This window comes from Pagrus pagrus, assembly GCF_965226575.1.
Source record: "Pagrus pagrus genome assembly, chromosome: 15".
Lineage (NCBI taxonomy): Eukaryota > Metazoa > Chordata > Actinopteri > Spariformes > Sparidae > Pagrus > Pagrus pagrus.
The window spans coordinates 10,444,517-10,588,695 of NC_140199.1; the positions used below are offsets into that span (position 1 = coordinate 10,444,517).

General features: G+C 41.7%; 3 protein-coding genes across 5 annotated transcripts; 1 reads left to right on the forward strand and 2 right to left on the reverse strand.

Annotated features, from left to right (window-relative positions):
* The first annotated feature begins 5,784 nt into the window (after positions 1-5,784).
* akt3a (v-akt murine thymoma viral oncogene homolog 3a) lies at positions 5,785-68,603 on the forward strand. Of its 2 annotated transcripts, none has more exons than XM_084375313.1 (14): positions 5,785-5,874; positions 11,487-11,929; positions 39,585-39,710; positions 45,354-45,465; positions 48,525-48,669; positions 49,212-49,343; positions 49,525-49,590; positions 50,499-50,567; positions 53,479-53,601; positions 54,402-54,530; positions 61,476-61,690; positions 62,564-62,651; positions 63,279-63,381; positions 64,080-68,603. In XM_084375313.1, the coding sequence occupies exons 2-14, from the start codon at positions 11,884-11,886 to the stop codon at positions 64,163-64,165; spliced, it is 1,440 nt and encodes a 479-aa protein (XP_084231439.1). In that variant the 5' UTR covers positions 5,785-5,874; positions 11,487-11,883; the 3' UTR covers positions 64,166-68,603. The 2 variants fall into 2 exon arrangements, with proteins under 2 accessions (XP_084231439.1, XP_084231438.1); XM_084375312.1 differs by lacking the exon at positions 5,785-5,874 and adding an exon at positions 6,035-6,249.
* Positions 68,604-69,543: 940 nt separating this feature from the next.
* On the reverse strand, positions 69,544-119,230 carry sdccag8 (SHH signaling and ciliogenesis regulator sdccag8). Of its 2 annotated transcripts, XM_084374888.1 has the most exons (18): positions 119,041-119,228; positions 117,840-117,995; positions 117,608-117,693; positions 117,343-117,456; positions 117,136-117,261; positions 116,930-117,025; positions 116,474-116,538; positions 116,193-116,393; positions 115,789-115,927; positions 115,506-115,658; positions 115,052-115,186; positions 113,481-113,597; positions 112,790-112,932; positions 94,433-94,560; positions 88,984-89,092; positions 86,639-86,770; positions 70,921-71,047; positions 69,544-70,621 (listed from the first exon to the last, which is right to left on the reverse strand). In XM_084374888.1, the coding sequence occupies exons 1-18, from the start codon at positions 119,105-119,107 to the stop codon at positions 70,583-70,585; spliced, it is 2,133 nt and encodes a 710-aa protein (XP_084231014.1). In that variant the 5' UTR covers positions 119,108-119,228; the 3' UTR covers positions 69,544-70,582. The 2 variants fall into 2 exon arrangements, with proteins under 2 accessions (XP_084231014.1, XP_084231015.1); XM_084374889.1 differs by lacking the exons at positions 69,544-70,621; positions 70,921-71,047 and adding an exon at positions 85,971-86,108 and having other exon boundaries at positions 119,041-119,230.
* A 7,402-nt stretch (positions 119,231-126,632) lies between these two features.
* tnfaip3 (tumor necrosis factor, alpha-induced protein 3) lies at positions 126,633-141,215 on the reverse strand. Its single transcript, XM_084375675.1, has 9 exons — positions 140,974-141,215; positions 137,787-138,201; positions 133,006-133,196; positions 132,608-132,749; positions 131,701-131,871; positions 131,436-131,616; positions 130,190-131,187; positions 129,792-129,997; positions 126,633-129,609 (listed from the first exon to the last, which is right to left on the reverse strand). The coding sequence occupies exons 2-9, from the start codon at positions 138,091-138,093 to the stop codon at positions 129,322-129,324; spliced, it is 2,484 nt and encodes an 827-aa protein (XP_084231801.1). The 5' UTR covers positions 138,094-138,201; positions 140,974-141,215; the 3' UTR covers positions 126,633-129,321.
* Between the last annotated feature and the right edge of the window lie 2,964 nt (positions 141,216-144,179).

The window sequence follows — 144,179 nt, forward strand, 5'->3', positions numbered from 1 at the left end:
AAAGGACAAAATAATAGGAACACACTACAGTGGGGTACAATTGAGTACAATATGTCTGCCGTGAACAATACCTTTTCAACACTTTTGCTGAAGTGTAGTGTAGCTGTAATGTTCGCATTACAAATTTGGATCACTCTAATACCATTTTTTAAATGACAATCAGTGTATGTTTTGTTTTTTCCCCATGACATTCAATCTTACAAATGCACCAGGAAACAGGGAAGAGAAAAAAACAGAATGTATGCCAGCGACAAAGTTATTTCAAACTCGACGCTGAGTGAGCGATCTGCGAGTGCTTCAACGTCCACCATAGCTTTGCGCCAGAAAAGGGGCACAAATTAGCATGTCCACCCGGCTGTCATGTTTCCATCACTACTGATCGAAGCTGGAGCTGATAAATATGCGTGACAACTGAGTCATTTGACCTGGGAATGCGGATTGCACCCTTCCCACTGACAAAAGCCAGACGTTAGTGGGTGTTAGTGGGTTTTTGTCCAGTGTTAAGGGCTATAACTGATATGTTAGAGATGTATATCATCTAAAAATGCTGAGTGGTGAAATATTGGCAAATAACAAAATATGAGCAAGAACTGTTCTCAGGACAATGGTGATGATTTCAGTACATGAAGTGACGCCACCCTACATTTCAGATTTCATACATTTGTGATGCATGCAAGTACATGATGGCCAAATATTATGTTTCTACAGCAAAGTGATATTTATTCTAAACTTTCTTTCGCGATAACATAAAATCGGAATCAACAAACACATGAAACAGCTACAAAAACTGATTTTTAAGGCTGGCTTTAAATATATATAAATCTGGTCATCTGGTACTCTGCAGACTACATTTTACACCTGAGTGCAGAATAGGTGACCCAGAACAGAACAGAGCAGAGCAGAGCCATGCTGGACCATACTGGCTCCCAAGCTGTCCTGCTGTACAGCACACCTTCAACAGCGTGGCTGCAGCTGCTCTGTCCTGTCTCGTGTGTGCATATGTGTATATGCGTGTGTTGCGCCTGTTCTTGTGTGTACGTATCCCCTGCACAGGGTCTGTCTGACCGCAGCTGTCCCTACCTCTATGCGGGTCTCCGGGGCGAGGCTGACCTCTCTCTCCTGAAGCCACTTCAAAGAGACCAGGGATGGGCTGAAGAGGTACGGGGTGCCGGGCCGGCCAGCACGGCTGCTGCTTCCCTGGGCTTTGGGAGCTGGGGAGCTGGGACTGGAGTTCAGGTAGGGGGGGTGGAGGGGTGGAGCGGGGTTGTGTGTGTTGCAGGAGGTGAAGGGAGTCGCAGGGGTATATGTGTGGCAGGAGGGCAGAGACAGGAGGCATGGGAATGAGTAGGGCTGTGTTTAGAGCCGAAAGCTGGAAGTTTTCCTTTGTGTGCATGTGCATGTGTGTGTGTGTGTGTGTGTGTGTGTGTGTGTGTGTGTGTGTGTGTGTTTGCTGTTCAACCTGGACAGACCTTCTGTGCTCTGGTGTCACACTGGAGTGTCAGGGTTGTCTGTGTGTGCATGTGTGTGTGAGATTCACTCAGCAGTACTCGTCCAGCTTGGAGGCACAGCGGGCCCGTGGGCCAACGTTACATGGGGGTCCCGATGGAAAAGGCAGATTACCGGCCACACACACCCATACTCCATCAGAAAAAAGGACAAATTACACAAACACTTGAAGAAATCATCCAAGCATGCATTTCTGAAGATTGTTATTTTCATATAAAATAAAAAAAAACTTTCAAAAAAGAATTTCATGTCGGAAACTTGATCAATATCCACCAAGCCATGATGACATCACAGCACTATTGCGGCACACATAGTGAAATATTATCATCTTTCATCGCTTTTTACCTTTAAGTCATGTTTGTGTTGTGACACGTGCTGTAACAACAACTTTGTAGTTGCCATTTCTTCTTCCATTCAGCTATGCTTGAGAGAAATCTTTGCAAGAATGTGGTAGGAGCCAATATTTTCTTTCAGTGTGCTAATCTGTTAAATCAGCTGCTGTAAAGTTGCTTCACTGCTTGTGAAGTTAAAATATCTGCCATACAAACATCGGTTTGAGATGCACCAGTCAGGAAATGTTACATATTACACCTTTAATATATGATATTCTTACAGGGACATTTCTCAACATCTGTTATGTACCATTTACACTTAGAGCTTCTTTCCCTCCCTCTCTCTATTACACATACTGTATACACTCATGTAGAAACCTGACATGCCTAAAGTTCACAAACATACACCATGTGGTGTATGTTTGTGAAATCATGCACTGATGAGCAAAACATACCGAGAGGATCCCACCTTAAAATGTTGTTCTTCAACAGCTTATCTGACTGACTGGACAGACTCACTCTGCCGCTGCAGAGATCGTGCATAATGACACCTCGAGGGAAGCCAGAAAATAGACTAGAGCGATCATTATAAGATCAGTGTTTATCCCTTTGAAATGGAGGTCATATAGAGATAACTGTGCCTATAAACTAAAAATGAAACACTTTGAGCTCATTAATATTTATATTGGTTCATATAGCACACATGCTATGAGATATGCATGTATCCGTATTCGATCGTGACTGCCAGTTGCACTCTATCAATTTGAACTTTCTTTCTGCCATGTGATATTCATGCAGAGTCCATGCTTATTCTTCAAATTTATCCATCATTTCTAATAATTTAAACATCATGTTGGTGTCAGTGTTTTTGTAACAGTGAAGGACCTCCACTATAGAGGTGAGCCTAAGTTGATGACTGTCTCTAAGTTGTTTGTATGTGCATGTGTGTATGTGTGTGAACGTGTGTGTCACAGGGACACGTCTGGCCACAGCAATGGCAACAGAAGGGCTCCCCTGTGTTGCCTTTTTCCTTTTCAAGCTGTCTGTTTACTCCCACCTCCGTGACCCCAGCCTCCACTGCCTCCCCTGCACACACTCTCACACACACACACACACACACACACACACACACACACACACACACACACACACATACACACACCTTCCCTGGCTGCTGGTTTCTGCCCATACTCCCCCGCTGCACACAGGGCTGTGTGCAAAAGGCCAGCTGATGGCAATATGTGTGTTAAGAGAGGCCAGAACAGTTCACACACACATATATATCATCTGACACACTAGGTCCACCTGTGTCTGTGCCCAGCCATGGCCCCATACCTATACCCTCTGTACCCTCTGCCACTGCTGCCCAGCTCCACACTCCCACCATCTGGGGAGCAGACAGAGAGAGAGGAGAGAAGAAGAGAGAACAGATGAGGGAGGGCGTCGTGCCAGAATGTCTACTTTTACATCAATGATCATTCTCACATTTAAGATGGTATCATAGATTATTATATGTGAAATGAGAGAGAGATAATCGGTTGAGTGGGATGAAAGAAAAGGAGGATGCCCTCTTAAGTCCAAAGGCTTTTGAATTAGCAAACCTCTGCTAGGATGCCCAATCTCATCATCACCCTTAACAACATAAAAGTGCTATAATTGGGCAGCTTATCCCACAGGCTTTAAACAAACCTGTACAGGAATTTGAACAATGCATTATATCAACAATCTGAGCCTTAAATGTCCACTAAACCTTTTGGTTTACACAACACTGATCAGCTGTTGAGTAAAGATTTCAGTTATTTGCTCTGCAGCTGTCTTCCGGCTCTGAGCAGCATTTAAGATACTGCAGTGCACTAATGTTAAGAGGCTACTGCTGACACAGCTGACTTACAGTTCCTTGTCTGCTCAGTTCTTCAGAAACCTTTGAATGGTAAAGGATAGGCAGAAAATGCTTTGGGCTTCATCCTTTTTTGGTTATTGACTGTGAGAAATTATGTGTGAAATAATCTTTGTTTCTCAAGGTGTATATAACTGAAATAAAATGATTCATTCATTCATTCAACCACAATCTGTCTGTAAAAAATGAACTGTATTGTTATGAAATTTAAAGAGAATTTCATAACAATACAGTTGTTCATGTACCACAAAACCCTCACTGAATCTTTGAAGCTTATGTTAATAACTCATAGCAATTCTATGGAAGTCCATTTTAGACAAAAGAAAATAAAAAGATGAAAACTCAGCTTGATGAAAAGAAATATTACCATGGTCAGACATAACTATCAGGTAAAAAGTCACAATTATCAGATTCAAAGTCATAATTAGATGACAAGTCGAAATTATGAGATCATAGACAATATTATGAGGAAAAAAGTCATAATTATGAAAATATAAAGTCGATATTATCAGATTCAAAGTCATAATTATGAGATTAAAAACTGAACTGACTAATACTAATATATTATATAGTAGTATACTATTATACTAAGACTTTTTATCTCTTAATTTCAATGTTTTATCTCATAACTATGACTTTTTGTCTCTAAATTTCAACTTTCTATCCCATATTTGTGACTTTTTGTCTCTAAATTTCAACTTTCTATCCCATATTTGTGACTTTTTGTCTCACTTTTTTCTTTATATCTCATAATTTTAACTTTCTTGCTCATAATTATGACTTTTGTCTCAAGATTTTTAACTTTATAAAATCTCAAAATCATGACTTTCAATCTCATAATTATTATTATTATTATTTTTTTTTAAGATGCTATTTGGAAGATTAGCTGATTTTCGAGTGTCATTCTCAACTTGTCCAATACTACGGAAGCCCTAAAGGGCCATGCATTCATACATTTTATTTCCTCCGTTTTCCCGTGATAACGAGTTAATTTCATTCGTTTTCTCGAGATCTCGAGTTATTATCTCGAAATAACAACTGCCGTTTTCCCGAGATAACGGGATAATTTTCTCGAGATAACAAAACTTTGTTTTCCCGAGATAAAGATATAATTAATTAGAGATCTTGAGAAAACAAAACGATAGTGTATATTAAATCATTGCAGGAAACATCTTTCAGTGTAGCAATGTCAGTGGAGCAGGAGCATATCGATCACTGCGTCACATATCTTTTCAATCAAGGCCTGACACAGGCTGAAATAGCATTATGCCTTGCTATTACAGATAATATACACATTAGTGTGCGTAATCGAAAAAGACGGTTAGCTTCAGCTATATTGGCGGTGCAATCTAAGTGAGCCTGATGTCGTTGTTAACTACATAGCTGACCAGCTACAAGGTCCCGGGCATCTCCATAATCTCAGGCCTATCATATCACAGTCATTATCTCAAAATCTCGAATTAATTATATCGTTATCTAGGGAAAACAAAGTTTTGTTATCTCAAGATCTCGGGAAAATGGCAGCTGTTATTTCGAGATAATAACTCGGAATCTTGAGAAAACAAATGATCACGGGAAAACGGAGGAAATAAAATGTATGAATGCATGGCCCTTTAGGGCTTCTGCACAATACTAACGCATTGGGATTGTAGGCTTTTCTTATGAATATGACCTTTAAAATATCATAATTATTAATTTATTTCTCATGATTTCGACTTATCAAGGGTAAGCAGGCTTGGTTTGCATTTATTTTTTAAATCAGGCTAAGTTTTCATAAACTGGCAGAAATTGGCTTCCATACTGCCTGCTGTTAAAACAAGGCCTAAGAATTGTAAGACTTTTACTTACAAGGTTAAGCATCCAAGTGCTTCCTCTATCACTGCCCGACAAAATCAAATCATTGTATAACTGATAATGACTGTTTTACTGTGACCAGGAGCGGACCCAGGGCAGGCCTCTTCCCGTTTGGCACTCACAGATAAACGGCATTAACACCGGCTGATTCTCGCGATGGTTGGCTGATTAGCCGGCAGGGACACACGGGATGTTGGAATGGGATGATGAGAGAGCTCCACAGTGGAGGAGAGCCAGACACGGAGCTGAAACCGAAAAAAAAACACGGGAGGACGAGGCGAGACGGTAAGGTGTGTGTGTGTTGGTGTGTGTGTGTATATAGCCTACATATATATGTGTGTGTATGTGTGTGCGCGCGCCTGTGCACGAGAGGAAGGGGGTTGCCGTTTCTTTGGGTGACGTCACGAGCTTTCCTGAAAGTCAAAACAACCGTTGGCTGCGGTAACGGCAGCTTTCGTGGCTTCTCGGAAATCCGTTTGATGTCCGCTCGTTTCAGCCCGGGCTCGTTACCCTGACAGCAGAGCCGCCGCCGCTAACTGGCGGTTTAGCTTAGCTCGCAGTCCGGCGTAGCTTAATCACTTCAGAAGGGAGGAAAAGAAATAACCCGAGCGGTTTATGAACAGCAGGTGCACGGGAATACCAGAGCACCTGCCGCTACAGGTAATGCTGTTAGCTAGCCGCGCCGTTGTGACGGCAGTGTATGTGGCGTGAACCCCGCTAAAGCTAGCTCGATAATGTGTGTTTATGTTGTGATAACGTTAGCAAGGTGGGGGCGTGTTTGACAGGTCACTCGGGAATGATGCGCAGTGCTAATTGTGTTGAGGTTGAGGAGTAATTTAACTCATTCTGAGTCTCGAAAAATGGTTAAACGTCATATTTTGTTATTTATTTGTTATTATTTTCATGTCGTATCCTGCCACGCTGCTTGCAACATGCGTCAGTCTGACAGGCGGTTTGCATGATGACGTAGATGATGCAGTGCTGGAGCTGTGTCCTCCTCATTCATGATCTGCTGAGGAGTTTCACTTTGACACGTTCAAATTCGCCCCAACAGCTAAATACACTCACTGAAATGATATCACTTACGAGTCAGGCAACTGCGTCTGTCTGGGTTTATTTGACTGCACAAATGGCCACGTACCGTTATGATTAAGAGGGTGTGTCTCACTAATGGCAGAGAATGGTGATGATGGGAATGGGACAGTTGTTTATGATGCTGCTGCTGCTGCATCAATGTCAGACTTGGGAAAGCCAGAACTTGATTAGGGCTGGATCTTGCCTCCCCTTTTCAACCAAAGTGAATCGCAAGTGCTGGTTCTGGGCTGGTGCTAGTGCTGGTTCAAACTTTGTTCAACTTACCCCTTTTCAAGCACTGAGGTTCAGGTGCTGGTTCGGAGCCAGTGCCTACTCTGGAACCAGTTCTTTGCGTTTCGACGGCAAAAAGATCTGACTCCAAGTTGGGAAAACTGGTTCCAGAGGGGTACCAACACTTTGCTGGTCCAGAACAATGACCCACATATGTCAGGGGCTTGGGGCAGGGTTACCATGACCAAGGACCAACTAAAACCACTTATGACTGCCATTTTTAAAATTTGGTTGTTTAAAATGGCAGTCATGAGCTGTTTTAGTTCTGGAACTGGCTGAGAGCCAGTTCTTTGGCTGTCGGAACGCAAAGAACTGGTTCCAGAGTAGGCTCTTGCTTTGAACCAGCACCTGAACCACCTTGGTCGAAAATGTTGCCTACTGAGTCTGAATGAATTCTGTCCATAGCGCTGAGTATTAAACTACTTAGTACAGTTCTTTGAACAGATAATCTTTTACCATTTTTAAAATGAAAGAGGATTTTGTCCAAAAAAATACCTGTTTGTATTACGGTTGGGAGAACCAATTGACTCTTGGATGCATCACGATAATTGGAAATTTAAAAACCATTTCTCCCCCCTCATAATGTTGAGGAAAATGGAAAAATTGAGAAGATGTTTAAATGTCAAAGACATGTCAAAGACATTCAAATTGCAATGATATAAAAATTTGGACACTGGTACCAGAATATATTTGCTTTAAGAGATCAAATTAGTTGACTTATTGATTAATGGACGAATCCTCTCAGTTCTGCTCTTACACCTCGTCTACGAAGTGCAGCAACAGCAACTTCTGTCCTCCATCAGTGTATACACAGGTTCAGCGTCTGTACTACTGTGTGGTTACCTGCATTTTGGCAGCGCTCACAGCCCAATACACGATTGCTGAGTTTATATGCAGGAAACAGAAGAAAATAGACTTGAATCCAAAGTGTGTTAAGTGATTCGCAAGCTCTTACGCAGCATGTGTGGTCAGCTGTATTGATGAAAATAGAACTGCGTTTGTTCCGTTAGACACGCTTTTGATAAAGGACTGAAAAGCATGGCTGAAACACATCCTGTGTTAGCAGAGTGTAACACTTGAGGTCCTGCCAAAGGCTGGTTTGCACTTTAGGAAATAGACTGGGGGCCCACTGCTGCTGTTTTCAGCCAGGGTTTGTGTGTATGAGGTTTCAGTTCGGGTGAGGAGGTTCATAGATTCTCCACATCCTTGGTTTCAGTTCATAAAACAATCTATGCAGACACTGCAATCAGGTAATCCACCACAGTGTTACAAGAAGTACCCAAAATACATACTTGAGTAAAAGTAAAGATATCGTATGAAAATATTACTTGTAAAAGTCTTAAAGTACATGATAATATGTAATATTAATGTAATATGTACCAAAAATATTTTTTTGGCAATAAATGTACTTAAGTATCAAAAGTAAAAGTGGATTATACAGTATGTATCTTTACTTGTATGTAAATACTGTATATTATGGGTTAATAGATTATTGACCTGTCTGATTATCGGATCAGCATTTTTTTTTTTGATTAATGGAGGCATTTTTATTTTTTTTTAGCCGATTGATGATCAAATACATTAATTTAAAAATGCTCTACTCTGAGGCAGTGTCCAATCTGAAAAGTAACTTGTAACTTAAGTTTGCATTCAAATTGTATTGGAGTCGAAGTACAATATAAAGTAGCAGAAAATGGAAATACTCAAGTAAAGTACAACGAAATTCAGTACAGTACTTAGAATGTAAGTCACTGTACTTACATAATTACATCACTGAATCAGCTAAAGTTAATTCTGTTTTATTTACTATAGATCAACCATTATGTTTTTTTCAGTCCCAATACAGATACCAGTTATTAGTAATCAAAGAGGCCGATAAACAGTATTTGGAACTGATATACATTTGCTTAAAAAACAACTAAAATCTTAGTGTTCTTTATGAATAATTGGCAATTGGACACGAAAAACACCCACACCGATAATGAACCAGGCCAATAATTGGTCTATCCCTACTATTTACTGTATATCAAAGGTGTATTTACAACCAGTAATTCATTTCCAGGCAGTGATTTGTTTTTGAAAGCAGTTATTGGTGTGTTAATTCTTTTTAAGACTTTGTGGAGTTTGTGGACACAGGAAATCAATCAAAGCATTTAGCAACCCTGCCTCGGTGAGTGGTTGGAGGTTGTAGAGGTCTAAAACATTCAAATCTCCAGTGTGGTCATTTTGAGACCAGGAAAAGAGCTTGGCAAACTTGTTGGTATCCTGCCAGAGGATGATTTGGTTGTCAAATGCATCTCTAAATTTATTACTCAGTGTTTTGCGCCTCTTTACCACTCTAATATCAGCTGAAACCAAGGATAGGTTGAGCAGTGTAACAATAGAATCACAAGTATTAGTCATGCTAAATGTGTGTCAGAGCTGCGTTTTCATTGTATTAGTTGTTTTTTTTCCAGATACCATACTTTATTGCCTTGCAGCTTGGCTTGACACATCTAGACTGATTAATGGTGGGGTAGTAGACTGTCTGGTCCCTGCCCTCTCTCTCTCTCTCTCTCTCTCTCTCTCTCTCTCTCTCTCTCACACCCTCTCTCCCTTTCCTTTTTGTCTCTATTTCATGTGCTTCTATGTTCTTCTCTCACGATCTTCCTTTCCTTGTAATTTTTCTGTCCTTGTTGTTGCCTCTGGAATGAAATATTGTAAAATAAATGTTGTCTGGCAGGTGCTTCCCCTGGCATGGTCGGTTCATCATGGCACTGGGTATCTCCATAGCAACAGCTGACAAGGGGTTGCCACTGTCTCTCCTCTCCTCTCCTCTCCTCTCCTCTCCTCTCCTCTCCAGATTAAGGTTAAAGCTAACTGAAGCTTCATTGAATTACATAGTAGTCTTAAAGCTTAATCCACAATTGAACTGTGTCTATAAAAAGGATTCGATCCCCTTGGATGTAACTACTAGAGCTCGGTATTATTTGATTTTTTTCTAAATCAGTGCTAGCATGATAGCCAAGTTTCAGTATCAATACAGAAACAACACTTTTTTCTTAACCTATATTATTTCTTTTTTAAATTTAATTGTAATATTAACTGAGGTCTAAATTTAAGCAGCTGTATAAGAACTTTCCCTAGAAAAATAACCTAAAACTGGTCGAATTTGAATAAAAATCACAAAGTCTGAGATTTGCTGGTGGTTTTGTCACAAGCAGGCTCATGAATGTGCCAGTACAAACTGATTTGACAAATCATATAAACATCAGCCACAGCAATCGATGAATGTCATCTTATTTACAATAAGCTGAAAGCATTCCACAAGACGAATATTGACTGATACCGATGTCCGGTTGGAACCAAGTATTCGATTACTCAGATATTTGTTCGACGGGTAGATAATTCGGTTTCTCAGTTTGTGGATTCTGATAATCGTATTTATGCTTCTTTTGCTAAACAAGGGTTAGGGTTAGGGCCCATAGTTTTGGCAACTGATGATATAAAAGTGACAAAAATGTGAAATTTGATGAATCTGATACAACATTGTATAAGGGTGAAAGCCTGAGTTGAGCACTGTAGAAGCCCTTCTAACAGAGACCTTTAATGTGTTTGTCTGCATCTGTTCGTCTGGTTTCAGACTGGTCACTGTTCTGCTGCCTCAACATAAAAAAAAAAGCTCTGTGTCACCTACTCGGGTGTGTGTGCGTGAGTGCGTCTGTGGGTCTCTCCGAGCCTTCGTTATGACGCTGCAGTCCCCCAAGAGTCGGCAGCAGTGCAGACACTAGCTGATCTGAATACTGATCTCCAACTAGATGGCTACCACTGCTAGCCTAGTCGCCGTAGTGCTATTCCCCATTCAAGCGGAGCAGCGTAGTGTTGTTGCGCGTTGTGTAATACAGTGTAGTAGAGTGCATTTGAGGTGAACGCAGCAGCTATGCAGAGAGAGAGAACGAGAGGGGAGGGAGGGAGAGAGCAGGAGTGAGACGACAGAGAGAGGTGCAGAGATTTGGGCAGAGAGAAAGAGAGTGTGAGAGCATCCCTAACTGCCGTTGTTGCTATTTATAGCCGAGCCCTACTCCACAGTCCTGAGATGCTCTCCCACCTCCCACATATAGACAGACAAATCAGCCTACGCACACACATACACACAAAAAAATTTGACATGTAGAAAATACAGCGAGTGCAGAAAGACTTTGCACACTGCACATCCGGCTCAGCAGAACAAAAAGGATGTATGAATGAATGAAAGGTAGAGCTCAGGGATATTTGTTTGGCAATCAAGGTCAGTTTTTGCTTCATCAAGAGCTCTGCAATAATTCATCCTGTTTATCAGAGAGAGTGTAAGCGATAGAAAGAGGAACTGGGTGGGGGGAGAGCGGAGGGTGTGTTTGTCCTCACAATAACTAGTTGTTTGTCTTGTCAGATTGTATGAAAGGGCTTTGGAGGGGCAGAGAGGAGAGCGGGAGCAGCAGAGGAGGAGAAGAAAAATAAATCCATGCCTTCTTTTTTCTTTATTTTTTCTTTTTTCTCCTTTCACTTCCTTCCAGGCTGAGTCACTGCTGGTGAGGAGGAAGGTCTGGAGAGGGAACGAGAGAGGAGGAGGAGGAGGTGGTGGAGGAGGAGGGGGAGAAGAAGACGAAGAAGGGAGGGAGGCAGGGAGATAAGCCACAACAGGAAGCAAAACGACACACGCGCTTACACATACACACACACAAACACGCGGTGTGTGTGTGTGTGTGTGTCTGAGAGGGAGACTGCGCGAACGAGAGGGTGAACGGGAAAGGAAGGGAGGGAGAGTGACGCGGAGGCTGGGAGAGCCGGCCCCCCCCCACTCCTCTCCTCCTCTCCCTCTCTTTCTCTCCTCTCCTCCTCTCCTCCCCTCCTCCCTCTCTCTCTCTCTGTGGAGCAGGCGTGTAGCGGCATCAGACTCGGCGTGAAGGAACCATGAGCGATGTCACCATCGTTAGAGAGGGATGGCTCCAGAAACGGGGTAAGTACATGCAGTACCTCTCCTCTTCTACTCGCCTCCTCTCTGCCTCTGCTTTCTCTTCTTCTTCTCTGCCTCTTGTCTAGACTGAGGGCCTGGCCGTGCCTGTCCACATGTGCCGGTGGGAGGATGTGAGTGTTTGCGATTGAGTGTGTGTGTGATCACATGGATGTCTGATTATCTGGTGTGCGAGCGTATATGCGTCCGCCCCCCCCCCCCTACAGGGATGTGTCTCTTTATTATAAGCTTGGCTGGCTGTTTGTTTGCTAAGCCTCTATGTGCTTCAGTCTGAAAAAGAGTGTCTGCATGGGTATGTGCATGTATCTGTATGCATAAGTGTGCAGTTAATAACATCTACCAGGCCTGTCGTTACACTGCTTGTGCATAGTGTTCTGTCAGGCAAGTGTGTCTAATAGTCTGTGAAATCGACTTAGTTCTGTCTCTTGAGATATTGTTTGTGTCTTAAGTTTGTAGAAAATCCTGAATGGTGTCACTTAGAGTCATATGACATGGGGTTGGTTGGGGTGGAGTCGCAGGGGTTACTTACAGCACATCCTGCTTACAACCAACTGAATGATAAATAGGAAAAAAAGAGACTGTGACAGTTGAAGAGCATGCAGCAAAGATAGCACTTCCCTTTTCTCTGACATTAACAGCTTATGTAAGTGAGTGGCTTCTGCAACAGGTGAAAAGTCACATGCAAACTGAACTATAACCAGTCAGAAAGTCATATACAGTAGCTCCAGCATTTGGGACTCTGATTGTTTTCTAATGCACAGAACATTGCCTGCAAACCCAGGATTTCATGGGGTCTTGTGCCTCATGATGCTGTTCCTTCCAATCACAAGTGTATGTTTGTGTGTGTGTGTACATTTTAGGAAGAGAGCCTCAGGGATCGAACAAGGGGGATTTCCAGACTTTTAGGCCAATGAGCATCATCCCCCCTGACTATGTAATGGAGTCTAGGAATGTGTAACACAAACTGTTGAACAGGAAGTGACATGGATACATAACAGACAGCAGGCTTCTGGGTAATGTAGGCAGTGGCACAGCAGGAGAACATGTTGGACAGCTCCTTACTACATGGAAGGGATGCTCTCTCGCACTATGTATTGCTGAAGTATTGGGGAAAATCTTTGTGTATGTGTGCCAGCATGCCAGTGTGATCCTCAGACAGTCGTCTGTGCATATTAAGAGGAACACATCGCCCCCAGTCACGACGCAGCGTTACCAGTGTTCGTCAGTGTGTGAGAGAGACAGAGGTTGTAGGGAAGGGGGGGGGATGTTTGTTTGTGTCAGGAATATGAATGTTTGTCTGCATCATATGCTAAATCATTGTCTGTATGTATGTATGTGTGTGTGTGTGTGGAGAGGAGCAGGGTCAGGGTGCTGACTCACTGTCCAGGTCGTGATACAGCAAAGACTGCAGTCTTAGTCATTAGACAGCTTTTTAGTGAAACGAAACAGGGGAACCGACGAAGGTATTGAAACCTTTACACACACACACACATACACAAAACCTTTTGTACTAATAAGATAATATTCAGTTGTGTTTTGACTGTCTGGAAGGGCCTGTACTTTCTTAGTCTTCTGCCAAATAATGCACATTGTTTTACTTTGAATTGAGCAACATGAAGACCGTGACACAGCGACTGAATGAGCGGAAGATCAGAAAGAAAGACTGGTGAAAGAGACGGGAAGAGAACAGAGAGAGAGTCTCGTAGAACTCTGAATGAAAGAGAGACATTCATGTGCTTCTTAGATGTGTCTAAGGATTGTTGAACGGTTTGTTTCATGAGATTAGAGTCAGAGGAGTATCTACATAACTACTGAGGTCTTATGTATTGTTTTTCCACTAAGGTTCGATGAGTTGTGATGTATCTGATTCTTTTCATGTGAATAATGAGGAAAACCAGTATTATTATCTCCATTCTTGTTTGTGTATGAAGGTAAATGCTCATCAAAACAGGTTCTGTATTTGTTAATCTCATAATTAATCATTTAATGTTAGGTGTGTTGGTTATACTTTCTTGCTGCAGTTCTGGTCTACAACAGCTGTTAAGCATATCCTTGCAATATGGTGCAATTTTGTTGCCAAAAAAAGTAATTTAATGATAATTTTATGATTACAGAAGATTAGTATTTTCCCAGTTCTACTTACGCAGAGGTTTTTCTTAAAGTAGGCAGTCAGGTCATAATTTTATAGACAACTTAATGCACGACAGAGATTTATATCAACATTGTCATAAATGTTATCCTCAGGGTGACACACTTAAACATAAATTAACATGCGGATTACTGATGTGATGCTCTGGCTATTCAGGACTTACTGTATAATATAAAAGAGTTGTAAAAGAGCTGTATGCAGCACACTATAATGTTTTGATGATGCTAGTGTTTGCATTTTATAGTGCTTGTCATACAATATGTACTTCAGCACTGGAATCCTGTGTGTAAATGAATGTGTAGACTGGATATCAGTGTGGGCATTTATTTTATCATAATTTGACCAGAATGGGTAATAGATGCTGATAATCTACCTATCCTATCTATCTTGTTTTTGGTCTGACTAATGGGTCTGCATGTACATTGACATGATTGATTGATTGATTGATTGATTGATTGATTGGAAGAAAGAAAGTGTTTCCCATCCATAGCATGAAATGCTGGTGAAGACTTCTTGCTCATGCAGCCTCACGGGGATGCTTGTTTCTCTGCATGTTTTATGTCGGGACTGTGTGCATCTGTGAGTGTGTAACTTTCTCTTGATGAGCCACTATCCATTAGAATAATTGGCCAATCATGACAGATGTGTACAACACAACGCCATGCTAGCACACTGTAGATGCACTCATCAACTTACACATGCCTTGCAGTACTGTATATTGTAATGCTGCAAAAAATGATTTTCATAATGATTTTCTTGATTAATCGATTAGTTTTTTGGTCTATGCAATTATATCGTTCCTCTTCTCCAAAATCCCAAGATGAAGATGTTTAGTTAACGGTCATAGACTAAAGAAAGACGAAAAAATTGACATTTAAGAAAGTTCAGTCAGGGAAATTAACCTTTTTTTTCTTAAAGAAAGACTCAAGCCGACCAACTGGTTATTAAAAAAGTTGTCGATTAATTTAACAGTTGACGACTAGTGATTAACCCATTAATTGTAGCAATTAGTAGTGTATTGTGCATTGTCCTTAATAAGCTTCACTCACTGTCAATTAGAAACATTTGAACAGAATAGAAAGAAAGAAAGAAAGAAAGAAAAAAAGAAATAAAGCAGAAATTAAGGCTTTCCTGGGCTACTATTTTAAAATATACCGCAACAACATAAAAGCTTTAGGGTTCTTCTTAATTCCTCCCTTCCTTTCGTCAGTCAATCACTCCAACTTAAAATACAAAGTATTTCACATGATTATGTGAGATGAAACCCCAAAACCAGTGCAGAAGATACAAATATAAACACACATAAAAGAGCAATATAATAAGGCAGTAAAATTTATGTGTGGAATGAAAGCATAAAAGCAGACTTCAGTATCATCTCTACTGCAAAGTACAGTACAACGTGTCCTCAGATGACCGAGCCTTTCAGTACTCACTCGCTCACCAGCATGGCGATGATTTCCTTCTTCCTTTCATCATATCCGAGTGGGGAGTGCATTCGGCTGCATCACTTATTTATCTCTGGAAATAATGAACACTGGATAAATGGCAGAATGTGTCAGAGACATATATATATATATATATAAAGGAAAGACTTGCAGGTAAACCAAAATAACCAGTGATCTGTTGTTAGTGATGACAACTGAATGATTAAAAAGATACTTTGAATAACAGATGACAAAATTCTGGTGTATATGTGTGAGCTCCAGGTGAGGCATTGTAGGGACATTGTGTTGTGTTGAATGGTGTATTTTCAGCAAACATAAGGTACAAGGCTGTATTATTGCACCTTAAACATCTGAATCTGAAGTGAACTCCACTTCATTTTCACCCAGGCCAGAAGTTTACCTTCTGTCAGTCCGTGTGAGGCCACAGAGGTCACAGTCAGCCACTGTAGTCGAGGATACTGTTACCTTCACCAGCATCAGCCCACACAGCAGTCAGCACAACAGATGGCCAGGAGGGAGGAGAAACACTGAAGGAGAGAGACAGGGAGAACACCATCATCTCTTCTCTGACATTTTCTGTCCCCCAGAAGTGTTTCTCTGCTAATCAGATGAGATATGGCTATGTCAAAGAGGAGCGAGTCTTGTTACCGACTCGTTTTTGAAATAGTCGAAGACCAATGGTTCTTTGTCTCCCTGGAGGGTTGAAGCAATCACAAACACTGCGAGATAAAGAACACAAAGTCAAGAGGATGTTGTACATATTCTTCCTTTTACAGATGCTTTTCAAATTATCAAGATTTGTCATGCGTCATAAAGAATTGAGCTATTGAGAAAGAAGATTAAAGACAAATACAAGCAAGCCTATGTGGTGAAGTCACAAGGCTTGAATGAAATGTCCTTATATTCTGCAGTTGCTCTTATTGAGATAATGTTTCTTTCTTAAACTGCAGAGAAATTACATCTAAGTCCAACATGATAATAATTTAGATTTTAATTCAGCAGTTTTAAATGACTGAACATATTGTATTTATAATTTCACTCTCATACTCTCATAACCATAAAACATATTACCAGAGCTCTAAAAAGTTCCTTAAAGTCATACTTGAGTAAAAGTAAATATATCATATCAAAATATTACATGAAAAACAGCGAGAATAGTACTTGAGTAAAAATCTCAAAGTATCTGATATTAAATGTACTTTTCTGACAATATACAAATACAAGTAAATTATACATATATTTTCATGTATGTATATACTATATGGGTGATCAATCATCAGACTGACTGATTATTGGATCAGATATCCGAATCAGTGTTTGTTTAATCTGATTGCCTTTAAAATAAATACATTTACTTATCTACTTTAGTTCAATGCTAAATGCAATCTTCAAAGTAGCTAGTAACTAATGTCATCAAATAAATGCAGCAAGTAAAAATTACAATATTTGCCTCCAAAATGGAGTTGAGTGGAAGTATTATGTAGCAGAAATACCCAAGTAAAGTACAATAGAAGTACCTCAAAATTGTACCCAAGTATGGTGCTTGAGCTGCTCATTACGGGGTAGTTAAGCTTCACTTAATGTAAAGTGCAATTTACAAAAATATGTCTGTGGTAGCGCAAATACATTTTGAATTATCGTTGAGTTTTAAAGCCCTCTTGGTACAGGCCTACAATCAAATGCCATGAACATACTGTACGAGAAATTTCACTACAAAGAATCTACCAAACACAGTCATCAGATGAAAAAAAAAACCACGTAATTAATTGTAAATAATTTACTTCACTTACACACATAAAACATTTCTAAACAACAATAACTTTTAACAAAAGAATAACATTTGGCTCAATAGCTATCAAGGAGACAAAACAGATTTCAAAGTGAAGGTGTATCTTAACAATGATACGGTTGCTGTGTTCGCTGTGCATTGAGGTTATTGGATCATTAATCCTTACATCGATATATATCGATCTGAATCGATGGATCATTACACGTCTAAATAATATTAGAATCAGGATCTCAGTAACTGGGAGTGTTTCTCTTTTTTTCCTGGAAGTTATTATTGTTGATTACTTTGATAGCATTTTGGATATAACTTCAGGGGGCTGGTGGTGGCTATGGACACATTCATACTGACATGATGCAGTATTAAATAACAGTGCTGCATCCCAGACTGAAATGTTTGTTCTGCACATCTTACTGGGGCTCTTGCTCCTTATGTACACTGAATGCAAATCGCATCCATAATATGCAGAACTGTGATCACAGTATGAGCCATTTTACTGTGGAGATACTAAGAAAATGTCTTTATTAGATATGCATTGTCTCCTTTTATGAAAATCCATGTATGTATCCAGACCTGTCACTTAATGCAACTCAGCATGATTGTATGTAGACATCAAGTTGAAATGTGTAGCAACACACCTGTACCTTTTCACACTCTTCTTTCTGTACTCTCCATCTCTACAACTTTATCCCTTTGGGATCTGGTTGTGCTATACTGTATACATTCGGCTGCTGTGAGGTTCATTGGGTGCAGTGCAGTGAGGCAGCCATCTTGGCTCAGTGAGTTCAGTGAGTTCGATGTTGCTGGAGGCTGGCTGGCTGGCTGGATCAGGTGGCAGTGCCAGATCTCTGATATCAATCACCATCCGCCGCTGCTGCTGCTGCCGCCGCCGCCACTGTCTGCTGTGTCGCCCTTCTACTCTCCTCTCCTCCTCTCCTCTCCTCTCCGCCTCCTCCTCCTCCTCTGTCCTGCCTCTGCTGTGGAGCCTGTCAACACAACTCGCCCCTTTTATTGCAATTCACCCTGTGTTTCTATCCATCCAGCTTCCATCTCCCTGTACTCCTCTTTCTATCCCCTCTGTTTCTCAAACTCACATGCATATACACGGCAGTAGCAGACAGGCAGACAGTGCAGGCTTTGTTATGAATGGCATCCTCTTGCACATCCGGAGGAAGTGTACGCTCCAGTGTGGCTTTACAAACTGTCTCCATTGTCCTCAGAATGACTCACTCTACACTGCAGAGAATGGCATTCAGCCAGACAGTCAGACAGACAGACAGACAGACAGACAGAGAGACAGACAGACAGCACAGCGCAAACAGACAGACTAGTCTGCAGAGCCTACAGACAAACAGCACAGGAACGACAGGCAGAGAGACAGATAGTTTGTGACAGATACAGCCAGAACAGAACAGAGGCAGTCAACTTGCCAATACAGAAGAGACCTGCAAGTAGCAGGTACAGACAGCGAATGAAAGACAGATGGGTAACATACACAGACAGGCAGCAGAGAGTGTGTCACCTTTGTTTTCAATAGGAATATCATATTTTTGTTTTGCAAAGTGACTGAGTAGAAAATTGAGATTGTAAACCTTGAAATTAAATTCAGCTTCATGTTAAAGCTGCAGCATATAAAATGTTTTATAAATAACACCTGTCTAATCTGATGCAATCACTAATTTAGGATACAACAGATAGGGATGTCCCCTTCTGGTGTTCTGCATGGTTACTGCAAGGGATGCATGATACAGATTTTTTTCAGCAGATACTAATAAAGATAATTACAGCCGATACAGTTAAGATAACTGATCATTTTATATAATTGTATTTTAAAAAGTTCCTACAATAACCTGTAGTTTATGCACACCTGAGGGTAGGAAAGGCTAAGATGTAGTGAGCAAAGATGGGTGACTTCTGTGAACCCTTGTGAAACATGTGTTGCAAATTGCAATCGATAAATAGCTGCTAACATAAATTTCTCAATATTGGGCAGACAGTTTATCGGTTCGATTTATATCATGCTTACCTAGTTTTTGGCAACAAATCTGGTCCATGCACTGGAGGATGTGATGAATAAAAACTTTAAGAGTGCAGCAATGAGACTCTAGCTTGACATTACTTTCTGTATCTACTCCTGTTTCTTAGATAACTTTTGACAACCTGTTAAAGAAGGGGCATGGAGAGATGTGAATGTATAGTTTTGCCACCAAACTGCATGATAACTGTTGGCACTACTGTTTTGAATGTAGCAACTCTTAACTTTCTATTAGCTGAGATGTACTTCCAGATAAGATCAGAAACATACAATGTACTGTGCAATTTCTGGACTACAGTAAATGGTGGGAGCTGTATAACTCTGCAGCCTCCATCAGTCAATAAGATGAGTGGTAAGTGAGAGGAAGCATCCTTGTAAAGGCCATACAGAGAGATGGATTAATGGATGAGAGAGTGAATGAACTAATGTAGAGTAAGGCAGACTTAGATAAATGAATGAATGGATCAATGAATGGAGTGCTGATCACTGCAGAAGGAAAACTTGGATAGAGGAAGAGAGATGGGGTGAAGGGAGGATAGGTTGAGTAATGGGATTAGTTTGTAGCTCAGGATCATAGAAATGCTCACTGCAAACATCTGATCACCGCCTGGATGAATGCTTGCACATGCATTTACATGTTACATTTACATGTTAATTATATTCATTACTGTTTGTTAGTTTTGTTTATTATTCTTCTGGAAATTGTTTTATTTTCATTATTTTATGTCTGCAGCACCTGTCAAACAAATACAACCACAACAATAAACATTACAACAATACATCAGAGACATTTAACAACAAAGTGCTTCACAGCATCAACAATAAAAAAAAAATCAAATCATCTACTGGTAGTAATTAATCAAATAGCAGAGGATGATATTGCAGACAACAAACAAATGATGTACTTTAAATTTCTATAAACATCAGTTTATTATCTGAATTTCCCCGGTGTAACCCACTTGTTGCATAAATATATATTGTTGCATTTTTACACATCATTTCCAACATTGAATTTGACAGAATGACAGTTAAATGATGTTACAAGAAGGTTAATCAAGACTAGAGCCTTTATGAAGTCATATGAATCCTGAGTTTCTTAATTGCCGCATGAACTGTTACATGTTTCTGTTATTTCCATGGCGATCTTTTGGCTGTAGCAGCTCTGTCCTTATTTGATAACGCAATTTACGTTCAAGCTGAAACCAGATTCTATGTTTAAATGTGCTAACGGACAGATTAGACCAGGGGGGTAGTGTGTAGTCCAACATCTTGAGGTATTGTGGGCTGGTTGGAGTAGGCTTTGGGCTGATTAGAGGAGGCAGGTTAGAGTGGGGGTTGGTTTGGCTGATTTAGGCCAACAGATTAGTGCCTAGTGGCTAACAGCTAGTGTAAGTGTTGGCTGGCAGGAGAAGGACCCCAGAGTGTGACCATTTGATCTCATATCGCCACTTCGATAAAATATTGATCAGTAACTTTTTCTATTTAGAAATTTTAAGAAAAAGAAATGTGCAAAATGTGCAAAATGCTTCAAGCCCTCTAGGCTTGTAGATTTCTGTTACAAACTGCTGTTTCTCCAGTATTTATTGTCATAGATAATCCAATATGCATTCATTTAGCTCCTTGTCAAATAATAATACAACACAGTCTGATAAAATGATTTAGAATTGCCTTCCAGGTGACAACTTATACTGATTTAAATTGTTGCACTCATTTATGCGAGTAGATGACTATGCAGCAAGAGATGGAATTGGGCACTCTTTTTTGGTAACTTTCTCATATTTTCTTTTTTGGCACAGGAGAAGTGGTTTCAACAGGGGCAATCACACCAACCATATTTGTGGACAGCTGTCTACATCTGGTTGCTAAGGGTAACTGGACAACCATTGTTGCTCTGAAACATCAGCTACATGCTTGCTGCAAATTCTCCTCTTTACTACTGTAGCACAAAGCTCTGTGTTACTTCATTTGTAGAGCAGAGCATCAGTTCAATTTACATAGAAGTTATAAAGGATTATGCAGAGACATTGAAGGCAGCAGCTACTACAGACACTTGATTACCCAGTCTAACTTATAAGACACAGTGATCACAGGGTTTGTTACGATTCTCCAAACCCATGATTCAATTTGACTTTAATTTTAAGGCCACGATTTGATTCAGTTTTTGGTTTGAACTTTCAAAAGAAAAGGGTATTTTATGAGAGTTGTTTGGCGACTTTGTGTCCCGTTTGAGGATTCAACAATAAACAACAATAGATGGAATTCAGTTTGTTACAAAGTTCAGTTTCTCAAGTCTGTCCCGAGTAAACCCTCTAGCCAAACAAATCAATTGAGGATCTCTGGCAGTGTCAGCAGTTCAGTTCAGTTCTGCTCTGTTCTTCCCCGTTGAGTATCTGAATACAAAATAAACCTAACATCTCCGACTCTGCCAGAGTTACCTCTGGCATCAGTCATTTGATCATTTTCATGCACCCATGATAAGTGTCTTGAAGTGCAGGCTACTGGTAAGCTAGCTGTGTTGTCTTTGAAGTTTTGTGTTTTTTATTCAGATGTGCATGAGCAGGTGTTGTTAGAGTGGAAAAAACAAAAACTGGGAGAATCATAATCCTTTCTTTTATTCTATTATTTTTTTTAAATTTCTATTATTGAAATTAAAGGCATGTTTAGACAGATTTTCCTTTTAGAATCGAAATTGTGACACCGACAGTCCACAGTTGGCCCAGTCCTCACCTTGCTCAATGTATACCTCCAATAGATTTATTTAGCATTTATTGTGTAAGAAAAATATGCAACAATGCAACTGAGGAATGGTGAGTATATGTGTAAATAAATTCATACATAATAGTAACTATTCCGGTCTTTACAATTTTAACAAATGTATACCTCCAATAGATTTATTTAGCATTTATTGTGTAAGAAAAATATGCAACAATGCAACTGAGGAATGGTGAGTATATGTGTAAATAAATTCATACATAATAGTAACTATTCCGGTCTTTACAATTTTAACAAATTGCAACAATGAATTTGCATAGAAACAAATGAAATATGTAAGATAAATAACAAAAAGGGTTTGAACTAAACATTGAGAAGGGGAGAAATACTGCCCCCCATTCGTTTGAAGCAGGTGGCTGGGAATTACAAATAGCTCCTTTTAAGTGATGAGCAACGGTGAGTAGAGATTTTGTGGTCCATCTAATTCTGTAAATCAGTTTGCTGTGTGAGAAAGTTTTGACACTGACTTGTAGCAAACCAAAATCTATTATATTTTAAGTAAATGGTAACACAGCTGCCTAATCCTGTGTTCAAGCCATATCACATGTCTATTTTAATCCATTGACCCATCACATTAACACATTCTTTAAAGGCATAACAAGGGGAAATGTATTGTAAATGTAAATTAACAGTATAATTTTTGTTAGTCACACCTTGACTAAAACAATAGGGCCTTCATACATGTTTTGGGCAGCATTGTCATAACATAATGCTCATTTCGCAGAGTAAATGAGTGTAATTGAATGAATGTTAGTTAACAGGTTAATATGTTGACTAACATATAGTGCCATTGCAGCCATGATATTACTTTTATTTTTGAGTTTGCTCCCATTACACCAGAATTTATAGTTGAGCTGCATGCTGATGTCACAGTGGCCAGGTTAAAGGGACAGTCAGTCTATTTATAGCTTCCCACCTGTAATCTGTCTCTGACAGGATTATCTAAGACACTAGCTTCGGCCTGCTGTGCCACACAGACACACTGTAAATGTGAGCCTACCATGGATTCACATAGATGTTTAGTGATGACAGTGTGTACAGTACATAAGTGTGTAAAATGCGGTCAATTTTTCGGACAGCATGGACAAATGGATGTCTGTTTTAAACCAACAAGAACCATGTGACAGGCCTGTAACATGTGTGCTTGCATTGCTCATCTGTGTATATGCATGTTTCACAGAGTCTCAGTTAGGCCCAGGTAGTCAGTTCTTAAAATGTCTTTTTCTATAGATTTTGGTCTTTTGTGCACATGAAAACGGCGTTCTAGGTCACTGAAAATCGACCTTTTGGAAAACATCCAGAAACTCTGTTGTCAGTGTTCGCATCTGCACGGGCAGAAGCAGAGATTTTTTTAAACTACAACACAGACACCCACCTTTATCAGTGTATGTAGCATCACAGGCAAATATGTACTCAGAGTATGCGTTATGATATTGGTGTACAGAGTTTGTACATCGACAGAATGGAGGTTATAATGTTAATATTTAGAAAGACACAAATGGATATTGATAATGCAATGATGAGGAAGAGAAACAAAGTCGGCTGCTCACAATGTTTTGCTGACAAAATAGCGTCATCCAGGACGATTCTTTCAAAAGCAGTCATGTCTCCCTGTCTCGTTTATAGTGTTTTCTGTAGCTAAGCAACCGACCAGAGTATACGATCTTCTTGCTGTTTTAAAAAGGCACTCGCAACCCATCATGGGATGTGCGTTTTCAGGTGTGTATATATGGACAAAGATTAATTTTGAAGCGGTGCAGAAATGCTCGTCTGGATGCCAAGTGGACTAGTTCTCAGTTAGCCTGATTAAAAACAGAGAAGAAGAGTGAGAGAATTTTTCATCCTCCCTCAACCTCCTCCGTCTCTGGTTGCCAATCTCCAGTCATTAATTAGCTATCCATGACAAAATTCCCCGTTCCAATCTGAAACTAGTGTAGAGAAGCGGACGGCAGTGGTAATCATGTCAGCGAAGCTTGGCTCAATGATCTGAAGGGGCTAAATGTCCCCCATATGGTCCACTGGCTGGGGCCTGCACCTCACCAAACTCTCATTAAACTAGTGCTTAATATACCAAGGTAAAGAGGGACACACACACACTTATGCATACACTCAGCTGTAAGAAACAAATCAAGACATCTGACAGGGGATTGGGCACAAAGGGACAGGAGGACAAGGAGGTGGTGTTTGTTTGTGTGTGCATGTGGTGTGTGTCTCTGTGTGTGTGTTTTGAGAGACTGATGCTGTACAATTGTTGACTTGCCATCTGTCATCAAGAAGAAAGTTCTATGTGTGTGTATACAGAGGAAAGATGAGACGGAAAAGAAAGAAAGAAACAGTGAGTGAGGTGCAGATGTCTCACAGCATCGAGGCCGACCACGAGGTACAATGGCAGACTGCTGTATGAGAGGAGTTGGAGGGGGAGAACAGAGAAGAAAAGAAGACGAACATCTGCCATATTCAGATATTGCTCCGTGGTTTGAGTGTTTCTTCACAATATCTTGAGTTTGAATAGACCTGGGAAACGGCCTGCTCATTAAGTACTTTGCAGGGCTAGGGAGCCATGTTATGCCAATATTATGGCAGTTTCACATATATTCTTGAGATTTGAGATGAGATTTTTTCTACATCTAAAGAAGGTGGCATGTATGATTACTTGTCACGAAAAAAATATATAGTGCATCCGTTAGTTTTAGTACATTTTTGTCAATTTTCTAGTAAAATCATGAAACAAATCATGAAAATGTCCTTATGGAATAATCATACAGAAAGAAAACAAATCGTAACATACACATATAATGATCATTTTAAGAAGCTATTTGACTTTCTTTTTGTTTTATAATTATTACAACATAGATAACACAGTCTACAACTGCAAAGATTAACTGTCAGGTTTCACCAATAAATAAATACAGCAACTATTTGGAGAATGGATTTATTAGTTTGATTGCTTCTTTTAAAGAAAAATAAGTAAAATTCTCTAATTTGCTTTGTAAATGTGAATATTTTCTGGTGCCCTTACTTTCTATGAGAGTAAACTGACTGTCTATGGTTTTGGACAAAAGAGAAAAGTTAAGAAAATCAAGAAATCAATCAAGACAATAATCAACAGATCAAACCAGAATGAAAATAATTTGTCTGTTGAGGCCCTAATATAGTCATCTTTGTTTCTTTTGAATTGTCTCAAAGCCTCAAGTGCCTGATGTCGGCCAGCTGAGTTGGACATGTGTCAAACACAGCCTCTTAGACAAACAGACGTTACAACATGACAAACACCAGCTCTCAGGGAAGGAGAGGGAGAAGACTTTGTCTGAGATGGACTGGCATATAGAGCTGTCTGTCACCTCTGAGTGTGACAGACAGGCACACAGCAGTCACTAATTGCAATCACACTGTGATTTTGTTAGCCCAAACTCTCCAGTAGTTCATGAACACTGCCTAATCACAGGCAAACAGCATCTTGTAAACAAAAGTCACATGGGCTTACAAGCAGCTCTTTGATTGGACAGTGTTTTGGTAAACTGTCTGCATGAGACATCAGGGACTTTTAGCAGCAGATGAGCCAAAACTAATATGATTCCAGTCTCTGTAACTTAGGCATGTCAGTTACGCGTGATGGAGCATGACTGATTGTGTGGGAATCGGATGAGACTATGTTGTGCCCTTGCCTCGTTTTGTAATGTTCTGCTTTACATGCATGGTTAACTGCAGCCTATCACATTCCTCCATGTATCCATAAAACTGTGATTTATCCAGATACAACCATGTGTTGTAGCTCATACATCTTGGTGTCACACTGGGCATCGCTCTCACCTGTCCACACTAGGGTTTGGCAATGTCCACCAAATCAGCATTTGACAGTCATCATGACATCATTGTTGCTTATTAGCACAACACTGTAGTCACCCGCTATTTCCCACTGTTTTCTTGTAAGATCAGCTTTCGCATCCCAGCATGGCAAGCATCTGACAGACATCCCCATGTCTGTGAGACGCCCATAAAAGGGTCTTTGTCAACTCACCACATGTCCATAACTTAACTCTGTCAGCCTCAGAAGCTTGAAACAAAGTTAGCCAGGCTAAGCTAAGAATATGCAAATAACAAAAGCCTGATTTAGAGAAACACACTAACAAGAAAAACACAGCTGCCACTAATAGAAGTGAGTGTCTTGGGTTCACCTAACTGGGGAAGTTTAATCAGAAAATTATGAACAGATCACAAAGCTGTACGTTCATTGAGCAGCAATAACTTTGTTTTATTTTATCTGCCACATGTTACAAACGCCAACAACTCCTGCCTAATGGCAACTCTGAGGGGATACACTACTTTTTGTGCTCTCTGGAAGGGGACCTTTTAAATCCTAATGTTACGATGGTACAGGGCTCAGTCGTTGGTGATTGACAGCCATCGGCGATGGATGATGCCATTGTTTACTGGCCTAATACTAGTCCATACAAACAAAAATGAAGGTGGCAACTGACAACTTCTCCAGCTTGTGTTTCCAAGTGGTAGTATTGTTGGCGTCACTGTTGCAAAAACAGCTGGATTGTTTCCGTCGCAAATAACAACAACACGGCACAAAACATGAGTTTATTCAATCATTTAGTCCATAATAGGAATCAATCGCCAGTTAACCTTCCCTTTCCAGGGTGGTCGTGTACCCAGTGGCAGAAAATTATGCACTGAATTCAAGGTTTATAGGGAACTAATGTAAATGCTGATGGTTTCATATATGGTTTCTATGTCCATTACATTGTGCAATCAACTTTTACTTCATAATCATAAGTTAAAGCAGAAATCTAGGGTCAGTTTAAGGAGTAAGTAATGCAGAGTTTGACTTGGGTTTAGGCTCCAAACATGCAATGAATGGACTCTGATGGACAGATGGGCCCACACTTGGGCAGGTGGAGCGACATACAGGTAGCCAGGACAGAGGGGAGAGCAGAGAGCAGCAGTTAGTGAGGTGGAGAGCACTTAGTGTCGGCCCTTTAATGCAACACATGAATGGGACCTTTAGAATGAGGCTGTGTGTGTGTGTGTGTGTGTGTGTGTGTGTGTGTGGGAGGGAGGGCAAGGCTGGGGGTGCACTTGACAGTAGTTGGGGTATAGTGCTTGATTGTTTACTCTAGCCTGCTGGGCTGGGGCTATTGTGCTCTAGTGTGTGTGCGTGCGTGCGTGCATGTGTGTGTGTGTGTGTGTGTGTGTGTATATGTGTTGACAGAGTATGCTGTGTGTGAGCGTGTGCATGTGTATAAGTTTACAGGCAGACAGGGGAGACATACAGCACAATGCTTCTCTGCTGCTTCAGGAGAGAAGCGGGGTGGAGGGGGGGGGCCTTCACAAAAGACCAGGGGGGTCTGATGTTGTCCAGACACACACACACACACACTCAACCACATGCATGCACACGTAACGCCAGCTGCCGCACACAGCCCCAGCCCAGCATTTCTGAATTAATAATACAGAGCCAACCACTCTGGAATAATAGTGACTCACACACACACACACACGTGCATAAAGCTTTGCACCTGTTCACCACTGCTCAACTGGACAGGGTTGGGCTGGTTGACCCCACACCCACCCACTCACGCACACACACACACACACACACACACACACACACACACACACACACACACACACACACACACACACACACACACTCTCCTTGTACACTGTCTCTTATAGGCAACAGTAGGACAGCTGTGTCCGTCTCCTGACCCTCCCCTCCTTGTTCTGATCGACAGCTACTCTCATTGACGATTGGTCCAGCTGCCTTGCTCTGTTCCTCTGATTGGCTGGTTTGACATCCAATGAGGCAAAGGAACAGAATAAGAATTTGAATACGAATGTCAGATTTAAATGAGGAGCCTCTAAGAAACCCTCTACTCTGAGCAATCATTTCATTTCATTTCATTTATTTATTTATTGAGTTGGGACAATGCACATTCATCAACATTGATACGTTAAGCATCAGTGTAAATGCGCCGGACTTAGCATAACTGCTAAATTTCAGCCGTAGTCCCAAGGCATGAATGCACAATATGAGAATATTAGAATTACTAAATGAAAAAAAAGATTAATGTCCAGTCAGATTCCATTATTTTTACTATACTAATATATGCAAGTAATGGAGTATGTAAACAGCACACAGTTTTTTATTGTCATGAACTGGTCCTTGATGATGTGTTGTGGATTTTAAAGTCATTTCTTTCATCCATTCAGTCATATTTTATTTATTTTGCTAATTTCACTGTTGTAAAAGACAAATAATACATACTTATATTCCATGAACAATAGACGAGCAGAAGGAAGAATAACTTCTTTACCTCCTCGCATCTTCAGAGATGCACTGATTGCAATTTTCTAGGCCGATTCTGATTTCCAAGTTTTTTTAAAAATTCACCTGCCAATTCTGATTTTTTGGCTGACTCTGATTTAAGAACTGTAATTCACAGCATACACAAACATTTATGTAACTTTCTTTTAATGGAATTCTATTTATGTTTGTAATAAAACATTGACTTTTCAATAACTAATAAACATAATGCATCAAAATATTTAATGGCCTTTTGCTGACACAAACTTTTGCACACCTGTGGATTGACAGGTGCGTAGGAGCAGACCAAGACCAAGGGCAGACAAAATCAGGACAAAACTCCCACAATCTGTTCACCTCACAATCAAGAATTAATATTAACAACAACTCCTCGGTATAAAGATCTTCACCAGGTTACCTTTGATGGTCTTTGACTGAAATGCTTCAGTTAGCTACCAAAGCATTTACGACATATCCAGGACTCTTATTGTGAAGGGTAAAAACTGAAGTTTAGTCTATTGGTTCATCTCCACAAATCACATAAATGTCAACAATACATACTGTGATACGATCGATAGCAGTCATTTTAACATAAATGTTACCTAATCAGTTCAAAATGTCCCATTATTTTGAGCTGCATATTTAGTCATTGTCCAGAGAATGTCTCAGTATCCCTCCACATGCTGCAATACACATCTGCTGTAATGTAGTGTGTGCATACAAACTTAAATCTCCTATGATCCTTGAAATTTGATCTTAATATAAACAACCTCTGTTTACCTTTTAGGTAATAGTCTATTTCTGGCTTTACACACGACTAATAATGTTTTGAAATCAACCTCATCTTTAAATGTCGACATGTGACTTAACAAACAAACAGTCTGTTGGTATGCTTTCTGACATCCATCTTGTTTATACGTCTTATTGCTCTTTTCAACTAATAGATCTACTGTATAGTATATACAATGTTTGGTAAATGAACTGTATAATGTGAACTTCAATGATATAAAATAAATGAAGAGATCAATTATGCCAACACACAATGCCATCCAGAAGAGAGAACAGAGAGAGGCAATACACCAGCAATCAGTGCAATTTGATTAGCCTGCTCATTGGCTGTGTGTGCCTTTCCTAATCGCATTGGATCCACTGCTTTCTGAACACAAGCAGCATGGCATTCCTAATGTTATTTGGGGTTTGAATGCAGGGGCCTTTTGTACTGGTTTGCTTGGATTGTATTTTTACCTTCTTGACATACTAGAGGACATCTAAACAGATCAGTCTTTGTGTTTTGAATGCCATGATATGCCTTGGTAGTGTTTGTGTGGGTGGATGGATATGTGGATGTAGGAGAAAAAAAACCTTCTAACTGAGCTGTGTTTGATATTCCTCATATAATCTAGACATAAACCTGAGTTTATTTGGTTAATGATAATCTTATATGTTCTTTCTTATATATCCTCCTGTATGGCTATAGTATGTGCTTAACTGTAGCCTCTGACGTCAATGTGCACATGTGTTGTGTTTCATCAGTATGGCAAGTCCGTAGAACATTTATTGAGGAGAAGAGTTTTTACTGGACTGTAGGCTGACCCAGCATTATGTACTGTACAGAAGGTCACACTGGGCCCAGGCATGTCTCCTGTTTCACAGGGCAGCCCTTTGCAAACAGAAGAGCACGGAGCAGGAAACCAGCAAGCAGTGCAGAGAGGCCATCACAGAAACCCTCTGAAATTACAGCATTAAGGAGGAAAACCTGTCTTTAGTTGTTACCTTTCTAAATTTCAACAGGGTGTTTTATTATTTGGTGTTACATGTCTATTCCTATTTGGAATACAAAGAGAGTTTGGTTGTGAAAGGTGACAGTGAATCTCTAGAGATGTTTTGCCTTCTGGCATTTCCTTCTCATAATTTTAGATCAAACCCAATACATTGGTATTAAACAAATACTGTATGTCTGCAAGGTAATTTGTCTCTCTGTAGAGCAGCCTTGAATTTTACATTTTCACCTGACTTCTCAGAGTACCTTATCATATAGAAATTTAGAAGTAGTTTAATCAGGGTCTGAATTTAACACCCTCCAGCTGCCAAATGCTTTTTTGAGATTGAGGACTCTGATGAGGATGTTTTAAGTTGATTAAAAAGGAGTTTTATTCAAGCTTTAATATAATAAGCTGAATGAGTTTGTACTCAACATGATGCAACATGTTTATAGCAATGCTCACATCCAAAAACACCTAAACGTGAAGTGCTGGACAGATGCAAAAGTCAAAAATACAAAAGCAGATGGAGGTCATAAATGTTCATGGAAGCATTATCCAGTGTGGGGACTGCTACTAACAGTTAACTAAGCTGGCAACAAAAGCTTAGTTTTTAGTTTTTAAAGCAGTGTGTTAGCAGCAGATTAATGTTTATGTAGTCTAAAAATGTTAATAAACATCTTATACAGATTTATAAGAGCCTTATTAACTATTAACGTATGCTTTTCTACAAGGACCTTAATTTATAGAGTTACAGGTTAAGGTAATGACATAAGCAGTAAAGCTATTCTTGATGTAATTGGCCATCTCTCCATTTTCACGGTAATTTTACAGAAACTTGCTGGACTTTTACCTTGAATTCAATATGTTGGAAATAAGGTGAAGTTAATTATATTTTAATGTGACTTTGTTGTAGGACTGCCGCATGTGAAGAGACAGATAAAGTAGTAACAGTAATGAATTAAGACTGTAAGCTTGAAGTTGCTGTAGCTAAGTGACCTTCACCCACCCACTGTGTGTATGTATGTGTGTGTGTGTGTGTGTGTGTGTGTGTGTGTGTGTGTGTGTCTACATATGTGAGTGTTTGTGGGTGGGGGGGTAGAGAAGGGTGGGGGTGTGGCTGAGTAGCCTCCACAGCCTCCTGTCTGGCACAGGTGGTGTTAAGCAGCAGCCCTCCAGCTAAGATGCTAATATGCTAACACCGCACTAATCCTAGGGTGCTTTAGGAAGCAACGGACCCTGCCTCCTCCCCGACAACACAGATGAGCAAACACTCAAGTATAAACACACACACATACAGATTTAAGTTGACTGAATGCCTGCGTACAGAAATACACACACTTACACCTGATATGTACATGTGCTGATCTTACATATGTATATTTGCACTGTATACACACACACACACACACACACCAGTGCTGTTAGGGGGATTAGGATGTAAGGCATCTTGGCTGCTGTGCATCTGTCAGTCACTCTCCAGCTCTGTGTCAGTATCACAGCGGTGGCCACCATGCTCCAGGGAGCCACCACCATCTACTGGACTGTAGTGGTACTGCAGGAGAGGACCGAAGAGGGGAGGAGGAAAAAACACTAAAAAATATGCAGCAGAAATAAAAGAAAGGGAAATGTATAGAAAAAGGGGTGAATCTCAGTGTGATGTATTTGCAGAATTGTGAACCTGTAATATGTTGTCACTGTGTGTGTATGAGTGTTTGTGTGCATGTGCATGTGCCTCCTTCTATACCAGCTGGGAAAGCAGAGGGGCACCAGGGCAGCCTGCATTGGTGTGTGCATGTCTGTGTGTCTGTGTGTGTGCATCCAGCACAGTCTACCAGGAGGATCTGGCTGTGTGCAGCTGGCTGGATGAAATCTCCTAGTGGGCCCCAAGGGATGGCCACACTCCCATGGGTTTCCACTCAATCTGGCCGCCCTGTGGCTGCCCTGCCCTGTCCCAACTCTGTCACTGTCATAGCCTTAACCGCTTACACCGAGGCCTGCCTCTCTCTTTCTCTCTTTTTCGCTCTCTCTTGTTAATTCTCATGCTCAGCCCTCTTCTTTTTCCTCATCCTTCCTCATTCCACGGACTGAGCTGCAGGCTTGTACAATTACTTCAGTACTAAACCTTTAAACCCAGCTGCAGCCCCAGCTTCAAACTGAATTCAGTTCTTTGATTCTTCAAATCTTTTTTTCCCACTCGTTCGAGTCTTACACAAGTCATCATTACACAAGTGACAAAAATGCCTCCCGAACTTTTACAGGTAGAACACAGTGCTACTTTTGTGTCGTCACTGATGGTCCTTTTATTTAAAGCACTCGTACATGCACACACACGCTAACACCAGTCCAGTCCCGATGTGGTAATGAGACTAATGCACTGTAAGTGGATTGGCTTTGAAGAGCCTGGATTCGTCTTAAGATGTCTGAGCAGGCTGGAGTTAGAACTGCTGTGGTCGGGGTCACACACACAGCCAAAGCAACATAAATTGACACATACACAATTAAATAGACTGTACAGATCGTGCAAAAAATCTTTAAATAACTATTTATTCATTGTTTTCCCTGAACGCTGGTTTGGAGCAGAGTGACTGCAAGAGTCCTGTGCAGCTCTGCAACATGGACAGACTCGGAGAAAGATGTCTTCCTCAAGTGTCTTACCGCACAATTCTCCACTTTCTTAACCCCTGTGCCCTCTGCGCTGCACACAGGCACCTCCACCCTTCGCTTACTTACTTGGCTGATGTTTAGCTAATCTCTCTTCCTCCCTGTACATTACTGCTTTTACTCAAGCACCAGCCGCTAATGCCCACATACGTAAACATATCAAAACCCTTCCCGCACTGTTGTGTCTGGAGGTGTATTGACCTTAGTCTATAAGGAGATCAGTTCAAGCTGCCGGCCAACCGTTTCAGCTCAAACACACCCACCAGTTTAACTGCATTCTGCTGCTGTTTCAATCATGCAAACCACATGCTGCTACAGTGTGCATTAGTGATTTGCATTTAGCTTTACCTACATGAGATATGTAACATTTTGGACTGTACAGTAATATGACAAAATTGACATAATTTTCTAATTTAATGTTGTTAGGGCTAGGGCAGCAACTAAAGATTATTATCACTGTCAAATAAAACTGCCGAAAACTTTATTTTCTTATTAAAATGACCGTTAGATAGCTCTGTATTCCAACAGTAACCACTGTTGTCTCTCCTCCCCCTGCTCATTCACTCAACGAAAAGCATTTTTTTTCTAGTGTTCCTGCCCACTTACTCCAATCAGGACAGAGAACTCTTTAGAAAAAGCTACCTCAAAAAAGGAGAGCTGTGCAAGTGTGGGGATGTACAGAGGAGGGAGGGGATTGCTAACTGAAGAACAGACAGAAAGTTCGCTCAAACGAAGATGATGAGGCTTACAGCAGCTTTAATCTGTCGATTATTTTCTCAAATAATCAATTTGTTCGGTCTATCAAATATTCGGTCTATTGTCATAGAATAGTAAAGAAACCAGAGAATATTTATATATATTTATATACTTCTAATTGATTAGTTGTTGCAGGTCCAGTTGAATTATGATGGGACTGCAACCGAAGATGATTTTGGATTGTCAAATAATCTGTCCATAGTCTCTAAGGTCTGGTCCATGGAGTCTCGTCTGGTCTTCTGTTGATCTGACCAATAGCCCAAAATATATTCAATTTACAGTGGTATAAAACAGAAAGAAGCAGAACAATTTTGCATTTTAGAAGCTACACGTTTCTTGTTTTCTCAATGACTTAAATGACTAATTCATCCTCTTTTGATAGACTAATCAGTTACTTGAATTGTTTCAGCAATTGAACACAGCACACTTAAAACCTGCCCTTCACCTGTAGGAAGTCTGTTATTTTCTCCTTTGGTCAGCCTGGTGACCAACTATCCAGTAATTTTGTTATTTATTCTATCCCATGTCAGCCAAACACTACTGCTCTAAACACTGAGCATGTGTGCGTGTGTGTGTGTGGATGCATGTAAGAGTTTGTGTGTGTGTTGTCATGCAGCCAGACGACACATTCCTCTCCCTGCCGGTGAGCTGCTGTGTATGTGCTGGAACGTGGCAGAGCCTCCTCCCCACTCTCTCCATCCGCCTCCCCTCCCCTACCTCTATACACCACCACCACCACCACCACCCGCCACCCCTCCAGCTCCCAGAGTGCCAGTCACACAGCCCCGTCTCTGCGCCATCTGCATATCAGCTCCAGCCTCGGCCAAAGCATTAAATTAAATCCCTGTTTGGGTTGATTAACAAATGGCTGGTGAGCTCACATAGTTATGGAGTTATTTATTTAATTGTCATCAAGGTTTTTCCTGCTTTTCGTCTGTCTCGGTCTCTGCTGAAATGTGGGAATCCGGCAAAGCAGAAGAGCAGAGGTGTGCTGGTGTCCTGAAGGAGCGAGCGCGAGATGGAGAGACGGAGAGACGGAGAGAGACTGCAAAGTTTCTGTCTTGCTGGCTGAAGTTCAGCCTTACCACTTGTACCTGTCTCCTATTTTCCTCTCTGCATTCCTCACTCTCATTCTCTCCCCTTTTCCCCCTCTGTCCTGAAATGAATAGTTAATCAGTCCGCTAATTGAGTGACAGTTAGTCAGTGCGTTGTTGTAATTGTCCAATCAGAAAGCTTGGAACGGACACAGTCACAGCTGATTCATCTCCTGCCTCTTACTTCTAAATCCACAAGCTGCAACTGGAGGATGTGCCAGCAAGAGTTATTTCTCCTAGAAATTCCAAAATGACTTTTAAAAAGTTTAGTTTTTAATTTGTAGTTTGTGGCTCACAAAAAAGGCTGAAAACGACAGGTCTTGAGGGGTAGAGAGACTCGGGGAAAGATGCAACCTTTTCACTTTCCAGCACTCCTTTCTTTAGTTTAAGGCTTAATTAGGCAAAATACAGTGGATGTGGTTGTTGGTAGCTTGATTATTGTCATCAGTCTTAATGTTATGTCTTATACGTTCCTACAAGAAGATTTTAGAAAAGCAGTCTGTAAGAGAGCACTGTAGTCCAGCTTCTCAAGTCTACATTTTGTCTCTGTTTTGAACAAATTTAGCTGAACATTTAAACACACTTCAAAATGGTTTATCTTCTCCTCCTAAATATCCTCTGTTCCTTAGATGTTTCAGATCACCCACGTTGTCCTGTATTTCTGATATCCTGTCGTTCTAACAAGGAACAAGAGACTCCTGTTGTCATAAGCACTGTATAGTGTAGTATTTACTAATTGGCCTTAAGGGAAAAGTAAAGTTGTGCAGAAAACTAAATGAAACTGAAGTGAGGAGTCCGAGAGAGATGGTGTGGGAAGGAGACCGGCTGTTCTGTTTTCTCCAGCAGTCCAAACTAGAGACATGTGGCTCCCCAGACAAGCTGTCCAGAGTGGGAGAGCTCGCTGGACTCATTACAGGCAGGGCCAAGACGGGATAGCTTGACAGAACACCATTGGATCATTCGGAGGATTGGAACGGTCGAAACTGAATTGTGTCAGTTTGTGTGTGTGCCTGTATGAGCGTGTGCATGCCTGTGTTTGTTTGGAACGCCATGTGTGGACAACTGTCCATCTCCTCTCTCCGTCTGTGCCACCCCTGGCTGCCCCCTCCCCCGCCCCCCAGTGGACGTGTACACACACAAACACACACTCGCACACAAACACACACATATACATGCTGTCTATGCCCGGCCAGAAGGATTGCTTAAATGTTTTCAGTTGTACTGGACAGCTGAGCGATGAAGTGGCCAGCCACAGGCTTCCATTGGTTGGACACTTCATCTAGAAACTGACTCAGAGAAATGACTGGACTTGGACCAGCAAGCCAGTCATCACTGCCAGTTTATAATAGTTTTATCAGTTTAACTTTCTGTTTATCCTCATCCATTTTGTCAGTCAATACATCTCTTTTCTCCTATCTACTTTGAAGTCAAGCAGAGTTTCTCTTTATCAGATCATCAGTTTGTTTCCTTCATTAAGTTTTTCTAAGGTAATATTTTTTGATGTGAGCTTAAACCCTGTACAATACTTACACCACATACTAAAGACTTAGATATGTCCATAACATTGAATCATTACCTTTATTTTGACTAGAGCTGCGTATCACCACTGATCTCCCAAATTGATTACATTCCGATTCACAAGGTCCAAATTTGATTGAATTTTTGATTCAGTGAGGGATATTTCAGTTAGTGTACCAGTTTTTCCTGGCTATGAAAGACAGAAAGCGAGAACTAATGCTGTAAATTGCACTAGGAACAGTCAAACCTGGTGCATTATTAAAAACATTAGCGTTTACATTACGAATTGAATAACGTAGATTTGTAGTTAAAATCTTCCTGTGTCGAAATTAATGAGATTGTTGTTCTGATTTAAACATTAAGCACGTTTTAAGTTTCCGAGGTGCATTCGAATGCACTTGAATATCTAAAGTCCTGTCCCTGTGCCATGTGTGTAAATCTCAGACACAGAGAGACGGCAGACGACAGAAGCAGCGCGCCTTTAAGTTGCACTAAAACACTGTAGAAACTCTCAGCATAGTTTCTAGGCAGATAGCCTTTAGAGATTTGCTCGCCAAAATGAAAATCTACCCACATTTGGCGCTTGGCGGGTTTTAATTTCGCACCCTGACATGCATCCACATATATTGAAGGAGTACAAAGTTGGGATTTTATGAATCAATATCAGATCATTTTAACCAGTGGTTCCCAAGAATTGCAGTTGCCGCAGTTTGCAAACACATAATATATTTTAAACATTGTCTGTGAGTAATACAGAGCTGCAACTTAAGTGTGACATCTTACTGAAATAACTAAATAAGGAACAAATCACCTTCATACTGGAAGGACTAAATTTAGAGTTCTGTCTCTAAGTGGTGTCTTAACTTGTTCGGTTTCACACTGTAAGAAGCTAATATTTTGAGACACACAACACACTGTGGTCTTTTCACCAGCCGTTGTACTGTTGTACTGAAGCCGGTGAGTTAAGCCTTGTCATAGTTTCTCGTCTTCATTTTGATAGTTGTCATGTTTGGTGTAGTTTCATTGTCCACTTTATATTTAACTGGCAGTCCTTTCACAAGCTTGTCCGTGCTTTGCTAGCAGTGCAGAACATGAATGAATGTCTCGTTCATTCAGCTTTGTCATACAAAATCAGTTTTTTAAACCCACCACTATTTCTGACACGTTCTCTACAAAAGAGAACTTACATTTTTTTTCCTTTGCATTATTTTTTATAGATTTTAGTGTTGTATCCATCCCATTGTAATTTAGATTTGAAAAAACCTGCATCATAGGTTTTCTAAGCAAAAGATCACATGTACAACATAAACTACAAACATTAAATAACGGAGATCTATTAAATTCACTCACATTAATTTACAAAGTACTAATGAAAGTAGTTTTCTGGAACAATTTAAGCTCATTAGGCCCGCTTACATTTATTCTCACTCCAGGGAAGCAGAACCCCACAATGCTCACAATCAAATTGCTGAACTGATTACATGCGAGCCTAATCCCTAGCTTTATATATACGGTATTCTCCTTCCACTCACTTACAGCCCCCTTCCCCTCCATTCCATTTTTGCTTTGCTTTCTTAATTAATTTTTTCCTTATGCCTCCCTCCATCTCTCCTCCCACCCCTCCCATTCAGCCCCTCTCACAGTAGCGAGTGATCCAAAGAAGATGCTTTGTTTCTGAAAGAACAGGGGAAGGAAGCGGGAGAGGAGGGGAGAGTGGGTGTATTTGTGAAAAGGAGAAAAATAGAGTCTGAGAGAGGAGAGGAGAGGAGAGGAGAGAGAGAGGTGTGATTTGGTAATCCTGATGACGCACTGGCACCCAACAGCATTTTGTTATCTGTGTCTATCTGTGTCTCTCTCTGTCCCTGTGTGGTGGTTCAAATCAGCCGCTACCCCCCCACCACACACTCACATACGCACACCTCCACCACCAGCACCACCCAGAGGTACCGGCAGGCCCGGCAGTCGCATGGTCCCTTCGGCGGAGCAGGTGTTTTTCCGCGACGTGTTAACGAGCGCGGCCTGCTGTCATTTCCGCTTTAAATGGATGTCACAAATAGAACACATACACATACACACACTGCCTATTCTCTTCTCCCAGCAAATTAGCCTAAGAAAGGTGATCAGAGCTGTTACCGAGCTTTGTGTCTGTGTGTGTCGGCGATGAGTGTGTTTATGCATGCAGACACACATGCACCTTTGTCTATTAGTATGTCTTCGCAAGGTGTGTAAATGTGTGTGTGCGTGTGTGTGTGTGTATTTGTGCATGTCAAGCAACGGCTGGTTAATTAAAAGGGGCTGAGAAGTGGGGAACATTTGTGTCCTTCTGTGGTTTTTATTTCTGTTGTTTGAAATGAGAAAGTGAAATGTTTACACAGCTCCCGGCTTTGGAAAGTGTTGAGATTGTCAGTTTCTTTCACCAGAGCTGTGTGTCTCAGTATTACTTCAGCCGTGTACCATGTGCGCGTGGTTTCCTCCCTCAGTTTGTACTCATTGTACTCGTCCGACTACGTGTGAATCCACACATGTGTGTACTTTAATCCATGTGTGTATCCATGCTGTTTCCAGTAAGTGTTATCCGCCTCTGTGGTGTGGAAATGTTTGACACTCATGTAATCCTGCAGCGGGTCATCTGATAAAGCTGTGGTGCCACCTTAGTGCCAGTCTGTGCCAGCCAGTTGGGTAATACTCGGCCACCAGCTGCTCAGCAGATGTTGTTATTTGTTGCTGCAGTCTAAGAAGGGTTATTCCCTGTATGTAATCTTATCTCAGCTCATGTCATCTCATCTGGTCTCATCTTATCTCATCCCTCTTCTCTTCTCTTCTTCCCCCTTTGCTGCCGACCAGTGGTTTTATGCTTAAATTATGACTTCATACATGTGTTTGTGTGTGCGCAATGTGCTTCGGTGTGTGTTTGGTGGCAGGGTCATCACCTCGACACCTGCCCATATATCAGCCAGATGATGTTTCTGGCATGGATAGTTCGGTTGTTGTGCTGGTAAACATGTTTTTGTCGTTTTTTACATGATAATCCGATCTGTATCTGGCAAGCGCAGTGGGAGTCATACTGTGGGAGTTTGTGTCTGCGGACAGTGTGTACGTGTGTGTGATATCCTTTGGATGGATAAGGTTGAGCGGACAGGATTTTAACTGTCGAGGGAATAAAATCTGTATTTAAAATCATAATCATTATTGCTATTAATACGTTGATATATTATCATAATCATCATGATTATGATTACCTCTGAGTGCACTGCTGCCTTCAGCATCATCATCACTGTTGCCCTCATGAATTCAGTGTCTGGTTGACTTACGTTCTCTTCTCTTTGTGTCCATCTTCTCCTTCAGGTGAATACATAAAGAACTGGCGGCCACGTTACTTTCTCCTGAAGACAGACGGCTCTTTCATCGGCTACAAAGAGAAACCTCAGGATGCCGACCTGCCCTACCCCCTAAATAACTTCTCTGTAGCAAGTACGTAATCTCGCATACATACATCACAATAAGCTTTTGGCGCTGTGCTCTAGAAGTGACTGTTAAATACTGGTATTGCATTTAAACTAGAATGGCTTTCAGTAGAGTGCATACCTCTACCAAGGCAGAACCCTTTAATTCAGTCAGGCCTAATCCATACAGTATCAAACTCAGTAGCCCTGTATCACTCTGAATTTTAAACCACTTAACCATAATTTAAACTCACCAGAAACATAAACACAGTCTATCCATCCAATGCTTATTGATTCCCATCCCAAGGATGTAGCTTAGATACCTGACACACTCATTTGGAGCTTATTTTTGTTTTTGCTGGCTTGTTATAATCTGGCCTTTGCTGTAAAAACACAGTAAACTTTAAACTTTTTAATCCTAACAGAAAAACCAGTAGCAATGTGTCAAAATACCTGCATCTTTTCCGTATATGATGCACCCGTTTACCCTGCATACTTCTCTGTTAATGTTAATGTTAATACTGTGACACCTGCTAAAATTACGTTTCAGTTTCACCTCTGTGGGTGGTGAGCTTGCTTTAGCACACTTAAGCAGGGAATTAAACCCATGTCTGCGGGTTGGAAGACAAGCATTCCTCAAATGGACCTCTGTCATGTAAAGTGCCGTTAGATATTGCTTAAATGTTCTTGTGGTTTCATCACACAGAGCCACAGTGAAATGGTACAGCAGCTATTGCATCAGTTCACTCATGGCGTGTTGTCAGTCATCAGTCTTCACAGCATCAATATGCTTTACAGAATTCACCACGTGCTCTAATTAACCATTTATCAGTATATCATCTGTCTACACCTGGTTAACAAGCTCCACAGAGTCTTTGACATGTGTAATTAACCAGCTAATGAGTTAACAAGAATAATTTTAATGTCTCTCAGTCTCATTACCACCACTGTCACCTCTCATTGTTCATACAATAAATGCAGATTGGAGATCACCCTTAAAGACAGAAGACATAACCGACTTACTACTAAACTTATAATACTCACTCGTTGGTCTGTCATCACCTTTACTTTTTAACACACACAAAACCATTTTAATCTGACATCACTGTGATAACTGAGAACATTAAACACAATAAGACTGGTCAGCACATCCCTGTTCAAGTCTTTGTTATTTAGACTCCTTTATCAATGTGTTTATGTTTAAAGTTCAGGTTTTGTTTTTTATTCTCTCCGGACTCGGCTGCTGTACTGTAGCTGTCACACTGCTGATTATTACACTAAAGAAATACACAAAGTGCAATGATTCATACTAGGTATGTCAGTGATAATGGCGGTTCTTGAAGTAGTTGACATTTGTTAAACACCATATTAAGTAATGTTATATTCAATGTTGGAAAGTTCATTACAGCAGATAAAATCAAATGAGACTCAAAAGGACAAAACAAAGCAAACAAACTAAAAAACATAAACCAACTACAAGACCACACATGCAAATGTCTTTCCAAAAGACCAACAGAGTAAGGAAAAATGTAAATCATTAACAGAATAGTTTTTCTGATAAATATTACAAATAAAATACTGACCATAAATGTGGTGTTGTCACTTATATAGGTAGTAAAATGGACTAACTTAGACTAGTGGAATTACTATAATCAAGTTAAAATGTAATTAAGGATGACCTTGTATAAGTTGCCTGAATTTGGAAGAGTAAACAGGATTATGTAGTTATGAATTATTATATTCCGGAAAACAAAATACACCCAGATTATTGATAGATCAGCATCCACGATTGTGCTGGATAAACCAGATAAAACACTTACAGTATATCATGCAGCATATGTCTCTTAATAAATAAATGGATGCATGTTGTGTAGCTGATTACTCAATTTCACTTTCATGCATCGCTTTCTACTGAACGTAATCTGATAGGTACAGTATTAAGCAGGGCACGTGCCCTGATGCAGATGCCACTGTATTTACTTGCAATGACGTCACACTGACAAAAATAGACACTTCCGCATAGACATCTTGCAGTTGATTTGCATTGTGGGATGTGAAGTCAGCATGTTTTAAAATTTTTGTTGTCATCTTTTAGCTTTAATCATAACAACAAGATCAAACACAGTGGTCCAACCCTTCTAGCTGCCCAGCTTCTTTGATAAACCAAATTTTCCCAAAAGCGACATCTCACTGACAGTCACACTAACTGCTTGGTCTGGGTTAAAATCAAGCTGTCTTCTTTATGCTGTGGCCTAACAGGTAACCTAACCTTAGTACAACTGTTACTATTAATGAGATATCTCACCAACAAATATGCATTTTTGACAAATGAGACATGTATACACTGAAATAACATCAGGAAAAATAAGTTTTCTACATGAAAGTTATAGTAAACAAACATTGTAATTGATTATATTCATAGTTAACTCTACAATACTGCACAGAGCCTTAGATTTGGATGTTAAATTAACATATAATCAAAATAGGGTCATCAGTTAAATGGATTCAGACAAGCGCTATGTAAAGTTTCTGCAGAACAATTCAGTGAGGAATGGTGATGGAGGGGGTGATAGCGGAGGCAGAGGAGAGTACAGGAGAATAGGTGTGAGATGGGGGCGAAAACAGAAGAAAATGATGACGAATGGTAGAATACGAGCTGAAACTTCAGAGAAAACGATAAAGAATGGCACATCAAAGGACGGAGGAGGAGAACGAAAGACAGGAGTCCGGAAGGGAGGACAAGAATGGCGAATGAGCGATGGGAGTCGATCGGAGGGGGCAGAAGAGAAAATTGGAGACGCGGGAGGAGAGAGGGGAAGAAGAGCGAGGATGGAGATGGAAGGATGATTAGGGTGGAGAGCAACGGATGAGAGACAGAGAGAGGGATGGTGGGATTGGAGATGCAGATGAAATATGGGGGAGAAAAAGGGAGGAGAGGAGGAGAGGAGGATCGGCAGTGCTGAACAGACAGGGAGGAGGAGACGAAGACTGGATTGGAGAACGAGGAAAAACGGGGAGAGGAAAAGAGTTTGCGAAGAGGACAAGCCAGGCCATACATCCGGCCCCGGCTGCTTGGCACCGCGCTGGCACTGCCACATCTGTTGCCCAAAGCTGGGAGGCCAGGTGGCGTGTGTGTGTGTGTGTGTGTGTGTGTGTGTGTGTGTGTGTGTGTGTGTGTGTGTGTACGTGTGTGTACGTGTGTGTATGTGTGTGTTTGTTTATCTGTTCGTGCCTATGTGTGTGTGTTTATGTGTGTGTGAACAACAGAAGTGGTCAGATGGAACAGAGATGGTACAGGCCTGTTCCCTGCAGAGGGACTCATACATACAAGCCTGTCGCTCACACACAAACACACACACACACACTGATGCATGCACTCACACACACCCACTAAACCGGTACACAGATTTCACAATTGCCTGCTGTGGCAAACAACCCAATTTCAGCTAACGTTCAAACTTCAATATCACTTTCTGTGTGTGTGTGTGTGTGTGTGTGTGTGTGTGTGTGTGTGTGTGTTTGTTCATGAGTGTTTTTTGGCATCGTCCCATAGCATGACCTTGTTTTCTGGCGGCACAGCAGGCCACGCTCACGAGTCAGGTAGTAACTTCTTTGTGTGTGTGTCTGTGCTTGTTTGAATTTACATCGAATTTCTGCCGCGTGTACGACCCGAGGTGTGTTGTCATTAACCTTCCTGTCTATATTTAGGCTGAGCCATGACATGCTGTGCTGTGCCACACTTAAACAGAAAGTAATTGGAAGAAGGGATAGCTGAGGACGGGAGGAGAGAGGAGAGAATGACAGGAGACAAAAGGGGAACAGAGGGGAGGAGAAATCAGGAGAGGAGGATGGAGGGTGATGTATGTAGAACAAAGACGAAGTGGGGGGGACGAGAGGTCAGAGGATGGATCATTCTGCTCTTTTACATCAGCTCTCATCCCCGATGAGCACAGAGACTGCTGAGGGACAATGAAGATGCATTCCTTCCCACAGAGATCTCACAGCCCCATCTGGCTATGTGTGCGTACGTTTCTGCGTTTGTGTACTGTATTATGCGTTTGTGTAATAATGGCCTACTGTATTGCCCATTTTCACAGAAATGTGTCTCTTCGGATATTCGCCAGATGCGTATGTGCTGGAACACATAATATCCCTTGGAACAGGAGAGAGCCTTTATTTGAATCATTGGTGGCTGAAGTTATTGCCTATGTTTAAACTAAAAAAATTAAAAACAAAGCTGCATCTGTACTTAATTGTGCAGTTAATCTCAACTTGATATTCAAATTTGGTCTGTTTAATTTCAAGTAGCAGGTCTACATTCTTTCACTACAGGCCCTGTACAAGTTGGGGATAGACAGATTATTGGCCTGGCTGATTTTGGGGTCGATATTTAGCATTTTCAGGATCTGCGTAGTAACTACAGTTATGAAATAGTGGAGTGGAAGTATAAAGCGGCAGAGATTGGAAACCACAAAATTGTACTTTGGTACAGTGCTTGAGTAAATTGTAGTTCGGTACATTCCATCACTGTTTATTCTCTATTTTGACTCTCATTTTTACTGTAAAAGTACATTGGTTTCAAATACTGGTTATCTGTCTGCTCGATTACCAATAATGGTTTGGTACTACACAATTAATATTATTATCAGTTATGACTTACCCTTCAAGAATGAACAAAGTGTTTTTTACTTGAACAATTTCACAAAATAATATGCCCTGACAGACATTAAACTTGAAATATTGTTGGATAATCAACACATTTTATATTTGCATATTCTTCCCCAGCTTGAGAGTCACAAAACACACACAAAACAGCTCCACAAACACCTTTCTTGTGACATCAAACAAGACTCTGTGCCCAATAAAAAAAATTTCATAGTAGCAAAGTTTTTTATGACTCTAGCAAGCAAGACAAGGGAGATTTATTTATAGAGCACACTATAACAAGTTAATTTAATGAGCCTTATATTAAACTGCATGCTGCTTGTAGTAAAAAATATGATAAAATACAAGAAATTGTATCAATAACTACACAAAAGAAGAGAAAAAAACTCCCAATAAAACCTCCAACACACAAAAAAGACATGGACGTACCACAAGCACACAAAGTTATCACACTACCAGAATTTTGAACTTTGATACTATGCTAGAATAAAAAACAGAACTCAATACCTCTTTTGATACCACAGCAACAAAAATAACCCCCCAAAGCTCTGGTCACACAACACAGGATAATTGTTTTGTTTTTCTTATTAACCTGCACACAGTTCTGGTACAGAAAAGGTCACTGAGCACACACACCAACACAGCTGTGATATTGCTGATGTCCGTGCAGCCTGCGGGTGAAATTCTGATTTTAAATATGTGTTGTTTTTTCTTTATTTTTTAGAAATAGTACTTAAAAATACTGTTGCATGCACATATCATATTGTTTTAAACATGATGTATTGACAAAGTATTGAAGTATCAATCATTTTGATAATCTTACACTGTAACTGAGAAAACAGAAGGATTTACCTTGAACATTGACACTGGTGTGATTGATATTAGCTCATCAGTGCAGCTAACTGAATCCTTTTCTAGGTACAGTTGGAAGCTTATAGCTCTCTTGATTTAATTTTCTCTCTCTACCTCGCTGTTGTAGTTGTACTGAATCTCTGGCTGGTTTCAGAATGTCAGCTGATGAAGACGGAGAGGCCGAAGCCAAACACCTTCATCATACGCTGCCTACAGTGGACCACTGTCATCGAGAGGACCTTCCACGTGGACACGCCTGATGAGAGGTCAGTTTCCTGAAGACTCTCAGTTCTTCGAGCAACTTCTGATCGTTGTTGGTCAGTGAACAAAGAGGGTGTCAAGCACTGTCTCCTGCTCGAATCCTATCAGGCTGAGATGAAAAATAAGCAGTTTTTGTGAACAGGTGAACCAGGTATTTGAACGTTTGCTAACCAGCACTGTAGACTTTTCTGACATTTCTTTCACAGCAGCAGTTTGGATGAAAAATTGGCATTTAAGTTAATTAAAACCTGCCAGTTAAAACAACCAAATGTTGACTTTTTTTCTTTTCCAAATACTTCTTAAACTTAAGTCCGTTTCAGTTAAATTTAAACACTTTCAAAAGAGCATGACATTAGACTAAACATAGATAAAAAAATAAATATATCATGTGGGTATCATCAAGGGCAGAGGTATATGAGAGGAGGTTTGTACTGTAGAGAGTTAGTTTTTTTGGTGTGTGTGTGTGAGTGTGTGTGTGAGGGAAAGAGAGAGGGTGAGAGAGACAGAGTGGAAAGGAGACCTTTCAAGTAGCGTTGGCATAAATTCTCCAGCTGCTCAGTTCCTTTCTGAGGAGCTGAGGTGTTTATCTCCAGAAAATGAACAGCTTTGCCCAGAAGACCACAGATGCTTCTGTGCATCCTTTGAGTTTGTGTTTGTGTGTTTTATGTGTGTGTGTGTGTGTTGCAGCTGTCTGTCCAACTTTGTCTGTGTTATATGTTGCTTTATAATAGTTTTGCCTCGAGATAATCAAAAACATTTCAGAGTTAACATAAAACGAATAACTTTCTATTGATTACTTTATAAAGTTAAGTGTTTGCAATAGTGGACAGTGAGCTCCAGATGTGTGCATGTTTCGCTGTAGAAGTGTTTGCATCATTGAAGTTTAAGTGGGTTGGAAAGGAGTGTGTGTGCGCCACAACTGGGTGTCCCTGTGTGTCTGTGTGTGTGTGTGTGTTACTGTATTTGTTGTACTGTACCAGTGCTGGCAGGGCGCCAGCTACCACAGCCCCAGCCGTGAGCAGAGAGGGTGGCACGTGTTGGCATGGTGCCCGACTGTAGGCAGGCCCATTATCTCTCATTAGCAAAAAAAAAACTCATTATACAAAAAACACTCTAACCAAGAGAGAGAGCATTTATCTGCTGCCTGACCTTGAGAGAGTTCCCGTTGCTTTTCATGTAGCTACACGCACACACACACATCACGGGTGCCACAAATTGAGTGCTCCATTGTGGTAGACGGAGTGTAACTTGAGTTTGCCCTTGTTTTGGAGTGTGTAGGGTACGCTCAGAAGTCTTTGCAGAAGAAAGGGATTCAGATCTTAAAAACACACACAGACACTGCTCTGTTTAGGTTCAGATGGAGTGTTTCTCCAGATCCCTCAAGGAAACATATGGGCATCTAACTCAAAACAAAACAAAAGACACAGGGGTGATCGTTTGGGAGTCAAACAGGTTTCATTATTATGATCTCCACACGGCTTACACTTGGTAAGTGTATTTGAAAGTGCACACTCGTAAATCCTGACTTGCTTCTCTTGAACCCCAAGGATTTCTGAATATTTGAATATCATCTTGGGTTCACCTCAGTTTGGGCTCTTCAACTAACATGTAACCCTTGCATGTAGCACAGGATTAACACTGTTTGAGTGAAGATCAGCGGGGGAAAGAGTTGAAAAGAGACTGAATTCTGAAGCCAGTTCAGACGAGAGGAAGCAGCATTTTCAGCATTTAAATGTCATGTTTAAAATCAGAAATGTATTAAAGTGATTCTCGTTAACGAGATTTACAATTTCACAAAATTCTAAATAAGTATCTCTCCTCTCCTCTCCTCTCCTCTCCTCTCCTCTCCTCTCCTCTCCTCTCCTCTCCTCTCAAACCATTATATTCATCATCATTAAGTACAGTTAACATGTCTACACATCCTGATGCATGGCGGGCCTTCTGCTACAGATGATGATCACACACACACACACACACACACACACACACAATCGAACTCACACATTTTCTCTCAACAGATGTTGAACAACACCGCTAATGGAAAGTCAATGGGGAGGAACAATGTTAGCAAACAACAATGCATTGTTCCCTCCGATGTATGGGTGTGCGTTCACACACATATGTACTCCCCTCTCTCATATACACACATGCACAGACTGGTAGGCATTAGTTCTGCTCCATGATCATTGCTCATTTGGTTGATTCTCTAGTTGACCATGTTTCCTCTGTGTTGAACAAATAGGTGTTTATGTTAATTGAAAACAGTTTAGCGCCTTTAAAAACCTGGTTAAATAAGAGCATTAGCCATCCTTTTGGAGAACAGTATTATATCTATGTAATGTGATGTCACCTGGGATGGTTTTAGTTATGTACTACTGTATTTGTGCATGTACAGTGTTTTCTCTACATTAATTCAGGAGACGTGTAAATAACCAAAGTAATAACATTACCACCTCAGCTAGATTAAAGGGGTAATTAAACGATATAATCTAGATAACAAACCAAAGAAACACCCATAAGCATAAGGCTTAGTGTGTAGAAGTATCCCTTTAATCATGATCAGTTAACAAAAATGAACAACATTAGTGCTTCAAACCACAGTACAGTAAACACTGATGGATGTAATATGCTTTTTGACCAGTAAAGCATCTTAAGTTGGGCCAACACTTGACAGGGCAGCGGGCACAAGAACTGTTTTAATAATAACATAACATATAACATAATAAACTAAGTGCGATTTAATTTTTGTCAAACACTAGGGCTGCAATATTTTGTTAAAAAAAAAATCAGATTGTGATTATTCTGATAGATATAGCGACCGCGATCTGATTCACGATCAGTGGGAATTGTCATTTTTGCATCCCTAATTTAGTTTTCTATGAATAAACAATTAACATCATGAAGATGTGACATTTGTCGAGGCCGTGGAAACATAAAATTAAAATAACGGATTGTGTCTCAGTCATTTTCATCCTATTAAACTGTAATGTCAGAAGCATTGGATGGGTACAGTAGATGTCAGTGTCTCCCTAAACTTAATGTTATATTGTTTTTTTAAACTCAGAGATGAGTGGACAGAGGCCATCCAGATGGTGGCTGACAAGCTGCAGAGACAAGAGGAGGAAAGGATCCAGTGCAGTCCCACCTCCAACATCGACAACATGGTCGAGGAGGAGATGGACATCTCCACCACACACCACAAACGCAAGGTAACACGTGACAACAGACATGCATACACAGACATCCAAACACAAATGCACTCTAACACACTCTACACTCAAAATACAGAAATTATTCCAGCTTTTTATTGTCATGTTATTACCTTTGACTGCAATTTTAAAAATGGTCCTCTCAGTCACAGGTTTGTGTCAACAGAAATAGCCCCTTTGAGGGTGTAAATTGGTTTTCCCAAATTAAAGTGCTCCAGCAAATAAAAGCAGTCATGTAAAATAACATTTGTAAATGTGGTTTGTATCAAAGGCAAAGTCTACACACAGGTAAAATATGTACTTGATATATCAAGTAAACTACACAGTCTAAAGTACAGCCTACACTCATTACACCACACTCGTGGGTTTTGCAGAGTGTAATTTTGTGTGAGTGCTTTAATGTAAGAAATTTTCTCTCTTCTCAGTAAATATCACATTTTCCATGTTCATCTTGTCTTAGACCAGAGAGTGGGTCATTTCTACGTGTAATGAATGAGCATGAATCACTTACATTGTGTACATTCTGTGTTTCCTTCCCAAAGACAATGAGTGACTTCGACTACCTGAAGCTGCTGGGAAAGGGAACCTTTGGTAAAGTGATTCTTGTCCGAGAAAAGGCCAGTGGGAAGTATTACGCCATGAAAATCCTTAAAAAAGAGGTCATCATAGCCAAGGTCAGTTTAGCAGAGAATCTTCATGTCTTTTTATTCTGCACTAAATCTTTTTTTTGTGGCTACTGTACTTTGAATTTTGAGTACAGTGTCAGATGTCAGTATCTGATGTTTTTAATGCATCTCATGAAGTGCTCTTCAGCTGCCTGATTTGATTGAAAATGTTTGGACCGTATCTGTGCAGGATGAAGTGGCTCACACACTCACAGAGAGCAGAGTACTGAAAAACACCAGACACCCCTTTCTCACTGTAAGTACCTCACATACACTGAACACAAATGGTTTAAATTCAGACATATGTGCATATGCAAATGTACAGACATCTGTAAGAGTGCATGTCACGTGCATGCACACAAACACACACCTACACTTACACAGCATATTGATCCTATACATAACCACGTCTCTAGAGGCTAATTATGAGGTAGACAACGAAAAGTTGTACATTAACGACCGCATCTGTTAGCTTTACAATCTGTCTTTGATGTACACATACACACATTATCTGCAGCTCATTTCTGTCACACTTCTTGTAAACACACACACAGACACACACACACACACAGTTGTGAGAGCAATTACAGTTCACATCTGAGTTTACCCTTGTCACACCTGCAGCCACAAAGAGACTCTGACCAACTGTTCTTTTGTTTAGCAGCTCTCTCCCTCCAAAGAAAAGACACACACACCTTCATGCTTTGAATAAGCAAATAAAGACATAAAGTGTTTGAAGCTATGAATGATCATGTTTTGTTGCTCCTGCTGTTTTAGCCAGAATGGGACCAGACCTTTCACTGCGTAGAAAAAACTGCCACTCATTCGCTTACACGATGTACATAAGTACATAATGTACATAATTAATTATTATTAAAGAATTGAACAAATGTTAAACAATATTTTATGCCATTCAAGTCGTCCTTCTGTCAGTAAATACATCGTGGTACATGTAGTTAGTAGTAGTATTATTAGTAGCAATCGCTTTTACGCTGCTCTTTGGTATTAATTTGAGTCATTATATACATTAAGATTTAATACATCTGAACTCACGAGGGAATAAAACAAAACAATAAACACAGACACCACTGATGAAACTGTTTGCTATATGCTGTTATTCTTGTGACACATGAATCAATTCACTGAATTGCGTTTGTGTTTCAGTCATTGAAGTATTCATTCCAGACTAAAGACCGCCTCTGTTTCGTCATGGAGTATGTGAATGGAGGAGAGGTTAGACACGCACACGCACACGCACACGCACAAACACACACGCACAAACACACACACACACACACACACACACACACACACACACACACACACACACACAGTTTCATGATAGTTGTGCTGTATGTGGTTACCCAAATTTGTGTTGCTGCTTTAAACAGTCAGTTGAACCACAGTTCCACCACACTAACTGACAGCGACTGGGCCCCTCCACCTATTCTGCTATGAGCTCAAAGCTGTGTTGAAGCTCAGACAACAGGAAATTGGCAATAGCTTCAACATATTTACAATATTGATGACGCTACATTTGTTGAAGCTTTTGATTACATTTTGATCAGTAAATATGAACTGACTTAATTATTATTTATCAGGGTTCTTGCAAGCGTTTTAAATTGGGATGTACGACATTGGAATTTTGCCAAGTTATAAGCAGCATTTTACTGTCTTATCTACTTAAAGGTTAAGTACACCCAAAAATGAAAATTCAGTCATCTTCAACTCAACTTCATGCAGATGGAAAGTCAGGTGAAGTTTTGTAGTCCACAAAACCTTTCCGACAATTGAAGTAGTAGATGGGGACTTGTTTTAAAATGTAAAAAACAACAAAAAAGGACGGCATAAAATGGCTCTCTACAGCTTGTCTGGTGAAATCCAAGTTTTCTAAGCCCCGAAATCCCAAATTGAGTTTAGCTTTAAAACAGGTGTACATAGTGTCTTTTCAAATCAAACTGCGATCTTGTGGGCTTCCAGAGACTTGATTTACTCTGGACAAGTTGTATGTTGCCATTTCATGATTTTTTTTTTGCTGTTTTTTTATGTTTTAAAACAAGTCCCCATCTACTTCAGTTGTTAGGGAGAATCCTGGAACGCTGTTTCACTGTGACGCTCCAGAAATGTTTTGTGGACCACGAGACTTCACCCAACTCTCAATCGGCATGAGGATGATTAGATAATGACTAAATTTCCATTTTGGGTGAACTTTTCCTTTAATATATTATTATGCCTACTCTTATTGTGAAAGCCCACTGTCAGATGCAGACATACAATGCATTTCAAAATGTACACATATCAGGAAAATACTTAGTCAATGGTTCGTGTCATGTGCATGTAATTATAGCATCTATATATATCATTTTATCGGCAAAAACGTTAATTTTTGGACTTAAGAGTCTGATACAGATGACGTGCCGATAGTAAAGTGCATCCACAGTTCTGAATAATGATGTCACGTTCCATTGCTGAAGGACACCAGTGTTTCCAAGTGTATTTGAGTTGTTCTCAATATTATTTCAAAGGCCTCCTTAACACAATTTTTGCATGGCTAATATAATGTAATTGGAGGTGAGCGTCTGCGACAGTAATGCAGCAAAACAATGTTAATACGTGCAAACACTCGAGAAGTGGCTAAAGTTTGACTATTCGATTGCTTCCTAACACAGTTAATTTGCCAACCAACTGGCCTCTCGCTTTCCTTCTCGTCTTTCTTTCCCATTCCATCCCTCTTTTGCTCGTGTCTATTTATGAACACACCTATGGGGCAGTTATAGCCAGAATGACAGTCGGAGACGAAATGAGTTTGGATTCCCCCACTTCTCCACTCCTCAGATTTTTAATCGGGCCGTTTTTTTGCAATCTTGGTTCATTCCCTCAGTGTAACTGTCACCTGCTCCCCTCCCAGTTAGTTAAGCAGTTCAGCCAGCGCCAGGCCTGAGCAAACACACACTCACTCACACAGAAAACACCAGCAAACACACTCATATTTAGACAAACACACACAGCAAATTTTTACCTCAACGGACAAATTGTGACCAGACATTCCTCTCACAAACACACACACACACACACACACACATACACACACACAACCCATTACAAACCTGCCACAGTCACAGCTGCCAGTACACTGATGAAGGCCCACCTGTCGTGTTACCCCATCTCACCGCACCCCCACCACACACACACACCACACACACGTTACACATGGACACCATTTGAGCAAGGTGGTCTGTGAGCATCACTCCAGCGGCCATATGCAAACCTCCCTGAACAATTAATGGGGAGATGTGTGCCCCTTGGCCTCATGGGTAATTTGTACGACTTGACTGGTGTGCCGCAGCAGGCTGGTGTCATTTTGGTGCCACATGTGTAGCTGTGTGACAGTGATAACTTGACAACTGACGACTGGGGAGAGAGTAAGAGAGAGAGAGAGATGAAGGGAATAAAAAAGCAAGACAGAGGAGAAACGGAAGGTCGACCCACCTGGGAAAAAAACAAGTTGTGTCGTCTTAAAAGTATTAAAAAAAACAAGCTTTGTGCCAAAAACAGAGAGGGATGGATATGAGAATGGAGTAAATGAAGACGGAGGCTCAGGGGGCAAGGCCAGTTAGGCCACTAATGAGTGCTGCACTGGAGGCTGTTGGGATGGATGGGGAGGGGGGGACGTTGGCGGTGATGGCGACGGCGGCAGCAGCGGCGGTCGGCCTGTCTTTAACTAGACTGGTGTATTGATTAAACCCTTGATTTGGCCCCCGTCGCCGAACTCCACGCCAGCACAGTGCCAACCTAGCCCAGAGGGTAACGTGGAAGAGGTATGCGAAATGTGTGTGTGTGAGTGGTGAGGGGGGCTGCTAGATGAGGCGCCAGCTGCCGAGCGCCTCCACCCGCCCTCCTCCGAGACACCCCCCACCCAACCCCTCTCCACATGCACCCCTCACACACACACCCCCTGCTCACCCTCCCCTCCGCTATCTATCATCTCAATATGGTGCGGGCAGCCAGTTTGTGTTGTGCTAATTTCCTCCAATAAATCAGTAATTATTGCTGTGCCGTCCCTGCTGTCTCTCCCCTCTCTCTCTCCCCCGCCCTCTCTCTCCCTCTCACCCTCTCTCTCTCTTCCTCCCTCCTTCTCCCGCAGCTGTTTTTCCATTTGTCCAGAGAGCGGGTGTTCTCAGAGGAGCGCACGCGCTTCTATGGCGCCGAGATCGTCTCGGCTCTTGACTACCTGCATTCAGCCAAGATTGTATACCGGGACCTCAAGGTAAACCGAAACAGAGAGTGGAGGCAGGTTGGGGGGCATGGATGAGAGTGATCAGGTATTTGAAGGAAAACTTTTTCTCTTATTTTTTTTTAGCCCCCCACTGTTTTTTTATTCATTTTTTTCATCCAGGAGGAGAGGAGTGGCTCTGGATGTGTGGTGTTTAGAGACAGGGACAGGGACAGGCACACACAGACATAAAGCAGTAAAGAAGCGTGGGAGGTGGAGGCACGCAGGCGGGGAGTGATGGAGGGAGGGAGGGGGTGCTGATGCCACAGAGGTAGAGAGGTAGATGGCTCTGTCTGAGAGTCTGCCTGGCAGCCTTGGCCCCAGCCCTGCTCACAGCATCCAAGAAAACAGAAAGGAGAAAAAGCAGACCGAGAGCGAGAAAAACACTTCAGCCATTAAAATTAAAAGGTTGAGTGGCTTCACTACACGCCTGAAGTTTATTTCCCTCCTCTGCTTGGAGTTTGTGTGTCTGAGTGTGTGCGCTGCCACGATGTGGGGCTAATACAATATTGTTTCCTTTACCAGTCTGCCTCTGCTCTCCTCTTCAGAGGAAAGTCTTTTAGTCAAAGCAGTATCGTATTGTGTTGATTCTCAGTCACAAATGAGAGCTAAATATTATTCCAAACCTTTGACAAAAATCCCTCGAGATGAATGCAAGCCAGTTCCCTTCTTCATGTCACTCCAAGAAATGTATTGTCAGGATTTAGTTTTCTCTTCTACATCCACTGATTTCTGAGATTCCAATGATGAACGTTGCATTGTGGGAATTGCTGTGTATTTTGTTTCCCTTCCAGTTGGAAAACCTGATGCTGGATAAAGACGGCCATATGAAGATCACTGATTTTGGACTCTGCAAAGAAGGCATCACAGACGCTGCTACCATGAAGACCTTCTGTGGCACACCAGAGTACCTCGCACCTGAGGTAACTTCATTGTTTTCCTCTGTATCTTTTGATTTAATTTTGTTTTTTTCTGTTTCTCTTTTTCTCTCTCTCTCTCTCTCTCTCTTTTTCTCTCTTATTGATGTTTTCAGCGAAGTGTCAGCGAGTGTTTTTGCACCTTTCCACTTCTTCAGTCTTCTTCTCCCTTTTTGCTTTCTTTTTCACTCACCAAGCAGCAGGTTACAGTAAGAGCGCAGAAGAGTAACCTTGAATTTTTGGATCTCTGACTTTGCTTTTTTTTTATTTTAATTTTTATGAAACTTTATTTTACTAAGAATATTCACATTGAGAGTCACTTCCTTTACAAGGGAGTCCTTGCCAAGACAGCAGCATAAAGCATCTCACATAAAGAAACAAACATCTGCACAACTTATAACAAACAATTTTATAATTTTCCATGCATGTCAAGTAATCAAGTTTAAGGTGTCTCTGTCACTCACACCTGCATGAAGATACAAAAACTTTAAAACCACTTTCACCAAAGACAGTGCACATTTCTCAGATTCAATTCACATTATTGTCACTATTGCAGCAAGGGAGGCTGGTCCATGGAGGAAGAGGAGGCAGCTCCTCCTCTATTTTGAGAGGCAAGAGGGATAAAATAATAAAATAGTAATTGGTTGAAATAAAACTTTACCCAATCTCTTTTTTACTTTTACTATTTTTTTTATTTTACTTTTCAAGCTACCCCCCATTTTTTTGAGTCACTGTACTTCAGGATATATTTTGTACAGTACGGCAGTTCCATGCATCATGTACAAGTACAAACATACTGTACACAGTCAGGTCAAGTAAGTTATGTAGCATCAGTTCATCACATGCTCACCAGGGTCAACCTAAACATTCTTCAATCAAGAAACAAAATAATTCAATACAAAATAAACATCAAACTTGATATGTGTTGATGAAATTCTGCTCTACTTACAGTACATCATAGATGACATAAGAAGAGGTAACTGCTGAATTTAGTGTGTTTAAACACACGGTAGACGGGGAAACGTGTGTCCAATGTGGCTAAATGCTGATGAATTTGATGACCACATCCCCAACACAGTGTGGAAACTATAAATCACATTAATCCACTAACAAATGACAGAAAGTTCAGCGACTGAATGTGAAATTCTGTAAACTGAGCAGATTGACTGAGACTGTGTAGTACACAAAAGCATCTGCACACATACACGAAACCTGGAAGTCATGAAGTGATGATCCAGGTACTCTCTCACATCCCGTGTTTTGTCAGGACTCTGATGTTTGATGTCTTATAGGGGAGTTTATGTATGTACATTTCATTTGCAGATTTCACAGGCAAACACTTTCCATAATATCTGGATGAAGAGTAAATATGCAGCTCATGCGTGTGAATGAGGGTTGAATTGGAAGAGGGCACAGCGCTTACACACACAAACACACAAAACTACATTCTTGTAATTTTTTTGCAGCCATCCGCTGTCCAGCCATCAGCGCTGCCTCATGCGGAGGCCAGCAGATCAACTGGCGAGAGCGCTGCAGGACTGTGGGTGGTGGAGACAGAGCGATGTAGATGTGGAGATGAAGGCGGGAGGGGAGAGGCATAGTGTATATCCCACTTGAAAAAGTATGGAGGACAATTTGGCGCAGCATTTTGTGCTTTTTTTTTTTTTTTAGAGTCCCTTCCTTTGCGTGCCAAAAGCTGATTGGAGGCTGTTGGTTATTTTTCACAGGATGTGCGTCTGTGTGCATTTATGTGTGTGTGCGCGTGTGCGCTGTGTGTGTGATTGCAGTAGAAAGTGCGGGCTAAAGCGAGGCAGATGGCGGCAGATGGGCGAGGTTGGAGGAAGGTGCTCGGAAAAAACCTGGAAATCTACACCACCACCGCCGCCACTCACCCGCCCGCACGCTCTGCTCGCCCGCCCGCGTGTAAAAATAACACAGTTCGCTCGGAGCCAAGTTACAGAGATGCAAAGTAGCCGGGATTAAAAAGAGAAAGGGGGAGGTGGGGGTTGAAGACAGAGGAAGATGAGAAGGGAGAGAAAATATTTCAGGGTTACAGGAGTGAAATTCAGACAGTTCCCATGTTTGCCGTCAGTGAAAAGGGCAGCCGAGAAGTGAAAAAAAGAGGGTTTGTGTGTGCCTGAAGGAACTTGTACACAAATACTTCAGCAACACATCACTATAAAGTGAATCATTCTTAAGCTCAACTTGTAAAGCATTAGATTGAAGTGTTGTTTGTTTCAAGGATAGTCAAAAACAAAAAAAGCTTAACGTGAGATTAATGAACAATAGGCAGTGTAAGGTCCTTGTAAAGGGATGGAACAGGATCAGAGAAAACACATGGAGAGTGTTTTCTCTGTTTTCTCATATTTTGTGTTTGACACATTTCCTTGTGGCTATTTGTTATATTTTTTTAAGTGTTGAAGGCGAGACAGATTTGGGCTTTTTCCATTTATTTGTATGTGTTTGTTTTTATTTTGTTTGCGTGTTGTATATGTTGGGCATTGTGATTTTTTTTTTTTTTACTGTAACTGTAAATGTTTCGTAACAGAGCAGCACAGTCAGTCAGACATTAGTAAAACATTGCAAAATGTCAGAACAGTGTCAACACAAACTGATTTCCAAATGATGACACTTCGGAGATAGGAGGTCTCTGTGCGACACCAACAATATGTGAGTGTATGTTCACTGTGCCGAGTATATGTGAGGTGGGTGTGTGTGTGTGTTTGTGTTCCCTGTAGCCTGCTGGGTATCTGGGCTGGTACAGCCACAGGCTGTGTGTGCCCGTCCCGTCCCATCTAGTCCTGTCCAGGCTGCCAAAGCCCCCGTCCCGCAAGCAGCATCTAGCTGCCACATGGCTGCCCCAACAGGGACCAGAACAGGACAAGACCTTCTCCCTCATGGCTGCTTTTAATCAGAGCTTCTCTTCTCTTCTCTTCTCTTCTCTTCTCTTCTCTTCTCTTCTCTTCTCTTCTCTTCTCTTCTCTCCTGCTGATTTATCTAATTTGTTACTTCTTCTGTCTTGTCCTATTTATTTGTCCTATGTCTTTCTAAAATATACACACATAACCACACACACACACACACACACACACACACACACACACACACACACACACACACACACACACACACACACACACATAAATGCACACACACTCCCATGCCTCCATGCCTAAGGCTGTGGGGCAGCATTCTGGCTCTGTGTGGATTAATCTGCTCCCTGCCTGCAACCGAGCTGCCACCACTTTCTTTGGTCCCAACACACACACAAAAACCCTCTCACACACTCTCTTACACTGACACGCACATACATATACATGCCCAACTGGACAGCTTTCATTTGTATACATTTCTGTACCTTTTTGTACAAAGACTCGACACGCAGCCCTGAAGATCAGCATCAAACGTAGCCTTGTAAGCTGCTCTGAATTTCATAAACTGCACACTGTATATACAGTGTGTGTGTGTGTGTGTGTGTGTGTGTGTGTGTGTGTGTGTGTGTGTCCCTCCTCAAGGTACAGGGACTGAAACAACACCAAACATCTCCTAGTTTGCCTCACTCTCAAAACTTTATGAATTTGATGAGGGCGGATAAATATTCCATCTGCTGTGTGTGTGTGTGTGTGAGTGTGTGTGTGTGTGTGTGTGTGTGCGTGTGCGTGTGTGTGTGTGTGTGTGTGTGCGCCTGACAGTCTCCCAGCAGTCTAAGCCAGTGTTATCCCTCCAGCCGTACCAATCAATAGTATATCTGGAGCTGGCGGCGTGCTTCGTTCCCCCAGCTCTTCTCTGCAGCTGCCAACAGGGTGACCAGCTTAATTCTCACACAAACACACACACACTCACACTCACACACATAAAATAACTCTCACAACTCTCTTATTCACTTCCACGCACATGTTGACTTGCCCACACTGAAGCAGCCGCCTGCATCATTAGCAGTTTAGTGTCGAGTGTGCGAGCTCAGTCAGTTAATGACCAGCTTTCTGTGTTACTGAGCTGCTGCTGCTGTAAATTCTCAGGCAGCTGTTTGACGTTTTCTCTCACCTGGTTTCAGACCTTCACCTGAACCTTTATCTGACACTTATTAGAAGAAAATGAAGTATGAGACTGTTTCCTTCCCCCCTTTACAGTACAACAGTGATGTTATCCAGATAAGGAAACTTGTGTAAATGCATCGTGATCAGAACGTGATCAGATCTGCCAGACCACATCTGGAGGTAGTCTGACGTAGGTGTAAATGCAACCTGTACAATGTCTGTAATGGCTTCTAAACACTTGCTTTAATACATTGATGGATATTTTTTAGCTAAAATAAAATATAGCTTATTCAAATTTAGAGAGTGAGCAAGCAAGAAGGATGAGGGAGCAAACCTCGTCATTGAAGTTTTTATTTAACGCAAAAACAAAAGAACATACACGTCAGTATAAACTCGACAACCAGGTTAACTAAAAATACATTAAAGAAAAAAATATGTATACATATCAGCACATAAACATACTTAACACAAGCACATAAAAGACAAACACCTCTAATTACTGATTATGTGATTAAACGTCTATTCTGTGCTGTAAAAGCGCCAAAAGATGCTTGCCTCTGCGTGAGGCAGCGCTTATGATCAACAGAAGTGCTTAAAAATGAACAGTATGGGAGGGGAATGAATGATATTATCATACCATGTATATTCGCTTATCTATGGTATGAAATTCTACCTTTTAAGTGTTTTTAAAAATAAGATGTCAAGTTTATATCAAATTTCATGTCTGTGAAAGAAGAATACTGTGATAAAAGTGTTTTTTGAGCCAAAAAACCTTATTTTTATTCCTTTAAGAGTCTTTGTAGCAGGTAATAATAATAACAATAATAATATTTATTGTTTAATACTGTATACCATGATACTGTGAAAACAATATAGGTGCTGAGATGGTTAATATTCTTGAAACTTCAGTAAGAAATAAAATTGCACTAAGACATACTGGAATCACTTTATCTTTACATTTTGTTAGAGCAAATATTTGTATTGCATCACAGGTAGGACACATCTTTATTTAGTGAAAGACAATCAAAGAATCTTAAATAAATAATCATAAGATCACCTCATCAACCTGTCATTTTTTAGTTTGAAATCTGTAGTATTTACACGCATTCGATTTTACCCTTTTTGTGGGGGATACAACGTGCAAGCCGAGCCTTCAGCCGTGGTGACAAACTCAGGCAATTCAAAATAAATCAGGAAACCAATTTACTGTAGGACATCGACGAGCCAGACAGCTTTTTCAAGTCATTCATGTGGGAACATTCACAGTTATCCCGATAATTTCAAAAAATTCACTACAATCTGACTCAACAGTTTACAAAACAAAAAAGAGATTTTTTTAAGGGACTCTACCTTTTTAGGTTTTGCTGTGGAGAACAGAGATCAGACCTCAGTGAATATAAAGAGAGTGCTCTAAAAAAATACCACATTTAAACACAAAGGTAAGATCTGACATTTAGTATCCAGGTAACGTACCTGTATACAGATCTCATATTAATGCCGGGTGTAAATAACTCTAAATTACAGTCTACTCTTTCACTCTCTCGTGTTCTCTGAAATAACTTTATGCATAGTTCACCTCTTGTTAATAGTCGGAGCACGAGCACATAAATACTAGGTTAAATCTCAGTGTGCACTACATGAAGGTGCAGTTTGGATAAACAAGTCTCTCTTCTAATCAGTCTAAGCTATTCTGCTATGCTAATGCTATCTGCATCTGCCACCAACCTTGCTTCAGTTAACAACAGATATTAGCTCAGCGTACGTTATATTTTTAAATGTTTTCATATTATAACATTTGTTTTGTAGTTTCATCGTGTTTTGTGTAATAGTTGTGTCAAAAACCTGTTTCTGGGTGAGTTTGTGTGTTTGTGTCTGTTAGCTCATGTCCACTCGGCCCGGTCCATTATTAACAGTGAGTGAGATGTTATTATTATTGGCGAGATGTACAACATATGCTGTTCTGGCTGCTCTCCAGCCCTGCCTGTCCGTCTGTCTGTCAGTCACACACACACATGCAACACTAGCATGCATCCACACATGCACACTCATCACGTTAATAATCTTATTCTGTTAATGAGGGCCTCAGCAGCACCTGAAATACCTCTCTCCCTGCGTCTGCCTCCCTTTTTCTTCCTCGTCCTCTTCCTTGCTCTTCCAGAGGTGAGCGAACTGGCGCATGAGAGGATGAAAGAGACGGAACGAGCGAGGGAAGACATGAGGGAAGAGATGATTAGAGGACGGAGAAGGCAGGATGACAAGGATGGAGAGGACAGAGCAAGGCGAGCAGGCAGGAAATAGAAGTAGGAAGGCAGCCCAGACAGAAGACTTTGATACAAAAATGACATCTCTCACAGGACCTCTTTCCCCTCCACGTGCTCACACACACACAACACAGCAGCTCGCAGTACCTGTGCTCGTCAGCGTGGAGGTTGGACTGGCCCTGACCCATGTTGCTGGCTGTTACTGCCTTTTCCATCCAGGGACGTTCCTCTCTGTCCCTGCCAGGAGAAGATCAGTGTGCCAGAGAGAGCTGGCAGGGACCAGAGGGGGCATCTGGTGGGCCACGCCAGCACATGGACTCCCTTACTGTAACAGGGGCCTCTGAAGACCTGCCATCCCATGATGTTTGCCTCTGTATGTGTGTGTCTGTGTATATATGGGGGGGGGGGGGGGGGTCCCAGTCTGCACCTCAGACACTTCTGTTCATCGCAGACAACTTTTACTGTTTTTTCCCTTCAGCAAATTGGCAGATTCACTCTTCTTTTGCCGTCTTTCCTCGCTCATCTGTCTCTTCATTGAATACCTTGGGCAGTCTTTATTGTCGAATAAAATAAATGCAGATAAAAGCAGATGTCCAATAAAACAAATGGTCCCATTTAAAAAAGCAGAACTTGCATGTTTCTTGTGTCCTCAGGTCCTGGAGGACAACGACTACGGCCGGGCGGTGGACTGGTGGGGTTTGGGTGTGGTGACGTACGAGATGATGTGCGGCCGACTGCCCTTCTACAACCAGGACCACGAGAAGCTGTTTGAGCTCATCCTCATGGAGGACATCAAGTTTCCACGCACTCTGTCGTCCGACGCCAAGTCGCTGCTGTCCGGCCTGCTCATCAAAGACCCCAACAAACGGTGTGTGTGTGTGTGTGTGTGTGTGTGTGTGTGTGTGTGTGTGTGTGTGGAGGTTTAGTACAGATAACATAGTGTTTGAAAAATGTGAACAGATCGACTCCTCTGGCAAACTGAGGGTGAGGGAAGATTTTTGCGGGTGAATAATTTTTGTCCCTTATATTTAAAATCATCTCTTGGTTGCTATATTTTGGACACACTGATGGTTTTAAATATCACAAGAAAACTCCAAGGCACCTTTGTTTTTGAACCAAAAAATTCTCTCATAGTCACCGTCTTGTCTGTTGGTCATGTTAGACCTTAAAAACAAAGTCTGACGCATTTCAGCATCAAGCCTTCGACAGGGAGTCAAACCTGTGTGTGTGTGTGTGTGTTTCCCATGGTTTTTCATTCACCAATTGGATAGATAGAGTTTTAGCTATCCAATTGGATAGCTAAAACTATTATTATAATTATTATTTTACATTAATGTATAAAACTGCTCTCATTACGATGTCCTTAAAGCTTGTTGTTAGCAGCACACAGCCCATATAGTTCGGTAATAAGACCCTTTATATGACACAATAATGTGTTGAAATGCCATCTTCATGCGGACGACATTTCAACCACCAGTGCTATAGGACTTGGGAGAAATACCTTCACACTATTCAATTTTGTCCCTCTTTCAAGCTACAAATGACCAAATTATTAAAACGATGACACGACTTTGTGTCTTGTGACACGTTGGTATTGTAGCTGCATTTTAGCCGTTTGAAAGGAGGGATCACTCCCAGGTGGTGCTCATCGGGCTATCTGTTTAGTTTGTTGGTTCAAATCAACTGATCTCAGTTTAGTTTTAAAACTCTCCTCTCCTCTCTCCTCTCTCCTCTCCCCTAGGCTCGGTGGAGGACCAGATGACGCTAAAGAAATAATGAGACACAGTTTCTTCTCTGGCGTTGACTGGCAGGATGTCTATGATAAAAAGGTATGGAGCCACGTGACTGTAACTGTGTGATTTGTGTGTATTTATACAGAGGCTCGGGGTTAACTCATATAACACACATCACACTTGATGTGTGCATCAGAACATGCAGGCAGTGGTTTACAGCACAGGGCATTATAGGAGGTGTGACCTTGTATCCTGGAGGTCTGTCAGTCTGTTCATGTGCTATAACACCACACAGTGTCTGTCAGGTCCTGTGTGGAGACACCTATAGCCGACAGTTAGACAGGTGCTGAGCTTTGGTCTCTTCTCTGGATCACTCTACCTCCTCTCCTGTTCTTCACATCCTCCACTCCTTTCTCTCCTTCACTCATTTCCTTTCCTTCTCATCTCTTCTCCCAGCTTTCCTTCCCTCTTTGTTCCTCTCATTTTCTTTTCTTTTCTGTCTTCTCCTCTCCTCCTCTCTTTGTTCTTATCTTTATCCTCTCTCTTTACTTCTCCCCATTCCTTTCTTTTCCTTGTCATTCGGACAGTCAGTGCAGAGTGTGGCAGGAAATGTGGGAAGAAAATAGAGAGAGAGACATGCAACAAAGGGTCTTCATCATTTGTACATCATTTTGTATCATACTAATTGTAATCTTCCCTCCTCTTGACGTCTCTCTTTCTCAGCTGGTCCCTCCCTTCAAGCCTCAGGTGACGTCTGAGACAGACACCAGATACTTTGATGAGGAGTTCACAGCCCAGACCATCACAATCACTCCGCCAGAGAAATGTGAGTCTCCTTTTTCTCTTCTGTCTCTTTCTTGCACACAAACATGAGCTCAAATTAAAACTTGACGATGTCTCACTTTCATTTGATTCTCTGGTTTGGAGTGTATTAAATATAACAAGTAACTTTTAAAACTGTACACGTCCCACTTGTTTGAGTTATAATACTTTTCTAATTTGTAATATTTTTGCAGTGAATCTAGATGTTCATTAAACTGTTTGCTGCACATTTAGTTTAATTTGTGATTCACATTCACAGTTTTTAGACAGTTAATCAGTGCTCCCTGTCTTTCTTCAGGTGAGACTTTTCCGCTGCTTGGATTAGCCGAGGGAACAAACGCTGAAAAGTGCTGTTGTCTGTTTATCCGAGTGTCTCTGTTAATAGTCCTCGGGCCACACGCAGCTCTTCACAGGCTTCTGAAACGAAGACGCCGGTTTCAAAATGTTCGGCACTGAATTATGCATGAGAGGAACCGACGTGTTTCTCTGCGCTAATGCGAGGTTCCACTCGTTTTGTAGGTCGCACATCAGTTAGTTAGCAGGAGATTGGCACATCAAAGACACACTCATTAATTGAATCGTGTTGTGTTTTAATCTACAGCAGCACAAACACAATGCTTTAGTGTTTGATTATAGTTTGAGAAGATGATTACGGTAAGAAATCAAGTCATTAATTACCTCTGGATCTGCATTTTTCTGTAGTTGACGAGGACGGGATGGACTGTCTGGACAACGAGAGAAGACCGCACTTCCCTCAGTTCTCCTACTCTGCCAGCGGGCGGGAATGAACTGTCCATCTCGGTGACATCATCACAGCTGATCTCTGAGGTCATCAACGTGGGGCAAAAAGACCCGCAGCTTTGGACCGACTCTGAACAACCGTGACTTGAAGGATTTTACCCTTCTCCTCCTCTCCTCTTCATCCTCTCTTTTTCACCTCTACAGTCCGCTTCTCTAATTTTTTTGTGAATCCCTTTTCAGAGAGAACTTCCAGACAAAATTACTTTCTGCCACCCTAGATGATCCGAACTGTGATGTGATCCGTTACTGTGTAATGTCCCTTTAAAGACAGGAGCATCACCGGTAGACTGCTGTGCTTTGACGTGTGTCGGTCGGACCAAACTCTGATCCAGTTAGACAAACAGCTGATGCATTTTTAACATTTTTGTGGCTTCTCATCTGTGAGATGGAGATACAGCATTTAAAGACATTCAGACCCAAACTGCCGTTACCGGTTGTATCTCAGGCTTTTACAGACACACAGACAGATACTCTGATTTCAAATCCTCACATAAATGATTCTGGGATCGATTAAGGCTGCCTGGCATTGAGCAGAACCCTCCACACCTCATGTCGTCAAGCAGGATTTGACTCAGGTTTTGCTCAGTGCAATTCATTATTGTTGTTGCTGCTATTTCAACTACTACAGGTAGTCCTACTCCTCCTACTACTACTGCTACTACTTAAACCCGGTGCTACACTACTAGCTTAATGCTGCAGGTCATTACACAGGCGCCAGCAACACATCCACCACCTGTATTAACGTCTATGCTTGTACAGCTGCAGAACAGGTGTTGCTCCTCCTAATGTACTGCTAATACACATCTGTAGATTATAATAGGATGTCATGTTTGAGTGTGTGTGTGTGTGCGAGAGAGAGAGAGAGAGTGTGAAAGTGGGTTTGTGTTTAAGATCGCACCTCAAAGCACAGCAGTTCAAAAGGATGAAGCTCCCAAACCATGAGCTTTACTAGGTTACCCACAATGCAGTGCAAGGTGGTTGATATATCCATCACAGCAGAGGTGAAAATGAGAGGAAAACGGTTGGTTTGAATGTTTCCCCCCCTGAAGTTTTTTATTTATTCCCCCAGCTATCGGTCCCTCTCGTGTCCCAAAAGGGAAAAAAAACAAAACAAAACGGTACTTTTGTGTCGATGATGGAAAGCTTTACTGTGACATGTCGTCGTCATGGCTTCGGGAAACCACACGGCTGTACCTCTCTGTGTTTGTGCAGGAAAGGGAAAAGAGAAGAGAAGTCCAGGATGACAGGTTGGGCATTGTGATGAGAAGAGAGAGAGAAAGCGAGAGAGAGAGAGTACAGGCGAAAAGCTCCGAGAATTATATGAAATATTTGTAATGTGATAATTTATGAGCTGATTTCCTGTTTCCTGTGAGATTCTTATGAAGGACTTTTTTATTTAAAAAGAAAAAAAAGACATTATGTTCTGTGAGGAGGTACGCATCAACAGTTATGGGTTTACACCAATCACAGCAATGGCTATAATATATATATGTTCTATTTATTGTTCTACTCATCGGTTTTATATTTAACTTTTTCTATTGTTATTACATTATTCTAGAAAAAAAAATATTTCTTAGGGCTGAGAGGAAAAAAAAGGCACCTCAAGAAACAAAAATGGCTGAAGAATGTAGGAGGGAAAGCAGATAGCCTTCCTGCTCCGTTGTTTATTTTAATTATGTTTTTTTTGTGTGTGTTTTGTGACCAAAATGTGACAGCCGAGAGGTGACAGGACGCGTTAAAGACAGACGAGAGTTTTGAGAAGATTGTTGGCCAAAAATGAATAAAAAGTCAATAATCCCACAGGTGTTTTAACGTACCCCACAGGTGTGTGTCGGTGAAGGCTGAGGCAGAGTTCAGGGAGAAAGAGGAAGTGGAAGTTGAGCAGAAAGACAAGTGCAGCACAGAAGTCTGAATGTAAAGCGGTAAGAATGAAACTGTAAGTGCTACTGTTTACTGTAAGTGTGAGGAGATAGAGTCGAGGACAAAGTCGAAAAAAAGAGGTCAGTCAGTGTTTTCCTGTCACGAGAAAGAACAAGTTAGTATCATCTTTATTTTGATCCCTGTGCTCTCTTCTGTCTTTAACGAGTGCCGTCACGTCTCTGGTCTGGACTTTGTTTGTTTGCGTCTTCATGTCTTCCAGTCTGACCAACAAGATTTCAAAATCCCCTCAATTTTCTCCGTCTTCAAAACGCCAGTAAGCCTTATGGTTTAGCTCAGAATAAGTGTAAAAAAGAAAAAAGAAAAAAAAGAGTCATGAGATGTGAGGAAATATATTTTTAAAAATTTGATACTTCATCTAAAAAAGAAAATCACGTGGAAGACGTCACCTTCGATATCTTTAACGAGAGCACCAGGGGATGTGCTCTCATTAGGCGTAAAAAAAACTGTACTCCAGTATATTTATTTGAATGTTTTATTATCGATGGATAACTTGAATTTCTTTTCTATTTAATTTATTTGATGTCATTTTGTTTTGGAGTTTAGCAGTAAGGGGGTGTAGTCGTGTTTCACTCTGCAGTTTAAGTCTTCAGACTTTGTTCTAAAAATAAATGCCTCCTTTTTTTTTTTCTTTTACAGATTATCTCTTATACGACACATTACCTGTTTTTTCCGCTGCTCTGAAGTCCATATGCTTTACTCTTGCACATCCATTAAATTGCTATTAGCTAGCAAAGGCGCTTTATGGCAGAAAGTATAAAAGGATGGCGCTGGCCTGCATGCTGTAGTCCTCCTCTGTCCGTACTACCAGTCCTGAGTCAAAGTGGCACTCAGAACTCTTATGAAAAATACTTCTCTGTGATCGATTGAGCCTGTCTGGCACAGCTGAAGCAGCCGAATCCCACCCAGCTGGCACCCTCGACAGGCTCAAGCAAACGCTTGCGAGTATTTGGAAGGATTTCAGCTTTTGATTTGACCCAGGTCTGCGAGTGACTGAGGAGTTCTAGCTGTATGTGCACGCTTACCGCCAAAATCATTAGAAACCAGAGTTCATAAAATACCGCTTTGTAGCTTTGGCCACAGCACTTTCACATCCATCACTTTTTATATGATTCAGAGGAATCTGATTCAGCCTTGCTTTAAAGGAAGATTTTTAGCTTTTTTTTATGTTTGTAAGAAAATGAGGATCTTTAAAGCACATCTCCCCTCCATATACAACGGATAGCTTTCATGTCGCTCTGATGAGTTGGCGAAACCTGGGTGATTGTGTCCCACATGCCAGAGACGAGTCAGAGCCGCCACTGCAGAGTGACGCTCAGTGGATGTTTTCAGTCGACTGGTCAGTCTTCATAAACTAAAATGAAGACTGACACTGGGCAGTCGATTTATCTCTCTACTCTTTATCCTCCTCTGTTTTGAAAAGTTTTTCCTAACTCTCCTCTACAGATTCAAGGTCATTTACTGGCCGATTCTAACGGTCAAGAGATCATAAAGAAAATTCCTCCAACTTCTATAAGAGAAGATGGAGCTTAGTATTCCTCATCAATGTGGGTTTTCCCTCAGAGACCACGAGTCAGTCGGGGAGAACGTGTCAGTAACTCAACTTCTTCACCAAACAGAGGTTAAACTGGACGCTGAAGTTCAGCTCGAGCCTCCTCACAGCTCCACTCGTGTGTGAGTTGTCTGACGCTGCACCGACAGTGTTCGCTCCTAAAGCTGCTGCTGTTTGTACTGTACATCTATCACTCAACAGATCTGACTCCAATAGTATTTGAATATGTAAAAATCCTTTCAAAGACCTCAGCTGCTCTGTATTGATCTCGCCCCCGTTTTGTTAATGAACGGACGGCATCAGCCAAAAATCACAAGCCACGCTCAGCCTGGCGTTTAATGCAGATAATAAGTAAACGGCTCCAGTGTTTGGAAGGATTTCTGAAAGTATTTGACCTCCTGTCTGCGACAGAATTCCTCCCCTCTCTTTTCTCTCTGGTACTAGTCTATCATCATGATTATTAACATGAACAAGCATGAGATGCATTTATTTATAAACAGCAAACAAAAAACGGCAAACATGTACAAATATTACAAAGTGTAACTGAGTTTTAATTTCACGTCCATGTCCATCTACTGTAGCTTTACAGTTTTGTGAGACGTTTCTGAACAGCCGCCAGCTGTTCGCAGAGCGGGCCATGTTTCCCTGAAGCGCTGTCGTACTGAAGTCGACTCTGAGACGGTGTCGACTCTGAGACAGCGCGGGGAAACTCAGCAGATCGATCAAACAGCCTTTTTCTGTCCCTCATGCTGTTAGGATGCAGTGCTGCTGGCCAGTGAGGCCGCGAGGATGTGAAAACAACAAATTACCATCAACATGAAGCTGTTTTTTACACTGTACATCCTTAGTATTTTTACACATAAAATGTATATGATAGGGATGCACATTATTTTCCTTCTTACAGACAGCTTCAATAAAGCACTATGTCAATCTGCTGCCATGGTGTCCACTTGTTTGGTTTGTGGTGGAAAATACTGTTCAAGTGTTTCAAATAAGCATTTAGAAATTGGAATATCCTTTTTTGTCAAAAAAAATGTGAAACGAATATTTGTTCTGATTAAAAGAAAAAAAGGAAATTTAGAAAATTTGTATTCATATGATACTACAGTATAGGGCTACTACTACACTAGTTGTAGTGCCAGAGTTAAAAAGAAAAGAAAAGTGAAGCCTAACATTCACATTCCCTATGTCTATTTAAATAAAAAAATATATATTTAAATGTGTTAAAACAATGCACTTTTATTTTGTTTCTGCTTTCTTTATTAGTTTTCACATCTGAAAAACAATCATACATACAAAAGTGCAGGTAAAAATAACAATGCATCTTTATTGGAAGTACGTTGACCGTTCGATTCTTGGAAAGTTGCCCTGCATAAACTTTAAAATTCAAACTTTTTGATGAAATAACAATATTTCTGTGCTTGGCAACAGACATAACTTATGAATGGGCCACTCAGCCTACTAATGAAATGATCAAAGGACCTGAATGAGGTTGTTAAAGGGCCACATTCGGCCCAGGTCTGTTTTAAGGCGTTCTGAAAGCTCACATTAGTGCACCAGTGATTTTGCTTAAATCTTAGAAAAACACACAACATCCTAGTACCTCTAGTAACAGTAACAGTCTAATGCCAAATGTAAAATATAAAAGTGTAACATTATTTTCAGTTCTCATAACAAAACATTAGGGATGCGCTGATCCACTTTATTTAAGTTCTAATTCGATTCTGATAACTGAAGTACAATATCTGCAGATACCAATAGATACTAGAGCTCTTTTTGATGAAAAGATTATTATTATTAGTGGTTTTATGTATAAGGTTAGACAAAGATGTGGTAAACAGTCCTTTTAAAAAGCAAAAAATATACAAAAATGCATTAAACTTACAGTAAATGTATTCTAAACTTTGAACTGTAGGTTAAACATACTTCTTCACATACAAACAGGTATATGAGATTCAATTTCTACTGCAACTCCTTAAATGCTGTGAAGAACTTGAATAAATCAAGAGCACAGCAGTCCTTTATCAACTTTTAGTAAGTCGACTTCTATATGAGTCAAAGGCCTTTGCACAGCAAGTCTGTTATTTTCATTTGCCTTTTTTAAATCCATCATCTGATTTTTTTAAAAAAAAAACCTTGTGCACAGAAACCTTACACAGTGTTAATTATTCTACTCGTTGCGAAAATTCACAATCTGAGACAAAATAGATGATTCTGTGGTCTTCTCACTTCTTGAACAAAGAATAAGTACTCCAGTCCATCCGATCCGAGAAGAACAAAACAAGGAAGTAGGAAATTCACCTGCTGATAAAGGAGCTGCTGAATTATCCCGGTTGCTTCCAGGTGGTATCTGAGGACGTCAGTGGTCATGTTTGATACAATGTTATGTATCTTGAAACCACACATTAAAAAGAAGACCACCGATTTCTGCTCATCAGCTGATCCTGAACAGCGGCTGGCAGAGTGTCCAAGCCAGGGACACACATGCACACCACACACGCACACACGTCAGTAAAAGGATCTGAAAAACTCGGAAACTCACACCTGGACGAAAGTTTCAGAGTGGGTGTGTAAACATGACTGACACAACATTAAGTCGTATTTACTTTTAAACGTGCAGCAATTTTGGACGGAAAAAATTGACTTGGTGTGCCGAAGTCTTAACTGTGGAATCTGGACACGGATCGGTGACATCAGCTCAATACCTGGTAACTGAATTACATCAGTATCAGCTCCCAATATTCAGTCGGACTCATCCAACGCTACAAACATTTGTGAATAGCACCTTAATACAAAAAAAAAACACACATCATCCTGAGTAAAAAACATGAATAACAGTCTGATATGTTCTGATCAACAGGAGTGAGAAGACCCAGATCCCAGCGCATGAGAAGAGCAAACAGGCAGGATCGACTCATGTGGACAGAGCATCGCCTCGTCTCGTGTTCGGGAGCTAGAAACACACAAACACACACACACAGCATTCAGTAAAACTGCTATCTGAATGTCTAACACAGATAATCTGTCTGATAATGACTCAGCGCAGAAAAACAGACAGCTTGTTTTTCATCATATCCAGAACCAGACAGATTCTTTAGTCACGGAGGGACAAACATCTTCTTACTGATTTTATTTTAGGAAACTGACAACTATAACATGCACCTGGAGAGAAACGACACAGTAACACAACAGTGAGTCACACACAGGTTTTCGAGGAGGTGTGTGTGTGTGTGTGTGTGTGTGTGTGTGTACCTCTATGTGTAGGTTCTGCATCTCCTCGGTGAGTGTGTTTCTCTCCTGCATCAGCTGGTTCTGTTTGGCCAGCAGCTCACACACCTGCTGGGCGCTGCTCTGACAGTGACGGTCCAACTGCTGCAGTCTGCAAAACACACACACGCATACACACACACACACACACAGACGCACACAATATTGACTGAAACTGTGTGAGAGGAATGTACCCTCCTGGCTGATATAAAACCAAATGTTGTAAATATTGAAAGAGAGCTGGATCCACAAAGAGCTTTTAATATCACTGGACTTTGTGTTGATCAAGTAGTCAACACTGTGTACATCAGTGTGACAGCAGTGTGAGAGCAAAGACGAGGAGCTGAGAAACAGTGACGCTCTCAATCGATACCAATGAATGGATCAGATCGGGGCTAAAACTGACAATTATTTTCATTATCAATTAATCTGCCGATGGTTTTTCTCAATAAATCCATTAATAAATAAATCTTTTCTATGAAATGTCCTTTAATACTGAAAACCATAGCACAACGAGATGATATCTTTAAGTTTCTACAGACCGATTTATTCACTCTTCTGTCTGAGAAAGAAAAATCCTCATTTGAATATAGTTGCAGATACATTTTCTGTTAGCGGACTAATCAATTAACAAAATGTTTGCCATTCTAGATCAGATTCAGCAGATGTGACTGGTCAACATAAAGTTTTTGAATGATTGTAGTCTAAAGATTGTAACAGGAAAATGTTCAACACTATTAACATGTTTAAACATCTCTACTATATAGTGTGTATATATATAGTAAATTATCCTCCTGTGTTTACTTTTTTGACGAAGACATCAACAGATCGATTCATTAAGAGAAGAAGAGGATTGTATTGGATATATTTTCACTGATTTTGATTTGAGTTTTGAATCAGTTATGGGGGAGAAGAAAAGTGGGATTGATGTGTTACTACTGATTTTGGCAAAAGAAAACAATAAATAAAATAATAAAATTAGACTACAACAAGATCAAAACCATTACAGGTAAAACAAGCATATAAAAGGTCCCATACACTCACTTGAAATGATACAAAGTAATCTATCAAAACTGGACCAAGAAAATGTTTTCACTGAATATATCATGAACTTTAATAGAAAGTAAGATTCAATATTTATGTGGCACTTTGTCACATGTGGCAGCCATTTCATGTTTTCTCAAACATCAATACCTTTTCAATTGTAGCTCAGTAGTGTCAACAGACTGTAATCAAATAAAAGTACCGAAAAAACAGTATTAAAGTACTTCATTCACTACAAGTGGAAGTCCTGCATTCAAAAGTTTACTTACGTCAAACTATTCTTCAAAAGGAGTAAACAAAGTACTCGGCCCCTTTGCTAATAATGTAATATATGATAATTTATCAAATTGTTGATATTAAAGCATTGATGCATTAGCAGCATCTAACTGCTCAAGTAAAGTACCTGAAAATTGTACTTATGAACAGTACTTGAAAAAATAGAAATTAGGTTTATGTCATGACTGGTTTGTTCAACTGGAGTTTCAATTTTACTGCAAATGAATAACACGACCAAATATCGGTTTTCAGTCTCCTTGATTTCTAATAATCAGTATCAGTATCGGTCGACCCCTACTCCAGCTTCTCATCGACATCCAAGACTTGTGTTAAAGGTTTCTGGTGAAGTTTCTGACTTCTTATGTTTTTCTATGATCGCTCTTGAAGCCACACACGTCCTGCCAGTGGTTTCACACTCCCTCGTGATCAACAGGTGGCGATAACTTGATAACATATTTAGGAATGTGCAAACAAAAACCAGGGAAGAAGAAGAAGACTGCAAGGTAGTCAACATGATGAACGAATGAAAAAACTTTGCAAATGTTGTGAGAGTAAAGAAAAGGATTCAACATGTTTGTAAGTAACACCGAATGTAAACATAACTTTTGTTTGTTTACAAGAAAACTCAACAGGGTTCCTTTAATGGATCCCAAGCAGCCGCTTAATATTACATGACATCAGCATATTGTCATCCTGTACGAGCAGGGCAACAGTCTGGTGAGAAAGTCGTATGTGTCGTTATGAAGCAAAGAAGTGTTGATCATCACTGGGACGTCTCCGTTAGTGTGTCCCGTCTGACGCAGGCTGCAGACAGTCAGAATCAGCTGGGTCTGGGGGTAAGTCTGTATGAATAGTGTGAGTGTGTGTGTGTGTGTGTGTGTGTGTGTGTGTGTGTGTGTGTTTGGGGGAGGAGGTGGAATGTGTGTGAAGAGATTTCCCACCAGCAGTCCATTATTTCATCCATTCAGTCAGTCATCCCCTCCTCCAGTGCAGCGGTGCACACACACACACACACACACACACACACGATAATGAGACGGATGAAACTCCTCCGTACTGGAATCCGCATTTGCATACTCAGCCAGCCGTCCATATTTATCCGTATTTCACACTCTAAACTACCCGACTGTAACTTCAATAGACAAACCAGCTCCACCTCGAGCAGATGCAACAGCTGCTTACATACTGATGCAGCAGTATTCACAATCTAATAATGTCAGTTATAAGATTATACAATAGCGTATAACAAGACACATTTTTCAGCACGAGTACTTTTAGATGTGAAGTAAATTTTGCTGATAACACTACTGTAGTTTTACATAAAGGGGCACTACGTAGTTTTGGAGAAGAAATTCAAACTCAGAATTTCCATAACTGAATAAACAAGCTGTTCTCAGAGGAAAATAAGGTGAAGCTAGAAAGGTGGAAGGGAAGGGTCCGCCAAATATAAACAAAGTAAAACAGTATGAAATTGTGTTGTCCTTTAAGGTCGGTTTAAACAAAGAGTTTGTTTTTTTTAGTTTGTTTTCATAAAAATAAATCAATGAAGATTTTTCTTTTCTGATTAAAAAAAAATCACGTTGTGGTTTCAGAACTTCTGTTTTCTTATGAAATACAGGAGAGTTTTACCTGCACGAAAAAAGAAAGACAAAGCCTCTTGGTCATGTGGCTGTGGTATGCCATGATTTCACCCATTTCCTGCAGTTTCTCCTTATTTTTTTTACCCCGCATCTTCACCAGTGCAACATTTTATCAGACATATTCTGGATTAGAAGCGGTGGTATTAGTGCAATCGTGTCAAAAAACGCTGCTTAATCATGACGAAGGTTTGTATATTCTCAGAGAGGTATTTCCTTAACGTACGAGCTTGTTTGCCATCAGCTGTCGTCGTTGTGGTGTGTTCAAGTGCAGCTTTCTGGCCGAGACGCAGGAGACACGAGGCCTTCGTTGCAGCTAGCTGTTTGATGTCAGTTTGGTGTGTCAGGGCCTACTGCAAATATCGTGAGCCAGAACGCTTTGACAACTGCTTCACTATCACAAAATATTCTTCATCGTTCACTTTGTCCCTCGCTGTTTTCAACAGGTTCAGAAGGAGACGAGTAAGGCAAGGATTAAGCATGTGATCATGAAGCGAGGAGGAGGATGAAGAGGAAGAGAGTTGTGGCTCGGGGCAGAAAGAGGGAGAGGGGTATCTGGAGGATGGGGGGGCAGATGCCCCTGCCCTGCTGGTCATGTTGGCAGTGGCAGGGCTGCCTGTGTGTGACAGACGGGGGAGGCGAACATCCCAACTCTCCTCCACAATCTGCTCCCTGCTCCCCCCACATTGTCCTCACTTTACCCTGCGCATCTCTTCCTCCACCACAGGGTTTAATCCTGCTCCTCTTCGTCAGAAACTCCCCTCCGTCAACTTTCACCGTCAGTCCTCGCTGTAGCCTGCCCTCCTTCAGCCGCCCCCTCCTCCATCCCGATGGAAAGCCCCCGCTGGGCGGTTTATCTCCGACCTGGAGGCTCTGTCCAGTCCTGGATCCTGCGGGCGAAGACTCCCCTCCCCGCCTGGTGTTCCTGCAGCCGGCTGCCAAGCTGTCCTGACCAGCCACCCCATCTCTTCCTCCTCCCACGCTCCCTCCTACGCCATCGCACAGCACGACACAGCAGGCCACTGCCACGTCACACACCAACACACACACAGAAAGAGCCCCGCTGTGGCGAGCAAAGACACAAGATGCAGACACAAGCGATGTGCCACACACACACATACACACACACACAGCAGAGGTTTAAAGGTCAGAAACAGAGCCTGTTGTTCTGGAGCTGTAAATGTTTTATGATGGAAGTGTTGAGAAAGTGTCGACTGAGGCTTTTAACCCCTCACCACCAAACTAAGTGAGTCACGATGATACAGTTTTCTTTATTACCTCTGGTACGTACGTAGCTATACAGATTGTATAGTCTGTATTTGTCCAGGTTTTCAAAAATCTGTGTCTGTGTCTCGCTGCCACCTCCATACAGCAGTTGAATGGCCTTTCATTTGCGGTCATTATAGCATTTCAAATTTACGCTTCAAATTATTTGCCAGTAACATCTCTATCCAGAAACAGTGTCCCTGTTGATGTGTATAATCCGCCGAACAGATATCTCATCTCAAACCGGGGCCAACAAAACCAAATTATCAACATGACTAGATTCTGCTAGAGGCAAGTGAGAAAATTGGGTTTTTTTGTAAATTGGCTGAACTGACCCTTTACTTGCCAAAATTTCAAGTAAATTAAAGTATGTAATTAAAGAAATGGGCTTAATTTAAAAGGGGAGTCCAGTAAGTGGATGTGACACTACTACAGAGGCCAGAGATTGAACGATCAATGTAGATGCAGTAGATGTCCTGACTTTAGTCCCTTTTTCCTACAATACGGCAAAACTGTGAAAAATTTCCCAGAGACTAACGTGACATTTTTAAATTGCATTAACCAACCAACAGTTAAAAACCCAAAGACTCTAAATGCACTATCATGTATGACAAAGAAAAGCAGTAAATCCTTCCATTAAGAGGCTGCAACCGGTAAATATTTGACATTTTTGATTGAAAATGACAGATTAATTGATCAAAATAGTTATCAACTATTTTCTTTTGATCGACTAATCTTTGCAGCTGCAGGTACCATGCAGTTACAGTAAATCCAATTATTTAGTAGAAATGGCACCCGCTTTACAAAAAATGAGACAAATATCTGAAGTTTAAGTCCAGACACTGCTGTGAAATGTGAATTTGACTTTCTCGCCAGGCAGCCAGACAGTGTGTGAGCCGAACAGGAAGCCGGTTAACCAGTCAGTCAGGTCATGGCCTGAGATGTATAAAGCGGCTGCAGGTTGTAAGCTGAAGGTTTATGTAATGCAGTAAGTAAAGCTTGAACTCTGGCACAAACAGAAACAAACATACTCCGTTTGTCTGGCCAGAGAGCAGCCAACCTCTGGCCTTCTTATAAAACACACACACTCTCTAATCCAGCCCTTGTCTCACCTTGCATGCCCGGCCTCACAGGAGGGAGTGGTGTGTGTGTGAGTGTGTGTGTGTGTGTATGTGTGTGTGCGTGCGTGTATATGAATGTGTGTGTGATTAAGGCAGCGCTCCTTCCAGCAGCTAAAGCAGCAAATCCAATAACTGGCCTCTATCGACTGGCACACTCATTAATTAGGGCTTAATACGGCTTAATGCTCGGGCACTGCCCTGCACTAACCCACACACACACACACACACACACACACACACACACACACACACACACACACACACACACACACACACACATTCTGCAGGCTGGCTCGCCTCTGCCCACTGCCTGGAACTGGTGAGGAAGGAAGGAAGCTTGGATGGATTCATGAACGGACTGATGGCGAGACAGATAAATGGATGTTTAGGTGAAGAGGATCGGGTGAAAAATGAGAGCTGACAGTTTGTGATGTCGGGCGAAGGTGCTGGACGGGAGCGGAGGAGGGACGGAGAAACAAAAGAGGCTCCAGCCGTCACCTCCCTGCCGCCTGCTGCTGGCCTGGCTGACGGCTGATGGGGAGGAGGGGGTTAGAGAAGGAGAGCCTCCCCGCTGACCTGGTGAAAGGACACCACCTGCTGGATCCCACGGTTTACTGACACACCGAACACCTACGCTGAAATAATTAAGTTTATCCCCAGAAAATGATCCTCCAAAAACACCTGAAACAGCTTCCAGAGCAGTCGCGGTACTAGGCGTGTATTTTGCTCTCCAGCAGACATAATAAAAGCAAGTTTTGCTGGGAGGCAGTTTGCAGTAATTTCCCCTGACAGCCCGATAATCAAACTCTGCTCACAATCTGCACCTCGAACCGCCACACTCTCTATTGACTGCTGCTACTAAGGAGATTAATTACAACACACACGCAGACACAGTTACCTCTCTGCGGTATACATCAGTCGTAGCCCACAGCTAGTGTCTAAACTCTGTTGTGTGTGTTTGTCTGTGTTTGCATATTTATTTACAGGTGGGAGCATATGTCCTAAAGGCACAGTCCAAAGGGAAAGTGCTAACGTCATGTTCGAGAAAACGGAGACGGTAATAGAAAGAGAGGATGTGGAAGCGGCGTTCAGGTCTGTCATTCAAAAGCCCCATATGAATGTGTGCGTTTTTTATTTCTAAACAAATCAGCTATTGGAGCGTGTCACCTAAAGAAAATATTTATTGGACGGTGCATACATTATCAAAATGACGTGCCTCCTTATATAACCACTCAGCGCGGATCGTACTGACGGATGTTACGGCATTGAGAACGGAGAATTTTTCTTTATTCACGGGAAAATAAACAGAATAAAATCTGAATGTCAAGTTGAATGTGGGCTATGATTAAAGAGCAAACTGTTCTCCTGTAATGAGAACACACTCGCAGTCAACTCTAACCCTAGAAGATAATGAAAAATCTCAACATTTGACTAACCCAACTTGCGCGTGTGTGTGTGTGTGTGTGTGCGTATTGCAGGCAGGGGGCCTAGGGGGTGAAGAATGCAGGCAGACGGCCTTGGCTTGCCTGGTTACAACAACACTGCCAGGGGCATGAAGGCTGCAGCTGCCACACACACACACACACACACACGCACACACACAAAACCATATTTCGCCCAATCCCAGGCCCACCATCACCACCCTCACACCCCAGCGCTCTAGCTTAATCTTGGCTAGCGCACAACTGCACTCAAGAATGTGTGTGTGTGTGTGTGTGTGTGTGTGTGTGTGTGTGTGTGTGTGTGTGTGTGTGTGTGTGTGTGTGCCCGAAGGCCTTGCCCCTCTCCCCTCCACCAACCTGTCATGCCAGTTGTTGCTCTTGCTAACATGCACGTTTGACACGAGAACTTGATTGGTGACACTGTGTGTTTTGATCAGGGTGAGATCGACACACGTTCCTTCACTTATTTGATTTTCTTTTATTTAATTCTGCGCTGTCGATTCCTTTACTGTCACCTCTCAGTTACAAATATCTCACTGACCGGATTAATGCAAATATGTCAGTGTATTGGAGTCTAAGTCACTTTTTCTGCAGGACTTTTTTTGTAACATTTCATTTGCAGCTCAAGTGCAAACGCAGAGGTATGACACAGATACAACACACACGACATCAGCATCTAAATGTCTGAACACACAGGTATCCAATTATCCAATTTATCCTTCTAATTAGAGCCGATACATCAGTTGTTCAATATTAACAGCCAATATTAACCTATCACAGATATAATGGTAGTGGCCTTTATGTTGCCCGATGTGCACAAATTTAAAAATGTGTTTTAATGCAGAAAAAGATGCTCCGGTAATGAAGAATTATTAAATTCTCAGTGCACTTAAGTAATTTTAAACAGTCAAGTTTATTGTTGAACTGCTTCTGTTATATGTCTTTGTCAGAAGTGTTTGATAACCAAATTTGAGGGATCACTGTAAAAAATTGTGTGCATATCAGCTGAAATAGAATAGAAATATAATTGTTTAATACTTTAATATTGGTATTAGCACTGTGATATCACACTCTAATTATAATGCACAGGATAAAATCAATTTTACTGATGTATTTTTTAAACATATTTTTATTTATATTTTTATTTCTTAACTTAAAAAAGAAAAAAAAGTCCTTGTAAACATTTTACTGGCATTCAGGCTATTCAAGCTTAAAAATCAAAATCCAGTAAAACACTAGAAATCAATAAAAGCCAGAGGCACTTAATTTTAACATATGCTTTGTTATAAAAAACAGGAACCACGATTCCACTCGCAAAAATGGTTCATGGACAAATGTAGTTACTGACGTGAGGTCGAGTGACCTCCCAGTGCTGCATCACAGGAGACAAACGCAGTAAGAAGACAATCAATCAAACGACTGATGAATCAGTTTTAAATTTCATCTGTGAAGCAGCCTGTGAGGGAACCAGCAGAGCTGAACACAGTGGTGAGAAGGAAAAAGGGTTTTTAGATGCTTTTAGTCTTGTTTGCTGAACGAACCGTGCAGCTCATCAGTCCTGTCGTGTTTGAATTGAGTTGATGTTGAGTTATTTCCGTAACAGCGACCTGTATGTGAAACCTTTGACGTACAAATGAGCAAAACTATTTTATATATCAATATAAAATTGTAGTTATTACCTACGGGGCACCTCACACGTCCCTCAAGTACGTCTGAACTGTGTCAAAATAGTAACTTCTCTCTCAGGTCGGCTCACCGGTGTCAACTGAATGTTTCAGAGCTCGACTTAAATGAGTGAAGGGAGAACGACTATTGGCTGTTTTTTGCCCTCAGATTTGAAGTTCTGTACCTCCAAATATTTAACCTTTTATGATTCACTTCATCAAATTCAATTTTCTAAATCAAGAAAATTAACTCTTTGGTGCACAGTCTGCATTTAAGTGTTATTACTTCACTTTTCTAAACTGATATTTTGTTTTTATTTTTTATTTTTTTATTTTGTGGCTCTAGATTTTCTTATTATCCCACTTTTATTGTGAGGCACTTTGTAACTTTTATACAGTAAACAGTATCATTAAATCTTATTATTCACTTATAAGAGACGTTGACTGAAACTGCTGCTGATTGATGTGAGTCGAGGTATTTTAATGACAATTTCTGTTTTGTGAGAAAACATTTGTGGGATGAATCTTTTTATCCTTTTATAAATCTTTAACCGATCATACCTGTGTTGAATAATGTGTTCATACTTTTACTACAAATCTCATCTTCTCTGTGTTGCTGCTTCATTTTACATTTTTAAACTGAAAATTCAGATTCCATTAAAAATCAACTTGAAGTGAAATCTCAGGCAGGTTAACTGTGATCACAATAAACATCGTGTATGTTTGATCTGTATTTTATGTTACTGCTGTGTGGGAATGTACAAGTGCATATTAATTTTAAAAGTCTGTCTTCACAGATAAAAATGATGTTGCTTTGAAAATAAGACCAGATATGAAGCCAAGATGATCCCTGCATGGTAAAACACAAAGATAAAACAAATAAACAACTAAAGCAATATGGTGAAATTTCAACCAATGTTGAATTTATTTACAGGTACTGATTAGACAGATATGAAATATAATGCAAAAATGCTGTGTGCTAATTCTGAGGGATCTCCTGACCTGAACCTCTTTGATACATTGAACTGCCATCCTCTATTTTTTTATTATTTAATTGAAATAGTTTCTTCTTGGTCACAATTATAAAAGGCTTTATTCATCCAGTTAGAAACTGGCTTTGTACTATGAAGCTGCATGTAGCCCTGAAACAATAAAGGTGAGAGGAATACATCAAATTAAAGGTATGAAAACTTTAAAGGCTTGTTTGCCCAGTGCTGGTTTACAATGATATAAAGTCACTGAAGACAGTTAATTAACATCAGTGTTAGACACAAGATCTTAAAAAAAAGTGTAAAATTAAAAGTTAAAGCAGATCATCGAAGTGTTCAAGAGGGTCAGAAGTCAGAAATATATTCATAGACTTTAAACAGCTCTGCATGAGTACAGACGTTTATCTCCGCTTTCATTTCATCGCTGTATTAACAGAGGTTTCAGTGCTGCTGCAGGCTGTTTTATCAAATATTCAATGTCAAAGTGTTTGCTGCCGTGAGGCCTGCTGACTCTTTTTAAGTCTCGTCTTTGAGTGTTTGCTTTCCCGGCATTAAAGTGTTTTCTGCCGTTGTTACTTTTAACATTTTCTAAAGAAGGGGCAGGTGTTCTGCAGCGAGTTTTCTAGTTGTAGTTTTATGAAGTAGTGTTAGTGAGTGTCACTGACTGGGGCTCGAGATGTGACGCTTTGCACAGTTAACGCTCCAGCTTGCAAGCCTCTGGCTACAGCCTGACATCTGAGCTGCAAATCTGTGCGTCTGTGTGTGTGTGTGTGTGTGTGTGTGTGTGTGTGCGCGTGTGCTGTGTGTGATAGAGCTGTAAAGCCACCGTTTGACAATGCTCTTTCAGCAGGCCGCCCTGCAGTCGCTCCCGGCTACAGAAGCCAGCTGGGCAATGCAGAGATAGAAACGATGAGACGGAGAGGAAGATGAAGGGGAAGAAAGGACGACGACAGCGCCATCCGGAGGTGAGGACACGAGCGTGAGAGAGAAACCAAAAGCATGAACAGCGGACTGAAATGTCTTTGTAGTCATTCAGTATTTCACATCTGAAAACTATTCATGTAATCCTCAAATAGTGCATCAAGTCAACAGTAGCAAATATTTCCTTAAACTTTTTTTCCATTTAACGTTTATTTTTTAACCTATTTTTCTGCCATTTCTTGAACACTCTAACTTTTCTTACAGGAAATACAGATAAAACTAATAAAGTGCTGTCTTGTAAAAATGTCCTGTTTCCAAAAAGTAAATGAAAAAAAGAAAAATCTCTAAAAATGTTAAATGCAAAGAGCTGACAGCAGTGGTGTTAATATTAACGATGTGTTTAACATGAATGTAAAACGCTGCTCCTCACACTGAGCCTTCTTTATTATCCCTCCATCTCTCTGTACGTCTCAGATCACACACACAGTTGCAACTCATCACACACACAGATGCACACACAAATACCCGTGTGTGTGTATGTGTGTGCGCACACACACACACACACACACACACACACACAGATGAAACAAATGAAAGCTGTCCTGTTTCTTCTGCCCAGCCTCTGCCAACTTCATTTGCAAATGAAAAGTTTTTGCGAGGAGCGTCCTTTTGCTTCTGGGGCATGGCAGCACACAGTGTGTTTGGGGGTGGGGAGGAGAAGAGGGTCTGACAGAGGGTGTGTGTGTGTGTGTGTGTGTGGCAGGAGCCCAGATGAAGCAGCCCTCGCCCGGGGCTCGCTGTCCGCCCGCGGTAGCAGCAAGCCTGTTCCTTCTTCCCCGGCCCGCCGCGACCATTTGTTCCATTAACCAATCTCCTGGAGCCTCTGGTGCAAACACACACGCGCGCACACACACATCCACAGGCATACATACTTCAACAACTGCTTGCACAGCTCATACCACACATGGCCCTCCATCCCTCCTCCATCCTTCGCTCCATCCCTCCCTCCCTCCTCTGCTCTCCTCCAGACGCACGCACCATCTTTCTTCGTGGAGGCCATATGGCCCAGTGAAGCCTGTGGATCTACAGGCACATCTGCGTATATGTTGCTGCTCTCCTTAAAGGGCTGCGCATAAACACTCACACACCCGTACAGTACATGCACACGCACATCCAGGGCCGACTCTGCTGTCACTATGTGTGGTTAAGCAAACGTTGGTGTTATGTTGGTCTGTGTGTGTGAGAGTCTGTGTATGTGACCTCGGTGTGTACATGCATAGTGATAATTTGTGAAACAGCCTGCGAACAGCTGTGAGGTGAGAAAAGGTTGCGTGGTGTTTGGTACAGGATGCAGAGGGGAGGAGGAGGAGACGAGTAAAGTTGGAGAATAAGAGAAGGGTAAAGTGGAAATAAAAAAAAAAAAGATGAGAAGAAGAAGAAGAAGGGGAGAGAGAGGGCAGAGGAGAGGATGATTACTAATTTTAAGTATGAGCAGAAAACAGCGAAGAAGTCACAGAAAACTTTCTCTTGGCATTTTTTTTTAAAGTTATTGCCAAACTGCAATCTATCAGAAAAAAAAAAAAATCAACTTTATAGACCGGGATTGGACTTCTAACAGTCTTTCATTTTTTCTAATAAATAAAGATATACATATTTTTTACACCCCAAAGAACACATTATTATTGAATGTTTTATATTATTTTTTTTTAGGAGAACCCAGAGAAAAGAAAATAGCCAGGTGTATGTTGCACATTTAATCTAACAGCATCTCACAACTGTTGCTTTTTAAAATATAATTACTCATTCTTATTAATATTTATGAGATTGTCGAGCTAACTATAAACTGTACATGAGCAGGAGATATTTTAGGAGTCGTAACAACCTTCGCAAGCATTCCAGATATTTATCATTAGATTGTTTCTTCACAGTGATTCTCACTAACATATTACAGTTTTTCCTTTTGCTCAAACAAATCACATAATGACCAGTCTAATTCATTTGAAAATAACAGAACAGGCTTTGTTAGTTCTGTTATTAAGATATCTGAATTCAGCTTTAAATAAATTGTATACTAGCAATCATACATCCCCTTTTTTCCTTCTACCTCTGCACTTCGGTTGTATATCTGATAAATATTCTGAGTTTTCTGCCAAACATAACCTGCCCTCACCGAGAAACAAGCTATCCTCAATTTAAAATAGATATTTATTTTTTGTTAGTTTTTCCTCAGAATAAGCACCAGAGAAGTGGATACTCACTGAATAAAATGTCAAAAATCAAATAAATATTATGGAAATTAAGTTGTAGATGCCTTGAAGAGTTAAAACATTTGCAGTTGTGCTCACTCATGTAAAATATACATTTAACTTAATAAACCAAATGTTATTTCCTGAATCAGAGTGCTCATTAGAACACATATAAAACCTTTACATCAATCATTTACAGTAACTGACTCCGATCTTTCCTAACTAGATGTTCTCCTGCTCCGTCTCTCCTCTCCGATCCATTTCCAGGCAAAGAAAAAATAAAAAACAACAACACAGAGCTGGTGAAATAAATAATTAAGTGGTGAAGCAAAACATTGTGTGCTAAAACCCCTGTGTAGTTTGGCAATCAGCTTGCCCATGTAAAAATAAATCAAGCTGATTTTCCAAATGTTTTGTGCGTGGTGCGCTGTTGCCGCTCTTCGCAGCACAGATTGCAGGCCGATGGAGAGGCTGTGGGGAGGGGCGGGGCGCTGGATATTGAACCCACTTGCACAAGCTTGTTAACACGTACACCTTAACCCCCGAGCGGCGAGGCGGGGCGCCCACTGAGTGCTCAGGGCCTGCGGGGACCAACTAACATATACCCAATGTATGGACACACACACACACACACACACACACACACACACACACACACACATACCGAGGGCTACGAGAAGATGCAATTCAGTACAAGAAGGGCACCATATGTAGTGAGACTGACGTACTCGCTTGTACGCGAATATGCACACATGCGTACAAACGTATAAATGCGCACACATGAAATAGAGATCTACAAACTGCAAATGACTGCCATCTGAAAAAGATAAGAATATTTTCGTGGCAGGTCCCGGAGTACGTTCAGTACCAGAAATACAACCACATACTGAAGTACCAGCTGCAGTATGGATCACCGTAAACGTGAGTCATACCTCTCCCGCCTCCCATCTCCATACTGTGCATTCTTACAGTAAAACATAACATATCAATGCCAAAAATACATTAATTTACTGCTCAAAACTAATAACTGCATTCCCAAACACACACATAGTTCCTACCAAAAAGAATTTTCACCCAGTATTAAATATAAAAATGTGGTCAAGCGGCTTGACAGTCACTCCAAAAGTGACCTCATGTAGAACTGAACTCGAGAGATTTTTAAATATCAGGAGGATTCATCAACCCAGTAAGTGTCAAAGCAGAAAATAAAACTCACTAAATGCCAAGAGTGATTATCGTGGTTCAGTTGGGAGAAGAGAGAAGTTAGGTGCCAACTTCCCAGCCAATCCACTTTTGGCAGCCAGATTCCTACTCTGCTAAACCTCCTGAGAACATGCAATGGCAACCCATACACACACACACATAAAAATACCGTCATAACATATGCGCGGAAACATACAGAATATTCATACTTCACACTCCTTGACAACTTAGATTGTTTTTCTTTCCGTGAAACGCACAAAAAGAGTCACACACCGGCAGGAGACAGCTGTGACTCTGTAAACTTTGGTTTTTTGGCAGCGCGTGACTGTCGACAGGTTAACACCGGTGGGTGGTAGACAATATGTAGTGTCAATGATGGAGCAGGAGAAAAGGGTGAGTGTGTGTGCGTGTTTGGTTAAGAGTAAGGTGTAGTTGGGGGGCTGGGCACTCGGGTGGAGATCCTGCGGAGTGGGGCAACAACACCCACACACCCTCGCCCACATTGGCAGAGCAAGGCTGTGTGCCAGGCGCCCTGTGGAGACACACACCAACTGGGCTCCACACTTAGGGGAGAAGAGGACCCCCGCAACACACACACACGTACAGATACTGTAGCATAAGCCAAAGATGGACTCACTTTTAGCTGCAGCTTTGTTCAAAAACCCCTCCCTATATGCCAGGTTTCACAATTCTAAGTGCAAAATCATACACTGCACATTGTATTGCCCTCAAAAATAACCACAACGGAGCGGAAAATGAGGTGCAGAGAGCATGTGCATTATTTTAGGGCTGCAAATGATTATCGTTTGGTCCATAAAACAGTAAAAAAACTCCCATCACAACCCCTTAAGGCCAAGGTTGACATCATTCAGATTGCTTATTTTTGTCCAAACATCAGTCTAAAACCCCAAAACATTCAGTTTAATATCATAGAAGACTGAAAAAAGAGCAAATTTTCTGGAAAGACAAACTCAGCTCTGCTTGTGTGTTGTGGATGTAGTTAAGACTGGTGCATCACTTTGACTACTGCTTGTTTAACTTCGTATTTATTTTGGTATTCCTACAGAGAAATTAATGATTCATCTAAAACATGAGCACTCAAATTCCTAAATTTAAAACCAAACCCTCACCCTCATTCTGCGTTTCACACACTGCACTTCATAACTTTTCGGGCTGTTAAATATTCACAGTTACTTTGTCTTATGACCACCAAAGTTGATATCACAGCAGTATAACAACTAGTTTATTTTTGTCAGTCAAAAAATAACAAGAAAAGTTGTGGTTTCTGATCAGAGAACAGTTTGATGTGCAGCCTGATCAAGCGGAAAATGTTGCCACTGCACCGACAGCAGGAGAGTAAACAGCTGATGACACAAAAACCAGGGTGTCAACAAAAAAATAAAACAATTCTTGTAATAATTAAACATTAGATCTGCACAAGAAGGACTGGTTAGGGACAGATTGTGAAGAAAACTGCACTTTTTTTTTTTTTTTTTTTCATTTTGTAAAGCCTGCTGCCAGATTCAAACTGAGAGAAATTAAAGCTAAAAAGCACTTTGGGAACATTTTAATCGGAGAAGGCTGCTGTTGTTTTATAATAATAAAAAATGTTCTGATCTCGATAATGAATCATGCTTCAAAATACACGTCGTGATAGACAATCATAAGATACAGGTGCCAGTTTTTGATTCTTGGGTTCCTGGGAGGAATAAAGCAAAAATGTTTAAAAACTAACAAATGATAATGGAATAAATAAAATGTTTATTTGCTCGTAAACAACACAAAAGTTGCTTAAAAATTGACAAAAATGCCTTCACAAAATCTGATGAAGATGTAAGATTATATCCAGGATGTGTCGTTGGGTGTGTATTATGTTTCATGTGTATTTGCGTACCTGTCCTTCATGCGCTGGTGCATGCGACCGTGCTGGACACACTGTTCCTCCATGTCGATGCAGCGAGCTCTCAGATTCTTCACTGTCTCCTCTAGGTGTTGCTTCTCCAGAGCCAGCTGCTCCATCTCACTTCTGCACACACACACACACACACACACACACACACACACACACACACACACACACACACACATACACACACACACACAAGCACGATTATTACAGATGTAAAAGTCTTATCAATGCACCATGTAGCAAAAATCAATGCATGTATAGTAATTCACATAATAGCATTTTATAAAAAATTATACATTTTATTATTGACACTGTAAAATCACAAAGGGCGTCACAGTTTGAACAAAAGAAAGACAAACTTGAAGTACAATACAAATATAATAAATAAATAAATTATAAATAAATAAATAAAACTAAGCAGATTCGAGTCTGAACAGGTTGGTGAGATGTTTATAAAGGAGTCCAGAGAGACTTTAAAAGTCCCCAGATCTTTGGGAGTGTAGTGGAAATAACCTGGTGACACACGTTTAGAAATCTTTCCATGCACTCAGTTGTCAGTTTATTATTATAAAGCTAATAAAACTAATGCAGTCTAATACAAAAGTGCCGCAATAATAATAATTTCAGTCTTCGTTAAAGCTGTTTTAGAATACAATGAAGTTCAATTAACATTAAAACCCAATGAGAGAAGAGTTTACTGCAGGACTGTTTTTATTGATTTTAGACTGCATTAGTTTTTGCTCCGTGTACATAAACTGGTAACTCAGTGTATAATTAAGGAAATGTGATTCTAAGAGTGAAAAGGTGAATCCTGATGTCATATACTGAGACCATTCACTAAGATTTTAAAGGATTAGCAGCATTTTTTAATTTCTGTACAGTGACAATGACCAGGTTTCCCACCCCTGCTTCAACATCTAATTCATGGACTTTACAAGGACTTTAGGGGCCAAATCCTCTCAAATTCAAGGACCCAACACAGTGTAGTTTGAGACACAGATCAAGGCCAGTTACTCTTACAACACTGAGAATTTGTGTGAAACTCACATGCAGACAGCCGAACATAGCCTATTGACTTACATTAAGCAAAGGGGAAAAAAAATGCTGGGACTTTAAACGACAATGATTTTAGGCCTTGATTTTTTCTCGAATTCACACACTTTCAAGGATTTCAAGGATCCATGGGAACCCTGCATGACAAGCCAATGACATTTACTGTGTACAGTAGAGACACAGACAGTAAATGTGGGGAGACAAAGAGAGGTACGACATGCAGCAAAAGGTCCCTGGGTCAGACGTTGCAGTTATGTGTCAATTATGTCCCTTAACCACAGGTCCATAGTCGGCTTCACAACATTACACTGACCAATCAGTAGGAGGCCCCATAGTCAGACTAACAACTGAAAACAATTCATCAAGAGTTTTCTCGTTCATGTTGCTGCAACTGTCTGAGTGTAACCTCACTTAGCCTGACGGAGGCCGTCCAGCAGGACTTTAACCGCTACACTGGGCTTGGACTCCAGGAGCTCAAACAGCCCGAGGCTCGAAACACACCAACACCACACTGTTGCTAAACTACATAACACACACATACAGCAGATGTAGGGTATGAGCCTTCATGACAGTGTGTCAGCATGAGTGTGAATTCCTCCTCATAAAAAACACATTCAAGGTGGTAGTTATCACTGTGTACACATGTGTGCATTTGGTGTTCATGTCCGTAAAATAATACACAGGGTACATCTGAGTGTGTATTGTGTGCTCGTGTCCTGTGGCTGGTGAGGCCAGTGCGGTCTGGCAGGGCCAGATTGGGGGCTGTCATGTGACTAATGTGCAGCACAGCTCCAACAGCTGACAGGACACTGGGCCCAGGGTCACTCTCAAACACACACACACACAATCACACACACACAGACAGGGAAACACACACTCACAGGCAGCCCAGATGGAGAGCTGTGCAGGCCTGCTGTGACTACTGTAGCATCAGGTTAACAAGAAAACAGGTCAGACTGGGAAGCAGTATGTAGTATGTTGACATGATCTGTCCAAACAGCCTGGATGGATGATGCTTCATGAAATGATGGAACAGACAGACCGAATAAACAACTGAGCGAGTAAATAAATAACTGTTAAGAAAAGCTGTGTGTATCTACACAACAAAATTTCACCTCACCACATGAAGGAAAAATAGATAAATGAGTGAGTCTGAATGTAAGTCATTGAGTTGAATAGTGAGCGAGTAAAAGAAAGTAGAAGCATAATCAAGTGATTGAATGTTCAAACAAGGAGGAAATACAGTATGATGAGTGAATGAACGAGAAAACACTGACCTGCTGTTTTCTGTCAGCTCCCCCAGTTTGACTCCCAGCGTGCAGCACTCGTCCTTTAGCTTCCTGATCAGGGAATTCTGGGAACTCAGCAGACCATCCAGCTCTGCAACTGCAATCAACATGGGAAAGTTGTTTTTGTACTGCGAGGTTAAGCACTTTGACTAGCTGTCCTGGATGCTGGCTGCAAGAAAAAACAAGCAAAAAGACACAGATATCCATCTTTGCTGTATTTACAGCTCCTCGCAGTACTTTCTCACTTTGTTGACTTTCACATGTTTTTATTACAATTTGTTTGTGTTTTGTCAATTTGCATGTTTTTTTTCTTAAAGTCGCTACAAGGAACTTTCCTTTTTTGTTGATTCTGGCGGCCCCTGTGGACAAAAGCAGTATGAGCACCAACCACTTCCTGTCATAAAGATCTTCATCATGTAATGCTACAGCTAACAGAGTCGACTGCTCTGTAATAGTAATTTTGTTGGACTGAAGTTTAAGTTATCTACATTCCCTAGTAATGATATGTTTTCAAAATAGTAAACCAACAGTAACGCATAGCTCGGCTGTGCGGCCAGCATAAAATGTTACGTTATAAGCCAGTTGCATCCAGACTACAGAGCAGCTTCTTTCATCAGGACACCTCTCAATTCATCCTCAGCACTCCACCATAAAATAAACTTTTAATTTTCAGACTGACAGGCATTAAGAATAACTATACAGAAATAGCCAATCTTCTCACTGATATTCCCATTGCTTATGTGGGTCATTCAGTCATCAGTGTTAAATTCAGACTGTTTCATATCCAGTTCCAAGTTGCTTGTATGTTTAAGCTGTAGTGCAGTGAACTCTTAGAGCCACAGAAAGGGTTCAAGCAATATCTCACATCAGTTAGACACTTTTACTTTGCAGCCAACACGCCTACACTGAAGTTCAGATGTTGTCAAACTCAAAAGCCTGCCTTGAGAATCAGCTGTCAATGGACACCAACATCACCCGCCTCTCCTTCTTTCTAACTAACCAAGACATGTTTATGTGCAGTTGCACCCTGCACAGAGTTAAACACCACCATCATCAAATGTTGTCTGGTTTTGACAGCAGTAACTGCAAAGAGCATCAGGGTCATTCTGAACTGTAGTGTCACAGACACACTACTGTGTACATCTGGTTTACACTTACCCTAACAGTTATCAAAAGCTACATGTACTGTATTTAGTAGTATGTCTATACACTGTCTATTGCTGTCTCTCTCCATCTCTATTAAGTCCTCCCCTTCAGCCGAAGAAACCCAAAGAAGACTAACCGAAACATACAATTAATAAGCTTGCTGACGTATCTTACTAAATTGAAACTTGTTCCATAACGTAGGTTCCTTGCTGCACCTGCTTCTTGTCAGTACCGACCACATCCTGAAATGAACTGCTGCTCAAAGTAAGAAAGAAAACCTCAACACACAGAAATGAATGAGACAGTTCTGTTTGTAAGACACAGACAGTGAGCTGTGCAGTGAAAAATTTAAGAAGGCCCACTCCTTTAATCAAATAAAACGAAAAAGAATCAAATCAAATGAAGAGTTTGTGGTTGGTATAAGTCTGTACAATTTTTTAATTGTGCACGATAATAGATAATGGTAAAAGGCCTCTTCTGAGGGAGGCCTGACATAGTATCTCCAAGTGTCACCTCCAAGAATAAGCTAAAATACTGAAAGTCAAAATTCATAGATTTCAAAGTAGCGCCCCAAAGATATACCACAGATTATAATGCAGAAGAATTATTATCATTTTAAACGGTAAGATTTTTTGATGAATTGCAAAATATCCTCCCACAGTTACATATCTTTATCACCCGTGTTTAATTGCCACATTTGAGGGATCATACAAAAAATCTGTGTTTATCGACCGATTTATCGATATCAGAATATTTTACTACTTGATATCAGCATTGGCCCTAAAAATCGAGTATCGGTCGGCTCGTAAAGTTTAGAATTTGAGCCTTCAGTGGAAAAAGTCACCTACTCGCCACTGCAAACTCCAGTCCATGTGCATGCAGGTACAAAAAAAAATTGTTAAATTGCAAAGCACTGGGAGAGAAAATATTGGCGGCTGATGTTACCGTCACTAGGATTTTAGTGATCCTTTGTACCTCCTTTGTACCATCGCTTAATGATAATGCAGCTACAGAATATGTGTATACATTAAAAGAGAAAGAAAGAAAGAACCTCTCCAAATAAAATCTGAATTTTAGGTTACGTCTCTGATTCAGGTTAAATTAAATGAAGTCATGCTTTTGTGGGTCAACAGACTACCTACTGTAATATACTGTATAAGTGTTAAGAAACAATGCTTAGAGAGCAGCATGGCTGCTTCTATTAACACGTACTATACTGTATATTTCCAACACACCATAAGAAAAAATCTACACTACGGACTGAGCTACACAATGAAATCTATTGTAACAAATACTGCAGCAACAGTGAGATAGATGAATGTGTCTTTGAATCTATTTCCAAAAGAAATGCTTTTGTCGACATTCACATTTACATCAAAACTGCTCAAACAAGACACAGAGATGTACAGAGAAAAAGCAGGAGTACAGAGAATCGAGGACGAAGATATAAAGTGTGTGAGTAGGGTAAAATGAGATGGAGAAAGAGAGGGGATTGTTGTTTGAAAGCGCTTTCTTTCTCCTTTCCACCCTTCCTGCCACGTCCTCATCCGCTCATGGGGGCCTCTTTCTGAACAATCCAACACTGGGCTTTCATCATTCCTTTGAAATGATCCACGTTCGGCTCTCCAACATATGTCTGCTCTTTTAAAATAACAATGGCTGCCGTTTGGATGGAGGGAATGATCCACCTGCTCCGGCATTCTGTTACAGTCAACCAAAACCAAAAACACCAAGGACTCGCAGTCTTTGAAAAGTAGCTCAGACTTGTGAAGTGAGTTTTTTTTTTTTGCATACAGTAGATATTTGGGGGGAAAGAAAGAGATAAAAAAAAAAAGGCAGAGGCATGGTGGTGGATGTCTGTGCTATGATACACATCATTTACCTACAGGCTGAAATTTGACTCTACACTTTTGCTATTTCTCTCTTCTTGTATTTTTTACGTGCTACAGAAATTCTATGAAAATATAAAAGAGGAAATTACATGCCGACTGATGTTTCTTCCGTCTTCACATTTACAGGCTGCACACTGTGTCTCTAAAGTGAGCTACCACTAACCTTTCTTTTTTTCATTCCACTTTATACAGTCTCTGTCCCCAGATCACTGCCATAGATAATGCACAGAGGGCAGAAATTGGATGCTGAAGAGCATGAAACTAAACTACACAAACTCACAGACGTGCACACACACGTACACTCAACAAAGTTTGGTCAGTGCTGGAAAAGTTGCATGAAGAATGCTAATTAGCTGAACAGGCTTTGAATGCGTCTGGCCATGCGTAGGCCAAAAAGAACCCTGGGACACAGAAACACAGCAGAACTGGCACTGGAAACAAACAGAGAAAAAATGAGGGGAGGGAGGGATGGAGAGAAGAAGCGTGGCAGGGAGGGAGGGACGGAGAGAAACAAATATCTGATATCATCTAGAGGCTGCTCTGTACGCATTTACTCAAAAAAGAAACATGAAAAAAAATCTGAAAAAAAGGTGGGAGGGAGCGGAGAAGAAGGGAGAGGGGGACGGATGGATGGAAGGACAAACGGATGGACACAGAGGCGGGATTTGGAGAGCAAGAAAGCTAATTATCCAGCTCGTCTGTTGGGTTGCACGGGGAGAGGAAGTGATGCGAGCTACTAAAGGACGTCCATCCCTCCATCCCCTCCCCATCCACAGTTTCCTGCTGTGCTCTGATGTCAGCTCTCTTTAGACAACATGTGTGCTGCCGACACGCGCCAGAAACAAACCCTTTGTTTACCCCCCCCGCCCGCTTCCCTCCCTCCATCCATTCCTCCCTCTATACCCTCCATCTTTGTTCTGCGTACCAGCAGGCTCCCTGGTTGTTGAAGGGAACCACAGGTAAATAAAAAGACAGGAGAAGGGAGGGAAGGAGGGAGAGGGTGGTTGAGGGTTGGTGGTGGGTGGGGGGGGGGGGATCCAGATGGTGCAACAGATGTGCTAGCAGCAGCAGCTCTGCTGTGCAGACAGACAGGGAGCTCTGAGCTGGGTATCTCTGCTCTGCTCCCATCACCTTCCCTCTGCTCTGCCCTGCTATTCTCTCTTCTCCTCTCGCGGCTTCTGTTTTGCTCTTTTCGCTCTGTTCTGCTCTTTTGAGGTCACTTCAGCTCAGCCTTGTTCCGCTCAAATGATTTGTGATCTGTCCGTTCCCTCCCACTCAACTGGTCATGCTGTGTTGGTGGGGAGCAAGGTGGCACAGTAAGAAGGAAAGCCATCCTTTAAGTGGAAGATGCAGGTTCAAGACCCCGTTCCCACATAGATCCACCCTGCTGAATCGTCCTTGAGGAAGAGACTGAAACCCTCCCAGCTCCAGCTGCGATTCTGTAGCTGACCCTGATCAACTCTGCTGTTTTGTTCCTTACAGTTCTGTGTCTACTGACTCTGTGTGCGCAGCTTTGTTCTGTTCTGGTCTCGGCCCCCCACACACATCACACTCTCCTGCTTGTGAAACAACTATATGCCTGCGCACCACAGTGGTCTACAGTAAAACCGAATGAAATAGCAAACATGAGGACTTGCTGTTGTGAAGACATGTAAAGATGTTCTCAAGCGTGTGCAGCTCTCCACTGAAAACCTTTTAATTCTGACGTTTAGGAAGTCTGACCCCCAATGAGACACCGTCACACCTGCCAGACACGATCCGCTGCCATTCGAGCTGGCGGGCTGACGGCCAACAAACATAGTAATGGAGAGTAAAATTAATTTGTGAATGTATAGAAAAGCTGATGTGAATTTAATATTCATTGACACATTTAATTATTTATTAGGTATTGGTTGTCAAAACTACTTTTGCTTGTTAATGCCTCTTCTCCTGTACATCAGGAGAAGGAATGCTATGATTTTCCCTTTGCGAAATTAAAGACAATGAAGAAAAGACAGCATGCTGTGTGTGCAGTGATTAAAACAAGTTAGGTAGAAGCACAAAAGTTTTGATCATAAATGAGCTGAAAACATGTAAACAATATTCTTGCAACAAAAAGTAGATACTGAGGGACAGACTGCTTGAAGACGATCCCCCTCTGAAACACTTCCAGTGAGCATTTGAACCGCGACGCAAGGGAAGCACAGCGCAGCTGCATCTAACGGACATCCGGGATGAGGTTCAACTGCACAAGACTGTAAATTAAAAGTACTCCTTTGATGGGCAAACTATGAAAGGCAAATGAGAGATGGGCTTTTGAAGGTTTTTATAGAGGATATGTAACTATCTTTATAAGAGGTCAGAAATAAGTCAGATAGGTGAGGAGGAGACTGAGCTATGACACCAGTGGAAGCACTGACCTCTCTGCTGGTGTTGCGCCTCTGTTTGCTCCAGCAGCACAGCCAGCTCTCTCTCCCTTTCTCGCGCTGAAACAGTCACAGATGCCATTTCATCCTCGTGAGCTCGTTCTGCAGTCTCTCTGTCCTGTCTGGGGAAAAGGAGCAGGAGGTTAAAGGAAAATATAAACCGCATTCCTTCTCATAATAATAATAATAATAATAATAAATCATCCAACATTTTCTATTAATAATGGCATGTAATGCGAAGAAGCACGGAATACAAACAGGGACATTTTAATTTAGCATGCCGCTCATTTGCTTGGCTACCGACAGTGTGTGTTTTCGACCAAATAGAGACACGTAATGTCAGTCAATGTTAGCGCTTGAGATGACTGATTACTCATCTTCTGCTCGTGCTGCAGCATTAAAAACAGTTCTACATACTGCTGGCAACAACTTCTTAAAAGTAACATTTGTGATATGACTAAAAATATATGACTCGTTTTATTTTTGTAACGTTAAGTCTATGTATTAAAGACATTTACATTTTACAGGTGCAGGTTCTAATCTAGTGTTTACTGGATGTCAGCATGTGAGCAGTGCTGAGAGTAGTAAATTAAATAATTTTTTTTGAAAAGAAAAATAAATGTAGATCATCAATGCTGTTTAGTTATCAGTCGAATATTAGCAACGAAGAATATATCAGCGAGGATCAGCAGCCGACCGGTCAATGCATTTCTAATGAATTCCATCATACTTGACGACTGTTTCTGCTGTGGAAAAGAAAGACTGATGGACGAACACAGAGGTGAGAGAGAGAAAACAGGTGGAGGGAACACAGTGTACAACAAGAGAGGACAGAAAGGAGAATGACCGAAAAGACACAGGGGGTAGACGGGTAAACGCGTCAGGCCACTGTCAGCCTGAAGACCCCTGAGTGATACTGCAGCTGTCTACAAAACACACACGGAAATAAAAAGGTCAATGACGACTGGTCCGGCAGAAAAACAGTGATGGGATAAAAGTCAAAGATGAAGTTCTGAGACTGAAACTGTGCTGTAACAAACATCAAAGAAAAGATCTGCTTAAAATGCTCCAGCCTGTCCTGTAGAACTTCTATTAATACGGTACACTAAAACACATTTAACACTACAGGGACGTAACACAATATCTTCTTCTTAAAAGAGAACGGCACTTATATGAGGTCAATCCATATAAATAACTGTATGGCTTCATAGCTACACACCGTCAGCACGGCAGGAATGCAGAGCAACGAGATATTTGGTAGCGATCAAATCACTTTAATCTCCGCTTTCATTCATCTCAATATCAAAATTGTGCAGGTAAGATGCAAACTAAGGTGCTCATCCCTGTGGGCTTTGAACAACACTGCATTTTGTTTGAGCCAAACTTTTCTAACTCAGCTAAGTCCAAATGTACCCAGACAACAGAGGAACAGACAAAGAAGGAGAGAAAAGAAAAACTACAAAGACAGGAAAAAACGAACAAATAAACAGAACTCTTCCTGAAGTCCAAAGGCGCTAATGAAGAGAGAATTCTCCAGTTTAAGTGAAAACTTTTCTCCCCTACAGCGCTTGGCCTGCATCTCTAAAGTGACCGCGTCTGTCTGTTCCTTCGTGTGTGTGTGTGTTCTCCTGCTGTCCTGCTGTCTGGGGTGTGAAAGCGGGTGGCGGGTGTGCAGGGGACACAAGGAGACTGTGTGTCTCTGTACGCGTATGAGTGTGTGCGTGTGTATGTGTGAGTGAATGAACCCCCGCTGGGCTTGAACAGCAGCCTGAGCCACCAAAGCGCACACCAGGGCTCAGCGGGAGATGGCGGGCAGGCGTTGCCAGCCATTTGGTCCTGCAAGAGGTTCCAGGGGGGCGTGTGTATTTGTGTATGTCTATGTGTGTATGTGATTTTAGAAGTGGGGGGGGGGACTCACACCAGACCTGTTTACCCACCAATTAGCATCAGACAGATCGCCAGAAAGTTCCAGCAGTCAGCAATAGAGTGGTGGTGAGGAAGAGGAGAGCGATAAAAAACAGAAGATAGAGAAGTACAAACACAGAGAGTTACACATTTGGCATCTGCTTGGTCTTGCTGATCTACTGAACCAACAATTTAAGTACAACCTCATAAAGTTGTACACAACAGAGCTGACCAGACTGAGGGTCTTCTTATCTGGGTGGGAGTGGGGCAACCCTGAGAAGGGTTGGCAATTTTAAGTTTCAGTTCCTGAAGGTTCAAATCCCTGTGACACGGGCCTGAAACTTCACCGAGGATCACAGTAAAGCATCAAAATGTAACTTCTAAAGGGTGTCAAACACTGACACTGTGAGTTGGCATCCGACCGAGCTGCTGGAGACTCGAGCTGATGAGCTCACTTTCTCCAGGAAGTTATATTTTGTTGGTTTAAACCAGAAAAGTCAGGCTAAAGCAGAAATATACTTTCCACATCCATGAGTGCCCGCTAGGCTCCTGGTGACGTAAATTTCATCATCACAAGGTATACCTGTAGGCTCTGTGCGGACATCTGCCTGCCGCTAGTTCGCTTCAGTTCATGTCTGCTTATGCGTGGACTTAGAAAAGAAAGTAGTACTAACAGTACGTAAACGGGTCCGTCTGGGAGAAGAATCCAGGCTATAGTTATGTGGTCCTTTCCCCTGCGCCATTTTGTATGCCCAATCAATTGCAACATGCTCACTTACGAAAAGCTGTCACAAAATGGCTGCTGATGAGCACTGTCAAATTAAAGTATAAAAAAGAGAAAGCAAAGGAGAGTTGTCAGTGGAGAGCCAAGCCCTGGAGCAAGTGTTAAGGGCGACGGGTAGAGCAGAGGCTGAATATGTGGGGCTGGAGCTGGATAATTCTCCCTGGACAATAATCTGCCTTCCAGCTAATTGGTGAATGGGCTCTGGGTTGCTGCCTGTGGCAGGAACTCTTGTTTGGGCCTAGGAGGCAATAGACTGAATGTTCAGTTAGCGGATAGCTGGGCCTGTTTGTATATGCCTGGCCTGATGCACTGTAGGACAGCTTGATAAGTATGGCGAGAGCTGCATGGGCCAGGGGCCTAAGGTAGGCTGGAATGGCTCTGGGGCTGCGGCCAGGTACAGTGGCTGCTGGGTAAGTGGGAGGTGGCAGAGGCGGTGGCTGGCTGGCTAGCTGGCTGGAGCGGTGAGGAAGAAGAGGGGGCCCAGTCTGCACTGCCTGCCTAAGTGGGCACTATTCAAGCTGTTGCCCATTAGATGTGGGGTGCCAGGGCCTGACCAAGCACGGAGTTTGCAGCACCCCATGGTGCAGCCGGCATCCCACGCCAGAACCACCAAATGCCGCGGTTTATCAGAGAACGAGCACAAATTGGAGTCAGACGGTGGACTTGGAGGAATTGGAGACATTTGCCAACGCCAGACACCACTGACCGCTGTTTGGACTAAAGGAAAGGAGACTGTGCTCTCTCTCAAAAAACACATAATCTTAAGGATACACCTACAGACAAGCTTAAGGCGTAAAGTACATAAACACACACACACACACACACAAATGAGGGAAAATCTATGTTTACAGGAAAAAACTGAAAACGTGACTATATACTGTTGTAATTTCAAACATCATTGATGAAGCTTACTTCAAACTTCAGTTACTATTTGGAAGCATTCAGTTATCAATTAAAAGGTAAAGATTTAAAAGACAGATATATAATGTATAAAAATGATATGCATTAAAATTAATGGAAAACTAAATAGAACAATTCCTCAAATCAATGCATATTCATGTTTATGCTCTGCAATGTTCCTGTGTTGCAAAAAAAAACAGGTGTGAAATTAACATACAGGTGAACAGACAGTGAACCGAGCCTATAGCACAAACATACTTGCTTTGTTCACAACAAAGACGCCTGATTGTAGAGAAACGTTGATGGTCGGTGCGAAGAGTTGTGGAGGAAGATGAATACTATTTCTGTCACAGAGGACCATCTGTACTAATAGCCATACTCATATCAATTTTCATAAATATATACATTATGAAAAATCTGATACAAGTCGTTGTTTTAAATGTAACGAGCAATAATCAGGTAATTACAGATTTGTCTCGTCTTTGACTGCTTGTAACTAAGATCTAATCAGCAATATCACCAGAAATGCTTTAAAATGACTGTCTGAATCATATTTTTTAAGATATTCAGATAAACAGAAAATCAGTAATTTAAACTGATGCAACAAGAGCTCAAACCGTTATTTGGAGAGACCTGATAGGATTCAGCTGAAATGAACTGATACTGTACTATAAAATTACAACTGTTAACTATTTGCTCGTATTTCGACTGCTCAAAACGGTGACACTCGTGATGATTCATTTTTGTGGAGGAATTCCAGTGGATCCACAGCTATTTATGATAGACTGCATCAATCAGACTACATTAATATTAAACAGTTTGATACGCAGAACTACAAAGACGATCCCTGCTTATGTGTGAGTGTGCTCGTTTGTGTGTGTGACTGAGAGACAGGGAGACGGAGGCCTTGTGTAGGCCTAGCTTACGGATACTGCCAACAAAGGATGAGTGCACCGCAGAGAAAATAAAGTGACATATTGAACATTCGCTGCGCCGCGTATCATTGATGCCGCGTACAATAAACATCTGAATTGTTCCGTGTGGCAGACCGCACACAATATTCTCTCACGTGCACCTCAATGTGTTTTAGCACATTTTTATTAAACCTCTGGGTGAGGCGAGTCAATCACTCTTCGACTCCCCTCCCTTCATCTCGCTGCTTCACTTTATGAAGCAAACCCATGAAACGCAGAGGCAGCCTGATGCAGCCTCGCCGCTCGTTCGCTCTGTGCCCGGCCCATCTTTCTATCTATCTGTCCATCTATCCGTCCAGAGCGTTCTCATCTCTGCTTCGATCCTTTTTTTCGGCTGTTTCCATCTCTCCCTCCTCCCTCCTCTTTTCCCTCCCACCCTTTTTTTCCTGTAACTAAACTGGCTGTGTCTCTCTCCATCTGCTGGTTCTTCCTTCAGCGGCCCTGCACCTGTTCACACCTCCTCTCCTGTTGGCCACCTCTTCTCTACTCTCCCCTTCCCCGCCCTCCCCCCCTTTATCTCTCTCTTTCTCTCTCTCTCTCTCCCTCCCTCTCTCTCTCTGCTCAGTGCAATGCTGCCAGGGCCGTTCCTGGCTCAGTTAGCCTCTCTGTCATTCAATCCATCTGTCGGCAAGTCAACTTTGTTTACAGCGGGCGGCCCAAGCCTCTTTTCTTCTTCAAGGAGCGCTAAAGCCCCCCCACTGCCACCAAGGTCAGTGGTGAGCCAATCATGCCTGAAAAACAAAAAACTGCAACTGTTAAAAAAAAAGAGAAAGAAATAATATACTTTCCCCTTCCAACACACACACGCATAAGTATTGACAATAACTCACATCGTAAAAGTTCCCATCTCATGCCTATGAATAAATGCATGCATGTGCAGACAGTTACAAATGCACGACCCTCGCAGAACCAAACATTTGCTGTTCCAGCAGCACACTTTCCCTCAGAGAAACAACCCAGCTCTAGATTGAAGTAATTAGCTGCTGATTGGCCTCTGTCATCATCTATCTGCTCACAAAACAGAGCGAGAGAAGTTTTAAACTCTTAATTGGCACGGCTGACTGATGGTCTTAACACAGGCAGAGCGAACTGGCAGCGCAGGCATCTGTGATTTTTAAAAATAAACACACAGCATACGTACAATATGCTCCCATACTGACCCAATCCAGAAACCCAGGACTCAACGTGAGTGTCAAATCTGTGCCCTACAGAAATAGTTGTGGGTAGCATATGTGGCAGGGCTGGGGGTCATTTTCATTTCAGCTGAGAAGGTAAATGATTGCCTAAAATTAATTATTTCTAATCAGGATACCAGCTTCAAGTTATTTTTTATGAGATAAAAGTAAAAGATAAAGTGTGTTATACACGTCAAATATTCACATAAAAGATAAAAGATATATATTATAATAAAAAAAAACAGTTTACATTTTTCTTATTGATGTTAAGTATTTAGTCTACACAGAATGCACACGCAAGAGATGACAGGAAATGTTTCGGAAGAGGGAAAAAAACAGCAAAGAGAGAGAAAGGTATGCGAGCTAAAAGTTTGTACCACCTGCAGTGTTCTCTCGTGGTGTGAGCAGAATAAACTTGGAATTCACTTCACACCTGAGACTTACCTGATGCCGTTGAAACGCTGCTCACCCCTGCCACCCGGTTATAAGCTCGGGGCGACTGGCAGCAAGGAACATGTGCCATCTCTCTCTCCTAACCCACCCAAGAAATCTCCAGTGAACTCCTTTATTATCTTCCTCATCTTAACTTCCTCACCTCTTTTCCTCACATCTCCCACACCCTCTCCTCTCTCCTCTCCTCTCTGTGCTCCAGGGCCATTACATCAGATGCCTAGTGAGAGAGAGGAGGCCATTGAGGTGGAAAACAAAGACCAGCTTTTTTTAAACTCAGCGAGGGGGACGATGAACTGTAGGGGGGCTTGTGCCCATCCGGTGCCAGCCTCGTTGCTTTTCTCGTCCATTCCCCTCTCACATTTCTCTACATTTAAAACTTCATCTGTATTCTCCTCAACGCTCTTCTCCCCACACCTTCTTTTCTTTCATTCTCATCTACATCTTCTTCCCTTTCCAGACTCAGTGTCATCTTCTCCATTCTTAATCGCATGCGTCTTTGCTTATATCTCCTCACTAACAGACTGCACTTAACACCAACACAGATTCGACCTGGTTCACACAGCTTTTGTTTGGAACAAAGAGCATAGCGAGCAATATGCATAAATATAGCTTTGGCATTTGGGCATTTTCACCATGTGCATGAATATAAACAAAAGCTGTAAGTAGCAGTGCAGCAACAGACCTTTTGAAGTATATTCATATCTTTGAAGAGCCTGCTTTTTGTACTACAAATCACAACCTACGAGGGTTGTCTGTCATTATAGGACTTTAAAACCATAAAAACACTAAATCAACATTAATTGACATAATTTCGAGTCATAATGTGAGAATGCATAAAAAAACTATCTGTGTCTGCAAGTATTTATTTTCTTGGAGGTTTCTCTCAGATACAATGCAACCTCAATACAAGCTGGGGCAGCGGATCAGGAAAAAGTCTTGAGCCCTCTTTAATAGTTATGTACCAAACATAACTATTAAAGAGGATTAAAGATTATTAGAGAACCGAAGCTGCAGCACCCTCTAAAACGAGATATCGTAAAAAAAACATTTATTGATGTCAAATCATTTAAACTGTGTTTAAATAGTGTTAAAACTATAAAGTTTTGCCTTCTCTTACTAGGATAAAGGCTAAGAGGAGAATTTGCTTGGTTTTTATCTCTGTATCATCAAATGCATTAGGCCATTATTATATTCCTTGTCGGAGACCCCAGGATGATGAGGATATTAAAAAACAAAATCACAGGGGGCATTTAGTCGCACAGGTGATACTAGTTATAAATTTTAGTCGTACCGTCTCCAAAAATGGTCACATAATGCGACTAAATGGTTGCAGTCTGGATCCCTGATAAAGCACGATTATAATAACTGATGCCGATGTCTCACATCCAGTGTTTGTGGAGGAGTTTGCAGAAGCACCCTCCTAATCTTCTCACATTACACAACTCCCTCCTTAGCTCATTCTCTGCCTTTCCAGCACTTCTCCTTCGATATCTATCTTCAGAATATGAGGAATGGTGGGTTGGACATCATTGACTACTCGCAGACAACAGCATGGGTATATTTTTATCTGTAAAGCGTTTCTAGGTAAACTTCCAAGTTTCCTCTGCACCCTTCTTTGTCCAAGCTCTGCAAGTTACCAGCTACGCTCCTCCAAGTGGTTGCTTTTAAATAAACCTCGAGTCTTGACAGATTTAGGTATACTGCATTTTCATACTATGCACCTTGGTCATGGAAAAACTTGCAAAGACATCTGAAATTAGGCTCATTACTATGCACTGATGACTTTAATGGCATCATTAGGAATGTGGTGAAGGAGGCATGTTGTTTTTCTGTTCGTCTGTTTTATTGATATTCTTGTATATCACGTTTTATGTGTTGCATTTTACTATGTTGCAATATTTTTGTACGGCTGCTACCTTGGCCAGTTCTCTCTTGTAAAAGAGATCTTGATCTAAATGGGACTTCCTGGGTAAATAAAGGTGAAATTAAATAAAAAATACATACATGCTGGTACCTTGAACCCATCTTATCCTCCTCCCTGCTATCTCTTGCTCCAGATATAATGTGCTGATGGTGGCAGTGCCCTACTACCTAGGAGGCAATGCTTGGCACTGCTGTACCCACAAAGGGCAACAGAGAGAAGAGGGACGGATTGAAGGCAAGAGAAAAAAAACGAGAACAAAGAGCAGCTATATGAAGGATAAAAATGAAGAGGATGAAAAAGATAAAAGGATGGATCAATCAGGTAAAAAGAGAGTGACAAAGGTAAAAGAGGGAAATGAGGGGAAAGGAAGAGCAGAGGGAGGTTCTGTCATGTTGGATGAAAGCTGTGCCTACTGGGCAGTGGGCACAGTGTAGAGTCACTGATGGTGCCACCCTCACAGCAGGGGGGTGTGAAGGCACAAAGTTGACCAGATGACTGACTGACTGACACACACACACAGATTCACAGTTCATTCAGGATGCACAAGAGCCATACACACACACTGCACTCACAACACAATAACAAGCAGAGCACTCCTCTAAAACTGATGCTCATTAAACCCATTTAGCAAACACCCAGGTACACTTGAATACCATCCAGCGTATTTCAAGATATTCCAAAAACCATCAGATATACATAATTTGAAGTGCTGGTTTAATGTATGAGGCAAGAAAAGATTAGTCTAAAATGAGGTGAGGAGTGGATGGATGACAGAGGGGCTGGTGCTCTCCCTTTCGTTCTCTGTCCTCCAGCAGCAGTGTGTGTATGTAGGCCAGTGTCCCAGGGCACACTTGGCTGGGGTGACAACAGTTGTAGCCGACAGATTTGCCTCCATCTTGCCTGAGGTCTCCCAGTCAGCGATCTGTCTATTCTATCCATTCCCAGCCCCGCAGGATGGACAGCTTACAGCTCTGCCTCATAATCATGGTAGTAATGTGTGTGATTTTCCACTGCTGAATTTACAGCATCAACATTACAACCTTTATGGTATTCCAAGTGCAAATAAGATGATGAAATTCCAGAGTTTGCGAGGAATGGATGGATGGATGGATGGGTAGATGGATGAAATTTGTCTCCTAGCAACTTTTACTACCTGATTTGTATGAGGGAACAGTAATGGAAAAACACAAACACAAAAGATAAAGCGTTGCAGAACCCTTCGTCCTTCTACTTGTCCCAAAATGGACTTTAACACCCTAACTATGTCCTAACTGATTTGGTAGTCTAGTTAGACCACATGTAATCCTAGCACTCAGACTGAAACAGAGGTTGTTTTAACCAACTCTGGCTCGTGTGGCAGCAGAGCACAGTTTCAGGACAAAATTAAAACGGCCATGAGAAGTTGTCTGTCAGAGGCAATCGCCTCTACAACAATCTCCCTTGATGTGTTTGATTCAGCAGCGCCTGGGGAGGACAGGAGAAAAACCAACCCACCAGGTCATGTTATTTTATACTAGTAGATAGAAAAAGTATTTCATAAATGATAGTGAGGTTTGGTAATATTTTATTTCAATCAATTACTATTTTATCCCTCTTGCCTCTCAAAAATAGAAGAGGAGCAACAGCCTCTGCCTCTATGGACCAGCCTACACTGTGGACCAAGTGGACCGGGAGGAAGGTTTGAGTTCAGACTAGGCTACAGCAGATCAACTGAGTTAAATTTAATATAATATAAATGGTTTATTCATATTTTAGGTGTAATTGTCTAATTCTGTAAAATGACATTTATTATATGTTTTTAGGCACAACTACGGCCGTAGTGTTTTAGTGCCCTCTACTGTCTCTGCAGGAAAAAAAAACATTCATCAGCTTTAAGTGGCGTTGACATGAAAAGTGACACTGTCTTTTTTTCCATGTTCTTATAAATGCATAATCTTCAAGTTTGTTCTGTACATTAAATTTGATTGTAATCGAGATATATTGGAAAATAAAATGCTACTAAGTAGCCTTGTCTCATTTTCATTCAATACAAGTAAAAAATTAAAACAACGTGTAAAAATAGATTATGACAGAATCTTTATAACCCTGACCGTCGAAATGACTGACAACAATAAGACAATCTAATCTCCGGACTGAAATAAGTAAAACAAGAATATCTTTAATTGTGGTCTTTTTTTCAGTGATCATGGACCACTTTGTAAGAATCACTGTTGTTGCGTACAATGTAGGGTTGCTGCGTTGACAAGGTTTTCCCACCAACTACTAAGCTATTGCCAAAATCGGTGTTACCTATACACTAGGCTTTTTTACAAGAGCAAGAGCTACAGGGGACAGGAGGCACACCTCCAACTTCTCAGTGAGTTAACCAACTCCTTTCCCTTCACCCTCCTTAATGTTATCAGGTTCTCTACTTGCATTGGGTTAACTTCCAAAATATTGATAGATAGGCGGTTTTACTTTTGACTTGGACAACTAATCCTCAGCCATCAACTTGTCGGTCAACTCTCCTTACTACTATCACGTTACAAAAGGGGAATGTGACTCCTGCTACTCTGTGCTGCGGTCGCTGCTGCTGGAGATGCAGAGAGTTTGTAATGGTAACGGCCGTCGTCCGATTAAGTATTGCTTACGGAAAGCACAACGACGGTGGGCAGGTAATGTAATCATTGCGTGCCCAACCACTGTGTAACACAGACTACTGCAGCAAGCTTAATACAATACTCAATGTTGAAGGTTAACTGGAGAAGCAAGTCACAGCGACTAGCTGTAGTATGAGAGGGCATAATATTAAGGGTTGCCGCACAGGAAGTCTGTGGTTTTATTTTGTTGTCCTCAATGTTTGTAGCAAGAATACAAACAACAGACCTCCTTCGTCAATGTCAACATGTATACAACGACAAAAGGTTTTGAAGTGATACAAAGAAGATTTATGTTAGGAGAGAAGGCCACATTTTAAAAGGTTTAGTGCTGACTTTAACTAAACTGTATTAAAATGGCTTCCATTTCCACTTATTAGTACCCAGCTTGACAAAAACACACACTCTGTTTTAATTACTGTCACATCAACTAAATTAACACAGATGAACTCACAATTAAGACCGGAGAAAGAAATTTGCAGCAGAGTGTGAGACAGTGAGACAGTGTGAGAGGAAGACAAAAGCAGATAAAGAGTCAAAGAAACTGAAAGAAAGATAAAAGACCAAGTAGGTCTCAACAGATTGAGCGAGAGAGACAGCGAGAGTGCAAGAGAGAGAGGTGAGAAGGCAGGATGGCAGAGAGGGCACTCCGACAGCGAGGAGAGAAGAACGCGGCAAGGTCTCGTCACCGGGCCAACGGGCCCACCACTGTCAACATCATGGCACTCTGTGGTACACATACACACGCGCACACACACACACGGCTGGCCAACGGCCCTCCCAGCTGCCCTATCCGTAACTGTCTGATTAGTTGTGCTAAGCAGCCCCTCCCCTGCCAACCATGGTGCCATCTGCTACCCAACAACATGGCTGCCGACCAGACAAGCACACGCACACACAAACACACACGCAAACACACAAAAACACACAGCGAGCCTCATACCTGGCACTGCCCCGCTGCTGTCACACAGAGACACACACATCAAACTTCACAGACACAGGTGTAGCCCAAAGGTATCAACACTTAACATTCGCACAAAGGCACGCATGCACACTCATCTAATTGCACGCTCACGAACGGGTCGACACACATGAGAAAACGAGCACACTTCATGTGTTCGCGCACACACAAAAAGTCACGCACACAGTTGCTGTAGAGGTTGTGTGTGTGCATGTGTGTGGTGACAGTGGTTAGGCACTGTTAATGCCAGGTAGAAAGAAAGATGCTGTGCTCAAGTGTGTGTGCGCTCGCTGGCAGCGCTTGAAGGTTCATTATGGCCCCCACCTCTCCTGAGCGACTGCAGCCCGCGTGGCGCCCCGGCCCTTTTATTCCGGGCCGTGATTGGACAAGGGCCTCCCGCCGAGTTGGTTTGCAGCAGTTTTGTCGCGCCCAGATTTCACTCCCTGCTCAAAGCGAGCCTCTGGCGGGACGCGGCATCTGCTGCCTCACCTTCCTCATTTACACTTCTCCGCCCTCGCACACACACACACAGTTCCGTTCACCGCCTTTCCAGACCTTGCTATCACGATCTACAACTGAGGGGAGGAAAAAAAAGAGAGAGAACTAGGTAGACGTACAGAGAGGGAGAGCAGCAGCGTGACATGTTTAATAGAGTTTGGGGAACTTTGTGTATAAGAGTCACAGCAGTTGGTCTGGAGCTTTTTATCTCTCTGCCTCTCAGCATCCATCTTATGATTTCAGGGTCACAGAAAGGAGAGTGTTGCCTTAAAACACACGAACACTATCTGTCTCCATTCTCGCTACCGTATTGCCTTTCTGGTTCTCCTCCTGCTTTACAAATATTGATCAATGTACATTATCCCTCATCTCATTTTCTCTAAGTGGCACCATTTTCTAATTTACCGGTGGCACCTCTGACTCCTCATCTCTTCTCTCTTAACAAACAGAAATGCTGTGCTACAAATGAAAAAACAGTGAGAGCAAACAGAGTAAAGATCCAGCAAAAGTATTCCAATTTCAACTTAAGCCGGCTTAACCACAGGAGTTTGAAAATCCTAACCGATTTTGAAATAAGATTGCATCGCGCGCATAAGAAGACGCTTCACAGATGTTCCTCTCGCTAATCTCAGACATGCACACACAACAAGTTTTCAAAAGTAATGGCACATCACACACTACGGGATACTATTAAGATTTGTGTGTCAGAAGTAGCAATGCACCACCTCACATGATCTGTCTGTCTAATATCTCTCATGAGGAAGCAAACGTTAACAAAATCGAGACGGACGCGATGCAATAACCTGCGGTATTAAGGCTTTGTAGTGGGGGGAAAAACGAATGTAAAAGGCTACAGAAGTCTGGATGAGTAAATGTTTGGGCAGATGCAGTCAACATGAATTACATTAAAACATGAACCATTCTTCAACGAAAACTGGAGGTGAGATTTTTCTGTCAACAATAACGTGTTACTAGCTAATGTTAGCCTTAGGGGCTTGAATGTTTACGATTAGCGTAGCCATGTCATCTGCTCTGGGATGTGTATCTCACATTGACCACTGTAGTCCTGCTCGGAAACTAATGAGGCAATCATCCAGGTTTTAAATCCTAAATATCAAACATGTTTGAAAGTATTGGGGTGCCCCAGATTTCAATACAGATTTCTCCTGCGATTGTCAGGAGGGGTGAATCAGGATTATATTAGCATGAAACTCCTGTAGTCTGAACAGCTCTGATACATTGATACAGTATCTAAGATAATCATTTTGTTCACTCTAATGTTGGCTCAAATATTCCATTTACTGCCACTTATTTTGGTCCAGTGGCAGAGGGATAAATAAGTTAGCCCAGACGTCTCAACTTCCCCAACTACAGACCCAAGGTAATCCCCAGAAGAGTTGAGACATTTAATCCCTTAAACATGATCTAGATTTGCCCTGGTGTCTCCTCCCAGTTGGATTTGCCCTGCCCTTTTGATCATATGTTTATACCACTTCAGCTGGCTTCTTTCATTTTCAAGAAGCGGTGGCGTCCAATCTACACTTCAGACCTCTTCAGTGATCTGCACCAGAGAGTTGTCCCTGAGTTTCTGGATTCAAAGTGCTTCTTCCTCGGATTTTTTCTCAGTTAATATCAGCAGTTATCCCTCTCTTGGTGAGAACACTCTAGACAAGGCCCTGACTCATTATCCTGATTTATCTAACAGTTTGTCTCTGTTAAAACTTACTCAGGCCAACGGGAGGTCAGACACCATGGCCACCTCACATTTTAGGTTTGAAGCATCAAAGGTCACAGAAGCTTCAGTACTCTGGCCTAACCAAGCCCAAAAGGCCTTCTTCTGCTGTTTCCTCCACCAAGTCCACCAGTGAGTTCTTGGACTGGTTCCAAGACCTGCACACATGAACTTCTGATTATGAAGATGCGGGACATTTTTTTTTTCCCAATTGTGGTAGTTGACAACTTTGCTGATGGGATCTTCAGCGAGTTGACGGTCACTGCTCCCCAGTTGAACCTCACTGCAAGTTTTGTTTTTGCGGTCTGATCAGCAGCCTCCTGATTAAATTAACAAAGATTTTAGCTTCAAGCTCTACTCCTTTCTTCAACTGTGACTCATAATGTTCTGACGTTTTTTGGCGGAGGAGCTCATAGCCACAAGTTCTAGGTAAGAATGTGACAACAACTAAACGTATTCATCGAAGTATTTCATACTCCCAGTCCATCTACAGCTCTAAGTAAGAACCCTCATTAACATGGATGCTTGATTTCATGGGGATAACAAAACTCGTGGAAGATTTGGTGCCTCTCAGACAATTCACTTGTCCGAGCCCCAAAGCAGGCACACAGGTCTTAACTAACCATGGATACTCTAACGCATGCAAACACATATATCTACCCATGCATGTCTATCTGGCATGTGCTGAAACAGAAGTTATGCTGGGCAGTTTTCACTGTGGCCTTTGGGATCTGTGATCACAACACAGGGAGAGATACGGCCGGATGGAGACAAGGAAAGAAGAACAGAAAGAAAGTGGAGAAAGACAGGAGCAAACAAACAAAACAAACTTAGTAAAGCCCTCTGCTGGGCTGGGGCCGGGACTGAAGTGTGTGTGTGTGTATGTGAGGCGATGTGAACAGAGTGGCGGGGATTAGGACAGATCCTGGGCTGTCCAACTCACAGCTGGCTGATGATCCAATCCTGGAGCGCAGCGCAGCGCACCAGCCGCCATGGGACCCCCGGATGCGTGCATGCATCTGTGTGTGTGAGTGTGTCTGTTTGTGTCTGTGTGTACAGGCATGTGGATTCGACTGATGTGCGCGTCAGTGTGCACATTTGCAGGCATGCAGTTGTACAAACAAGTGTGTGTGTGTCTGGTGTGTGAGTGCGTGCATACGTATGTGTTTATCAGAAAGGAAGGTAGGGCTATCAGAAATCAAACAGAGGCTGTCTGTGCTTCATGTCCCCTGTTTGAAGGCGGGCTGTGATCATTTGGGCCACGAGAGGAGGACAGAATGAAAGAGGGGGGCGAGCAAGTTGCAGAGAGAGAATCAAAGAGCTGCCTTCCAAGGCTGGTCATACAAATGCCTTCCAGCCTCGCCACTGTGAATCTCACACTCTTACTCTCTAACAACACACACAAACACATTTACACAAACCAGCCCACTGCAGCTACAAAGACTCATGCTCTCTGGCTCTGTAGTGAACAACAAGAGAGGGCAATCAGAGGCATGACTACGAATGAACTACACGTAGTTCTGCATAACCCCAGAAGGCCCACGGACCGACAGAAAGAGAAAGAGACAGAGGTAGAGAGAGGGATGGGAGGGAGACGATCGCTTGAGGTCTATTTGTTTGTTTTTGGAACAGCATGAGAAAAAAGCGATAGAAAACATGAGTAGTGTAGAAAAAAGGGAAAAACAAAAGAGGAAAATAAAAAAGTAGTGGTGGCCTGAGGACCGACACAGGCTGTGACCAAATCTCAGCAGGTGCATGGGAATGTTTACATGACATGTGGATGTTTATCAATGTGTGCATCACTGTGCCGGTAACTGCAAATGTTCCTGTTTTGGTAGATGACCTCCTTTATCTGCATGTACCTCAAAGACACTGTTAAACTCCATCTTTAAAGACTCTGCTATATCAATGGACAGAAAGACTTTTTGGGCTTCTAACAAAACAGCAAGTTTTGGAAACTAGCCTGCTGGACAGATTAACTGTGAATGATAAGGGGATAGACCTAAATCCTCAACATGTCCTCGGTAGACCTTCTGCTCCCGAGTTCCTATTTTGGTATTCACAATGCTAAGTGAAGTATGTAATGAGCATAATATCAAAAGTGACACATAGTAATGGTCGTGTCAGTCCTGCACCCGTCCCTTTCATCTAAATGGGAAGCTGCATCCAGCAATTTCTGTAACTTTACCAAACCACCAAATACTCCTTCATCATGCATCATCTGGCCAGGTGTGTGGAGCCTTTCTCTCAAGCTCTCTTTTCAATCTCTCACACAATTGCAACTGCCAAAGTGGAAAGACTGTCAGGACGCGTGCGCCATTAAACCCAACATAACTACATTTACACGGGGTAACTGTTCAAAAAGATCATCCCAAGTCCTAAACCTATGATTATCTTCAGTGGTATCTGACACACAAACAAGTGTGAATGTTCAGGATTACAGAAATACTAAAATAAACCCTTTTCACGGCAGACAGTTTGACCTTGAAAGAATGAAAGACACAGTTGGAATTTCTAACATTAAGGTTGGCTGCATTTCAACCTTTCATTGATACTATTTACCATCATACTGTGAAACTGTGATATTTTTGCCACCATAACTACAACATGTCAAAGAGGTAGCATTCATTTGGTTTACTGGATTGTTGAACATGATAATTGATCATTTTTTTCTTGCAACGTGTCCACTTGGTGCTGTACTTGTGAATTTAATCTGTGATGTTTTGTACTTTGTTATGACAACTTTTGACAATTCTTTGGTAAATTACTCAATGACAACACTGCTTTTTAAAAGTTCTTCCACTCAATGTGACCTTCAATGTAATGTCGTGATAGTGAATTTGAACATTCCTCTCACGCACTACAGAAGGAAAAGAAACATCCATATTAAATCAGTATCAGAAGTGGCTTTCACTGCTAATGACCGAAATTGAATTTGAATGGCTACATGTGCAGCCAAGTCAACAGCTGTCAAACATCTAGTATGCATCTGCGGATAGATAAAACTATAAACTCTCTCATGCACATACACCCGCACACATGGCAGTAAAATGGTTTAGTCCAGTGGCTCCTCTAGTACAGGTCAAAGTCATCATGTTGCCATATTAATATGCATGTCATTCTCCACAGCTGGCTGCAAAATACACACACATATGCACACACACACACACACAAAGTACTTGCCTCATCCCTTAAACACACGACTGCCGCCATGCAGCCAGTGTGTTAGCGCTGGCCAGCTGACAGACAAACACACTTAAACACAGATCAAGCCGGAAGTTGCCATACACACACACACACACACACACACACACACACACACACACACACACACACACACACACATACCATCAATCTGACAGACACATAAACATAAATGCACATGCTTGCATACACACACACACATAGATCACACAAACTTGCATCCCGCAGCCTGCAGCACCACAGGGCACCGCCGCCACATCTGTGCCCATCTCAGACACCTCGGCTGTGGGCAGCGGGGGTGAGAGAGTGCCCTGGGCGGCTGGCATGGGCTGGCATGGCCTTGGCTGTGGCTGGTGTGGAAAGGAACAGCAGCCAGCGGATGACAGGAGGGACGGAGGGAAGGAAAAGAGAAGGGAGGAATGCAGGAGGACAGGGGAGAAAAAAAGAATATTGGGAAAGAGAGGAAAAGGAAAAGAAAAGGAACAGACAGTAAGAAAGGATAGTCACGAGCTAGAGGCGCAGGTGGAAAAGATGCAGAGAGGAATGTGTGGATGGTGTGGGGTAAATGGATTAAAGAATAACAGGAAGTGATACAGGGAACCAGAGAGAAGACAGGATAGAAAGATGCAGAAATAGATAGAAAGAAAGAAGATGGAAGAAGGAGGTAGGAGGGAGGGGAGCCGGTAGCGCCTGTCGTGAGAACGGGTGCAGGGCACTGGCAGGTGGCACCGAGGCCAGGCTGTCCAGTGACCATCAGCCGCACTTTTCTGTGTGTGTGTGTGTGTGTGTGTGTGTGCACGCACGCCAGGGACAGAAGAAAGGCTCAGGCGCCATTTTGGCTCTGCTGGAGCTGTTGCTGGGCTGGGCACTGGCCTGGTGGCACAGAGTGGGCAGTGTGTTTTCAAGTGTGTGTATATGTGCGTGTGTGTGTGTGTTGCATTATGTTGTGGCATGCTTAACAGGATTAGAGGTGACCTGGTGAGGTCCAGTTGGTACCGGGACCATGGCACAGCGGCGCGCATGTGTGTTTATGTGTGTGTGGTTTGTGTAATAGGATTAGCTGTTACCTGGTGCGGTACAGTTGGTGTGCTGGTCTGAACTGGACTGGACTGGGCTGAGCTGGGCAGGAGCTGGGCAGAGGGGAGCGCTGTGTTTGTGTGTGTGTGTGTGAGTGTGGTGGCATGTATAATAGGATTAGGTACTACCTGGTGAGGTGCAGTTGGCGCTGGGCATTTGCCAGCTGTTCTGCTAGGCTCAGGGCTTCGGCCTGCCATTGGCCCCCGTCCTTTTGGACCGCCTCCAGATGCTGCCGACAGCCAACCAGCTCTGAGCTCAGCCTTTCCACTTCCTGTCCCGCAGAGATGGAAGGAGAGAGGGAAGAGGAGGTGAGGAAATCTTTCAAAAACAACCCACCTTATGCCCTCAGATAAACAAAATGTTAAAGGATGATTACAACCTCATGTTAAGGTTGAGACAGGGTAATTATTTGATTATCTAAAAATCAAAGCATATTGATCTTACATGGTAATAAAGTATTTGGAAATATCAGGGGGATTCGTATATTCTATAAGGCGATCCATTTATAATCCCTGTGTCATTTAAAATTGTAACCAGGACTTCTCTTTCTATTGCACTGTATAGTTAGTCATTATTTCTATCTCAACAATCTGGATAACTGATGCTTAGACAGAAGATTTCGGAAAGATTTGGAATTTTCAAATTTGGGGTTTTTTTAATTTTGCATCCTATACCTCAGTACAGCTTCCTCAAAAAAATTATGCCTGCTTACAAAATTATCAATTAAATTAACTGATCATTGGCTGACTTAAAAGCTACTGAAGTAATCTAATCAACCTAATGAATCTAAATTGATCAGTGGGTTGAATGCAGACATACCTGAGCAGCCTTTTCCATCTGTCTGCTGGTCTTGGTGTTGAGCTCTCGGAGCTCTCTCTCTGCCTCCTCTCTCTTCAGTGTGGCCTGGCTGAGCTGATATCGCAGATCGACACACACCTAGAGACGACACAGACGGATTAAGAACAACCAGTCCTTTTATTAACAAATATTACCTCCTGTACGTCTCTTCATCACTTGCCAATTTTTTACTTTTTTTAATAATCTTATCCTGTACTTATCTTGGTAGGTCTTTCATTTGGATCATCAGACCCTGCCATATAATGAGTCTCTGTTTTAAAAAGGCTAAAGCTCACTGATCTTTTAAGTACAGTATAACACTGATCTATGGGATAGTTTCGTCATGGATGCACCCATATGAATAAATAAAAACCCATTCTACTATTCATACATTTTCTTTTGCTATATTTGTCATTTTTAAAATTACATAATTTCTTGCTCATAGAATACAGTAATATTAGGGATCAAAAACACTTGATTGTATTGATGTAAAAAATGTGACACTGAATTTATTCTACCTAGCACAGTCAGAAGTGAATATTTGCTGACATGCAGCACTTCAGCCAGAGTTTTTCAATTAAAGCAAAACCTTGCAGCCTACTGGGCAATTCTGTCACCTCTTTGCTACCATTTTTATGCATATATGCTCATAGATGTACAATGCAACATGACTGAAACCTGAACTGAGCATCTACACGTGAAGCTTGGTTATCTACCTTACCTTAGACTTACTTGTGCACTCATGTTGAATTTATTCCTCCAACACCCAAAATTTTATACTGAAATAGATAAACCTTTGCTGCCATCCAGTGGATTTACAAAAGCATTGCAAGTAAACAGTACAGAACACATCTGAGTGTAGGAAATGTTGTTCTTTACCTCCGTTCCTTCAAAGCTAGAGCCAAGGGCATTTCAATTATTCATTGCAGAACTGTAGTCATATTCTACTGTAGTTAAAACAGACTTACTATTTGTCCCGAATCATGTTGATAAGCACCAATGCATCCAGTACATGTTGACTAGGGTTGCATCATATTTGAAAAACTGACTGAGAGTTATTTTGGTTTTCTGCGTTATCTACGTATTGTGCAATAATTTAGAAAAACAGGAATTACCTTCAGATAACTTGAATAGCTCTATTTGGAAAGAATTAATAATTTTTGAATAATGCAGGTGATTCTGTAGTGCATTTTATCAAAACAATTATGAAATTATCCCTGCTTTGTTTGACAGTTTGATCAAGAATGATAACTGCCATTTGTTGTGCATGCTGAGCCTGCATGTTAATAAAGAGCATCAAACTCCAAAAACCTTTGAATCAGACTAAATTATGTTATATTAGACAAAAGTCTCTTGTAGATGTGAGTGCAAGTTTTGCTTTTGTATCATACAGCAAAAAAAATGTAACAGGACATGTCTGAGTTAAAGTTGACTTTGTGCGTCCTGCGATATGACGATTGCGCATGCACAAATTTCGATGTTGACACTGAAATGATGTATTATGCAGCCCTGATGTTGACTTAAGGTTTTCTTTCACTATCCACACAGTGTACCTTGGTATTGTCTTGTTCCTGGCTGGTAAGTTTTTGAAGAGTATCTTCCAGCTGATTGGTCAGTGAGCTCTTGTCTCTGTGAGCTCTGTCTAGCTGCCCTTCCAACTCAGCAACTTGCTGGGAAAGGCTGGACACCTGAAACATAAGAATGTCAGATTTCACTCTTTACAGCAACTTTCAGAGCTTAAATAAAAAAACTGCCACTATATACTACATATATATTAAAGTGCAACAAAAATGAAATACTATTTCAAAAATACTATTATTTGTAGTGTGCAATTAACAGCGAATCAATTTAATAAATTTGCCAAACAAACAAAACAATTAGTATTTCCCTCTAGTGGTGTATGTAAGTATGAGGGGGGATTTTTAGTGTGTGTAGAACTGCAGACTGGAACTATACACATGTACAAAAGTCCTCCATACACACAAGAAGTGAATATGTAATATTTACTGTATGTGCCAGCTCCTCTTTCTGTTTGCGGGCCTCAGTCCTGCCCTCCTCTCTGGCCTCAGCCAGTCTCCCTTTCGAGGCCTGTGCTTCTCGTTCTAGCTGCTCCCTGTTTCGAGCCAGCTCCCTGGACAACTGCTCACATTGTACCTCCACCTGCATGCATACAAACAGACAGTCAATACAAGTTTTGACAGGGGCAACAGAGGGCAATATGGGAGGAATCTTTCGCTATATGAAAGAGTTAGAGCCTAAAAAGCTGGAAAGGAGTGAATGTTTCTCTGACCCTAGCTTTGTACAGGTTTGCTTCTTCCGCCATCTCAACAGCCTGTTTGACCTGGAGACAGGCTGACCACTCCCGTTGTTGTGCCTCCTGCTGACTAGCCCGCACGGCACGCAGAGCCACCAGCAATTCATCACGCTCCCTAAAAGATTGACAGACAGAAAAATTCAAGATCAGCATAAAAATACACAATTATTTCTCCTTTTCTTGGTTTATATTGTTTTATTTTTTTTTGTTTTGCAATAAAACATAAGCAATCAGAAAATATTAACAGACATAATGAAAACAAATCAACAAAAAATAGGTTAATTAAGATTAATGCATAATCATATACTTAAGCCTTAAACTAGCATTAGAAACTGTGCAAAATCAGCAAAATATATTTGTGTGTGTGTGTTACCACTGACTTTGTGAGCCTGTCAATAGCCTGGACATGCAGATTTGTGTGAGTCCCGGCCAATACAGCCTCATGCTGTGCACACTTCAGACACAACCCAGCCACACGGGGATTTCCACCCGCCCTCAGTGCATCAGCAGCCTGTTTCTCCTTGTGTCTCAGAAGAACCTTCACCTCCTCACACTCCTTCTGACTGACCGCCAGATCCTTCCTGAAGATGGAGGTAAGACATGAATTATTTAGAAATAGACAGGGACAGGAAAGGAGACGAGTATTGCTCTGTACACTGACCTGAGGGAGTTGACCTGAGCCTCAAAGCTTTCAATCTGGGCCTGGTAGATCCCTTTTAATTGGTCCTGATGAACATAAACATTTGCAGAACAGTCGATGAATCAGTGGGTGGAATTAAATAGGATGGGATGTGATGAGATGAGATGAGATTATGATTTTGCCACCATTTTCCATAACCATTCTCCATGTGTATAACTTTTTGGTTTAATGGTTGTTTTGAATTGAAACGTTTAAGTGGGGGGGCAAATTGAGGCACAGGACAAATAAATACTAAATACTTTTTGAAACAAGATATTTTCTTTTAAATTATTCAATATTTTTAGATGTCTCCAGCAAATTAGCTCAGTCTGGAATACACAGCAAACAAATCCTTGATATTGCATACATTTTATGACTGCTGAGAACCATGTGGGTTAAAGATGGAGGAGGAGAACAGAACAGAAACATCTTCCCTACCATCTCATTTTTCCATGTGGTCTGTTCTGCTTTCTGCAGCCCACTGTAGGCTGTATTTGAGCCTATGTGGCTGTTGGCTGCCACACTCTCATTCATCTGAAGAACACACAAGGACGGAATATGATACAAATGTCCAAATTTGAAAAATGTCAGTTTCATCCCATGCTTAAATCTGTCAACACTTCAACTGTATATGTGTAGTTTACCGAGGAGTTTCGCAATGTGTAATCTTTGAGAGATTCATCCACAGCTTTGGATTTGAGGTCCGACTGCAACTTCTCATTCTCCACCACCACCACTCTGATCCGCTGTTTCAACCCCTGCAGCTCTTCCTGAAATCACGCACACAAAGAAAATAATCGAAAAATGGACAAAAGTAAAATATGCAAATATAAAATGTACTCTGCACATACCTTGCAGAATTTGACCTCAGCTTCTAGGTGTTGGATGTACTCTGACTGGTTGTGAATTATTGGGACCAAATCCTGAACAGCAGGCAAACTGGACCTTCCCTCCTGCTGTACTCTCTTACAGAGAAAGGAAGTGACAATTAAAAATGAGCATGCTAAATATTATATTCATGGAAAAGCCAGAAAGACTGATGACATTTTATGGAGAATGCATCCTAACATGACAGACAATTCTGTAATTTTAGCCACACTAAGCTGTATACTCTACCTTGGATGGAGACAATTTCTTTGAAGGAGAGAGAGCAGAGGGGATTTCTCTGCATTGTTTCAGTAGAAGGCTCTTCAGCTGATTAACTATAACGCCAGAAGACACACGCAGACACACAAAAGAAACATTTTATTATAACTTTGTGCTTTGTCTGTCAACAACACTATGAGCAGGTAAATCTCCAGGTGCTGAACTATAATGTCAGCCATCCCACAACTAATCACTGAGTCACCTGCTTCGCTCTGTGTCTTTTGGCTCCATGCAGCCTCTTCGGCCATGCCAGTGAAGAGGCTGCCATCACTTCCTCTGACCTCCTCCACCTCTTCTCCATCAGGGCTCAGCTGCTCCAGAGTACTGCTCAGCTGCTGTATGCTCTGGTTTGCTCGTTCTGAATCCAATATACACAACAATAACGACACCAGTCTCATACAGTATATTATTTCTGTGCCCCATGACAGTTCAGCTGCTGAAGTCACTTTATGACTTACAAATTAAAAGAGAGGACCACAGAGGTTGTGCAGGAGCAACACACCACGCAAATTTGAGAGAGAACTATTTGTGAAAAACACCAGACTGTGACCGTGATAGGCCAATATAGCTTGATAATATCACATATATGGATCAGGCTGTAGTTATAGTAACATTTTTCTATCTAGTCAATGTCATCAAAAGAGGTGTGTCTTATTTGTCCTATTTAGTAATACACTCATTGGTTTGGAGTCACTGGGTCACATGATATGGAAGCTATTGAAAAAAAGACATTGTCTTATAAAAATATTTTTAGATACATTTTAAGATAAATAAACACATAAAAAAAAGTGTGCTACATGAAAACTGTATTATTATTTGTTATCATGATTTTCACTCATATCATCATGTCAGCATGGAGAAACATTTTTTGTGTAAAACCAAACAATAGGGTAATTTATTGATGGTCCCTAGGTCAGCCTCGAGCGTTCTGGGGCGAGCTAACCGTCCTCCTGCTGCCAACACTGGGTGAAACTGAGTCAGAGGCGCCGCTGGGTGTCTCCAGCCCAAAACTAACCTCACTTCGGTAAGCTCTAAGTGCCATTCAGCCCTCCTATCAATTAACAAACACCTTTGTGTGCTGGAAATTGTTTAGGAAGTCGGTCAGTAATTTGAAAATTATGTTATCTTACTCTTAAACTGGAGTATGACACATTAGCTTAGCTGTTAGCTACTTTCTATCAGGATGCTGGTTCGTCAGTTTTCCTGAGAAGCAACAGGTGGCAGTGACACCACTTTAGCTGCCCTCTCCTCCTCTTGGTACGGTGGTTGGAAATGGGAAAAACTCCCCCCTGTGCATGTAACCGTCACCCAGCTGTAACACATTTACTAATTATATGAATGAACCATTTAACTGCTCTCTCTTTAGCTGTTAGCAAATTTAGCACAGTTAATTGTTAACTCACGTCTCAGCTCCTTTTGGTAGGCACCCAGCTGCTCCTCTTCCTCCTCATCTGAGTGTAGTGGTTTCATTGATGTATAAGTTACGTGTTATCACAGTATGTCACTAACTACACATGCTAGGCTATGACAACAACTACAACAACAACCATAACAGCCCGCACGTCGTAACGGTCATCGACTGTCAGCTGTGGTGTGTTTGTTTTGTGACACCTGTGTTCCCTGAGAGCGGTGTTCTCGTTTCCTACAAGATGCACTATAACACCGCCCCGGCAAGAAAGCCAGCCGGTTTGAACGGTGTTATGAAACGATGCATTCATTAGCTAACCGCTCCCACTTCCGTAAACTCAGCCGGATGCTGGGAGTTGTAGTCATTGTTTGTAGTCACAATACGTTGTTTCAAGTCTGCGACCCTGTGGTGATTTGGATGTAGTGCAAGTGTGTACATAAAGTGTTTGGAGTATTAAAAGATAAATTAATTTTTTTTTTTTTAAAAAGTAACTAAATGAAACATCTCTAATTATATTTTATTTTCTTTAGTATCTTAGTGCAAAACAATAAACATAGCAAGTAAAGTATATAAAGAAAGATAAAAAGCAACAACTACAAGTCTAGAGGCATGAAAAACACGATAAGATATTTCTGAAATATCTACAATATGACTATTTAAAGGGGCACTATGTAGTTTTGGAGAAGATTCAAAACAAAGCAGCTGTATTAAAATATCAATAGGAAATATTTATTTTTTTCCATAAGTGAATAAACAAGCTGTTCTCAGAGGAAAATAAGGTCCCCTGAACACTGTTTGAAGCTAGAAAGGTGGCAGGGTCCGCCAAATACGAACAAAGTAAGACAGCAGGAAATTGTGTCGTCCTTTATGGTCCGTTCATTTATTTAGTATATGGTTATGCATAAAAAATCAGTCGATGAAGATCTTTCTCTTCCCCAAAACTACATGGTGCACCTTTAAATAAATCAAAGGGCTGTACAGTTTTTGCACAGGAATGTGTCAAATATTGATCAGGGATTCCATCAGAATCAGAAATGCTTTATTGATCCAACAGGAGGAAACTGGCTTACGTTGCAATGGCTCCTTCTAGAGTAGAATAGTATAGAATTGTTACAGTTTAGATAAATTATAAGAAAAATATAAAATAGTTAATAGTTTCTAAGAAATGAGAGTATGTAAAAATAAAAAATAAACATAAAATGATAAATTAAATAAAATGTTAAATGCATGAAACTATTTATATGACAACTGTATAGAAATACTACTAGAACAAGAAATATGCAAACATACTTGCCTCATACTACAGTATAACTACGTTATGATAATAATAGAGTAATACTGAAATATAATTGACAATAGTTTACAGTATAAATATGACAGTACATCAGAGTAATTCCAGAGTTGCTAAAACAACAGTAGAATAATTGCACATGATATTGCACAGAACGGAAATAATGCAACAAAAAAAGAAGTATCAAGAATACCTGCGATGATAGTGATCCAAAAGATGTGTGGTAAATAATGTAATGAGTCAGGTGGTGTAGACTTTATGTTACTTAAGTGGCGTGACTGAGGAAGGGTATAGAAGTCAAAAGAGTCAGTGGAGGACCCAGGTATTGTTGATGAGACCAGAGGTCAGGAGTCAGTTTGGGTTTTGGTCCTGACGACTCAAAAAGCTTGCATCCATGCAGGGTAAGAGGGGGTGGACAAAACGAAAGAAAAGAAAGAAAGAAAGAAAAAAAGAAAGAAGACATCATAAAAACCCAAAATGGCTCATACAGCTCATCTGGCATGATCCAAGTCTCCAGAAGTGCAGAGATCCAAAACTGCTTTGAAAAGACATTATTTATACCTTTTTAGCTGGATTGAGGTTGTGTACCCACTTCAGACTGGGAGCGTGCTAAGGCTTTCAGCTCAGCAGCTACAGAGAAAATTTCAGCTTTAAAAGGGTGAAAAATTACTTCTTTTCAAATCAGTTTTGTATCACTGCCCTTCTGGAGACTTGGACTATGCCAGGGAGCCATTTTATGTTCTTTTTCTCTGTTTTAAAAGAAGTCCCCATCTAATTCAGTTGTTGAGGAGAATGCTGCAACACTGTTTTGCTGTGAAGCTTGACTACAGATCCACCCAACTTTCCATCGGCATGGGGGTAGATATTGCTGGATTTAATTTCTGGGTGAACTCATGGTTTAAAAAAAACTTTTGTGAACTCTCTTCAAATAGATTTGACAAGATAAAACTTTAATGATCCCCACGGGCTGCTGCAGCAGATAATGTGATGCAGATGGGAATATGAGCGACTAGAGAGAGCTATGCCTGCTGCTCCGGGGTTAAAATCTCACCTTTTGTCCTTGGTGTTTGGTAATAATGTGCTGTGCTTTGCTCTGTGTTACTTTCACTTCTCTTATCACCTTATTTTGGTAGTCCAGTGAGTAACCTTTGAACACTCCCACATGCATACATACCTGCACACAAAGATCGGATTTCTGATACAAAGCGAGTAGCAAAGTGTGGGATTACTCAGAACTACTTTCAGATCATAAATAAGCCACTGATTGTGAAATAGTGGACATTTCCCATGAAGAACTGGTTATTTTTATTTTTGACTCCCTGCATTTAGCGTTGATAAGCAGTATATAAATAATAAATGACTGTGATGTAATGTAACAGATATAAGGACATTTTAAAGCATTTATTATGTATTCATAAACTATTTTTACTCCTCGTCCTTGTACCAGTGTGTTATGAACAATTTAGTAAGTGGTTATGCACTTTCAATACTGCTAATAAGAGGAGTGAAAGTATAAAGCATAACATTTAAATTAATCAAATTAGGGGATTAAGTTAACAGATTAAGATCTGAGTGTGAGATTCTTCATCAGATACAGACTTCGCCCATATTATATATATGGAGGCTGCCTCAAGTTCCTGGCAAAAATGACGCAGACTCTGGATTTTTCCAATGAAATAATCTTTAGTTTGTGTGTGTGAGAGATACTGTTCTGTGGAAGGGTGTATCTCAGATCTATGTTTGCTGCTGCTTACAAAAGGGTCAGACAAAGGTAACCATGGATACACCCTCTTCCTATTGCACAATGACAGATAACTTCCTGTCGAATGAGCCTCAACTGTGTTTTTGATTTTTGCGACATTTAAGTTTTCACCAGAGGAGACAGTGAGTCAGACTTTGGTGGGCTCATTCACAAATAGACGCTGTCTTCCAATCCAGATTTGACATTTTCATTCATGGTTTTTTGTGACAGCTTAAACACAGAGATTGGGTCATGTCGACTTAAAATCAGTTGGTTTAATGTGTAAATGTGAGTGTCTTCTTCCACTGAAAACCACCTTGATAACTGATTCTTGTACTGTTTCCAGACCTCCAGTTGCGTCAGAGGTCCCAAATTCACTGTATGTTAGCTAGATTTGGTCATTTTATGAACTGTAATTGTGTTTAACCTTTTTTTAATTTTTTTTTTTTTTTTTTTTGAGGGAGCGGAAACAAGCTGTTAAGACAGCGTTGAACTTTTATCAGCTTATGTGCCAGCAAACAGTTGTTTATTCACACATCCAGGAAACTCCCTATCAGCTCTGTTTTGCTCTTCAGTATCTCCTGAGGGAAATATCTGGTATTTCAGCTGCTATGTGCTTCACTATGCCGCCAGTTGATAACTTTGTGTAGGTTGTAGACACTGCTGTGGGTTTTTTTTTTTTTTTTTTTTGGACATTTTGCAGCTGCTTGATGCATCTGGAAACAATGATAGTGGTGAGTAGTAAAACAGTAAAAGTTCAACATGCTAAAATGCTCCACAGATCTGAGGAGACCTGCAGCAGCCTTAAGGAATTTGATTCTTTTGGTTTAGATTATGCTCAAATTGGTGCGTATCCATAAAAAAAGTTATCATGGACTCACTAATGCACAGGTAAAATTACTCCAGCATATGAGTACTAGCTGGCAAAATGCACAGACAGTAGTTGTAATGGGGCCAATAGGACCAGTAGTGGTGTCTTTTTTTATTTTTTCATCACTAACATACATATGTGAAGCCTGTATACCTTTACCTAGAAGCATAGTAGGGATTTCTACTACAACTTCACCTAGGTGCATGGAGGAGGTGAACAGTCTGAAGAGCTCAAAACTCCAGTAACACTACAGCAACAGAGAAGCAGCAGAAAGTTCTTGTAAACTTTTACACAGGAGCGATTGCAATCATCCTGACCTGGAATCTCTGACAGGCTCCTCAGCGAGAGTTTAAAACTGCCTGACCATCATTGATAACCATCTACCGAGCGTCACTGACATCGGTGAAACGACATATCTGCACAGAGCCCCTAAAAGACAACACCCACACAGCAACACTCTGTTCATCCTGCTGCCGTCTGCCAAAAGATACAGAAGTACCTGCTGCCGTACCACCAGACTAAGCTCCTGTCCTTAGGCTGTTAGACTCCTGATCTCATCATCAGCGCTTATACAACACACATATTTTTGGCTTCCTGTGTGTCAAAGGTTAGATTTTCTAGGGCAGGTTTACTCTGTTTTCTTCACCAAGCAAGGTGAAGCAGCTTTTAGTGTCTATGCTCCACACCTGTGCAACAAGCTTTCTGAATACCTGAGGTCTGCTCAAAGTGTCAGCTCATTTAAATCAGGGCCTAAAAATGACTGTTTACCATGGCTTTCAAATAATTAGATTCATAACTTCTTTTTAATCTGTAACTTTTTTTTTTTTTGCATATTTTTGCATTTGTTTGATATGTTTCTTTGTCTCTGTGACTTTGAACTGCTTTGTGTCTGAATGGTGTTATATAAATAAACGTGCCTTGCCTTTATACTACAAATGTTTCCAAGTTATGACCTTTGACCACTTCAGTCCAAATGAGTAATTTGGACTGGAGTTTGTTAATTTCCCAAGCAATCAAATTTTAAGAATTTTCAAAGAAATAAATTATTGATTAATGTTTTTGTTTTAGACACGTGAAGACTTTTGTCTGATCTAATCCATTATCGTGAACATCTACTTGATCGTTTTATCTTGCATACATTTGCCATATTGTGATATTAATCACATATATCAGGAAATATATTCTTATAAATGTCTCCACACTTGTTTCAACCAGTGCATGTTTCTTGCACACACATTTCTGTGCTCATCACTTGAACAGAGCGTAGCTGTTATATAAGAGTTAGCTCTGTCAGCATCATCAAACCACATTTCTTTGGTAATGAAATTAGTAATTTTGGCTTTGCACTTTTACTACATTTCAGTTCTTATCTTGTAACTAACATGTTTTTGCGTCAAACGATTATATTTATAGACCCTGGTTAAAAAGTTCTACCACATCAGCGAGCAGCTCACACGTCAAGTGAAACGGCGCTCGTCTGCAAAGAAACAGTTATACAAGGGAGTGTTTGCATACTGGGGTATTTCCAGGAAACCACATCAGCATACCAATCTGACTGTGGTATACTAGGCTGTAGGATGATGAGAAAGCCCACGCACAACCCTGCAGCCCCACACTTGTTAAATGTCACCTCTGCCCTGCCATATTCCCCACCTGTCACTTCCATATCTCCCCTCACTCCAAACTCCCCCCTCCCACTGCATCATCTACTCCTCCTGTGTTTTTCTATGTGAGGGTGGGGGTTCCTGTTTATTTTTTTAAAAGCACTGGTGCCCCAACATAAGCCTGGAAAAAAACTGAATAGTGGTTTAAAAAAAAAAAAAAGCCCCTCAAAAAAAAACCTCATCATTTGAACTTTTTTGTATGGAAATGTGTAACAATGAGAAAAGAAATAAGAACAACGGAGGCGGAGAGGAGAGAAAGAGAAAATGAGCTAACCCAGTTAAGCATGGGAAAATGGTGCACTCTGCCACATACAAACCAGGCCTCAGTGATCAGTTATCTGATGACTTTTGCAGCACCCACTGTACTTCCTACACTGGAGATGGATTTGGTGCGAAAAGTGAGCAACTGCTTTTCAGCAGAAACAGAATTAGGCAACACGGAGCATCAGAGAGAGGGATGCTGTAATAAGAGTGCAATGTTGAAATCTCAAAGAGCACACACACACGCAAGCTGTATGTGCAAGTGCACATGGTTGTGTCACACACACATTCTGTGATAGAGCACACACACACATTTATCTCTCACTCCTCAACAGCCAGACCAGGCTTGGAAGTAACTAATTAACTACTCAAATTACTGTCATTAAGTCATATTTAGTATCTGTAGTTTCACTCGAACTTTAAGGGTAACTCCACCAATTTCATACGTTAAAGTGTGTTTACAGGTCTTGAGGAGTACTACTGCATATGTGAAAAAACGTTGTATGAAGCCTTTCGTGTCCCCAGAAGAAGCTGCATGTAAAATTAACAATTGCCTCCAGTGATGTCACTCAGGGGCTAAGTTGCATTGTGGGTAACATAGGCAGCAGGTTTGAAAAGGATGAATGCATGGAATAGTTATTTTCTGGTTCTGCTGTATCGATTATGATCATCTGTTTTCAAACTGTCAATAATGAGTCCAACGGTGTGATAGGGGTGCAATGCAAGACCAGTGGACTGCTTTTCAAGATCTGGTCCCTACATTACCCACAATGCAACTTAGCCACCAAGTTTATTGGATTACATGCAGCTTCCTCTGGAGCCACAGAAGGCTTTTAGTTTTTTAGTTAGTACTCAATTATTATTTTAAAAGTGAGTAGTGAGTTAGAAAGTACAAAAAGGACCTTTACCTTTTTACCGTTACGACCTACATTTTAACACAAATATCTGTACTTTGTACTCTCACACTTGACTTGACAAGATGGAAACAGACAGAGAGAGAGACTCGAATGGGGAGAAAAGACGTGTTAGTGTCTGCACAGACCCTGCAGCCCTCTGCCTGAACTGTCTTATTTTCTCCTTTTTTTGCTCAACAATACTATCTTTCTAGTGCATTTACAAACAGCTAGGACAAATCCTACTGATTCTACCTTTAAGTTTAAAAGTCTTTGAATATTATAATATTAATATGCCATGAGAAAATGGCCAGTGGAAATGTCTTTTTACTTTTATACTTTGAGTTAATTTCAGAGCCTGTACTTTCTTACTTTTACTTGAGTATAGAAGTTGATTCTACCAGAGTAAAGAATGTGTGGAGTTTTGTTATCTCTGATTACACCGATCTACTTAATAATTACTTTTGTAAATCATAACTCAGTGCTGATTACAATTTGAATTAATTTCCAAACCTTTCATCTGCATTTTTGTAACCAGTAAAGTTATCTGATCCCATGAAAACCCTGACATATGGACAGAAAACCCCATAATACTGCAGCAGGCCCAGGTTTGGAGAGGTGACCATGAACCATGATCTTGAGTTGGGAATAATTTAGATACTGAGAATGCATTAAACATAAACAGCTAAAAAGTAGCTAGTACTCTGAGTAGCATTTGAGAAGAATACTTTTACTTAAGTATTTTTTTAATACCAGTGTTTTAATTGTAACTGGGTAATATTTCTGTAATGTAACTAAGACTTTCAGACTGAACCAGACACACACACACACACACACTCACAAGAACCACATTAGACAGATTTCAGATTTCTTAATAAAAATAATTCATTTCAGGACGACATATAAATAATTATTGAATCACACAATACAGATATCTTGATATGAATAAATACTTAACAAATAAAACCAGGCTTTTTTTCATACAATACCCTATTGTCGAAAAAGGTCACACAAAGAAACTTCCACACAGTTTGCATGTTTTGTTACACCTTCTGCTCTTAAGCGGATGCTCTTCCTACTGTTGGAATGTCCCTAAGCGAGTCGGAGTACCATTCCTAAATGCCTCAGCAGCTTAGACAAGTCATGTGCAACTTATGTGATCTCCTCCCAGTCAAACTCTGCCAACGCCCCGAAAGCGTTTTTAAGGGGCTCTGATGAGCTGACCACTAATTGGCCTTTAATTGATTAAGGTTTGTCTAGAGGTGATTAAAGCACACAGAGATCTACGTACAGGCCGTCAACACGTGGGCTGGCCCGACAGCTTAAGATACAGTTGAATGAAAAGGCAGACCGAGAGCCTGTTTGTCTATGCTTTTCTAACCAGAGCCACAGATGGACATCTGCCTACAGCAGAAGTATGAGGGGAATAACTCTTCCAGTTGATATCACATTTGAGTTTGTTTGATAACTGTTTTTTACGCTTGAGGTTCTCTCTGTGGTTGAATATTTTTTTGTATTTGGATATTATAGATACTCATGAAAAGATACTGCCCATTTGGGGATTTTCCACATGAGAGAGCTTGATAAGCTCTTACCTGTGGTTACACAAAATTGGAGATGTCTATCTGTGGCATGCTAGTTAGTTTAGAGTGATCCAGGCTGGCCATTTTTAAGGAGGTAACAACAACTGTTTGGCGATTGATGGCACATGTATTTTTTTTTTTTTTGGCAGAAACAAAACCAAATATATCAAAATACATTAAAAAATCCCAAAACAAATTAAAAAATAAAACAGGAATGTCAGTTTTGCGTATTCCAGACGCACACATGCGTGCGTTTTGTGTGTTTGTGTGTGTGTGTTGGAGATGAGGCATCGGGTTGGAAGGTCCTACAATATGGACCAAGATCCATATTCACAAAAGCATTTTATAGGTTGGGAGCACTGATCCAGGATCACTGATCAGGCTCCTCTGGTCCATAAAATTTCAATCACTACTTAAAGGCAAAACTTATCGAGGATCAGCCCCAATACTGTGCTGTTGTAGCAGCAGCACAAAACACATTCAGATAAACAAGATTAGCCAAAGCAGGCAATGGGATTGCTCTCTGAAGTTTTGAAATTGTCGCCTTGGCACATCCAGTGGGGTGGAGCAGAGAGGAATGCATTTTCTCTACGGGTTTGTTCACCTACACGTCACCTCAGGCTGGGGTGGGGCGCATACAATCTCACAGAGCTGTGTTTCCATGTGCATGTGTGTGCATTATGTGTGCATGTGGCGGTAAGGTCGATAATCACTCGTTTTCAGTTCTCTCTTTCGTCGGCAATCCCCTTCTGACAGAACTGGAGCTACTACATTTGTGTGCGCATGTGTAGGTATGTGTCTATGCATTTCTAGGTGCTTAAGTGATCAGTAAACAGGAAAACAACGTCCAAGGCAACAGATCTGTTTTGGAGGAGAAGAGGGGGGAAATAAGAGGAAGGACAGGAGGAATAGAAAGAGAATGAGTCCTGTCTCTACTGTCTTCTCTGCCTTCTGTCCGCTGACACCGCCAGCATGTTGGCTACAATGGAGAGGCTTGTATTTCTGTACATGTAGCACCAAAACTAGCAGGGGCCTGCCCTGTCTGTCTTGCACTGTTCAGACTCATGGTCTGTTCTCACTTTCCATATCTAGAAGGTCATAATGTTCACTTTATATAACAGATTAACAACAATAGCGAGGTAAATTTGCCTCAAATGGAAAATGGAAGGAAATCAACTCTTGATAATTTGATTGCAAGAGCCTTTCTTTGACTATTTTTGGATACACATGAGTGTTTTTGGAGAACTAAGCTAAACAATGGTGGATAGCATTTCATTTCAGTTCAACCACTTCACTTGCTTTGCTGTGGCCCAGTTCGTTTCACTTCTGTGTACTACTTCCACAGATTTCTTCGCTGGGCTTCCCCAACCACTGCATCCCTCACTCTACAGAGCGAATGCTAGACAGACAGGCAGACAGATACACAGATGGGTTAAGACAGACAGACAGACTGGGGGTATAAATCCTTGGCTGTGGTCTAGAAAGCAATGTCAGATGCTTCTTGTTATGTCAACATACAATCATTTTGTCCGGCACGATTCACTGCGTACCTCTAAATACATATTGTACACAAGAGTTAAGTCAGTTGCTCTGACATGTAGCCAAACCTCTCACCGTGTAAGTGCACAGGGCACATCAGATGATAATAATTGCACAAAGAGGTATTCTGGAGGCCATGTCTACTGTGAACACACACATACACACACATACAAGCACGCACACGCACACACACACACACACATACATACACTCACCCCCCTCCCCCCACATACACACACTCTCTCTTCACATTCTACATGGGGGGTTTGATTTTCAGGCCATAAGGTTACTAGTTAGTCACTAGCTAGTTAGTTAGTTGGTTAGTTAGTATCAGAGGTGCATTGACTGGCATGGGGCGCCCACAGCAGGGCAGCGGCTCTAGCGTGCTAGCGATGTGTCTTCATCGTTTTTGCGTGCGTGGGTGCGAATGTGGTCAGCCGCGGTAAATCTGTTTGAAGTGGTCACACTCGTTGCAGTAGCCCTGTTTCTCTTGGTTGGCGTAGTGGTCACAGCCCTGCGTCCGACACCGCTGCTTGGACTTTTCCTTGGGCGCCTGCGCCCGTCGGCCCGCCTCTCTGCCCTGGCCACGTGTGTGGCACTCCGGGCAGAGGTCTGTGCAACCCGGGGACACATTGCTGCAGCCACTCCGCCGGCACTGAGTCTGGGTCTGGGTCTGGGTTTGGGATTGCTGCGAAGATCTGGGTTTGACTGCTCGGTCACGCTTTAAGTACAGAGAAAGAGAAAAGAAAAGGTCAATTGGCAACTGAGAGGCAACTGTAGAACAATAGACAGCGACAATCAAAGAAAAAGAAAGACAAACAAAGGAAGGTTAAGATACAACCAGCAGATGACAAAAGACAAATAGAGCAAGGGAGGAGTTAAAAAGGTATGGCAGACACCTACCACAACCAGAGGAGGGGAGTGTGGTGTGCGATGTGCCACTTGGTTGAGCCGTGCACTTTGCTCTTTGACATAGCACTTGTCGCAGTAGCCCTCCAGCATTGCCTTGCCTACCGCGCCACACCCAGGCCCACGACACCGCGAGGCATTCTGGAAGCCTGCCTCCAAACCATGCCGGCTCTGGACCGGGGCAGGGGGAGGGGTCAGGTCTGGAACAGACAGTGGCCAGCGTAAGCAATGTCCCATATGATTTGACATTTGAGTGAAGAAAAATAAAATCAAACTTAGCAATACATGAAGTCCTATCGTGCAAAAGAAACTGACAAAGACTCTTGTTTAAAGTTACTTAAATAACTTGATAAGACATTTTCAAAGTGTTCCAGTTTAGTTTCAGGACTTACGGTGGTTGGTCTGATAGTCTACGTAGCAAATAGTGCAGAAACCCAACTTCTCCGGCGTCCCAAAGAACTGGCAGCCAGATCTTTTACAAGGGCGGGCCAGAGGGGCTTGCCAGGCTGAGGTGTGCCCTGGGGTTAGGGTGAGGCACGGCCGCTCAGCGTCCCTGGCCTGGCTCCAAGCTGAAGATGATGCCTCAGTCCTAGGGTTGTTCTGCTGTGGCTCTCCCCTCTCTGGAGCCTGCTGTCTCTGCATGCAGGGAGGACACAGGCCATTGAATATCCTGAACGCCTCCTGTCTGCACATGCTGCAGCGCTCTGTCTCTGTCTCACGGCCCCCCCACTGGGTCCAGCCGGAGCCCTGGGTCGGATGGGGGACTATAGGCCCCCCATTGGGACCTGGAAGTCCTGTAGCAGCCGTTCCAGCTACAGGGGGCCCGTGGTTCTGCCTGGAGTTGAAACAGCGCTCACAAAGTCCATCATGCTCCACGCTAAGGGTGAAGAGGCAGCCAGGTGTCTTGCACTTCATGGCATGAGTTTCACTGTACAGGCTGAGGCTGGGAGCGGTGGGTGGAGCAGAGCGGGGGCTGGACAACACCACCCCTCTCCCAGACGAGGAGGATGGGGGGCTGCTGCTTCGTGCTCCTCTTGAGCTCACCTCAGTCTCTGATCCCCCTATCACTCCTACCCCACCTTGCACCCCTCCTCCCTTGGTCTGCACCACCCCTTCTATCCTCGCTCCTCCACCTGTAGTGGCCTGTCGCTTCTCAAAGCATTCATGGCAATGAGGCTGCGTGTCTACAGAGACGTAAAAGGTGCATCGTGGTGTGGCACAGCGGATCTCGATGAGGGAGAGCTGGGAGACGGAGAAGGGTGGCGGGCGCTGCGGCTGGGCAGCCCATGCCTGCTCCTTGTCCTCCTGCCAGCGCTGGTACTCATGGTTGACGAGTTGCAGGTAGTCCTCCATCAGGTTCATGTCTTCAGGGAGGTTGCCTTCATCCAACCTTGGGACAGATACATAAAATACGGCTCTTTACTTTACTGCACTTGATGAGATTTTTACATGTTTAAGTTAAATTAACAGAGTTCGTCTTCACTCACTGTACTGATTTTGAGAAGTTAAACCAGTGGTATTACAAAATCCTTGATCATCAACCTAAAATAAACCTCCTCATTCCTGAGTTGCAACATTTAAAACTTTTTCTCTTCCTTTTTGTCCATTAAGGGGACAAAGCTTATAATCTGTAGGTACCGTGCAGCATTGATGATTCGTGTGGCGTCGTAGCCCAAGCCTATGACGGGAATCTCTATCAGCAGCAGGTAGTCTTTGAGAAGTCTCTCTTTCTGCTGTTGTTCTTTCTCCATCAGGAAGTGAACCTTTAGCTCCTCAAAGCCTCCCCGGCCTGGGTTGATCAGCGGTACTGCTCGGATCTCTGGGAAATACAAACCAAGATGTTAGATGGATACAAAAACATGCGAAACTTCGTATCAGTCACTGGCTGTATCAGCTTTCCTACCAGGACCACTGTCTTTGATGGTGATGAGGGGTGCAAAGTGCTGGGAGTCGTAGCCGAGCACTATCGGGTATTTGTAGCACTCTGTGGGCGGCCAGTGTAGTGGCAGATAAATCCCGCCCACATTCAGAGGAGAGATGGAGGAACCAGATTTCATACTCCTGACCACCTGGTCTGTAGAAAGAATAGTGATTTAAGAGACTTAAAAACTGCCCAAGAACAATTAGATATGACTTTTGTTAGCACGTTGCTCACTGAAATAAAAAAAAATTCAACTTTCAGGTAGCTAATTTAATTAAATTGCAAGTACAACAACAACAAAGAAGTTGTCACACCTTTATAATTGATCATATATTGTTATTTCATTAAGTGCATGGAGTGCCGCAGTAATGAATCCTAATACCCAGAAATAAGTTAGCATTTCTGCACTTCTGGTGATGTGATGATTATCTTGCTGAACAAAATGTGTAAGTATCATTAACTTGTGTTTGCCACAGAGCTTATTTTCTGCAATAATCCAAAATCTAATTGAAAATCCCAAAGGCTTTTTGATGAGGGAACGAGGGTGATGCTAACTTCCGGTTAGCCTGCAAAAATATGTCAACCCTGCAGCACTCTAAAAAACTCAAATACAATTTAAAACAAGCTTCTGCATCTTTACCCTCCATGCAGTTTATAAAGCACACTATGTATTACACCCTACATCCTCAAACCACAATAAAGAGGAGCTGATTCAGTGTAATCAAACACTACGAGAACTTCAAAACAACTAACAGCAAAATGCTGGGGCATGTGGTTTAGGAGATACCCTAACCTTTTCCATCACTTGAATACGTGTTGAAACAAGACCAGTGTGACTGTAGCCAACAAGGAACAATAAATATAATTTGAGATGATATAAGGGGATTACCTGCGATGACGATGATGGGTCTGCGGAGAATGTTGGAGAGGACAAAGATGTGGATGTCCTCCAGAGAATCAAACTGGAGGCCGTTGCTACTGGAGACCGGAGATGCCATCTTCACAATCTTTTCCCACTCCTCCTCCCAGTTCTGGGACAAAACACACACACACACACACATATATATATATGTATACACACCAAGTTGGGATATGAACTTTGGCTAAATTTATTGAAATCATTACATAAAATATGTTGTAGGTAGGAAAATAAGGAATTCATGGATTTAAATTGTATTTTCTCACTAGCACACATGTTGTATTTTATCATCTCGGCAAGTATTTAGCAATATCTTAATGCAAAGTTTTAGAAAAGGCTTTCACGTGGGTGTAGTCTAATCTTCATACCATGGTGGTGTATCGAAGTCCGGTCTGGGTGAACTCTTGGGACCCGAGCAGCTCTGCCTGGAAGCGGGCTCTAAAGACACCAGTGTCCGTCTCTTTCAAAACACCATGGAGGGCTTTCCGAAGCACCAGGTCTGTGTCCTGAACGCCCAGCATGTACTGAGAGGCCGCATGGAGCAAACAGTTCCCATCTCCTAAAGACAGACACAGAAGCAGAAGAAACATATGATATTAGTCAGACATTAGACAGAAACTTCTAAAATTGTGCAGCGGTACATGCAAATGCAGTCAGTTGCAGTGCGCACACACACACAAGCGTAACAAAAGTCTGGGGATTTCCAGGCCATCGGGCCGGTTGTCGCCCTATCTGGTGTCTAGACTATTATATGACCCTCACATGCCTGAAAGTATGCAAACACTACAGACAAAGACAGGCTTTTACCCAGCTGGCCTGAGAGAAATGGCTCTAAACTTACCTGACATACATTTAATCTGCCCGGGAAAAAAAATGTGTGGTCTCACTTCATGTTACAGCAAAACTACTTCCTCTATATTCTGCAAACTGTCCAGATAGATTAAGCCTCTCAAAAAAAGGCATTTGTGTTTGTGTGTTTGTGTGTTTGTGCGTCATGAGCTCACTAAAAACCTTGGAATTTTATTTAGTCTCCTATGGCAGCGCTGGGTCTTTTTCACATTGTGCAACAGGAGAGCCCATGTTTGTTAAATTGTGTAGCAATGAAAAGCCCTGTTGCCACACTAAACACAGGAATTTCCCCGTGCTAACTTCTGCCTTTTGTGCGTGTGTGTGTTCCCCTCCTATGATCCGCACTCATCAATGCTACTCAGCTGGTCCTGGACTTTCCACAGGGGCGTGGCTTGGACAGGATGGAATGTTATCTTTTAAACTACTGCTATCAACACCCGATGCAGGCTGTGATTAATGAGCGCCGAGATGACATGTGCGCTCACGTATACTGTAATGTGTGTATTCTGACTACCTTTATGAACTCAACTCGTCTGTTCAGTGATGTTTGTCTGGCAAAAGTTTGCTCTGGGGCTGCAACTAACGGTTATTTTCTTGATGAATCAATTTGTTGTTTGGTCCATAAAATGTCCAAAAAAACTGTGGAAAATGTCGATCAGCGTTTACCAAAGCCCAGGATGAAGTCCTCAAATGTCTTGTTTTGTCCACAGCCCAAAGGTTTTCAGTTTACTGCCACAGACGAGTAAACAAACTCAAAATATAAGCTGGTTTCTGCCAATTTTGACCTTTTTTTGTTCTTAAACAATAACAAAATAGTTGCCAATTAATCTAAGAGTTGACAACTATGACAACAAACGTTCTTTTTATAATACTGCTGCATTAAACACAAAACCTTGAGACCGAAAATAATCCTCATCTGAAGAGTTTTTCACATGATTAGATCTATCACAGCCAAGAGATTAATTCTGAAATGAGTTTAGCCGGACGGAAGTGTCATGCCATAGGCCAACTTGTGATCAGATTTCTCAAAATAACATGATCTGTGGTGCGAGATGACTGCAATGTGAGATACAGTTGTTTTTCACTCAAGTGAAGCAACAATTTCACTGTACTTCTATTTCAGACTAGCTAGCTGTTGTTGCATTTCGGCGCTCTTGCATCACTCTCAACAAAAACATAAAATGCACAGCTCTCTAGTGAGAAAAGTCATCCTCAACAGCACTGTCGTCAACAGAGATACATGAAGAACAGTAACGCCCAATAATCAGTTCCTCTCGTGTGCAAAAACACACAGACTTTTGACCCTGAATCAAGCTGCCTGCCGACTAAAGATGAAAGACGGTCTGCTGGTCCCATCTGTCTAAATATAGACACTTCCTCTGTGGCAAGCTGGGACACTTCCTGAAAACACACCAGTGTAGGACCAGACTTAATCCTCATCTGGTCGCCATCCAGGTGACACTTACCACAAGTTTGCAATGCTGTGCTTTATTTTGCTGCTCTAGGTTTGTGCCACGCATCATCATCTACCCCAGACTTTGTCTGAAAGCTGACTAATGAGATCACTCCAACAAAAGAAGACTACTTTTGCTTCTGCTTTGATATAAACCCCTTATATTACAACAGTCTATGTTCTAATCACTTTCTTTTCTTCAAGTGTTTTTCTTCCTTTGACCTGTTTTGCACTGGAATTGGTAGCTTTCCCTGTTCCACCAATTGCCGATGTAGGTACCAAAAGAGGGGAAAACTGCTCTCTGCCAGTTCCCTCAAGCAGAAAGGGTCCCCCTTTATGGAGTTTTCTGTCCCGATTGGATAAAGCTGGTTACTGTTGGAATATCAAGCTATTTAACACTTGTTTAATGAGAATATAACAGCTAACAGCAGCTCTAAAGGGAAAAAAAGGGTGTAAATAATGTCTTTTCAAATCAGCTGGGGATCTTGAGACTTCCGGAGATGCCTGAGGAGCTGTATGGAGCCATTTTATTATTTTTTCTGGTTGTTAACTTACGTTTCAGTTGTTTAGAGGAATGACTCGATGCCGTTTTGTTATAAAAAAGGTCAAGAAATGTTTTGTGGACTATGAAACTTCACCTGACTTTCCATCCTCATGTAGGTGAGAAGATAATGACTAAATTTCCATTTTTGGGTGAACTGTTTCTTTAAGAAGAAAACCTGAAATCTGTAACACTGTGTGTGTGTGTGTGTGTGTGTGTGTGTGTGTGTGTGTGTGTGTGTGTGTGTGTGTGTGTGTGTGTGTGTGTCCTCTCGGCTACTACAGTATGTAGAGTCAGTGTATTGTAGCTGAACAAATCCTGCCTGTTGGGGACACATGACAGACATGGGATGCTGTTAGGGAAAAACCCTCGGATGTGTCCTAGACATCCAAGACAGAAGACGCACTGAATTTCAATAATTCTTCACTGGTTGGAAAAGTTGCATGAAACCGGAAAACAGTTATTTTAATTGCTGGGGAGTGAACATTTTATGAAGCCGTTTTTCTTCTGAGATGGTCAGCTGTATTTCTTTGAGCCTGAGAATGAAGTTCTGAGAGGACCGAAATTAGTCGAGAGGTTTTAATCTTTAGTAAAATCTCATAGATGAGAAAAAGGCTTCGGGCTAACGGGTACGTTTATATCCGCGGCGATGTGGAGACTGATCTCAGAACAGCGTTACGACTTTGAGAAGCTTGATTAATATGACCTGCTCTGACTGGACGTTCGTTGACGGACTTTTGCTCTCTCACGTTCCCTCTCTGTATGTGTGTCTGCTGAGCTCCAGTGACTCAGCAGCAGTCAGTCAGTCCTCTGTGAGTGTGTGTGTCTGTGAGTGTCTGTGTGTGTGTGTGTGTGTGTGTGTGTGTGTGTGTGTGTGTGTGTGTGTGTGTGTTGTCCGTCCTCTGCTCAAAGTCACGTCTGGGTCCTTCAGAGTTAGACGCTCCGGCTCTAAATTCTGTCTCATCTTTATGACATCATCTTTGCAAGACAGGAAATTCCATCCAGGTTAGTTACTGTCAGCCGAAGTCTGACGAGTTTGTCATCCATTGAGGGGTCTTTCTGAAGAGGAACCGTGCTTTGACTCTAGTTACAGTAACTACTTTAGTCATTACTAACTTCAGAATCTCCAGGGGCCCTCCTCACAAGGGGTTTCAGTACTTATGAAAACAAGCAACAAACGCACAAAGCATCCGGCAAGTTCCTCATCCATCCAGTAAAGGTTCAAAGTCAATACTGAGATGAGGTCGATGTAGGAATTTTGACTGTTAAGTGCTTCCTCTGAGTGAGAAAGAAACAATTTCCTCTGGAAACTCACATGTTTAAGTAAAATTTGCAACCCAGCTTGATTTCCGCTTCCTTCGTCTGTTGTGAATTGCTGATGTTTCCCTTCGAAGATTGTTTTTTCCCCCCTCAGGTAAAAATAGAACAGAGTCTGATGTACACACCAGATGTGTTTAAGGTTACTGGAGTATAGATTTTTTAAAAATGTCCAGCAAAGATGTTGAATTCAACAAGGCCGGGTGAGCTGTGAAACATCTGACAGAGACATAAAACCCAGGTCAGGCAGTCAGTCAGTAAAATTATTTGAGATGTTTTAACATCCTCTTACACGCCTACACAGAAACAGAAGCAGAGGGGACATACCCCAAAGAGTTGTAAATGAAAAACTGTGGAAACAGTCGGGTCTGAAACATCAGCGACAGTAAACACGTGTGACGGTAGAGAAATTCCCAGTACAGAGCTAAGATCAGAAGTAATCAGGCCCATGTCTAAATGTTTGCCTACTCTGGGATGTTCCCGTGTTACGACATCCACGTAACAGAAAACATGACTGAGCACTGGTGCTGACTGAACTCAGCTCTGCGCAAAACCAAGGGGGCTGCAAAGTGAGTGTTTCTGAAAGCGGAACCCGTGTCCCTCCATTGTTGTCATTTACAGTAACCCTGCTTGTGAGTAATGACATCTCAGAATTTACATACCAAATAGCCCTGACTCATAAATACGCACCTCATCTAGCATAGAAAATGAAACAAAAGCAAAACACTTCCTCCGCCTGGAGCAGTGAAGATTGCTACGGTTCCTGAAATCAAAAGTTTGACTTCAGCTCTGTGACCCTGTTGAATTGTTCCTACTCCAGTAGAATATATTCGTATTGTTCCACAAACAACACACAACTAAACCACAAGTGTGTGTGACAAAACATCCCAAAATCTCACTAAAATACTTCAAATGTAACAGAGCCTAACCCTTGAGTAACAAATATCATAAAAATCTGGTTTATCTTTCATAATCCAACAACTTCTTACCATTTGTACGTAAGGGCACCATCTTCTTCACCTCCCGACACCAGTTCAACTTCTTCTCCTGCTCCAGCGACGCCTGCATGGCTCGGTCCAGGATGGCGGCCTGCACCACCTCCCTGAAGGCCTGCGGGAAGTGGTTCATGGCAATCATCTCCAGTGTGTACCGGTGCATCCCCCGCAGGTGGTGCATCAGGCCGCCGCTGGTGGCCGGCTTAACCACGTCGTTGGGCACTCGCTGACGGATCTTCACCGCCTTCAGCAGGTTGGAGACAAACAGGAATTTGGGGAGGAAGTTCTGACCCTGCGACATGGCGGATGTGTGGCCAGGTGGGTGGAAGGAGGGGAGGAAGAGGAACGAGGAGGAAAGGAGGAGGAGGAGGAGGAGGAACCAACCACCGCTGACCAAACAACGTGGAAACTGGATGGAGAGAAGAGGAGTGTTATTTTAGCACAGCAGAAAATAATAGTATAGACTGGTGGGAAAGTTTCAGTGGAGATTCCCCTTCCTTATTAATTGACACTCAAGACACAACTTAATTTACAGTTTGTTCGGGAAACCACCCGACACACAGGATCAACGCACTGTGAAAGCTGCTTTTTTCACTGGAGATTCTGGTGGGCCAAAAGGAGTAAAGTACACAAAGAACCCTTTGTTTTCTTGTTTGTTCTTTTAATTCTCATTTTGTCTTGACAGTTTCTGAGTTTCCCTAAACAGGGCACCCCAAGGTCCCGATGAGCACAAAGCCTCCCAACAATAAACTGGTGCTTTCCATACTTGAACTGAAGGCCACCCAGGGCTTCCCGGCCTGCTGGGAAGGTCACACTGACCTCACTGCCCCACTGAAGGCCTTTCTCTAGTGGACAGACCTCAGCCTGCATTGAAACAGGAGTTCTCAAAGTTTTCATGACTGAGTGCCACAGGAAAACCCATGAACTTGTCATATGATATTGACACTTTGTGTTGGCAGCTCTGGTCGAACACCAACCAAAAGCGTCAGAATTTGATGACATGGAGATGTGACTTGTCAATCAACTATCTTTCTCCAGGAAGTTATATTCTGTTGTTTTTAAATGTAGGCTACTGTGTCACCCCTTGAGGGCCAACATTGGCTGAGAAGTTATGGTTTAAAAAGTAACACTTCAGACACGCACTGGTGTATTCTTTTTTTTTTTTTACCACCAAACCACCTTGAATGCCTGGACTTTACGCAATTTCTTTCTTTTGGCCACAAGTCCCCTTTCCATAAGTCCCCTTTCCTTTTCCCTTTCATGAGCTCTGCTGGTTTGAGGGACATCTCTTTCTCTCACACTCATGAACTTGTCAAAGGATTTGTGAGAAGTCTCACAATGCAGTTTCGAATTGAATTCATCGTAGTCGTTGTAGTGTTGTGGGACGATCTGATTACGTTGTTTAATGCTGCTGGACCGTGGATTTCTTTGTGAAGGACTCGGGTCGGATTTTCTGAAAGGATGCGACTTGATGCACGTTCTCCAGTGGCCTCAGTGAGAGCAACAGTAGCTAACATTAGTTTAGAAATGGAGTCCACTAATATAAATTAAGGATGTAGAAGTCCCACAGAGTCTCTTCAAGGCGACAAAATGTTATTTCCTGTCAAATACAGACGCTTTGGGTCAGCAGCTCAGGTGGAACGCCAGCCCAAAGCGACAGAATCGGACCACCTGGGGATAAAACGCGATGATCAACTCTCTCTCCCCAGTGTATGTGGGCTATTGGAAGTGAAAGTAGTGAAACTGAATAGGTTATTAGAATATATAACGCATGCATTTCCACGTCGCATTCTGAGGGCCGCCGTTGGCCACACTCTGAGAAGCTAAGGTGCAAAAAGTAAGGCTAGGAATCGTCAGAAAATGTTTAATACCCCCGCCAGGATGATACCAGACAATAACCCACTATATACTGGACTCTTCAGTGAGTTTGCCATGTTGTTGTGCTGCCAGAATGTATAGAGAGGTTTTTCATTACCTATATAGTTGACTCGAAGTATCCCTACCCCTCTGGGATTGTAGGACGGGTTGGCCACCATCCCAGAGCGTCATTATTTGACGAGTTGGGAGCGAGACTCAAAAATCAACTTTTCTTACAAATAGCACCTTAAACTCAAGCAGCTGTACATGGATTTGGTCTCAATAAAACAGAACCTAAAGTTAGCAAAGTTTCCTAGTTCAGGTCAGGAAATTTCAGTTTGAAGGTTTAATAAACAACGCAAACATTAGATGCCAACTTTAACTACTTGGCAGTCTTGTTATCGCCTAAAACCTGACAGCAGGAGCACTGCAAAAGAGTGCTTGCCTCAGTGTGCCACTCTTGAGGTTTTAAAGGAGCATTTCGCCTCAAAACGAACAGGGTGTCAACACACACTCAGCTCACAGGAAGTGGAAAGTGGTGGTCAGCAAGCAGGCCTGAAGTTCAGTGCTGACTTTTTTTTAACTTCCAACAACATCCTCATGTCAAACCCGGAGAGGCTGCCAGTCAGAGGACACAGCTGAAGTTCACACCATCACCTGAACACTTGGCTTGTAGTGGCCTCTGTGCCTTTACTACCCAAACAGCAGCAGGTGCAACAACACACTAGGCCATGCTAAAGGGGCTACTCACTCCTTTCACATGAGGGACCAGACAACAGACACCTGGCTGTGAGTGAGCACGCTGACACGGACCATTAATCGCTGTTTTTGTTGTGCTGGCACCGCTGGCAGACTTTCGGGGCAGACAGACAGCGGCACAGCGGTGGACGCTGCGGTTTGAGGATGGCTGGCTACACAAAAACACAATAACAGGAGACTTTGCTGACGTTAAAGGCTTACGTAATTCCAATGACAACTACCTCTGGAACAATGTAGCCTTCAATCGCGTCTCGCGGCGCTGGGCATCGACACAGTGTGGCGGCGCCGACGCTGCATCTGGCTGTTTAAATGCCCTGTTATCCGCTCGGGGGGGGTGACGTCTTTGTAAACAATGGCTGTCAAAGCCACTGTCGTGAGCGGGCTTCAAGCTTCCTCCATGTCCCCAGAAACACGACCATACATTACTCAAGGCCCGAGCGTGATGTAGCCGCCAGGTCTCTGTGTCTCTCTCTCACACACACATACACACACACTTGGTGAGGACTGATGTCCACATGGGGAAGGGGTGGGGGGAGGCTCGGGCAAGGGAGGACGGCTGTCTTACCTGTGTAATATGTCGGGGTAATAACAAAGCCCTCCCGGATGCTCAGGCTAGTCCTCTCTCAGCCACTTCACTCAGCCTCACCGCAGCGGTCCTCGGCGCCATTCAACCTTCTCTTTCCTTCAGTATCAGATCTGTTTTGGAGCCTCCGCAGCTCGCGAAGCCTTTCAAAAGAGTATTCACGTCCGCTGGAGATAGTTTTAAAAAAAAGGGGGGGATTTCCACACGGGGACTTTCCGTCCACCCATTTCCCTCTCTCTCTCTCTCTCTCTCTCTCTCTCTCTCACTACTGTGCAGTGACGCTCGCCCGCCACCAGGGGGCCCTCTATCTGTCTGACTCGATACTGAAAAGCATATCCCACCTACTGTGCACAAAGGAGCGTCACTGAGGGAGACAGACAGGTCGCGTCACACTCTATTTCATGAGACAGCCTCAGAAATAAATCATTATCCTGCGATGAGTCCGGCCTCAGCAGAATGAGTCAGGAAAGCGAAAGAAAAACTCACCCCTTGATGATCAGTAGACTCTGGCTGTCTGACACGCATGCATGTGTGTGTTTACTTGCTGTCTATGTTGGGTGAGTGCAGGTATTGCAATGATGATGTGAAATCATGTTTCTGGTGCTCAGAGGGATTTGACGTGGGCTCTCAGCAACCATGCTTGGGTTCATGTCTTTCCTCTCCCTCTCTCTTTCTTTCACCAGTCAGTAAGTTGTATTCATATAGCACAAATCACACTGCCTCAGTGGCCTTTATAATCCACCCTCTGTCCTTAGAGCCTCGATTCAAGTAAGGAAAAACTCTTTTAGCACAGAAAAAATAGGTGGAAGAAACCTCAGGATGACCTACAGAGGAGGGATTCCTCTCCTAGGACAGACAGACATGCAGTAGTATACAGATTTTGGACCACATGGACTCATAAGATGCCAAAAATTACAGTCGTGCAGTGGTGAAACATTCATGTCAGACGATAACATAGAAGTGCACTATTTAGTTTTGGAGAATAAGTTTTTAATCAGAAGACAAAGACCTTTATTGAGTGATTTTCTTATGCCAAAACAAACTAAATAAACAATCTCTCTCTATTCGTGACCTTAAAGGACAACACACTTTCATACTGTTTTACTTTGTTTATATTTGGCGGACCCTGCCACCTTTCTAGCTTCAAACGGTTTTCCTGGGACCTTATTTTCCTCTGAGAACAGCTTGTTTATTCACTTATGGAAAAAGTAAACATTTCTGAGTTTGTATTATCAACTCATTAATATTGTAAATATAAAAATTCTCAGTTTGAATTTCTTCAAAACTACACAGTGCCCCTTTAACTACTTACAGATGACATTAAATTGCAGACAAAGAATTTCTCTTATGTGTCAGGGTTAACTGTAAACTCACCAGTAATGAAGGATATTGTACTAAAAAGCGTAGCTCTTAAATAGGCAGTAAAACATTCAATAGAGTACGTCCTAAATTTCACCAAATCACATTACAAAAATGACGTTTCTCTTCAGGGGAGCCATTAAAAATACATGTTTCTGTAGCTAATGGCAACAATGCACCTGGATGTGACAGCACACACAAACTTATGACTTTTGTTTTAAGCAGCTACAAGGAACTTAACTTTTTTTAAAACACAGCTGTAGGGAAGTAATGCATCCCTTTGTGGCTAAGTAAACTTTGTTTTAGTGTCGTACCAACAGACCACAGAATAGTTTCTTTTCTCTGGTGACAGGCATTAAGAGTAGCTTTAATAACTATATAGAAACAGCCAATATTCTCTCTGATAGTCTCATTTGCTCATGCAGTTCAAATAGAGGGATCAATATTAAATTGATACTGTTTTATAACAAGATCAAGTTCATTGTAGTACATTAAATTCTGCCTCACACACAGCTCTACTGTACAGTGTTGTTGTTTTTCATAATTGAGCTTCGTACCAAACATCAACAGACCGCCTTTCCTTACGTCTGCGGCTGTCAGAGATGCAGAAACCCTGAAACTCTACAGGACCTCTGTGCACCTGTGGGTTATGGTGGTTAACAGTTTTATTATCAGTGACTAAGCTCAGCGTGTGGCAAAGTACAGCAACTGTTTACTGCGGTGTACCAACACAGAAGTTACAACAGGGAAGCAGTCACAACTCGGTGTGCTCGCATGTGCTCCAACGGTCCCATCTGACTTGATGTTGGTGCATGTTTGAGACCGAAAGGGCTGATATACTTAGATGGTATGCAGTGACAAATTCAAGTTCCCTTTGAGAGAAACATTCAATGCGTCAGTGCATGTTTGTTCCTGTATTTCATGTTCACGCTCATGGTGACACATTCTTCAATGTATTCACTACAGAGCTGCAACATATGATTATTTTCAGCACTCTTCAATCTGTTGATTATTGTTCATTAATTATTAATTTTGCTGCAAGAAGTTAAAAATGCCAACAAGTCCCAAGGTGTTGCCTTCAAAATGTTTGATCTGTATTCAGTTTGCAATGATGTAAAAATGGAAAAGAGAAGCAAATCTTCCCATCTGAGAGTCTGAACCAAGGGAATATTTGGTGTTTTGCTTCTCTGAATGACTATTTTCACTAAAGCACCCAGAACTTTTATTGCCAGAAATGATTTTTCAAGGAACTAAAAGGTTCCTCAGTCCATTGTTGACGTATGAAAAAGTAAATAATGTACTAATACTGTAAAGTAGTAAAAGCTGTTTAGCTCGTGCAACTTAAATTTAATATTCTACTTGGTACTTAAGTCTGGGATTATCAGTTTCCTGACTTTTTAAAAGTAAAGTCAACTTTAGAAAATTGCCTGTTGATCTGTCGGAGCAGAATGATTAAAAAACAACTTGTTTGTAGCTGCAGATTTACCCCCAAAGTTCCTACTTTTGGAAAGTACATTCTCCTCCTCGAGCAGGGACTTTTTAGGTGGTAGAATAATGTCCTCAGAGTTTAAATAAGACCCCTGTCCCTGCAGTGGGATCACATTGAGTTCCTCCGAAGGTTAGTCCCTGGGGAAAGTTTCTGTGATGGAAATGCAGCTTTAAAGATAAAAACAACTAGACCTTGTGATGTATTATGTACTGACATTATCCCGAGAAATCTGTTTTTATACTCGACGTAACGGCATGATTCATTTGGTCGCCTGTCGCTGTAATTTCCGGGGGAGACTCAGTAGAGTGAGGAAGGAATGTAATCTAACATGGATAAAATT

What these genes read in the sequence shown, in the direction of transcription:
- sdccag8 (XM_084374888.1), bottom strand. Translation starts at nt 119,107, where the DNA reads ATGAAACCACTACACTCAGATGAGGAGGAAGAGGAGCAGCTGGGTGCC. An exon ending in ACACATTGCGAAACTCCTCG is followed by an intron (nt 117,026 to 117,135) that starts GTAAACTACACA and finishes TGTGTTCTTCAG; the next exon opens with ATGAATGAGAGTGTGGCAGC. An exon ending in CCACATGGAAAAATGAGATG is followed by an intron (nt 116,539 to 116,929) that starts GTAGGGAAGATG and finishes TATGTTCATCAG; the next exon opens with GACCAATTAAAAGGGATCTA.
- tnfaip3 (XM_084375675.1), bottom strand. Translation starts at nt 138,093, where the DNA reads ATGTCGCAGGGTCAGAACTTCCTCCCCAAATTCCTGTTTGTCTCCAAC. An exon ending in GGTGCCCTTACGTACAAATG is followed by an intron (nt 133,197 to 137,786) that starts GTAAGAAGTTGT and finishes GTCTGTCTTTAG; the next exon opens with GAGATGGGAACTGTTTGCTC. An exon ending in ACTCCCCTCCTCTGGTTGTG is followed by an intron (nt 129,610 to 129,791) that starts GTAGGTGTCTGC and finishes CTGTACTTAAAG; the next exon opens with CGTGACCGAGCAGTCAAACC.
- akt3a (XM_084375313.1), top strand. Translation starts at nt 11,884, where the DNA reads ATGAGCGATGTCACCATCGTTAGAGAGGGATGGCTCCAGAAACGGG. An exon ending in GTGGACACGCCTGATGAGAG is followed by an intron (nt 45,466 to 48,524) that starts GTCAGTTTCCTG and finishes TTTTAAACTCAG; the next exon opens with AGATGAGTGGACAGAGGCCA. An exon ending in CCACACACCACAAACGCAAG is followed by an intron (nt 48,670 to 49,211) that starts GTAACACGTGAC and finishes TCCTTCCCAAAG; the next exon opens with ACAATGAGTGACTTCGACTA.